Source organism: Chelonia mydas, chromosome 14 (assembly GCF_015237465.2).
Source record: "Chelonia mydas isolate rCheMyd1 chromosome 14, rCheMyd1.pri.v2, whole genome shotgun sequence".
Lineage (NCBI taxonomy): Eukaryota > Metazoa > Chordata > Testudines > Cheloniidae > Chelonia > Chelonia mydas.
In genome coordinates this window covers 25,909,984-26,039,315 of record NC_051254.2, presented here as the reverse complement: position 1 = coordinate 26,039,315, position 129,332 = coordinate 25,909,984, and the positions used below count along the sequence as shown (strand labels likewise).

The following is a 129,332-nucleotide window of genomic DNA, read 5'->3' as shown; positions in this document are numbered from 1 at the left end:
GTCCAGGCTGAGGTTGATGGTGGGAGGGAAATTGTTGAAATCATGGTGGAATTCCTCAAGAGCTTCTTTTCCTTGGGTCCAGATGATGAAGATGTCATCAATGTAGCAGAAGTAGAGTAGGGGCATTAGGGGACGAGAGCTGAGGAAGCGTTGTTCAAAGTCAGCCATAAAAATGTTGGCATATTGTGGGGCCATGCGAGTACCCATAGCAGTGCCGCTGATTTGAAGGTATACATTGTCCCCAAATGTGAAAGAGTTATGGGTGAGGACAAAGTCACAAAGTTCAGCCACCAGGTTTGCCGTGACATTATCGAGGATACTGTTCCTGGCGGCTTGTAGTCCATCTTTGCGTGGAATGTTGGTGTAGAGGGCTTCTACATCCATAGTGGCCAGGATGGTGTTATCAGGAAGATCACTGATGGATTGTAGTTTCCTCAGGAAGTCAGTGGTGTCTCGAAGATAGCTGGGAGTGCTGGTAGCATAGGGCCTGAGGAGCGAGTCTACATAGCCAGACAGTCCACTTGATTCAAGTTCTGAAGGTTTTCTTTGCATAGTCAGTCTCTAATCGCTAGAGACTGAATTTAAAAAAAATGAGAGCTGAGACTCTGGAGGACAATTGAGATGCCTGTCCAGGTTCGCCCCCCCATCCCCCAACAGCCTTTTGTGCCCTTCTTGGGGGGGCACATGCCACACTTTGGGGAACAGTGGCCGAAATACATCAGAGATCCCTCTGTCAGGTACAGAGATGTATACTGTCCATCCCCCTACCAAATCAACCTTACTTAGACACACTCACAAAGACAACCTTAACTTTGCCCTCTGTCTGATGCCAGTGTCCCTGCAAGATTAACTTTTTATTTCCCATAGGTCTTCTCCCAGATAATAACTCTTCTACACAGGGCTGAATAAAGGAGGCCGGAACAGAGATCAGATGCATGCCCTTCCATTTATTTGTATCAGCTAATGTACATCTACCCTGACTGCAGACATCCATATTGCATGGGAAACCTCTGCAGTCGCACTCTGGGACCTCATTCCTCCAATTTCTGTAGATAAATAAATAAAGATACTTTAGAACTTACTGGGATAATGGAATTGCCACGGGGGCTAGAATCTCAACATGGTTTTAAGTGTGCAGTTAGGGGCAACAATCTGCAAAATGGCAGGCAAAGAAACAATGATTTCCAGGCTGCAGCTGGCAGGCCTGCAGCGTGAGAGGAGGGGTCTATAGACAGATCCTTGCTGAAGGCAATGCAGCTTGGGGATTTACAGCAGCTGACCGGCCCCATGTTTTGTGAGTGCTCTCTGTCCCCTTAGGTTGGCGGACATGGCACAGCAGACTGCCACAGTACGGATGAGCCAGTCCACCAGAAGCCCAGTGAGGTGCCAGAGGCAGCATTGTAGAGGCAGCAGGGAATGCAGTTTAGCTTGGTGCTGCCTGGGGACAAGTACATGGTGGCTCCCTCTAGTGGGAATGGCAGGACATGGGCCAGTGAAATGCCACACAGCTACTAGGGTAGGTGCCTGCAGAAGGACTCATTTATGTGGCTTTTGGGGCTCATGTCTTGCCTTCACCAAACGTGCTCCCCATGCTGGGGTGAGAAAGACAGTCCCTGATGGAGAACGGACAGAAGAGCCTCACTGTCCATAGAACCTCCAGCTCTCTCAGTGGCCAGTTTTTAGTCCCTTTAATATGGGCTCCATTGATTTTGTACGTTGCTAGTCTATTTATCTGAATGGCTGGTGGCGTTAAGTCAAATGTCTTACTGAAGTCCAGTATATTCCATGGGCACAGTTACCTCTACCAACCAGCCAACCTTGAGAGCATGACAAAGAGCATTAATTCATTTGACAGGATCTATTTGCCATCAAACCAGGTTGACTGGCATTAATTACTTCACACAGTCTACATACCACACAGACTATGCTGACAGCTTGTGCCACACACTCTCTAAGAACCTGTGGAACCACCTGATCAACATCCTTGACAACAAACAGGGAAAGATTAAGAATGAGCTCTCAAAACTGGATACTCTCATAAAAAACCAACCTTCCACACAAACTTCCTCATGGCTGGACTTTACAAAAACTAGACAAGCCATTTACAACACACACTTTGCTTCTCTACAAAAGAAAAAGGACACTGAACTCTCTAAACTACTACATGCCACAAGGGGCCACAACAGTGGTTCCCTTAACCCACCCAGCAATATTGTTAATCTATCCAACTATACTCTTAGCCCAGCAGAAGAATCTGTCCTATCTCGGGGCCTCTCCTTCTGCCCCTCCACCCCCACGAACATGATACAGTTCTGTGGTGACCTAGAATCCTATTTTCGACGTCTCCGACTCAAGGAATATTTCCAACACACCTCTGAACAACATACTAATCCACAGAGACCTTCCTACCAACACTACAAAAAGAAGGATTCTAGGTGGACTCCTCCTGAAGGTCGAAACAACAGACTGGACTTCTACAGAGAGTGCTTCCGCCGACGTGCACGGGCTGAAATTGTGGAAAAGCAGCATCGCTTGCCCCATAACCTCAGCTGTGCAGAACACAACGCCATCCACAGCCTCAGAAACAACTCTGACATCATAATCAAAAAGGCTGACAAAGGAGGTGCTGTCGTCATCATGAATAGGTCGGAATATGTACAAGAGGCTGCTCGGCAGCTCTCCAACGCCACTTTCTGAAAGCCATTACCCTCTGATCCCACTGAGGGTTACCAAAAGAAACTACGGCATTTGCTCAAGAAACTCCCTGAAAAAGCACAAGAACAAATCCACACAGACACGGCCCTGGAACCCCGACTTGGGATATTCCTTCTACTACTCAAGATCCATATACCTGGAAATCCTGGGCGCCCCATCATCTCAGGCATTGGCACCCTGATAGCAGGATTGTCTGGCTATGTAGACTCCCTCCTCAGGCCCTACGCTACCAGCACTCCCAGCTATCTTCCAGACACCACTGACTTCCTGAGGAAATTACAATCCATCAGTGATCTTCCTGATAACACCATCCTGGCCACTATGGATGTAGAAGCCCTCTACACCAACATTCCACACAAAGATGGACTACAAGCCATCAGGAACAGTATCCCCGATAATGTCACGGCAAACCTGGTGGCTGAACTTTGTGACTTTGTCCTCACCCATAACTCTTTCACATTTGGGGACAATGTATACCTTCAAATCAGCAGCACTGCTATGGGTACCTGCATGGCCCACAGTATGCCAACATTTTTATGGCTGACTTAGAACGACGCTTCCTCAGCTCTCGTCCCCTAATGCCCCTACTCTACTTCCGCTACACTGATGACATCTTCATCATCTGGACCCAAGGAAAAGAAGCTCTTGAGGAATTCCACCATGACTTCAACAACTTCCATCCCACCATCAACCTCAGCCTGAACCAGTCCACAGAAGAGATCCACTTCCTGGACACTATGGTACTAATAAGCAATGGTCACATAAACACCACCCTATACCAGAAACCTACTGACCGCTATGCCTACCTACATACCTCCAGCTTTCACCCAGATCGCACCACACGATCCATTGTCTACAGCCAAGCTCTACGATAAAACTGCATTTGCTCCAACCCCTCAGACAGAGACAAACACCTACAAGATCTCTGTCAAGCGTTCTTACAACTACAATACCCACCTGCCGAAGTGAAGAAACAGATTGACAGAGCCAGAAGAGTACCCAGAAGTCACCTACTACAGGACAGGCCCAACAAAGAAAATAACAGAACGCCACTAGCCATCACCTTCAGCCCCCAACTAAAACCTCTCCAACGCATCATCAAGGATCTACAACCTATCCTGAAGGACGACCCATCACTCTCACAGATCTTGGGAGACAGGTCAGTCCTTGCTTACAGACAGCCGCCCAGACTGAAGCAAATACTCACCAGCAACCACACACCACACAACAGAACCACTAACCCAGGAACCTATCCTTGCAACAAAGCCCGTTGCCAACTGTGTCCACATATCTATTCAGGGGACATCATCACAGGGCCTAATCACATCAGCCACACTATCAGAGGCTCGTTCACCTGCACATCTACCAATGTGATCTATGCCATCGTGTGCCAGCAATGCCCCTCTGCCATGTACATTGGCCAAACTGGACAGTCTCTACGTAAAAGAATAAATGGACAAAATCAGACGTCAAGAATTATAACATTCAAAAACCAGTTGGAGAACACTTCAATCTCTCTGGTCACTCGATCTCAGACCTAAAAGTGGCCATCCTTCAACAAAAAACCTTCAAAAACAGACTCCAACGAGAGACTGCTGATTTGGAATTAATTTGCAAACTGGAAAAAATTAACTTAGGCTTGAATAAAGACTGGGAGTGGATGGGTCATTACACAAAGTAAAACTATTTCCCCATGTTTATTCCCCCCCACTGGTCCTGAGACGTTCTTGTCAACTGCTGGGAATGGCCCACCTTGATTATCACTACAAAAGGTTTTCTCCACACACCCCCCTCGCTCTCCTGCTGGTAATAGTTCATCTTAAGTGATCACTCTCCTTACAGTGTGTATGGTAACACCCATTGTTTCATGTCCTGTGTGTATATAAATCTCCCCACTGTATTTTCCACTGACTGCATCCGATGAAGTGAGCTGTAGCTCACGAAAGCTTATGCTCAAATAAATTGGTTAGTCTCTAAGGTGCCACAAGTACTCCTTTTCTTATCACACAGTCAGATTCCAAGGCCAAAAGGGACCACTGTGACCTCCTGTATAGCGCAGGCCCTAGGACTTCCCCAAATTAATGCCTGCTTGAACTAGAGCAGAGCTATTAGAAAAATAGCCAATCTTGATTTTAAAATTGCCAGTGATGGAGAATCCACCAGAACCCTTCGTAAGTTGTTCCAATGGTTAATTTCCCTCATTGTGAAAAATGTTCACCTTATTTCCAATTGGAATTTGTCTAATTTCAGCTACCAGCTGTTGGATCACGTGAGACCTTTCTCTGCTAGACTGAAGAGGCCGTTAGACTGGGATCAAATCACCCCTAAACCTTCTCTTTGTTTTGCTAAGTCATTCTTCATTGATTGAATCCAGTATCAGCCTTTCCATGATCTTGCCTAAGATTGATGCCAGACTAACTGGCTGATAGTTATCCCAGGGTGCAATATGTCAGTATCAAACGATAAACTCCATTTTGTATTTTATCTTGAATACATGTGTGATGCAGTAGGGAGCGGGGTGGTGTGATGCAGCAGGGAGGGGGGGAGTGTTGACCTGGGAATATGGCAGGGGAGTTTCATTGGGGATGGGATACCTGAGAGCCTGTAACCTGAGCCAGGAGGGGGATGGGGAGGTAACACCTCTGCCTGGGAAACTGGACAAAGGCTGCAGGAGAGAACCTGCTGGAGGGTTTTTGGTATCAGTTTTGTGCTGAGTGGTGGAACGCGGGGAACCCCAAGGCTGGGGTCTAAGCTCCCTGCCCCCCAGAAGGACTTGACTGAGGGGTACCCACAAGCTCTGTTTTAGACTGTATTCCTATTGTCCAATAAACCTTCCATTTTACTGGCTGGCTGAGAGTCACGGTGAATCCCAGGAAGAGGGGTGCAGGGCCCGGACTCCCCCACACTCCATGACAACATGTACAATGATAATAATAAATGTGCCAGGGCAGCTGCTTGAATTGCACTCCAGACAGCAGCCCCGACCCCAGAGAGTGCTTGACACCTCGATGGAGGAGGTGCCACAAGTACTCCTTTTCTTTTTGCGAATACAGACTAACACGGCTGTTACTCTGAAACCTATCACTGGGAATGACTCTTCCCTACTTGCCCATTGCCCTGGAACAATGGTTTTCTCTGCAGGTGATGGAGGGGGCTGCAGTGTGCAGGGAAGCACATGGCAAGGAGCCAGAGACTCTATGGGCGGGGTGCTGGCGGCTCCTAGCAAGGGGTTACCCATCACACCACGTAGCAGGACGTGCAGGAGAGAGAGGGCTGGAGGGGCTCCGAAAAGGTGACAAACCTTGAGCTGGGAGAAGGGGTGAGCTGAGGATGGGGGGAAGGCATGTCTCAGGGCTTTCTTATTTTCAGAGATCTGTAACTCTGAAGTGCTTTAGGAATGAAGTCACTGTGGATAAGAAATTTCGAGCCCTGTGCTCACCTTGCTTCCGATGTCACGGCTCTTGGACCGCAGCTTGTTGTCCTGGGATTCAGCGATGTTCGCTCGTTCCTCAGCCTCCTCCAACTCATGCTGGGCCTTGCGTCGCCGCAACAGGTGGGTGTTGGCCTGCTCCTCCAGTAAAGCCAAAACGTGCCGTCAGCACCATGCCTGCCCAGTGTCCTCAGTACCCGGGCCCCGCCCAGCACCATCAGTGTCTGTGCCCTACCCAGCGCCGTCACCGCCTGCGCCCTGCCCAGCACTGTCAGCACCATGTCTCACGAAGCACCCTCGGCTAATGCCATGTGTACCCGCACTGTCCTGCCCAGCACCATCAGGGATGGTGTCCTTAGCCTCTGTTTGCCAGAAGCTGGGAATGGGCAACAGGGGATGGATCACTCGATGATTACCTGTTCTGTTCATTCCCTCTGGGGCACCTGGCATTGGCCACTCTCAGAAGACCAGATACTGGCCTAGATGGACCTTTGATCTGACCCAGTGTGGCCGTTCTTATGTTCTTAGCAGCGCCCGAACCCTGCCCAGAGCCCTCTGCCTACCCCATCTGCACTCACATTCTGCACCGTACAATCAGCACCCACACCTGGCCCAGCATGCTCAGAATCATGCCCCACCCAGCACCAGCAGCGCCCCGCCATGCCACACCCAGCCCCGTGCCAGCAGCAACCACCCCAGTGCCATGCCTGCTTGAACCTTACAGCCAAAGACAGCGATGGGCCCGTGGCTCTACGGCAGCCGGGGAGGGTTGGGGAGGGGAGGGAGCAGGGGGCGAGGTGCTGGCAGGGAGAGCTAAGGCTGTATTTGCCTCTTGCACTCAGGCTTTGCCACCGCACTGCAGCCGAACAGGATACGTATGTTCCAGTAGATGCCAGAAAAAAGCAAACGCCAAGCCCAGCCACTCCGGATGAGCAGCCCCCACTCAAGGGCCTGGACACATCCCCAGCAGAGACCTCCATGTCCTCATGCCCGCTTGAGATAGGATTCACATGAGCTCCCCCCAAGATCCATCTGCGCGGCTCTCAAGGGCCACCCCACCCCTCTGGGCATGCTGGAGCACCGTGTCCGAGATTAGGAGTCCCTAACACCAAGTGGGCCAGGGTTCACCCCAGAGGCGGAACAATTCAGCCCCTACCCACCCAAGCAGAGGCCTCTGTGAGGCCTGCCACCACCACCTTAGCATAGCCATGGTGGAGTGGCCATAGAAACCTCAAACCCGGTCCACCCCTTCCTCAAACCCTGCCTGGCCCTGATCCCCAAATCCCCAAACCTTGGCTTTGGAGACAGTCTCCACGTTACTAGCCAGGTCGTCAGTCTCCATCTTCAGTTCACTCTTCTCTTTCTCCAGCTTCTGCTTGACTCGTTGCAGGTTGTCGATTTGCTCCCCAAGCTCTGCTGTGCTGTCCGCGTGCTTCTTCCGGAGGGTGGTGGCTGTGGCTTCGTGCAGCAGAGTGGCCTCCTCAAGGTCTCGGCGCATTTTCTGGAATTCTGCCTCACGCTTCTTGTTCATCTCAATCTGAACCGCTGTGGCTCCACCAGCTTCTTCCAGACGCTCACTGATCTCCTCGAGTTCCCTGGAGAGATCAGCCCGCTGCTTCTCTGCTTTCGCTCGAGAGGCACGTTCAGCCTCTGTCTCCTCCTCCAGCTCCTCCATGCGGGCCTGTGAGGGTTAATTGGTGAAATCAAGAGTTCTGAAGTTTGGAATTAGTATTAGGGGACAGCAGCACTTACACTTTCATTGTTGTAGGCACAAAGGATGAAGTTCATCCTTTAGGCCTCACCAGAAATTACACTGGCCTGTGGCCTCGGACAAACAATACGCATTCTGGAGCAGTGGCGGATTGAAGGCCTGATATTTCAAAAAGCTACATATCGGAGCTCTATAGATTTCATAGAATTTAGGGCTTGAAGGGATCATTAGATCATCCAGTCTCATCTCACATGTAACACAGGCCACTAAACTTCACCCAGATACTCCTATATTGAGTACAATGACGTTAGTTAGACTAAAAGATTCCAGCAGTCAGTAGATTAAATTATTGTGTGCCACAGCCAAAGAATAGGAGAAACCAAGAAGCCACCAAGGCCTCAGGCCCCTGCAATGGCAGGAAGTTATATAATTAAAAAGCCAGCATTGCACCTTTGTAATGGGTTAAGAGATTTGACTCTATCTCTTGTAAATCTTGAGACATTTGTTGGATGCCAGACCCACAAGCAAAATGGCTGCCCTTCTATGGTCCAGGGTGTGGACAGGGCATAGGGAGGAGCAGGAGAGACCAGTGACCGGGGGGTGGGGAGAGTGAGGAAGGGTGCAGGGGGATGGAAGGGACAGAGGGAGGCTGAAGAGGTTGCAGGGGGCAGCTGAGGGGGATGCATGGGGTGTGTGTGGGGGGAGGAGCAGGCTGAGGAGGGTGCAGGGGGAGGAGGGAGGCTTAGGGGCTGATAGGGGTTACAGGGGGATGTGGGGGCAGGAAGAGGCAGCAAGGGGTGAAGGGGGATGTGGGGAGTGCAGGGGTGTGTGGGGGGCAGGAGGATGAAGGGAGACATGGGGTGGAGGGGGCAGAGTGTGGCTGATAGGGAATGTGGGGCAGAGAGAGGCTGAGGGGTTTGCAGGGGGCATGGGGGCAGAGATTAGCTGTGAGAGGTGCAGGGGTGTGTGTAGGCTGCGGAGGGGGGGGTCTGCGAGGGGATGTGGGGGGCTGAACTGTGTGCAGGGTATGTTGGACCAGAGGGAGGCTGAGGGGGGCAGGGGTGCTGGAACGATTTGTACAGTGGGGGTGCTGAGAGCCATTGAACCAAACTGTAAACCCTGTATATAATGGAAACCACCCCTCACACCGCCAATTCCAGCATCTATGGAGGGGGTGCAGGCGTGTGTGGGGGCCGAGGGGAGGCTGCGGGGCCAGGAGGGAGGCTGAGGGGGAACAGGTGTGTCTGGGGGCCAGGAGGGAGGCTGCAGGGGTGCTGGGGCCAGTGATTAGGTAAGAGCTGGACGAGTTAGCCTGCCAGTTCCCCCAGGCGGGGGCCGTGGAGGGGAAGGGAAAGTCTGTGTCACGGGGTTGCCACTTCCTACGCGGAGGGATGTAGTTCAGCCACCTCGGCGACAGGGAGCAGCTCAGTTGCTGCAGCTGCTGTGGTACAGACATGCCCGAGCAAGAAGCCATCTCAGGGCAGCCTAGGGCCAGCAGCTGTGATTGTCTCTCAACTGCAGCCCCAGCCCCATGAACAGTGGATTTTCTGCTCAGGGGACCAGCACATGGGAAAAGGAGCGAGGCTGTTTTCGAGGAGTTGCCTCCTTGTGCAGGGGGAGCCAACTGTCGCCTCATCGAGGCAGGACTTGCAGCAGAAAGAGAAGGCAGGAGCGGCGTTTCCCAGCCTGACGTGCCTAGTACCCTTGGATGCAGCAGGGTGAGACCAGACCGTGCGGTGGGACGGGTCAGGAGTGGGGCCGAGTTTCAGGACTTTCAGGACTTTCAAAGCTCACTACCTCTCCCGTGCTTCAAGAGTCAAGTGACTGCCATGTTGTCCCTGAAGGGCTTAAACTAGAAGACCAGAGTGACCATGGCCAAGGTGCGACTCTGAGGGAGTGTGTGTAAGGGTGCGTCTACACTGCGACGCGTAGCGTACATACCCGTGCCGTCCCTTGAGCATGGGTATAACAGCAGTGTAGACGATGAGCCACGGCTTGGGCAAGTACAGACATGCCTGAAGCCACCGGCTCTGTACATGGCCGACAGGCTCTGTACTCACCCACGCCAGGCCTCCCCATCTGCACTGCTATTTGGAGCTGTGTGGTGTCCTGCTGCCTCCCTGCTGCAGGGAGAGACTTTTCCGGGGGAAAGGCTCCGGCAGGGGGAAGGCAGCAGGGAAAGGCTCTGGGAGGGGAGAGGCACAGGAGGGGAAAGGCTCTGGGAGAGGGGAGGAAGCCAGAAAAGGCTCTGGGAGCGGGGAGGCAGAGCAGGGAGAAGGTTCTGGGAGGGGGAAGGCAACAGGAAAAGGCTCTGGGAGGGGGGAGGCAAAAAAGGGGGAAGGCTCCGGGAGGGGGGATGCAGCAGGGAAAGGCTCCGAGATGGGGAAGGCAGCGGGGCCTTTCCCTGGTAGAGCCTTTCCTCGCTGCAGTGAAAGGCGGGGAGCTGCTGAAGCCTTTCCCCACTGTCTCACCCTGCCAGAGCCTTTCACTGACATGTGTAGCTACACACCGCAGCGCGGTCACGGTCTGCTTTTCACTGCAGCAAGTAGCTACATGCACCCTACACGCAGCTCACTGTGGTGTGTAGTGTAGACATAGCACACATGGCTGGGAGGCTCTGGAGGTCTGAGAGGCCGGTTTCAGGACCTGGGGCAGCTTGACTGCGCAGTCCCATGGCCCAAGGAGGTGCTCAGTGAAGATTTCTGAGTCTGGGCATGTGCACAGGAGGCCAGGGCTCACAATGTTAACAAATAATTGCTCTGGAAATAACTACAAAGACTCTGCTTTACTGGCTCTTCACTCTACTAAAGGTACTGATCTGCGAGTGACAGCTGAAAAGCTTTTCCCAATACCTGGTTCTTTTCTCCTTGCTACAGACTTCAGCTTTACTGGCTGCAGGCTTGTCTGGTAAGGCTGTGAACTGAGACCCTCTGAAGTATTTAGTACCTTTCTGCAAGGCTCTGGTGACACCTCATCTGGAATACGATGTGCAATTCTGGTCTTTTATGTGTAAGAAAGATTAATTCAAACTGGAACTGGTGCCGAGAAGGGCTACTAGGATGATCTGAGGCATGGAAAACCTACCTTAGGAGAGGAGACTTAAGGAGCTTTGCTTGTTTAGCCTAACAAGACAAAGCCCGAGGGGAGATATGGTTGCTCTCTATAAATCCACCACAGGGATAAACGCCAGAGAGGGAGAGGAGTTATGTAAGTCAAGGGTCAATGCTGAAATGGATATGAACTGGCCGTCAACAAGTTTAGGCTTGAAATTAGATGAAGGTTTCTGACCATCAGAGGAGGGAAGTTCTAGGACAGCCTGCCAAGGGCAGTAATGGGGGCAAAGAACCTAATTGGTTTCAAGACTGAGCTTGATAAATTTCTGGAGGGGATGATGTGATGAGACTGCCTACAATGGCATATGGCAAATATCTCCCATGGCTGGAGATGGGACACTATCTCTAGGTTACTGAGTTACTACGGTGACTCTGAGTTACTACCGTGAATTCTTTCAAAGATGTCTGGCTGGTGTGTATTGCTGACACACCCTAACTGAACGCCATATTTGTGGTCGGGAAGGAATTTTTCTGCAGGTCAGATTGGCAGAGATCCTGTGGGGTTTTCACTTTCTCTGCAGCATGGGGCATGGGTCACTTGCTGATCTGAACTAGAGCAAATGGTGGATTCTCTATAACTTGAAGTCTTTAAATCATGATTTGAGAACTTCAGTAACTCAGCCAGGGGTTAGGGGTCTATTACAGGAGTGGGTGGGTGAGGTTCGGTGGCCTGCAATGTGCAGTAGGTCAGACTAGATGATCACGATGGTCCCTTCTGGCCTTAAAGTCTGAGTCTAAGAGTCTATAACAGTGACTAGACTCTGCCCAGACCTAACAGGCTTGGAAGCACATGGGACCCAGTGATTGGGTACATTCGCGACAGACGGGTGACTGTACAGAGGGGGACTGGTCCACGTTGTGACTGTTCTCAAGTCCACGTTCACAACCTTCTCCCTGGCTCATGAAGATTCAATCTCTGCTGTAGAGTCCCTCCCTGCCAGCTGATGAGGATCAGTCTCTGCCCCATCCCTTCTCTAACAAGGTATCCCCTCCACACCTGCTGTAGGTTCTGCCCCAGCAGATGTGGGAGCAACTTGTGCTCTATCTCACATTTCACAGACCCCAGTGGGGAGTATGCTGTGTCTATGTGCCATGGCTGCAGGGGGGCTGGAACAATTTGTATAGTGGGGGTGCTGTGAGCCATTGAACCAAACTGTAAACCCTGTATAAGATGGAAGCCACTTCAAGCCCGGGGGTGTGGCAGCACCCTCTGCACCCCTAGTTCCAGCACCTATGCATGGCTGATGCCTCCAGGGGTTATTTGCTGCTGGGTGGGAGCATTTTATGCCCATTTTGTATTCACTTTGCTGAGGTGTAAGTGACAAGAGCAGGGGCAGAGCAGTGGGGAGTCTGGCCGCTAGTCTATGAGTGTTGTGGAGTAGGGAGGGAAGCAGGCAGGAAAGGGGCAGTTCACTGCATTTGAAGGAGTGGAAGTTACTCACAGTCTGCACTTGGAGCTGCAGGTCGTTTTTCTCTTGCAGCAGGGTCACCATTTTCTCCTCCAGTTCTTTCCTCTTTGCCTCAGACTTAGGAAGATCCTCCTTCGTTTTCTCAAACTCTTCCTTCATGTTGGCCATCTCCTTCTCAGCTTCAGCACTCTTCAGCAAGGGCTTGATCTTGAAGTACAGCTTCATCCAGGGCCAGTGCTTGACATTCATGAATGAGCGAATCTTGCATTGCAGAGTGTAGATGGATTCCCTGAAAATCCATTAAACTACAGCTTAAAGAATGCAGAGTATGGAGCCAATGGGACTTGGGTTAGGAATGAATTCCAGGTATTAGAATGACAGTTTCTAAGTACCATCTAAACAGCTTTTGCGGGAGATTTGTGTTGAAACCACTACATTACTGGGTGTAAACAAGATACTTCTAGTCCCCGTGGAGCTGCAATGATGGGCACTCTCTGAACAGAACACAAAGAAATGCTCTGAAACAGAAAAAACACTTCTGGACTGTAACTTGTGGGGCCTTTAGAATGTGGTTTCCCCAAATCTCAATGCTGCTCAGGTTAATGCTACTGAGAAGAACTGGCTGCAGGACTCCGCCTGCCCAGGGAATACAGGTTTAGAGAGGCAGTTGCCTGTTACCTTCTCTCACACATCTTCTTGAATTCTACACACATAAGGTACCCTCTGCACACAGCCTGCGTATGGGTGATGAGGCTCACAAGCTTCTCATCTCGCATCTCCTCCAGCAGTCCCAGGAGACCACCGTTGAAGAATACCTACAGCGTCATGGAGAGATACAGTATTAGTCTGGGGTCAAAGCGGGTATGCAGCCAACGGAGAAGACACAGGACATAGCAGCAAAGAAAGGATTCCCATGGTGTGAAGATTTGAAAAGCTGGAGGAATGCTGGACCCCCTTTACAGCCCTGAGTGCGCACTGACACCGGCACATGTCAATCAGTATGAGCCTGCTCCCCATGTCACTCTAGCTCTGCTGTCATGCTCTCAGAACAGCATGAGTCACTCAGGGCCCTCCGTGATCTCATGACAAACTCAAATTATTAAAGCAAAGCCCTATGATAATGCCACATCTGGCTAGGGAGCTCAAGCTGACAGCCACTAATGAGCCATCAGGGTAGGGCTCTCGCGTCCCCCGACAGCAAGGTGACTAGGAGCCGGCCAAGTAGTTTTCTCCGGCTCTGTTCAAAGCCAGCAATGACCATGGTAAGCAAAGGGGGAGAGGGGTGCTATTACTACAGCAATGCTCATGAATTCATAAGAGCCCTTTCTGTTCTATTGCTCACCCACACGCTACCCTTCTGCAGCCCAGCACGACAGCTGAGCAGTCACACAAAAACCTGGACTGCACATTGCCAGGGAAACATACAGCGCATCTTCCATAAGTGCTGTTAGCTGTAGTTGTGACTGCTCCCTGTGCCCCTCACCTGTCCTCCCCCCAGTGCAGATGCTGTCTGCATCCCACGAAGCTGCTGATGAGAGTGTGTGGGGCTGGAATATTCCATTTTCCAGGGTTTATTTTCAATCTTTGGAGCATATCAAAGCAATTACCATGGACCATGGGAGGCTCTTCCAAAAATCAAAGTGCCCTGTGGCCAAAGGCTCCTGCTCCTGCCGCCTATGAGCTCTTGCAGGGAAAGCAAAGCAGGTTTTCTGCAAATTACCTAGCAGTCCAGTGGCACCTTAAAGACTAACAGATTTATTTCGGCATAAGTTTTGTGGGTAAAAAGCTCATTTCTTCAGATGCAGGGAGTGAAAATGACAGATGCAGCATAAATGTATATTGGCACATGAAGAGAAAGGAGTTACCTTACAAGTGGAGAACCAGTGTTGGAGGCCAATTTAATCAGGGTGGATGTAGTCCACTCCCAATAATTAAGCTACCCCTCTGAAATTGACTAGGGTTTCTCTCGCCCATTAAAAGGCATTGTTCCTCATGAGTCTGCGACATCCAAGCCATGGAGCCTGCGTGTCAGGTGTGTCGCTGCTTTCCTGCGCACCAGCTCAGACACAGTGAAGGAGAGAGGAAGCCGTGAAGGGAGAAACAAGTCTGCCCAGAAAGGCATGTTTGGGCTCAATGCAGGCACCGGGCACCACATCTAACATGGGCACAACCAGCATGGCTCTGTTGTGGCAATATGGCATTGCTGTTAGCAGCAGAGTTCGGAGACCAGCTGCACACGCAGCCCTCCAGGTGGCTGCTTTCTGCTTTTGCTCTCACCCCTACTGGATTTTGTTTCCTCTTTTGATGGTGAACTTGAGTTTCCTTTTCTATGAACGTTTGTAGAACTGGACTTCCTACCTTAACGTTTATAAGAAATGAATACAAGAGGGGTGTGAAAATAGCAAATCAAATCCCAGGCTCCAGTTCGGTGCAGCATTCATGAATTTTCCCCACTGTTTATTGTCATGTGTCACGCTGCCCCTCCCCAGGTGGAGGTACCTGCTCACCTCTACATATGAGCATTACCTTACAGTGGCCAAATCTGTACTGACTGTGATCGACATCAATGGAGGAGAGAAGCTTTTCTGAAGCATTCTTATTGTCAGTGAACCGGTCTTCGGGGATGGCTGAGGCATTCAGGATTTGGTATCTGTGGGGAAAGAAGCAGCAGGTTTTAGACAGGGTCAGGAGGACACAAATAATAAGCAGGACATTGCAGAGCGACAGGAAGGTGCGCTGCTTGGAGGTCATTGAATACGCTGTCTAACATCAAGAGGGCTTTGATTATGCAAACTGTGGGTGAACTGAACATTATGACAGGGACCACATATAACTCACTCATTCTCCACTGGAATTTGCTGGCTGTGTTATTATGTGGGTCATTAGCACCAGCAGTTAGGAGGGACACAGTGAGAACTGTCCAGTCCTTTCTTTTTCACCCTGTTACATACCCTGTCCCCTGTCGGGGACACTCGATGACTTTAAAAGGGAAGTAAATGTAAAAGCACTAAAGGAAAATACTTCTTTCCAGAATGAATAAATAGCTTGCGGAACTCTCGCCCACAAAGTGATCCAGGGAAATACTGTGGCTTGGATAAAAAATGGCCTGTATAATTGTTTGACTGCTGTTAATAGTCTGTGCATTCTGCAAGATAACAGCTGGATTGGGGTAGTCCTGTCTCATGCCTAAGGGCAGGTTGTTCCTCTGCAGGGATTTTGAGGGATTTCCCCCACATACAGCATTACTCCATTATCTATGGAATCTTTGCATACTTGGATTGACTTGCCTATTTTAATTGCTAACAAAACCAAAGAAAGTGCTTGCCCTGAAGTGCAGTTTTGGTGTTCCACTAGATCCCAACTGCATTTAAGTAGCCAATTGGCTACTGGAACAAAGTTTTCTCTGCAGTTGGCATGGAAACTGTGACTTGCTGGATTACACATCAGGGGCAGAGGACAGGGCATTTTCAGAGGCAGAGCCCTTGGCACTAGAATTCACTTGTACCACAGGGCCCAAGTCTGCTGGCTGTCAGCGCATGCAGCAAGAATCATCTCTTTGCAGAAGCTTTGGCTGCAGGGGTGGGCTTGGCTGAGTTTCTTATGCTGGGTTATGGGTTTGATGCTGGCCAGCTGTTATTGTGCTATGTAATGCGTGTGTATTTTTGCATACACACTCAGAGATGTTTGATAAGAGCTATTTATACATCAAATTAATGTATAAATTAAGCCTATTTTTCACCTTCCTTTGAAGCATCAGTAACTGGCCATTTCTGCTTAGATGGACCAATAATCTGATCTAGTCTGACAGGAGATGGGATACCAGACGAGGAAGAGTCTGAAGCGGTGTGACAGATCCTATTTACCTCTCATCCCAAATGGGAGCGGTCTCTAGACACAGCAGTAATAGAAATAATCTAAGGCTAAAACCAAATAAGGATAAAAACTTGTCTGTTTCGTTCACCCGTTACATCCTGTCTGACATGTACATTGTCAACTCCCTGGGGCAGGGACTGTCAGCTGTGTTGGGCCCTACCCCAATGGGCCCTGATCCTCGATTGGGTTATAGGCACTGCCATACTGTCACTCATAGTAATAATTAAAGACACACCTTTGTTTAAAGGCAGCGTATAGGATTCTGCTTGGGAACCCCTTCCTACAAATCCGGATGCCTTCCAGCACACCGTTACACCGCAGCTGGTGCATCACCAGGTGACGGTCCATTATACCTTAAACGAGATAAAACAGCAATGACTGTCAACACTTGCACACAGGCGCTTCTCATTCCAAAGGATCCCAAACTGATCAGCACTCAGAAATCTCTCCTTCTACTGAAATGCAGCCACCTCAAGGGCAAAAGACAGCAGCTGTCTAACAATGAGACTGCGCAATGCCTAGGACAGGAAGCAAAGATGAAGGGAGGATCACACTGAAGCTGCAGAGGAAAGTTTGAGTAGCAACTGCTCAAGATGGGAATTGTACAGGACACTAGGGCTGGCACAACCCTCCCTTGCAAAGAGTGGCTGGGAATCTCCATTGGCTGCAAATTAATGGGGACGGAGCTCATCTCAAAGATAGCAGAACCAGGCCTAGCCTAGAAACTGCCCTAAGAGGCCAGCTGAGATCTCCCTACCTACCATTGGGGTATCCCCATTTGGTGTGCAGAGCTGGCTCAGTGCCTTAACATACAGGGTGTGTCAGGAATAAGGGTTGTGTGGGGAAGGGGGCATGACTGGGGTACACTGTGCCTTGGGAATCCTCCACAGAGTGGAAGGGCCTGTGGGGGCCATGGCAGCCAGTGTGAATGTGTAAGATTTGGGCACTAGTGGAGTGTGGCAATATGTGATCTCTGGTCAGTTTATTAGCATGTGTGTAGGTTCTTTTATTGTTTTTAATATATTTTCTCTGTAATGCTTTTATCTCAAGAATAAATGTGCTTTCTTAGACAGAGCTGGGTGGTAACTTAACTGTGGCAATTACCCTGTTCGTAGCCTTCAAAGAGAAAGCAAAGCGGAGCAGGCTGGCTTAGGCAGTCTGACTTTGTTGGGGAGGTCACAGTATAGAGAGGGAGCTAAGCAGCCTGGAAATACCCGGTCAGTAGGGTCTGCCCAGAAGATGTGAAGGCTGGAGATCTGAAAGCCTAGAGTGGATCCCTTGCTGGACCACAGAGGGGGAATACAGTTGCCATTGCCCTATACGGTGACATACTCAACCCACTTCCCTATCCCACACATACGCATCCTGCTCACTCCTGGCCAGATACCCCTCCCTATATACACACCCCTTCTGGTACACTGCTCCAGCCCTTGGCACCTCATAGAATATAAGGGTTGGAAGGGACCTCAGGAGGTCATCTAGTCCAACCCCCTGCTCAAAGCAGGACCAATCCCCAACTAAATCATCCCAGCCAGGGCTTTGTCAAGCCTGACCTTAAAAATATCTAAGGAAGGAGATTCCACCACCTCCCTAGGTAACGCATTCCAGTGCTTCACCACCCTCCTAGTGAAAAAGTTTTTCCTAATATCCAACCTAAACCTCCCCCACTGCAACTTGAAACCATTACTCCTTGTTCTGTCATCAGCTACCACTGAGAACAGTCTAGAGCCATCCTCTTTGGAACCCCCTTTCAGGTAGTTGAAAGTAGCTATCAAATCCCCCCTCATTCTTCTCTTCCGCAGACTAAACAATCCCAGTTCCCTCAGCCTCTCCTCATAAGTCATGCGCTCCAGTCCCCTAATCATTTTTGTTGCCCTCCGCTGGACTCTTTCCAATTTTTCCACATCCTTCTTGTAGTGTGGGGCCCAAAACTGGACCCAGTACTCCAGATGAGGCCTCACCAATGTCGAATAGAGGGGAACGATCACGTCCCTCGATCTGCTGCCAATGCCCCTACATATACATCCCAAAATGCCATTGGCCTTCTTGGCAACAAGGGCACACTCTTGACTCATATCCAGCTTCTCGTCCACTGTAACCCCTAGGTCCTTTTCTGCAGAACTGCTGCCGAGCCATTCTGTTCCTAGTCTGTAGCGGTGCATGGGATTCTTCTGTCCTAAGTGCAGGATTCTGCACTTGTCCTTGTTGAACCCCATCAGATTTCTTTTGGCCCAATCCTCTAATTTGTCTAGGGCCCTCTGTATCCTATCCCTACCCTCCAGCATATCTATCTCTCCTCCCAGGTTAGTGTCATCTGCAAACTTGCTGAGGGTGCAATCCACACCATCCTCCAGATCATTTATGAAGATATTGAACAAAACCGGCCCGAAGACCGACCCTTGGGGCACTCCACTTGATACCGGCTGCCAACTAGACATGGAGCCATTGATCACTACCTGTTGAGCCCGACAATCTAGCCAGCTTTCTATGCACCTTATAGTCCATTCATCCAGCCCATATTTCTTTAACTTGCTGGCAAGAATACTGTGGGAGACCGTGTCAAAAGCTTTGCTAAAGTCAAGGAACAACACGTCCACCACTTTCCCCTCATCCACAGAGCCAGTTATCTCGTCATAGAAGGCAATTAGATTAGTCAGGCATGACTTGCCCTTGGTGAATCCATGCTGACTGTTCCTGATCACTTTCCTCTCGTCTAAGTGCTTCAGAATTGATTCCTTGAGGACATGCTCCATGATTTTTCCAGGGACTGAGGTGAGGCTGACTGGCCGTAGTTCCCAGGATCCTCCTTTTTCTCTTTTTTAAAGATGGAAGGAAAGGGATAATCCTGTCCCTAAGGCTCAATCGGAGACCAACTGCAGCATTCAGCCACATTTCCCTCCTTTTGATTCCATTCCACAGCCACTCACACAGGTTCTGCAGATGTGACTGTTCCCAGGGAGCTAATTTGTGGCCTAGAGATGAGCTTCATTTAAATCAAGAAACCAAATGTGTTGCATGCCTAAATGGAATTTGTTTCAGGTGAAAGCCAAAGCCCATTAAAAGATGAAACTCACTGACCAGGGAACAGAAACACCATGTGACTTCCATAACCAGAGTTTTCAAGTAATCCCAGATTGGAATGTGTTTGAGCAAGCGACCCGCCAAACAGTTCTAAATGGTAGGAATGGTAAAAATTTGGAGGGAGCTGTAAAAGAATGTTAAGCTGTATTGTAATGTTCAGCCACTGGGTGGAGCCTGTATAACATACTTAATTTCATTGTTTGCTGCATTGTTGTAGCCATGTTGGGCCCAGGACATTAGAGAAACAAAGTGTGTGAGGTCCTATCTTTTGTTGGACCAACCTCTGCTAGTGAAAGAGAATAGCTTTCAAGCTACCACAGAGCTCTGCTTCAGGACCGTGTAAGCTCAAAAGCTTGTTTCTTTCACCAACAGAAGTCGGTCCATGTCATAAATATAAAGGGAAGGGTAAACACCTTTAAATCCCTCCTGGCCAGAGGAAAAACCCTTTCACCTCTAAAGGGTTAAGAAGCTAAGACAACCTTGCTGGCACCTGACCAAAATGACCAATGAGGAGACAAGATACTTTCAAAGCTGGGGGCGGGGGGGGGGAAACAAAGGGCTCTCTCTGTCTGTTTGCTGCTTTTGCCGGGACCAGAGCAGGAATGCAGGTCAGAACTCCTGTAAAAAGTCAGTAAGCAATCTAGTTAGATATATGTTAGATTCTGTTTTGTTTAAATGGCTGATAAAATAAGTTGTGCTGAATGGAATGTATATTCCCGTTTTTGTGTCTTTTTGTAACTTAAGGTTTAGCCTAGAGGGATTCTCTATGTTTTGAATCTGATTACCCTGTAAGGTATTTACCATCCTGATTTTACAGAGGGGATTCTTTTAATTTTTCTTTAATTAAAATTCTTCTTTTCAGAACCTGATTGCTTTTTCCTTGTCCTTAAGATCCAAGGGTTTGGGTCTGTATTCACCTATGCAAATTGGTGAGGATTTTTATCAAGCCTTCCCCAGGAAAGGGGGTGTAAGGCTTGGGGGGATTTGGGGGAGAAAGATGTTTCCAAGTGGGCTCTTTCCCTGTTATATTTGTTAGACGCTCGGTGGTGGCAGCAAAAGGTAAAATAGTTTGTACCTTGGGGAAGTTTTAACCTAAGCTGGTAAAAATAAGCTTAGGGGGTTTTTCATGCAGGTCCCCACATCTGTACCCTAGAGTTCAGAGTGGGGAAGGAACCTTGACAGTCCATTACAATGATAGTACCTCACCCACCTTGTCGTTCTAATATCTCACAGCAGCCATTCAAGGCAGTGCATTAAAATGTCTTATACCGACCATATCTCTGGTATATCTCTCTGGGAAGGAAGCCCTGTAACTAGTCCATATCTTGGACAAGAAACTGACCTCCTAGTAGCAGCCCTGCAACCTACCATGTACAAGGTGTCCATAACAAGTCCTGACCCCATTGACTGCCCTGGGACCTGACCTATTGACAGTCCTAGGACCTGACTTTCACCCTCTGTCCATAGAACAGGAAGCAGGGACAGCAGCAATATGCTTCTCTCCCATGCATCAGCCACATCCTGGAGAGGCCACGGCTAGGTGAGAGGAAAGGCATTCCTCATGGCCCCTGCTGACAGCAGGCGGGGAACGTTGCTGCGAACATTCCCCCAGAGTATGTCAACCCAGGTGCCGCACTGCCTGACAGCTCTACCTTCTGTGCCATCCGGCTCCGCCTGCTCCTCTCGTTGCTTCTGCTTGAACTTTAAGTTCCCATAGTGCATGACTGCCCCTGTCATCTTGTAGATTCCCACCTTCTCCTCAGGGTTGAAGCCCAGGATTTCAATGGCACTCTGTGTAGAGGAACCAGGACAGTCAAACAGCACAAGGGTTCAGATAGACAGTTGCACAGTAAACCACTTGGGGCAGGGCTTTGACAGGAAAATGGGCCTTGCCCTAGGTTGGGTTCCCTGCACACAACCACCCTCAGCATCTTGCTTGGCCAATGCCTGTCCTGGTGCTTGCCAGGAGCTGTGAGGGAGGGAGTGCGGCAAGCCTATAAATATCTTTTGTTTTAATTCCAATTCTCCTTGTGGTCAGGTGAAAGCAGCCCAAGCTCCTTACACTTCTGCCCTGGCAAGAGACAGCAGGGACTACTGTCAATCAGCAGTAAGGGCGAGATATAATTTTCTGGCTGCAATGATCATTAGATGCCACTGGGGGGAGAAAAAGACCACGTCCGGGGCTCTTCGCAGCCAGGTTTTCCCCGGGTAATACAGCAGTACTTCAGAGTTACGATCACCAGTGTTATGAACACCAGAGTTACGAACTGACCAGTCAAGCGCATACCGCATTTGCAATGGGAAGTACACAATCAGGCAGCAGCAGAGACACACACGCACAAAACACAAATACAGAACAGTCCTCTGTTAAACGTAAACTACTAAAAAAAAGGGAAAGTAGCATTTTTCTTCTGCATAGTAAAGTTTCAAAGCCGTATTAAGTCTGTGCTCAGTTGTAAAAGTATGGAAGAGCCACCGTAATGTTTTGTTCAGGGTTACGAACATTTCAGAATTATGAAGAACCTGCATTCCGGAGGTGTTCGTAACTCTGAGATTCCAGTGCAGCTGAAATAGCATCTTAAACAGTAAGGCAGCAATGTATGGGACCCTGGCAGCCCTTCCCCTCCATGAATCAGAGACCCAACATCACAGCCCTCCCCTTCCTGTGTCCCTGCCAGGTGCAGCAGTACTGCAGGCTGCACTGTGGATGAAGCAGATGCAAGCTGCCCATTGGGGCAAGGACCATCTGCTCCGCATTTGTACAGCACCTAGGACAGGGAGATCCTGGTCAGGACAGGGCTCTGAGGTGCTTTGGTAATACAAATCACAATGACTGGCAGCGCAGGAAGGGGATGGATCTGCACCTGCATTCTGCTAGTGCTGTTATTGTCTTGCAGACCATGCAGCTCCATCCCGTTCAGGTTACAGAAAGCCTCTCTTCCACGTGTTGCTGAGGGTCCTGTGTGTGACTGCAAAGCGGGTGTGTGGGAGATAGGGAACCGGAGGGCTGGGTGGCACCATTTCCCAGGACCTAGCAGCCCCTGCAGTTTTGGGCCAGCTCTCACTTCTCCAATCCATCATTCTCATGCACCGTGTAAAATGTCTGTTAGTCAAACTCCTCCCTCGACTCAGGGGCCGTGCGGAGCTGTGATGCAAACCAAGGGCTTGTGCACATGCTATGTCAGGGGTGTCTTTAGCCCATGGCTAAGGCACTTGCTTAGGATGTGGGATACCAGCGTTCAAACCCTAACTCTAAAGCAGCAACTGGAGCTCAGCTTTCCCCCCTGGGAGCACCTACCCAGAAGACCGTAGGCTATGGTCCTCTCCGTCTCACCTGCTGCAGGTGTTCCACTTTGTACAAGTATAGAAATATTCATTGCTCTAGATGTGAGTGAGCATGACTCTATAGCCTGGTGACTGAGGCACTACGATAGCCCAGATCAGGTCTGCCTGGAAGTTAGGAGACGTGGATCCTGCCCTGAGCTTCGCAGCTTGGGCCCATGTGTCATATTAACAAGTGCTGGGCCTTGGACAAAAGTTTGGTGAGCAAGATATGTTTTTGGATAAAACTGGAGGCCAAACAGTGAATGAGTAACAATGTGTCCAGGCTGAAAAGGGTTTTGTCCTCTGAGCTGGTTGGGCAGCAGATCTATGGCACATCAGTGCAGCAGAAAGGGGACAAAACCCTGGTAGTCCAGCACATGAACCAGGATAAGGGTTTAGGAGTTATTAAGAAAAATCTCTTTGAAACCATCTTCCCACAACACAAATGCAGTAATGAAGTCACACAGAGTACGAGATTGGATTGCAAAGGAGCAGAACCAAAGATTACACTGCTATTGGGCCAAATCCATTCCTCGTGTGAGTTTGTGGTGCTCGTTGGATTTCTGCAAGGGATAGCTCTGACCCCATGCAATGCCAAAGGGCTTGCTAGACCCTGTTGCTTCCTATCTGTGCATGAGCTGATTTTCACCTCAGTAGCAAAGGGGAAGCTCTGGGGCGACTTTTTCAATATTATGAAAAGGTCTGATAATGTTGGGTGGGGCAAGGGCCATCTCCCCCTCCCTTCCCCCCCTCCCCCCGCCCACTGCCAAAGAAGTGCTCAGATCTAGGGACAGAGTATCCATATGGGTCACCAGGAGGAGAGGGGGCCTGCATTTGTGTTAGTGCCCTCCCCTGTTATTGGGCTGGAGGCAGGCACCATGGTTAAGTCCTCCAGACCGTGCTTCGCCGGAGGGGGCAGACTGGTGAGCACAAGGGGGCCTTCTGGCCTTAACATCTACGGATCTATGCATTTAGTGAAGTCAGTGGAACTCCTCTTGTGTGTAAGCGTGAACGGGATCATGCCCCAAAGGGCCTAGGTCTGGGAGGTGCTGAGTGCCTTCTACCCCACTTATATGCCAGGGGAGACATGTGCCCTCAGCACCTGTGAAGAGCATGAGTGGTCTGTAGTACAAGGAGCAGGATTGATGGGGGCCGGAAGGTGGGGTCAATGGCCAGCATTTCGGCCAGATGGTCCAAATATGTCTAATTCCCCTGCTATACATATTATTAATGATTTGTATTACCAAGCACCTAGGAGCCTCCGCCAGGTGCTGTACAGCCACAGAGAGAAGTGATGCTCCCTGCCCCGCTAGGATACTCACATCTGTAGCCATCAGCTCCTCACTGTCATCGATGCTGGCGACAGTGAGTTCACCCTGGCTCACATAGGGGAAGTCGTAGAGGTTGGTGGAAATGAGAAGCAGATCTGCAAACAAACAACGTGTCATTAGCTTCAGAGTCACAGGCCCAGCGGAATGGCTACACGGTTCGAATGCCATCGAACTAAACACAGCATGGCCAGCACTTACCAATGAGCTCAGGCTTCTTACTGGACATTATCTGGTAAAAAATATGATAGCGCCTTTCACTAGCCAACTGAAATGTTACCCGGGATTTCTCCAGGAGATCTAACGGGGCAAAGAGTCAGACAGAGTTATTGTCCCAGGCGAATTCATTACCAATACTGTTCAAATCCTGCCCATAAGAGCTTGCTGCCACTCACAAGTTTCAATATCTGCTGAAGCCAGCTTCCCTGTGGTCCCAAAGTGGATCCGGATGAATTTGCCCTATTGAATGATACAAACCCAAATTATACAATTATACCCAATTATACCAACACACATGCTGTGCACTGAGCAGCTACAGCAACCAGTGTATTTCATGTGGGATATGTTCTCTGCCTACACTCCTACAATTGAAATGAACTCACAAAGCGCGAGGAGTTGTCGTTCCTCACTGTCTTGGCATTGCCAAAGGCCTCCAGGAGCGGGTTGGCCTGGATGATTTGATCCTCCAGCGTTCCCTAGGTGCAGTACAAAGACTTCCCGTTAAACCTTGCAGTCACTTCAGGTGGAACTTTGGAAAGGAAACATTACAAACCAAGCACCTGCAGATTCCATGACATCCCTCTTGGCTCTGGCTCAGTGAGGTCTTTAAGTACACACCCAACAGTAAGCCTGCAAGTAGTCCCACTGACTTCAGTGGAGACCTGCTGAGAACCAGCCACTTCCTTAAGCATCTTAGCTGAACCAGGGCCCACTATGGACATTTGCCATTACGTACCCACCTGCTCACTGCCATTAATGAATGGGAAGTTCAGGGTTATGCTGGGATTTTCAAATCTGCCTTGGGGAATCAGGCTACCCACTCCCACTTGCTGATGTCCAGTGGAACGTGGGCATCTTTCACGATCCCAGATGCCACCACCCACAGCAGTCACGCAGGTGTGCCTTATCCCCTCGCTCAGGACACAGCAGTCCCAAAGGTGAACGGTGCCCCCCCATGCACACAGCAGTCATGCAGGTGTGCGTTACCCTCCCCACACGTGCACAGCAGTCCCACAGGCGTGCTATATGCCACACGCACAAAGCAGTCCTGTAGGCATGCTGTACCCCTCCAGACACAGCTGTCCCATAGGCATGCTGTACCCCACATGCACACAGTTGTCCTGTAGGCGTGCTATATCCTACAGGGACTTTAGGCTAAAAAACCCTCAGACACTAAACGGTGAATTTAAATATTAGAAGCAGAAGAAATTTCAAAACCGTTGGGAAGGCATAGGAATAAAGCACTAATGTAGTGAACCTAAAGTGGAGAGGAGGCAGGGTTGTTTAACCAGTGGGGCTGCTGGTCACTAAGGCCTTCACATCAAAAGAATATATATGAAAATCTGTATGTGGCCCAGAGGCTATTCAAGAGAGTCCAAGCAGGCATGTACCTCCTCGCCCCAAGTTGAAAAGGGACTAGGAAGGCAAGGAGTGACCCAGCTGTGGCCAAAGGGAAAGGTTGAAGAGGGCGTTTGACCTGAAGAGAGGTCATTCTGACAATAGAAATGCAGGCCTAAGTGAGGCACTGGCAGGAAGGAAATTAGGAGGCTCAGATGGAATTTGAGGAGCAAATGCCAAAGATATAAAATCGGACTTCAAGCATTGCTGTTCTTCATCAGAAGCAGGAAGCCTCTGTGAGAAGCTTTGGGTCCACTGGTCCACCTGGGAGCAATTAAGGAGGACAAAGATATTGCCGAGAGGCTAAATAATTGCTTTGCATCAGCCTTCACCACAAAGGATACAGGGAGATACCTGCTCCTTTTGGTAATAAGGATGAGGTTCGCTCAGGGATGGAGGTTTCAAAAGAAGATTTGTTGGAACGAACCAATACATTAAAGAGCACCAGGTCACCAGGAGCTTAACAATGAAACACCTGAGCTGCTAACGAATCATTTGGAGTCTCATTAACCTCAGCTCCTTTGCTGGAGTGTTGGAGGGTAGCAAATGTTGTTGCTAGAATTAGAGGCCTCGGGGTGCCCCCGGGAATTACAGAGCAGGAAATGTTACTCTGGTGTCAGCTGAGCAAGGCCTTTGTCAAAGTCCCTCACAAGATGCTCTTAGCCGGTTAAGGAAACTGAGGGCCAGATGGTGGCCATGACTCCCCAAGGGCATAGGGTGTCAGGCTCCCTGGTGCCAGCTACCTGCACTGCAGCTGGAAGCCTGGGGGAGGAGAGTAGCCTCCTCTGGACCCCTGCCCCATGCAGTACATTCTTCACCAGGCATCGTCACTGGCTGCTTCTTGGGCTACTCTTGGGGCAGCACAGCAGTACATGGCAAAGAATGGACTGACCCTGGAGACGGGAGATAAACAAGATATAGAACATGATCAGGGTAAAGAAATAGTGCTCAGTAGAGAGCGGCAGGCAGGCTGAAGAGAAAAGCCCATTTGCAAGCTACATGTCGGATGCTGTTATGCTACCAGGTGCCCTGGTATCGTTGAGACGGAGCCAGTATTCCAGTCCGTCTAATCGGAAGATTTCAGACCGGAATAAACTCAGCAGAGGGCAGAGCAGGTTGTTGTGCATCTGAGAGGCTCCTACTTCTCCTTTACATTCAGTGCATGCTGCACAGCCCCCAGCTCGAGTTGAGATCAGCACCTACCTGGAGAGCAGCTGGCGAAAGCTGAGCTCAGGCAGGCCTGCAGAGATGCTGGTGGGAAGTGGGAAGTGCTTCTGAAGAACTCGCTAACCTCATAACAGCCTGACAATCCAAGGCATCGGCCTCAGATTGCTAAGAGTCTCCTTGGACTCTGCCCTCCCTTTGGACGCTCAAATACTCATGGAGCCAAAAACCCCTTTGGTCTGTGCCCCTTTCTCTCTGACCGTGGCAATCCACGTCCTGGTGCATCTGGGCCTGGTTAATGCTGTTCTCTGTATTTCCTAATATGCTGCTCCCTCACTGGCTCCTCACTGAACAAAATCCAGTTTGTAGTTGATGTCCTGACTCTGAAACCATAGGCGCCGACTCCGTGGGTGCTCCGGGGCTGGGAAAAATTAGTGGGTGCTCTGCACAGGCGCCGATTCCGTGGGGGTGGGGGCGGGGGTTAGCACCCAGTGGAAAGTGAGGAAGTCGGCGCCTATGTCTGAAACCCTGCATGGAATGGTCCCAGCTACCAGTGGTGCCAATCAGGGGCAGCTGGGGGGTAAATGCCCACGCCCTGTTCAGAGTTCTGTAGGCCGCAGAGCTGGGGGGCCATGGCCCGACCACTTTTACACAAGGGTCCCGTACTAAAGCAGTGCAGCTGCTGCTGGTACAGTCCAGAGCATCGCTGTGTGGAAATTTGACCCAGCCACCCCTGCATTGCAGCAGAGCGGGACTGAGCTGGCACATGGGGAGTCTGTTCCCGTAGGGCAGAGCATGGGGGGTCTGCTGAGACCTCGACTCCAGGCAGCCTTGGCTCATGCACTATGTGGGTAAGAGGGGAGACTCCCCATCCAAGGGAGACTTGGGGTCCCTGCAAGGAGGTGGATGAGCGGGGACAGAAACAGGGTCCCTGCCAGGAGCAGGGGACAGGGACCAGAATTTGCCTCCCTCCCACCCCTAAAATATCTGAATTGACACCACTGCCAGCTACCTCACAACCCTCCCTTCACAACCACAAGCTCCCAGAGCAGCTGCGTTTTGCTCAACTATAGATATCGTCGACCACCAGAGGGCACCTGATGCTCTTAGGAAACAGAGCCTCCATGAGTAGAACTCACTGCCAGGTGAAATAAGAGTGGCCACTGACCTCAGCGCATTCAGAGCTTAATGCAGCCACTAGAGAGTCCATACTGGCCCCCAAGCCCCAACTCTTCTGTTTTCCCTGGACAGGCGTGTGCTGAAACAAAGCACGGGAAAGGGATGCTACAGATCTACCTGCATTTTGCTGGGCTGCTGATCTTTCTTCTTCTCCCCAGCAACTACAATTATTGCAAAGTACGGGATGACACGCTTGGTGTTCACAGTCTTCCCAGCACCAGATTCTCCGCTGTTGGAGAAAAAAAGTATGCACTTGTAAAAAAAATTAAATCTATTCTTCCTATCCTTCCATCTTACTCACAGGTACTGGAATATACTCACGTGATCAGGATTGACCGGTTATCACGGTCTGAAAATAAAATGGTACAAAGAGCTATCAAATGGGCCGTAGTCCACATTGCATCCGAAAGCCAAACTCTGTTCTATCTCCAACCCCACAGGCTCCACCAAAACCAAGAGACTCTGGCTGGAGGAGTGATTTTAATGTTTCATTTCCAAAGTTGTGGTCGAAGCTGAGGAAACACCACACTTGGCTGGAGCTTGGATGTGCAGAAGGGGCCAGTTGCAGAGCTGACTGGGCTGGAGTTAGTTGTTCACAAGACTCTGGGTTTTCTATCAATATTTAAAATATTTATTGACTTAGAGTCAAATTCCCTGCCCTGCTCTGTCCCTAGCTCCCATCTGGAATATGACACGTCTCTGTGCTCAGTTGCAGGGCAGGCTCTTCGGGACCGCTGCCAACTGGTGCTGTTAGAGTCGTACCCAAGCTGTTCTAACCTGCACTGGAGCTAGGGCTGGTCAGAGAATTGGGGAGCTGTAACCAGTTCCTTGATGCCCCCCTTCTCTGTGGCACTGAACATTAACCCTTCAGGCCCTGATTCTGCCTCACTTAGATATGCAGAGCAGTGCCAAAGTCTGAACTGTCAGGATATGCCACAGACTTCAGTATTTGCTTAGGAAGTCAGGATTTCTTGCTCTAGGCAGAAAATATCCTTCCTAGCCTGTATTAGTCTTGACAACTCCCAGAAAAGCTAAACTTTCTGGCAGAGGGGATGGCTAACGTCATGATATTAGCGTGGTCTCAAGCCCATTGCCTCTAGGAGTCCCCTCCTTCAGATGCAGGAGTCTCAGCATGGGGTCCCCTCCTTCATCCAAGAGTGGCAGCAGGGCCCACCTCCCCTTAGGATCAGCAAGGGAGGCAACAAGGGGTCCCTTCTGCCCCTGGAGAGGCAGGGAGCTCCAGTATTTACCCCAGCTACCATGATGTATCTGCTTGGGTGAGTGAGTGGGCCAGGCCTGCTGCACCTTCCCCTCCCACCCCACACAAGGTTCTCTGCTGTGGCCCCCCCAGAGCATGAAGGGAGCTGTTTTCTCCTTACAGAGCTATTGTTTCAGGCTCTCTGCAGATGCAGGCAGTTGTCACTGCATCAGTTACACTCAGGTCATAATCTCAAACTTTTGTTTGCAAACACGAGGGCTAGAATTTACTTTTTTTAAAAAGTGAAAGTTGAGATTCAGCTGGAATCCCTAGCCCTGTGACTTAACCCTAACCTGAAAATATATGGAGAAGATATTTTCCTATTCCTACAATGTAGTGTGGGGAGGACCTCCTAGTAATGACATAAGAAAAAGAAAAATGCTCCCTTTATAATGTAAACCAGTAAGTGTGTGTGTGTCTGATAGTTCCATAGAGTTTAAGGCCAGAAGGGACCATTAGATCATTTAGTCTGACCTCCTGTGTATCACAGGCCATTACATTTCACCCAGTTACCCCTGTATTAATCCCAAAGATTTTAGTTAAACCAAAACATTTCAGCCTTTGGGAGACTAAATTGTGTGCCACAGGTATAGACCAAGAGAGGCTGAGGTGCCAGCATCTCCAAAGGCCCCACCAGTGGCCTAAGCCCCTGAAGTGTCAGGGAATTTATATGGTGAGTTATGCCCGTAGGGTCCAGCAGGCGAACCATGCTGCAGAAAAAGGTGAAAAACCCCAAGGTCCCTGCCAATCTGATCTGGGAGAAAATTCCTTCCTGACCTCTAATCTGCCAATCAGTTAGATCCTGAGCACGTGAGCAAGACACCCCACCAGGCATCTAAAAAAAGGGATTGTCTACCACGTCAAAGCATTGGCCCACCCTGTTCAGCATCTCATCTCCAGCTGTGGCCAGTTCTGATACTTCAGGGAAAGGCAAAAGTAACTAGAATACATCAGGTCAGTTATGCCTCTGGCGGCGGGGAAGGACCCCTCCAAGCAACTGACTGAAGCCTGAAGCCTGAGATTTGATTATTGTCATTATCTTAAAGCAGAGGTGCAAATGTTCTGAACATGTTGAGGATAATGCAGGCAATCCCATTCTCCCCACAGCCCATAAAGGAAGGGGATGAATATGGGGACTCATTGAAACACAAGCTCTAAAGCCAGAAGGGACCACCCAGTCCACTTACACACATACACTCATGCCGTAGAATATTTCCCAGAAACTGGATTAAAGTATATCTTTCAGAAAGATATCTTGTCTCATCTTGGACACTGAAAACAATAGTGAGTCAACCATCTCCCCTGCTAAGAAGTTCCAACCTTTAATTACCCTCACTGCTTGGAAATTGCATCTCACTTCATGGTTGAATTTGTCAAACTTCAACTTCCCACCATTAGATCTTGTTTTGCCAATGTCACCAAGGTTGAAAAGCCCCCTGCTCTCAGGTCTCTTTTCCCTGTGTCATTGCCTAGACACAGTGATCATGTCACCTCTCAACCTTCTCTTCAATAAGCTGAATAAGTTGAGCTCCTTAAGCCTCACATCATAAGGCTTGTTTGTTTTCCAACATCTGGATCATTTTAGTGGCCGCTCCTTTGAATTCTCTCCAGAATTTCCACATCCTTCTTGAAGTGTGAACAACAGAGCTGGACACAGTATTCTAGTTGTGGTCCTACCAATGCAGTGTACACAAGCAATATCATTGCCCTTCTGTTACACAGAGGCCCATTGGTGGTTCACTGCTGTGTGTCAGCATCTTGTGTCAGGCCTGACAGACTCACTACACCTCACACACTGGTGTCATGATATAGACCCAAAAAGTGGCCTGTAAGGTACCAGCTACAAACTAGTAACACACTGGTTCTGAAAATCCTTGCATGATTTATGTATGGGCTATGCACAAAGAGTTCTGGACATGTGCTGGAATTATGTCCTTAAAATGTGTTTGGCAAGCAATGCCTAAGTGCAGTCTGCTCTAGACAAAGGACTATGGATGTACTTGTCTGACCAGCCTGGCAAAGACAATGAAAAAAACATTTACATACAAGGTAAACAAAGCTATCAAGCTAACAAGCAGGGGAGAAGAGCGCAAGACATCTCTTCCCAGCCTGAGTACAGGAACTTTATCTGAGAATACATGTAATGGGTTTACTGGTCTATAAAGACAGGGGGTCTGAACCTCAAATGATAAGCAATTGAATCAACTGATTGTAAACAATATTAGTGTGTTTTAAAAGTATATTGAATAAGGTCTTCTATGAAAGCCTGTGACACACAAGTGGTTAATGTCATTGTGAAATGTCTGTATTAACTTTCTATGAGAATTATGGGTACTAATTGATATTATGCTTTAAAGTCTGTGACCGTTTTTCTCTCAGACAGGAGGGAAGGCAGCTATCTATGTGTCTCCAATGTAAATTAAGCAGTGTGGAATCAAAACAGTGGAAGCCCTATTTACATACGAATCAGCAGAGAGGAGGAAAGTAAACAGGAAGAGAAGAGCAGCACGAAGCCATCCTGCTGCTTGGAGCAGGGTCAGTGAACTATGGGAAATGTAAACAGAAACAGAAAGCCTTTTTGGTATCCATCATTGGGGGATTAAAAGGGGCCAGAGCTCTTGAATTCACAGAATGTTGGATCCTTCAACCAAGGTGGTTGCAGTCTCTGGAAACTGACTACAGGTGATAAACCTGCTTTGTCAAAGATTGTAACTTGCTGAAATTAAGTTTTAGACTGAGAAGCATATTTTTACTTTTGTTGCTTGTCTCCCTTTCTATCTTTATTCCTTATACTTGGTGTCACTTAAATCTACGATTTTTTGTGTAATAAACTTGTTTTACTTTATTATAAACCAAATCAGTGCTATGATTGAAATAAGAGTGTTTGTCAAACCCCAGTTAAATTAATGAGCTGCGGTGTAATGTCTCTTCATAGGAGGAATGAATTTAATAACTTCAATAAGTGTTCAGTGAAAGGGCTGGACGATTTGGGGGAAATTCAGGACTAGGAGGGTGCTGGCATCATCTTGCAAAGAGTAACTGGGCAGTAGAAGCCTTGCTGTGACTGAATGCTTGTCTGCTGGCTGTTGCTGTCAGGAATGTGAGCTGCAGCAGCATTGCACTGAAGGTACCCAGAGTTGCAGGGCAGGTGGTGACATGATCCTTTACTGCTCTGTATTGAACCCCAAAGCATCACAACTACTTCTACTCAATATTCTCTTTTTGTACATCCAAGAATCTCATTAGCCCTTTTTGCCACAGCATTGCACTGAGAACTCATGTAGAAGCAATTATCTACAATGATCCCTTCTCTGAGGCACTGTTTTCCAAGACAGAGTCTCCCATCCTGTAGGTATAACCTGTGTTCTTCGTTCCCAGATGTATTATTATTTGGCTGTATTAAAAACCCATTTTGTTGGATTATGACCACTAAACTAGGTGATTCTGATCACTCTATAGCAGTAACCTGTCCTCATTATTTGCTATCCCACCAATCTTCATGTCATCTGCAAACTTTACCAGCAAAGGTTTTATATCATCATCTAGATTGTTGATAAAAATATTAAATAGTGTTCGACCAAGAAACAATCCCCATGAAACCATGCTAGAAACAGCCAGACATATTGATGTCTCCCCATTAACAACTACATTCTGAGATCTGTCAATGAGCCAGATTATTTTTTATCAATTTTATGTGTGCCCTGTTAGTTTCATATAATGCAAGCTTTTTAATCAAAATGTCATGTGGTACTAAGACAAATGCCTTGCAGAAATCCAAATGTACTATACCAAGACAGTTACCTTTATGTACCGGACCTGTAATCCTGTCAAAATAAAGTTAGTTTGACAAGACGTGCCTTCCATGAAACCATGCTGACTGGCATTAATTATATTTGTAGCTGCAGAGAGGCAGAGTGGCCTCCCTCTGGATTTAAGAGTGAGAGACACTACCCTCCCCCTGATGGGTGGAGCCAAACTCTCCCCCCTCACCGGAAGTTCTGGGATGGGACAGGAAGTATAAAGTTCAGTGGACCTTGCTTCTAGGAAACCGAGCCTTCTGCAGGACCTGAGCAGATCAGCGCCCTACTGCCTGAAGAGACGGAGGACCCTGAGGCTCCCACCCTGTGCATCTTGGGGAATACCTGGGGACCTAGACATGGTGGGGAAGTCTCAGACCTTGGGTGAGCCAATGCACTTACCCAACTCCAAAGACAGGCTTAGGCGGCCAGAAATAGTTTTATCTGTTTGGGCACCTTTGACATGACTGTCCCATAATGTACTACAGCTTTGGCCAGGTCTGGACCGGGGAGTCTAGGGCCTGTAAGCAGCCCTTGGGTAAGGTGACGATTCCCCTCGATGTGAAGTGCTGAAGGCTCCCCTTGTCCTGTTGTCAGTGATTAGCACCTCATTCAAGAGGTTCACCACGGACCTCGTGGGGCTCTTCACAAAGAGCATCGTGGAGTTCAAATATATCCTGGTGGCTTTAGATTATGCCACCTGGTTTCCCCCAGTGATCCCCCTCTGAAACATCCTGGCATGAACCATAGATGAAAAAACATGAAATCAGGTTTTGGTCCAACAGGATTCAGTCAAATCACTGCTGATAAAATCTGTTGAAGACACAAAGATCATTGAGGCCCTAAATAATGATGAGAACAAACCTCTGATGCAGAACAATCTGGATCACTTTGAAAGCTGGGCAGTTAAACAACATGAATTTTAAGGCAGCCATACACAAGGTTATAGATCTAGGAACAAATAGAGTAGGTCACACTGAAAGGCTGGGGACCTGCATCCTGGGAAGCAGAGACTTTGAAAAGAATGTACGGGTCATGAACGCCCGGTGCGATACTGTGACAAAAAGACTTAATGTGCTTCTTGGCTGTATAAACGGTAATATCAGCTAAGAGTAGGGAGGTGATATTATCCTGTATGCAATGCAGCGGAGACTATTGCTGGATACTGTGTCTAATTCTGGTATGCACACTTGAACAAGGATGGTAAAAAACTGGAGAGGGTCATAAGAAGAGCTGCAAAAAACCCTCTAGCTTCTGGAGAATAAGCCTTATGACAAGCGATTTAAGGCATTCAATCTATTTATCAGAAAAAAGGTGCTTACTGATTGCTTGCTGTTCATAAATTGCGTAGTCAATTGCTTGGCCAGAAGTTGGTTAGTTATAAAATATATTCATGAGACCAAATAACCAACATCAGTCAGGTTTATTGCTATAAGTCAGTAATAATATAGTACAGGGAAAAGGTTCTATACGACACCAGTCTCCAGGAAGCCATCTTATGCAGCGATGTTTCATTCACCTTACAGAGACGGGGTGCACCCAGAGATACACATTTCAGTCGGTATTATTTATATAATGTTTTTACAAGTTACATGTCTCTTTACACATCACTAAAATCCAACCCATCAGTTTGTCCCAGTTACCTACATTGTTGTTCCTTTCTTTTCTTTGTTTTGAATACTAGCATTCTAGGTACTGGTCAATGTAGCTGTGATTCACTGAGGACCGAGGACTTTTGCTGCTGGATAGGGATAGTTGGCGCAAGGAGGGTTTTGCTTCCTTGAATGACCCCACTTGCTGAGGGACCAGTCAGAAGGAATGTGTCAGGCTAAGCATCTTGGCGTTATCTCCAACCACACCATTTCAATGGACACCGACAAGATACAAAAAAGTGTCAGCTGCAAACTTTGTGCACTTGTTTGTCCTACAAAGCCATTGCCCTTGTGGGCAAAAGAGCGGATCATTCACTTCCCAGTTTACAGGGCTGTCAGCAGGACTCCACAGTTGCTTGAAGATGGTGCAGAGTACAGCAGCACACCTGCTCGTAGCACGGAGCCGCTTTGATCACATTACAGCTAGCCAGTATTCGCTACACTGCACGCGTGTGATGAGCGGGCTGCTGGACTTTAAGTTGACCTTTTTTATTCTTAAAGTGGGCTCTGGCACTGTCCAAGGCTTCCTCTTAGAGCTTCGTCCTGGTGAGTATCTGCATCTCCCCCCCACACACACATACACACACCTTTCAGGTGTGTCACCATTCCGCCATCGCCGGTGCTTGTGCGATTACTGTGATGACGCCTGAGGGTAGCCCTGCCCTCCGTCACACGTCCTCCTCTGCTTGCATCCCCCCTGCCCAGGTTTTAACACAGTTGGAAAATCACATTTTTTCAGAGGTGTTTTCCATGTTCAGTGCTGTGGCCTCTGTGTCGGAATCCCTCCCACCCATTTTTAACGACGCAACATTTTTGGCCTTTTAAATAATTTATCTCTGTTATTTGTATTGTATCTAGCACTGCTTGTGCATGGACCTGAGTGCCTCAGGGCATGCACTTTATAAAAAACACCATTGTTTATGGGGCAGACCAGTGCACTTTGTGTAAAGGAGCCGTGTGCTGGGGCTTCTGTAGGATGGGCTCAGGAGGAAGAACTCCTCCCCACAGAACGCAGGCCAGCAATATGACCTGACTGTAGCTTCAAAGCTGCAGTAGTCCTCACTGTACCACTTGGCAAAGTCCTGCCTATTGAAGCCTTAGAATCCTAGAACTGTCGGGCTGGAAGGGCCCTCGAGAGATAATCCAGCGCCCTTTGCCAAGGAAGGACCAAGTGTGGCTAGGGAGGCCCAGTTTCCAGAAGGGCTGAACACCTGCAGCTCCTGTCTGGGGCTTTGTATAGAGTTGTGGGTGCTCAGCATTAATGAAAATCAGCCCCAAATATCTGTTGTTGAGCACCCAAAATCAGCAGCAACTTTTGAAAATTTGAGACCAGATATTTGAGAGAGACAGGTGAAGAGCAGAGGGAATGGCAGATTAGCCTCTGGCTCTGTGAATGGACAATTTAGGGCCTAATACAAAGCCAACTGTAATCAATGTAAAGACTCCCAGAGGTTTCAATGGGGTTTGGATCAAGCCCTAAGACATTTTAACCTCTGTTCTTAACTGCTATAATGATATATTTATTTATAATGCTACTTGCCTTCTGCAGCCATGGGGTCATGAAATCCTCACCCAGAGTAAGGAAGACAGAGAATAACGTTTATCTCCCCTGAATGCAACTCATCCTGCAGCAGTCTGACAGAGGGAAGATTGGTAAGAGAAGAGGAACCCAGACAGAGATGTAGTTTTTGCTTCTTCTGTTTCAGTTTCTGTGCTGTGGAAAGCAGTCACCCTTTGGAGAAACAGGAGACACTGAAAATGAGACGTGTCCATCAGAACATATGGGCAAAGCCAGAGAGGTAAGGGAATAATCCAGGAACCATTTGTACTGTCAGATGTCAAGAATGACCCATTAACTTTTTAGCTGCTAGTTAAACTAGCTAGTTAAACTGACCTAACTTGAGTGGGGGAAAAGCACCTTTTGTCCCAGTCTAGACAAGACCTAAATGACTATATGTGGTGGGGAGAAGAAGTGATTTAGGGCCTCACTCTTTACCTTGGTCAGCATTTTCAACCCCAATCCAGCACTACAACTGCTGAGGCTCCCATGTTGTTTCCTTCCCTCTGGATAACTGGATTGACGGGCCTCTACATCAACAGACCATTAACTTGAGTCTTTTGTCTAAAGCCATCCCTGACAGATGCTTGTCCAACCTGATCTTCAAAACCTCCAATGATGGGGATACCACAACTTCCTTGGTAACCTGTTCTAGTACTTATCTAGCCTTATGGTGAGAAAGCTTTTCCTAATGTCTAATCTTGGTGTTGATTAAGGCCATTACTTCTTCTCCTACCTTCAGTGGACATGGAGAACAACTGATCACTGTCCTCTTTAGAACAGCCCTTAACATATTTGAAGACTATTATCAGGTTCCCCCCTCAGTCTCCCTTTCTCAAAACTAACCATGCCTAATTTTTGTAACCTTTCCTCACAGGTCAGGTTTCCTAAGCTTTTTATGACTTTTGTTGCTCCCCTGGAGTCTCCCCAGTTTATCCACCTCTTTTGACACCCAGAACTGGGCATGGTATTCCAGCTAAGGCCTCACTAGTGCCAAGTAGAGCAGGACAATTTCCTCCTGTGCCTTACATAAAGCGTTCCTGTTAATATACCCCAGAATAATGTTATCCCTGGCTAGGATGATTTAGTTGGGGTTGCTCCTGCTTTGAGCAGGGGTTTGGACTAGATGACCTCCTGAGGTCCCTTCCAACCCCAATCTTCTATGATTCTATGATCCTATGCACCCAGGACAGACCACTATGGGACTCCACTAGATACATCCTCCTAATTTGACAGTGAATCATCGATAAGTACTTTTTGAGTATGGTCCTTCAAGCAGTTGTGCACCCACCTCATAGTAATTTCATCTAGACCACATTTCCTTAGTTTTCTTATCAGAATGTCGTGTGGGATTGTGTCAAAAGCCTCACTAAAATCAAAATATATTATGTCTACAGCTTTGTCCCTATCCACTAGGTCAATGATCCCATCAATGAAAGAAATTAAGTTGTTTTGGCATGATTTGTTCTTTACAAATCCATCTTGACTATTCTTTACTACCCTTTTATCCTCCAGATGTTTACAAATTGCTTGCTGTTCATAAATTGCATAGTCAATTCATAGAATCATAGAATATCCGGGTTGGAAGGGACCACAGGAGGTCATCTAGTCCAACCCCCTGCTCAAAACAGGACCAATCCCCAACTAAATTGCTTGACCACAGTTTGGTTTGTTATAAAATATATTCAAGAGACCAAATAACCAATATCAGTCAGGTTTATTGCTATAACCCAGTAATAATATAGTACAGGAAAAAAGTTCTATATGATACTCGTCTCCAGGAAACCATCTTATGCAGCGAAGTTTCATTCACCTTACACAGAAGGGGTGTGCCCAGAGTTACACATTTCAGTCGGTATTATTTATATGATGATTTTACAAATTATGCATCTCTTTACACGTCACGAAAATCCAACCCATCAGTTTGTCCCAGTTACCTACGTTATTGTAACTACATTTGAGTGCACAATGTCCGGGTTTGGGCCTGCAAATGTTCATTTTCTGAACATAGTAGGCACGGTTATATTTTTCAGAGACAGTTGTATTCAGCTTTGAAAATGTGGTGCTCAAAATTTTATCTGACATGAGAAAAGAATCTGTGTGTTTGACTTAAAATTATGATATTTTTTCTTTCTGAAATAGTATTTTAAATTGCTCAAAGTTGGAGAGAAAATTAACCAAAACATGAACAACATAAATTTCAAGAGAGAGACCTCTGATCATTCTTGCTGGTTCTCTGCACTGGTTCTCTGTTTTTGACACTCCTATGAAGGGCAGATTGACTTCATAATACAGTTTGATAGATTCCTTTCTAAAAATATATTTGCATACTTATTTCACAGCTGCCATCACTATCCTGAACCCAAGAATAGTATCCACTGTAGGAGCAGTATGGGCAGGAAAAGAGTCTTACAGCTAAACACTGCAAAAGGTAGTCATTCTGTACATCACAAGTTATCGGGAAATGATGCTCACTACAATAAACCTGTCACTTTGTCATCTCCCAGCACAAACCTGAAAAATAACTGTGATCATCTGTCTTTAGAGCTGTGCGAATAACTGCTTTTTGATTTGGTGGCCAAACAAAAATAAAAATAAAAAAGCATTAGGTTCAGGTCAGCCAAATATTTCTTTTTTACTTTCAAGGTTTTCTCATCTTTTTACATAATCAAATTGAACTAAAATTCAAAACAAAAGGTTATTTTGACTTAAAAGATTGAAATGTTTTAATTGAAAAAATTATTTTTGACTGAAACAACTCAGTGAATTCAATAAAAATTCCAGGCAGCTGCCCAACAGGAGGCGGTACGGCTGCAGCAGGAGACCAATTGCCTGCTGATGAGCCAGGCTGCCCAGGACCATGCCATGCTGCAGGAAATGGTGAACCAGATGAAGGCCCTTACTGAGCTGAGCCGTGGCTGCGACGGGACACGGACCGGACCGGCCAGCAACTGCCTGCAGAAAATGATGCAGGAGGATGATGTGGAGGCATACCTCTTGGCCTTTGAGAGGGGAGCCCTACGGGAGGCCTGGCCCTGAGATCAGTGGTCTGGCATCCTCACCCTGTTCCTGTGTAGGGAGGCCTACAATATAGCCATGGAGGCTGTGGCAGACTACCCCCAGCTGAAAGCAGAGATCCTGGCCAGATCCGGAGCAACGACGGCATTGCGAGCCCAGAGGTTCCATGAGTGGCTGTATAGTGAGGACAAGGCACCGTGGTCACAACAGTTTGATCCAATCAAACGCCCTCAGCTCTGAGAAAATGATGGAGCTCCTGGTGCTGGACCGGATATGAGGGGGCTACCCTCGGGCCTCTGAGCCCGGGTTGGCCAGAATAACGCTTCCACCTATGACAAGTTGGTTCCAGACCCCAGGAGATGAGGCATGACAGACCAGGAAGCCAGTCCCAGCCCTGAGGCCCCAGACTATCGAGAACTCCAGGAGAGCCATAACTGGAAGGAGGGGCACTGAGGAACAGCCCAAGGCCCTGAAGGGACCAGGGGGCTTGGTAGAAGGCGGCTGAGGTTGTGGGCCGAATAGCCCAATGCAGAGAGCAACAACCAGGGTAAGGTATCAGTGTTACGAGTGTGGGGAATTGGGGCACATAGCAGCCCAGTGCCCCAACAGGAAGGAGCCCATGCAGTGCAATCTGGGGTATCACAGGGAGGAATGTAGTCTAATCGGCCTGCTGGAAATCACAATGACCCCACGTGGGTACATGAGATCGGTAAAAATGAATGGCATTGAGACCATAGCTTTGGTGGATTCTGGGAGTGCTGTCACACTGGTCTTGGGGAAATTAGTGGGGCAAGAACAACTGACATAGGCCAAAACCACAGGAGTAATGTGTGTCCATGGCACCATAAATTTCTACCCCACGATCCCAGTGAGGGTTGAGATCCAGGGGAATATTACCAAGGTGACCACAGGGGTGGTCTCCGGACTCCCCTACCCGGTCTTAAGGGGTAGGGACTTTGCAGGGTTTGAGAACCTACTCCCCCCAGTAGAGCTAGGGGACGGCAGCAACCCCCAGACTGAGATTGAGGCACCCACGCATAGCCCCGCTCCAACTTTCACCAGACTTGCCCAAGAATTATTTTCACCCTCCAGGAAACCCCAGAAATCTAGGTGGGAAAGGAAGTTAAATAAAAGGTTAAGAACCAGGATTTCGGTGGGGAAGCAGAAAGCCACCCTGGTGGCAAACCTATTCAGGAGGCCAGTGAGGACCAGTGAGGACCTGGAGGCAGTCCCCAGCACCAGTAGGAGCAACTCAGGGGGCAGAGTTGAAACTGATCCCGTAAAATTAGGCCAGATCAGTTCTGCACATGAGAATTTTGGGCAGGACCAAACCTATGACCTGCTATATGCAAACATGAGGGAGGAGGTAGTGGAGGTAAACGGCATGCCCGCAGAGAGCAAAACCAAAGGCCCAGGGCCGAACTACGTGGTCAAACACAATCTGTTGTACCACATAGCCCAAATATGGTGGAGGGGGGAGAAGTTGAGCAGCTCTTAGTACCACGGAAGCACACAAGGGCGGTGTTAGAGCTAGCTCACAGCCATTTATTTGGAGGACACCTAGGAGTAGATAAGACCCTGGATAGAGTCCTAAGGAGGTTTTACTGGCTGGGAGTATGGGTGGAAGTCTAGCACTATTGCACCTCCTGCCCAGAATGCCAGATGCACAGCCCCTGATCTCATTTATGGGCTCCATTGGTGCCCTTGCCTGTTATTGAAGTCCCTTTCAAAAGGATAGCCCTGGACCTAGTTTGCCCTCTCGAAAGATCGTCCTAGAGCCACCGAAGCATACTCGTCACCCACACCACATGGTACCCAGAAGCCAGTCCCCTAAGAAGCCCCATGTCCAAAGCAATAGCAAAAGAACTGCTCCAGGTTTTCACGAGAGTGGGCATCCCTAAGGAGATCCTGAACAACCAAGGGATTCCCTTCATGCTGAAATTAATGAGGGACTTATGTACCCTACTCCGCATCCAGGCCTTGCAAACTTCAGTCTACCATCCTCAAACAGATGGCCTGGTTTAGCGATTTAATTGTACCCTCAAAAGCATGATCCAGAAAGTAGTGTCCTGGGACAGAAAAGACTGGGATACCTTTCTACCAGTACCTGATGTTTGCGATACAGGAGGTTTCCCAGGCATCTATTGGATTCTCCCACTTCGAGCTACTATACGGACACCACCCACATGGCATATTAGATATCACCAAGGTGGATTGGGAAGAATAGCCCGACCCAGGGAAGAATGTCACTGAGCACATGGCACAGATGAGAGAGCGAATAGCACGAGTGACCCCCATAATACGAGAGCATTTGGAGAAAGCACAAGAGGCCCAGTGGACCTATTACAACCACCGGGAGAAAGCAGGAGAATGGGTGCTGGTACTGGTACTGACAGCAGAAAGCAAGCTCCTGGCCAGCTGGCATGGGCCATATAGATAGTGGAAGCCATTGGGGAGGTGGACTATAAGGTAAAGCAACCAGACCGCCGAAGGCCAGAGCAGATCTACCATGTTAACTTACTGAAACCCTGGTGCGACTGGGAGACAGATAGATGGCTCAGAAGGGCAGGTGAGGATATCCCCTGAACTAACCCCAGAACAACGAACAGATGTCACTGATATGATCCAGCGGAACCAAGACGTGTTCTCCATGCAGCCGCACGACGATGGTCTAACACCATATCATCACCTACCCCGGGGCAACGATAACGATAAAATCATACCAAGTACCAGAAGCCAAAAGGGAAGAAATTAGGGTGGAGGTGAGGAGGATGCTGTAACTTGGGGTTATTGAAGAATACTACAGCCAGTGGTCCAGCCCTATTGTCCTATTCCCCAAGCCTGATGGCACCTTGAGGTTTTTTAACGACTTCCGGAAGTTGAACAAAATATCCCAATTTGATGCCTACCCAATACCACACATCGACTAGCTAGTTGATCAGTTAGGCAAGGCCCGATACTTGACAACTCTGGACTTGACCAAAGGCTATTGACAAATCCCGCTGGCTGAGGATGCCAAGGAGAAGACCGCCTTCTCTACACCTGACAGACTCTTCCAGTACACCATCCTCCCTTTTGGACTCCATGGGGCCATGGCTGGCTTTAGGTTTTTTTCCCCCCAAAGCAAAAAAAAAAAAAAAAAAAAAGGAAGGCCGGACGTCCGCCCCTGGAACTGTGCCGCCCCAAGCATGTGCTTGCTTTGCTGGTGCCTGGAGCTGGCACTGCATGGGGCCCATGCAACATTCCAACGACTAATGGACAAATTACTATGACCCCACGCCAACTATGCTGCCGCCTATTTAGATGACGTAGTTATCCATAGCCCTGACTGGGAGATGCACCTTGAAAAGAAGAAGAGATGCTAGACGCCCTTAGTCAGGCCAGCCTCACCGCCAACCCTCCCAAGTGTGTGGTCGGACTCGCTGAGACGAGATACCTCAGGTATGTAGTAGGAAGGGGCTTGGTGAAACCTCAATGGAAAAAGGTAGAGGCAATACAGGGTTGGCCCCGACCAGTCCACAGAAATCAAGTCAGAGCATTCCTAGGGATAGTGGGGTACTATCATAGATTCATCCCTCACTTTGCCACGAGGGCATGACTGTGATGGACCTGATAAAAGCTCGGGGCCCAAATATAGTAAAGTGGACCAATGTGGCAGAAGACCGAGATGCATTTACAGATTTATCAACGGCCCTTTGCAGTCATCCAGTGCTCATAGCCCCAGCCTTCGAGAAGGAATCCATCCTACAGACAGATGCCATCCTTTCGCAGATGGTGGGGGAGGAGGAGCGCCCAATCCTGTACTTCAGCCGGAAACTCCTCCCCAGGGGACAATGGGACACCGTTGTTGAAAAGGAATGTCTGGCAGTTAAATGGGCCACAGAAACTCTCCCATCCTACTTACTGGGGCGGCAGTTCACCCTCATCACAGACCATGCTCCACTCCAGTGGATGCACAGAAACAAGGAGAAGAATGTGAGAGTGACTAGATGGTTCCTATCCCTGCAACCCTTCCATTTCCAGGTCCAGGTACAGCATAGGAAACCAACACGGCAATGCTGATGGCCTGTTGCGACAGCACTGCCTCTGATCCCAAGTAGCCCAACCCTGTGGTGGTGAGCGGGTGTGGGTGCGGGAGGGGAGATATGTGATACAGCAGGGCCAGAGGGAAGCAGGAGAGTGATAGATGGGAGATACATAAGCCTCAGGATGATCAGAGCCTTAATCCCTGTGGACTGAGGAGAGGCTACTAAAGGTTAATTAGAGCACCTGGAGACAATTAAGGCCCTGCCAGAGACCTAATAAAAACCCCTGCTTCAGTCAGACAGGGAGCGGGAAGGAGAGCTGACTGTAGTTTGGAGGAGTAGTGTTGTTAACCAGAGGATCAGAGAACCAGGGGAAGGGAAACCCTGCTCAAGCAAAGCACAGGGACTCCCCAGCACACAGGACTGAGAGAAAACCTGCCCAATGGGGAAGAGGGCAGGAAGCCCATGAAGCTGAAGGAGCTGGGACCCGGAGCAGAGGACGGGCCCGGGTCCCTTCCCCGCTCCCCTTCTCTCTCCTACCAGGGCACTAGCGGAGCCCTCAACGCCCAAGAATAAGGGCAACAGGCAGCGCCCTGACTCATCATACGAAGGGAAAGCAGGGGACCTACCATAATAGCACGGCCAGATCTGATTTGTGGGATCAATTTAATGTAACACAACTTCCAGGAAGTTGAATTTAGAAAAATTCAAATTGGAAATAAGATACACCTTGTTAACGGTGTGAGTAATTAACCAGTGGAACAGATTACCAAGGGATGTGGTAACTTCCTCATTGCTTGGTGGCTTTGAATCAAGGCTGGATGGGTTGACAGCATTCACTTACATCATACAGAAGAATAATTTCCTCTACTCCAAGAATTCCTGGGTGAATTCTGTGGCCTTGTATTTGCATGAGGTCAGATTGGATTATGTTAATGGTGGCCCAAATTCTTTAAAAATGTAGGGATGACAGCTTACAAATATTTAGTGTATGTTTGGTTAGAAAAATATAAGTGCACAAACCTTAATAAGATTCTAGAGCTAATGAATACAACACAAAAGCCACTTCTGGTTCTTTGTATGCAAAGCTCTCTATAATCTTTATTTACTAGACACTGAGGACAGAATAAACAATAATTACAAAGCAATGTGACAGAGAGATTCACATTTTGTGCATTTCTTCAGTCACTTTGCAGCATGGAGACATCCTCACTCTTCTCCTTCAATCTTCTTGTGAACCTCTCGGCTCTTCACCCGGAGCTTATTGACCTGGGACTCCGCAATGTCAGCCCGCTCCTCAGCCTCTTCCAGCTCGTGCTGGATCTTGCGGAACTTGGTGAGGTTGACATTGGATAGTTCCTCCTGAGGATGGTGAGAGAGTGTTGTGAAAACCAAAAGGCTAACAGTTTCCCTTCTCCCACATTTGGGACTTGATTGGATGCAATTGTTTGCTGAGGGGAAGGCCCAGACTCTGTCACCCACTGACCACGTCTTACCTCATCATTTTCTAATTTAGAAAATTTATTTAAAACTATTTGAAATACCTTTGCAAACATTTAAGAGTTATGTATCTTTAGCTGTGTATGTTCACTGATAATGCTGGAGTCTTTTGCATTTGCAAAATGACAGTAAACATGATTGTTACTAAAAGTTTATCCTACGGTGGATGTAGGTTCCTTGTACCTAGACTCATAGACTCATAGGTGGATGGGACAGTGAAGAAATCCGAATGCCAGATGCCATACCATTCCAGTTCATAAGCATTTTAAGGGGAACGCTTCAGCTGAGCAGTCTAAAATATCTCCTATTTGCTGATTTTTTATTAGATTCCCCAAAAATTACCTTTCATACAATTAGAATGAGTGCTCATGGTTTTGCAAGAAAAGGACAATTGGTACTTTCTAGCGAGATGCATCTTACAAGGAAGAGGAAGACAGAACTGAATGAAAGGAACAGATCAGTTGTGTTATATCAAAAGCACTATAAACCTGTCACAAAAAACTCAAAAAAGTTTTAGTTCCCTAGTGCAAATCTATCTATCTGTGTGAAACACACACACACACACACACACACACGCACACACACACACACACAGAGTGGCTCCTTATTTATGTGTATTGTTGCAGGGAAATCAAAAGTATTCTGATAGATAGTGGGGATTTAAATAATGAGAAGAGCTACTGGACAGGTGATTTACATTCTGGGACAAGATAAGAGGGAGTTTTATATTAAAAAGACTTTAATGGTATTTACTGTATGTACTTAATATTTGAGTAGATAGTGTATACTGTAGGTCAGGTAGCTTCCATTCTAACCCCCTCCTCAATTGCTCATAAGCTTCTGTTACAAATTCTTTTCAAGAAATGTGCAAGCACCCCTGAAAAACAGGTGGAGTGTAAATATTCCACCAGACTGGTAACACCATGCTAAAGAATGTACAAGAGTGGTAAACCGAGCAGGTACAGGCCAAAGGATGTGCAAGTTCTGCTACGATGTACACAAATCCTGATTTGTTCCAAGACCGAAGTCCCTCAGCCATTGCCCCAGGGGAAGAAACATTCTTTGATAATGTGACAGCATTTTCTGGCTCTGGCAAAATTGCAACTTAAAGGAATTATTTGTATCTGAATGAAATTGTGGTTACTGCAGCCTCCCAGATCCATTGTTCTGGGTTGGCACTGTGATGTGGGAAGCCCTCTCCCAACGATGTTGCTCTGAAGCCGTCCAGGTGTCCACAAGGGATGTTACCATGGCCAACACAAACTAATTCTCTGTGTACCTGAGCTGTTGTGCAAAAAACAACCACAAGGCATCAAACAAATTCCAGGGGCTTAGATAGGCAGACATACAGACAGACAATTAGTGGAAAACAACTTAATATAATTCTCCTCGAAGTAGCAGAATTTCTATCCCATCAGAGGATGAATATTCGCCCACCTCAGAATGATACTTACAGCCTCCTCAGCTTGTCTCTTGTAAGCTTTCACTTTCAGTTGTAGTTTGTCTACCAGATCCTGCAGCCTGAAAACATTCTTGCGGTCTTCCTCGGTCTAGGAACAGTTTGTAATGGAAAAAAGTCATTTCATTTCCAAATTATTTGTCTATTTCCTTCATATTACACAGCGAAAGCAATGTTGCGTATAAAACATTTTGGTAAGTAGGATAATAAAGATTATAACATGGATATTTTAATAGTCTTTCAAATGATTTCCTGGTGAACTCTTTGTTTTTCCATAGTATTACTGTTAACAGTCTTGCTGTTTGAGAATGGCAATAAAAATTGCCCCCTGCAGGTTCACATGCAAACAATTCGTGCTCCCCGGAGAAGGATGTGACAGCACAAAGGGCCTCTCTCCTTACCTGATAGGTCAGTTCCTTTACTCTTCTCTCATACTTGCGCATACCCTTGATAGCATCAGCGCTGCGTTTCTGCTCATTGTCAACCTCACCTTCCAGCTCACGCACCTGGAACGAGAAATGGATCGTTGAGTTTCACTGTGACTGGACATAGGAAATGCTCCTAAATGCACAAATATGGGGAATACGCACTCTGGCCTCCAGTTTCTGGATATGCTTCTTGCCACCCTTCAGTGCCAGCTGCTCTGCCTCATCCAGACGGAGCTGCAGGTCCTTCACCGTCTGGTCCAGGTTCTTCTTCATCCTCTCCAGGTGGGCGCTGGTGTCCTGCTCCTTCTTCAGCTCCTCCGCCATCATGGCCGCCTAGTGAGGAAAGAAAGGAAACCGGTCCAGAAAACCAGCCATTTCAGGTGCAAACACGGCCATGTTCTCCAAAGAAAGGTGCCTTCAACTCACATCAGTGATTGCCTTCTTGGCCTTCTCTTCTGCATTACGCGCTTCCTGAATTGTCTCCTCCATTTCACTCTGGATTTGGGAAATGTCTGTTTCCAGCTTCTTCTTCGTGTTGATCAGGCTGGTGTTCTGTTTAACAACAATAGGTAAGACATTTTTACAGTTAGTCCCAAAATATTGACTCTGGAGCATGAACTGAGTATTTGTATTTAATGCACAGGTTACTATTAACATTTTGTAAAACAGAACTCTCCTCTAAATGAATTATCACTGCAGAACATTGGCAGATAGTGACGTGCTGTGAATATTTTGAGATAGAGCTCTCAAAAACATTACCCCTCCCCACCAAGTCTGTGACAAACTCTGTATACCAAGGCAGTGTGCTTGCAGGAAGGACAGAAGTAGTGAGTGAATAAGGAATATATTAATACAAAGAAAAATCTTTTTCATTGCCTTAATAAAGGTAGCAGTAAGGAGTACTTGGCAAACATACACAGAAAGCACCTCACACACATTTGATTATATTGCCATGTATTGACAATTTAGTATAGCACACACTTCAACGTGTGTCCTTACAGAAGGGTACAAAGGGAAGATCATCTTTTAAGGTCTACTGGTGATATCATCCCTTGTGAAAATAGGTTGGAAATACCTGCCAGGTGGTGCAATCTGGTCAGCTCCAAAAGCAAAATAATTGCCCTTTAGAAACACTTTCTGAGCCCCAAATATCATCTCTGGCAAAGATGATTTAACAGTATCCATCAACAGCAACTACGTCTGAGGCAGGAAACCCACCAGCTCTCCCTTCGGACTGGTTCAGAATGATTCCAAAAGGCTACCTGAGGCCCCTGATATCCCCCTCCATCACTCAACTTCAAGTATTGCTGTAATTGCCTCTGACCTTCACAACCCCCATGTAGCCTTCAACATGGACTTGCAGGTTTCTGCTTCCATTTCAGCAATGGTCCATCCTACTGAATATTGCCACAATGCTCATTTCAGACAAGGTCTTTACTGCTTCTTAACACTGCCTATCTCTGCTCTTTGGAGAATGTGCTGTGAATATTTTAAGAGCTCTCACAAACGTTACCTCCATAGCTTGTGGCAAACCCTATGTGCCAATTGTTGTAAATCTGGTCCATTCCAAAACAAAATAATCACTCTGTAGAAATACCTCCTGAGCCCCAGCGGGATGGCAGAGATGACTTAAAAGTATCCAATGATGGAAACTGTATAAGAGACAGGAAAGCCACTCCCAGAGCCTCTGAGACACTTGCCCCCTCCATCACATCACTGCAATTATAACCTTCGTCATCCCTGTGTCGCCTTCAACACAGCAACATGAGGGAAACCAAGGAGGGCCTTGCAGCTTCTTGCTTTCTGTTTAACAAAGGTCCATCCTACGGACATTAGCGTAAAGGCCATTTCAGGAACAAAAATCTTCTAAACACCCTCTAGCGCTGCTCTTTGGAGCAGGGTACCTACAGAGCAGTCTCCTGCTTAGGGGTTTGTGGGATTTCTTTTCACACTAGACCCTGACCTGGGTGTGCAGGAGCTGAACTCGTTCACTTGCATCCAGAAGCTCCTGTTCAGCCACTTTCCTGGCCCTCTCTGTCTGTTCCAGAGCTGCCCTCAGCTCCTCAATCTCGGCCAGCATCAGGTTAGCTCTGCGCTCAACCATGGCCACCTGCTCCTTCAGGTCTTCTTGGCTTCGGAGAGCATCATCCAAGTGAATCTGGGTATCCTGTAAAACGAGTGAGAGAAATTACCTGGAGGCGCAGACTCCTTGGCATGCTGAAAAGACCAGCTGAGCTATCGCACTAGGCATGTGTGGCTTAGTGTACCTTGAGCACTCCTTGTGTGTTTCGCAGATTCTTCTGTGCCTCTGCAGCCAGGCGGCTGGCATGGCTCAGCTGGATCTCCATTTCATTCAGATCCCCCTCCATCTTCTTCTTTAGCCTCAGGGCTTCGTTTCTGCTCCTGATCTCAGCATCCAGGGTGCTCTGCATGGACTCCACAACTCTGACATGGTTTCTCTTCAGCTGTTCAATTTCCTCATCTTTCTCAGCAATCTTCCTGTCAATTTCAGACTTTACCTGGTTCAGCTCAAGTTGGATGCGGAGGATTTTGCCCTCTTCATGTTCTAGTGAAGCCTTAACAAGAGCAAGTGAAGGGTCAATAAAGGGACAAAAATAGTTGTTTCCTTCCAAATAAAGTGTTAGATGCTCCCACAAACTGGAATGTAGTGCTGTGGGTAGCATGGGCACTGAGTACATAGCTTCCAGCACAGCATGTGCTGTCCTCCTGTCCCTGTGAATTATCCCACCGTGTTTACAACAGGATACAGCTCCAAGGTTTTTGATTCTCTCTTTGTAAAGCAGTGACTAATGGCATGTGTACCTCAGCTTCCTCCAGAGCAGACTGGATTTCTGATTTCTCTTGCTCAATCTGTTTCTTCACTTTCTCCAGCTCATGGATGGTCTTTCCCCCTTCTGCAATCTGCTCTGTGAGGTCAGAAATCTCCTCTGTTGGGTTACAGACAAATAACGCAATCAGACAAAGGGCCCAAAGAGAGAGAGGCTCCTTAGAAATGCCACAGGCACAGACAGATTCACTTTAGAGTTCAGAGTAGCAGCCGTGTTAGTCTGTATTCACAAAAAGAAAAGGAGTACTTGTGGCACCTTAGAGACTAACCAATTTATTTGAGCATAAGCTTTCGTGAGCGACAGCTCACTTCATCGGATGCTCAGATAAATTGGTTAGTCTCTAAGGTGCCACAAGTACTCCTTTTCTTTTCACTTTAGAGTGTTGACAAGCTTTCCAGAAGCCCCATGTTAGGAGAAGAAATCCGGGGACTTACGCTGCAAGTTCTTGTTCTCACGCTTCAGAGTTTCAAGTTGATCCAAGGTTTCCTCATAAGCATTCTTCATCTTAAACAGCTCCGTGCTGAGCGAGCGAGACTCCTTCTGGGAAGCTTCCAGTTCAGCCTGCGTTTCCTCGTATTTCTGCTTCCATTCTGCCAGAACCTAAAGAACAACAAGACCTTAGTCTGAGCAACGGAGATCACTAGCGGATGCTCCATCCAACACCCAAAAGGCTGGAATACCTTATCGAAATTCCTCTGCTTCTTATCCAAAGCTGCGCAGGCAGCATTAGATCTTTCCACATCAATCATCAGGTCCTCCACTTCATTCTGCAGCCTCTGCTTCGTCTTTTCAAGGGAAGCACATTTGGAATTTACAGCTTCGACATGTTCTTCAGCGTCCTGCAGACGCTGGGCAAGCTTCTTCCTGGAAGATTGTAAATACAGCTCCCACTTAGTGAGTAAATACGGCTCCCATTCAGTGAGCAATATGGGAAGAAATCTGTGTGCAGCTGCTCTGGGATTTGTGAGAGCAGAAGTCACCTCTTCTGGGCTGTGACCCGAGGGCATACATAATATGTGCCCTCTCCTAATCTTGGAGACACTACTGCACTTGGACTGTCCCCCTATTGTTTCCCAGGAGATATATACACTTTAGTTTTTCTTTTTCTCTACCATCACACCTGGGCCCCATATACTCCGTGTTCTGGGCATATCGTTGGCCTCTTCCCATTTCCACATTACATTCTTGGTTTCTTCCAGCCCTCCCCCCATCCCAGCACGTACTTGGCCTCTTCCAGTTCCTCTGTGCGCTGAATGGCATCCGTCTCGTATTTGGTTCTCCACTGGGCAACTTCACTGTTGGCCTTGGACAGGGCACGTTGCAGCTCACCTTTCGCTTCCTGCTCCTCCTCATATTGTTCCCGGAGCAAGTCGCAGTCATGGCGAGCAGACTGCAAGGCATGGGCCAGTGCGTTCTTAGCCTGGAGACACAACAGGAGTAGCACAGTGATGTGGTTAAATATCCTGGGGATCCTCCTGACAGTGAGCTCTGTCAGCCGATGGAGTGGTAGAAACCCCATTGTAGGGGGCATTTAAAATTGATCTGGATAAATATAAATACACTGTCTAGTTTCCAGACTGGTATGATTTTATATGAGGTTAAAGCATCCTTTGTAGATGATGAAGCAGGCATCAAATGAAACCGCCAACCTTCAGATGAAGACAATACTGTTGGAAAAATCCTCACCTTTATCTCCTCCTCTAGGTGCCTCTTCAGTTCCTCAATCTGTTGGGTAAAAGCCTGCTTGCCTCTTGAGAGCTGAGAAACTAATGTATCTTTTTCCTCTACCTGGCGTGAAAATTCACCTGAAAAGGACAAAGTGAAATAGGAGGGATTTAATGAGACTCAAATGAAAATGATGGAAACAATGTTTTTTCACAAATGAGACAAAATCATATGTTAGCTGTGAGAAACTCCTGTTACATCATCTAGTCTATCTCTCTGCCAATCTCTTGTTCCCTAGAGTACATTTTCTAGTCCACTTTTCTAGTCCCATATAATTTTATAGACTCATCACCTGTGGAAGTCTAATACATCTCACTGTCAGGAAGGTTTCCCTAATATTGAGTCTAAATTTTCTTTTCTTAGTTTCATTCCAGTAGTCCTACTTATACCCTTGGTGCATAACACTAAACATAGTCTTCCACCCTTCGTATTTCCATTAAAATAAACTAAGTTATCACTTAGCCACACTGTACATTATTATCTTATTAAATCATTTCTCATTACTAGTTCCTTCATCCCCTTGGTCAGGGTTGGATTAAAGAATTTTGGAGCCTTGTGCACTGTGGAAATTGGGGGCCCCTTATCTTCCTTAAACCCTAGACACAGCATGTGATATACAGTCTGTAAATATGGCAGCGTGTCTCAGTTAGCTTGGCATTGTGCCAAGACTCGAATGATCCAAATGTGTCTATAGAGGGAGAGATATAGACAGCCTTCTGAGAATCAGGGAGAGAGCACCTGTATCCCAATCATTTTCCTCTTGCACCTATTGATTTCAGAGTAGGACCATGGATTTGGTTTCAGGGCTCAGAGTGGAAGTTTTCCATTCACTGTACAGCCACACAAGTTTGAGCTCAGTCTCCCAGAACTAAACTGAATGTCTGTGCCAGCCAAGCCCAATAACATGGTAGCTTTGCAATGAGATTCGGTTGCTTCCTTTTACTCTTGACAATAAAGATGCCTTCATAACCTCACTTAGGACTTAGCATTGTTTTTTTCACGTACTGGACATCAGGAATAATAACTTATCCACCTTTGGGGTCTGTCTACATTGCAATGTAAGCCCAAGGTTAATAGAACTCGAGTTAGAAGACCTTGGGCTTGTTAACCTAAGGTTTGAGCATCTACACTCATTTGTAACCTCAGGTTAGGAACTGCTGAATCCTGGGTCCCAACCTGGGGCTCCAACGTCTATGCTACATTGTGCGGGACCGAGTTCAGCCACCCATGTCCCAGACTTCTTAGCACCATCCCAAAATGTGGCCACTCTAGCCCTTTGTTCATGGTGCAGTGAACAAAGGAAGTCAGCCTGTGGAGTTGTGCAGTACTTTTGGCAAACTCCCAGAGCATGAGTCCTGTGGGGCAATGTCTACACTGCAAAGCAATAGGGCTTGGACCCTGGGTCCTGGCTTGACTCAGGCTTGGCCCCTCCATCCCCGTGGGGTCCTGCGACCCTGTGTCTGAACCCATGGTTAGTGTGATTTGTGTGTAGACAAAAAGGGGGTTAGGCTTGAGCTTGCACCCTGGGCTTCCTTTCAGTGTAGACATACCCTGAGAGATCGGATCTTGCCACCAGGACTTTCCCAAAATAACCAGATGAGATAACTATTCTAAACTGGTAGAGAAAGTTCAGAGAAGACTTTTAAAAAATTGAATATGAAATATATTAGTATTAATAGATCTAGAATATTTAATTTAAATATACATGGCCATTTATTAAAAATTTAATACCAACTCTCTGTCTCTTCTTTTGCTCTGGAAAACATTTGCTAAGTAAGCTAATTGCTGGGGTATATTTATGAAATGGGACTTAGAAATTAACGTGAGAGTGCCCAGTTGGCTCTCCAGATACAGGGGGAAAGTTCTCGATGAAAGCAAAACTTGCCAGAGACCATACAAATCAGAAAAGAGCAAGTACATTAGTGCATTGGAAACTGAGTGAGCTTCCTGAGCCACAGATGCTTCGCTGCCTTTGAAAAACAGGCAGGGCTCAAGAGGAACTCTGCCAGCTCCTCAGGGAAAGGGGCTCTGAGCCTCGGCTGGCTCTGGACACATGTTGGATCCAAATCTATATAAATAAGGAACTGACTCTGAGACACCAATTGTGGGATTGGGCTTCACCAGCCGAGCAAGCAAGCAAGCTGGTTCTTTTCCCCTGAGAAGAAGGGTGGACGTGAGTAACAAGATGCCCAGCTCCCAGAACCCAAAGACAACAAAGAGGCAGAAGAAGACATGGACAAGCTGAAGTCCAAAAAGCAACCCAAGAAACCAGACTCCTCCCAGAAGCCCCCTCCTCTTAGGTGTCTCTGATCGCCATGGCCATTCGGAGAGCACTAAGAAGAGACCCAGTGCCTAGGGCGCCAGACCTGCCAGTTTATCTGCCTACGGTGCCAAACCTGGGTAGCCTGCAACCCCATACACCTACACCACTCACTGAAGTCTGGCCCAGCCGCCTCCCCCACCCCCGTCATGACAGCAGGGACAGCTGGGCCAGATTTAATGGGACCCAAAGGGGATTGCCATCTCTGAGAGTCAGAAACACCGGCCACTGACCTCCGATCCCTGGACACACACGCTAGCCTGTCCCTCCTCTTCTTCACATAGACACCCCCCACCAGCCTGACCCCCCCTTCTTCTCCTCCCAGGTATCCCCCAGCACCCTGACCCCCCCTCGTCCCCTCCCAGACTTCCCCCAGTCAGCCTGATCCTCCACTTCCCCTCCCAGACACCCCCTCCAGCCGGACCCTCCTCTTCCCCTTCAAGGTGCCCCCACCATACCACCCTGACCTCCCTAGCCCATGAGCCCCTAGACCCATCCCCTTCTAGAAGCCTCAAACAGGTAGCTTACTCTACTCTCCCAAGAGCCCCTGCCACCCCACCTTGGTCTCTGCTCCTTACCTCTCCCTGCTTGCAGACTAAAGACTGCAGTGCTTTAAGGCCTATGGACTCTGGACAATTTGCATGGAATTGTGGGAAGTCTTTATTTCCTTGACAACAGTCATGCCAAAAGAATCTGATATACTCAAAGGCCTTGCATGTAGTTAATAAAGGTCTACATCATGTATTGACATTAAAAAGTTGAAGCCTAAAATTATTTTAAAAAAACCCAAAGTATAGTCCTAGCTCTGACGTGCAAAGGAACATCCAAATTAACCCTTTGCTGTAAAAATGATCCCCACAATATTCAATAGAGAGGGTTTAGAACCGCCCTGTTTTGTGACGTGATGCATTTGCCCATGCAGCACACAAAACTGCACTGAGCTTCTTTGTTGTCATATTAGTTGGCAAATGTAAATCTAGCCTGGGGTCCAGTGTGTCTCCCAGACCTTTCTCAACATTCCTGTTTCTCAGAGTTCCCCCACCCATCAAGTACATGTACTTTGGTTCATTTCCCCATAGATCTATTAGTTGTATCTTTCCAAAAAGCATCTTGTGTTATTATTTTCTTGCTCATCTTCCTAATCTCTCTGGGTTCCTTTCTATTATTTTTATCCTTGCTGGGTTTTGCAACTCTCCCCATTAAGTATCCTCTGCAAATTTCATTAGTGTGTCATTTTCCCTCTCTGCCTTATTATTCTTAGCAGTAGCAGCGGTAGCAATGCATTCGGTGACGTGTTCAAAATAAAACAAAAATCTTTCAGTCTTTATTCTATTAGCATGAAGTATTCAAGAAGGGATTTCTACTTGGTAATGATCTGACATATGGTAATCTAGAGTGTTTATAGGCATCACATAGAATGGCAGGTAGAGTCTAAGCCATAGAGAGATAAGTTCACCATTGTCAGAAGTATCCCAATTCTCAGGCATAGACTGGTCAAATTTCTACCGTGAAGCAAACACTTATAAGTGTCTTACCTGCTTCTGTCTGTAGACGAGCTCGTTGAGTGCTCAGGTCATTGATCAAGCGCTGGTGCTCCTCTTCCTTTGTCTTAACCTCACTAAGCTGATCTTCCAGAGAGCGGCAAATCTTCTCAAGGTTTGCCTGCAATATGTGAAATGGGCAAAAGGAAAGAGGCTACACAACTGGCTCTGTTGTACTCTGAGATCACACGATCTGCAGCTCTCATGGACCACAAAATGCTAGCCAGCATTTAAGAGCGAAAACAGTTCTATAGTAAGGATTTATATCGCTAAGACTGCAGGATTATAGAAGATATACACAACAATAGGTAGTAGTGTGTGATAATGTATTGTCATAAATCATTCAACTATTATCTCACTTGTTTAAATTAAGGAACAGATTGTCAGTTGAGATGCAGAGTCCTTGATTTTTATTTTAAATCATGATTTATTGTGTATTTACTATTCACAAAACTCATCACTTTACAGTGATTAGAGGGAGGGAAGGAAGGGCAAAAGAGAAAAAGGCAGGAAAGCAAAAAAGAGTGATGTTGAGATAATTGATCTGTCAGAAGTTTTTAATGTTTTTCTTTTATTATTTAAATTTTAATCATATAATTAGAGTTTCAGTGTTATAATAATTGTGAGGGTCTTTCCTGCTAACGTGGTACTAACCTGGACTAATAAAGGTAGAGGCCTTTGCATTCCAAGTTTCTTTCCTATCAAAACATTGACCATCAGCCTTTGACTTTATTCAACCCTGCCTTTGGTTCTTATCTTATAAACCAAAAGTACCCATTAGTTATCATTATATTAGTGCCAAAATTACTAAACACCAACTCATAGTAATACATGTACAGCTCTTACCCTTCTTTTACACCCTGCTTACATGTAAAATTTGATATAATTAAATATAAATCCTCTGTTCTTTTCAGCTGCAATAACACTTAGGATAAAGACAGCACTTTCAATACATAGCTCTGTACCTTGGCTTTGGAGACAGTCTCCAGGTTACTAGCCAGGTCGTCAATCTCCATCTTCAGTTCACTCTTCTCCTTCTCCAGCTTCTGCTTGACTCGTTGCAGGTTGTCGATTTGCTCCCCAAGCTCTGCCGTGCTGTCCGCGTGCTTCTTCCGGAGGGCGGCGGCTGTGGCTTCGTGCTGCAGAGTGGCCTCCTCAAGGTCTCGGCGCATTTTCTGGAATTCTGCCTCACGCTTCTTGTTCATCTCAATCTGAACCGCTGTGGCTCCACCAGCTTCTTCCAGACGCTCACTGATCTCCTCGAGTTCCCTGGAGAGATCAGCCCGCTGCTTCTCTGCTTTCGCCCGAGAGGCACGTTCAGCCTCTATCTCCTCTTCCAGTTCCTCAATACGAGCCTAGAGAACAAAAGGAAACACTACAACTGTGGCTTCTTTCTGGGGTCTATACCAGTATGGCTGTCAGCAGAGTACTGCTGGCATAACTCCGTAGAATAGATGCAGCTTACACTGACAACAGGGGATTCTGGTGGCAAGGAAACACCACCTCCCTGAACTAGGGTAGCTACGTCCAAACCCACTGAGAGAAATTTGGGTCCCTGGTACATCATGTTCACTGGGTCCACCTCTTTCCATTTCACTTTATTTACACAGATGTTAAAGATGTTTTGGGGGTCCCCTGAGCTCAGAGCCCTGGTACAACTGTCCCTCTTTTCTCCCTACTCTCATCCACCTACATTGACAGAAGCTTTCTTCAACCAACACAGCTGGTGTGCATCTACACTGGGGCAAATCTATGTCAGTCAGGGATGTGGTTTTATCAAACCCCTGGCCAACATGACTATGTCAACCTAACTTAGACCAAGCCTAAGAAAGGTGGCTTCCTTTTAACTGAACTCGTTCTGAAGACCAGAATAGAAAGAATTAATGACTAGCCTGTAACTCTTTGATCTTCTTCTGCAGCTGGATCCCCAGGACTTGCTCATCCTCAATTTTGCTTTGGAGCTGACTGATTTCAAAATCTTTCCTTTTCACACGGAAAAAAAAAAGTTAGTGCTGGAACAAAATGGATCTGCAGTATACCCCCTGCAAACCAGACCTACTTCTTCAGCTTTTCCTCCAGCTGCTGTTTATCGTTTTCTAAATCCATTGTGGATTCCTGGGCCAGCTTCAAATCTCCTTCAAGTTTCCTCTTCGCTCTTTCAAGGTCCATGCGAATCTTCTTCTCTTGCTCCAGCGACCCTTCAAGCTAAACAGAAAAAGGCCATAAATTCTCTGCGAACAAGAGCCTAATGTCACACTGGTTTTGTTCTCTCCATATGTTATTGTGCCTACATCGTCCACTTGCTGCTCCAGCTTGGTTTTAGCTTTGCTCAGTGTGTTCACTTTGTCCTCTTCTGCCTGCAGGTCATCCAGGGTCTGCTGATGGGCCTCCTGGAGGGCTTTCTTTTCCTTTGTCAGTTTAGCGATGGTCTCATCCAGAACTGCCATCTCCTCGGTGAGGTTTTTCACCTGCAGAGTTGAACAAAGGTAGTTAAAGAAAATGGATACAAAACATTATTGTTTGTGAACCAGCAGTGTCATATTTTAGAAAGTTCGTTAGAGATTCTGCCTTATACCTTGTTTTCTGTGGCATGTTTTTCCTTTTCAACTTTGGCCAATGTTAACTCAAGGTCATCAATGTCTTTCTTCAGCTCTGAACACTCGTCCTCCAGTTTCCTCTTTTTGGCTGTTAGCTCAGCGTTCATCTCCTCCTCATCCTCTGCTCTTTCAGTCACCTCCTTAATTTTAGCTTCAAGTTGGATTTTGGTTTTGATCAGCTGATCACATCTTTCCTCAGCATCAGCCAAGCCATCAGATTCCTACAGTGAATCCATTATTAGGATATTTTCTAAAAGGTTTTTTTTTTAACTGGTATTTATCTCATAATGACTTTTACTGCATCTTTTATAGCATGGAATAGGTATTTTATAGTTATGGTTTTGATGACACTTCCACTTGTAGCTCATATTATCAGTCACTTAAAATTTTCTGGAAAAAAAAACAACCATTTGGCCTGAAATTTCTCTAATTTCAATAAAAAGAAAAGGAGTACTTGTGGCACCTTAGAGACTACCCAATTTATTTGAGCATAAGCTTTCGTGAGCTACAGCTCACTTCATCGGATGCATACTGTGGAAAGTGTAGAAGATCTTTTATACACACAAAGCATGAAAAAATACCTCCCCCCACCCCACTATCCTGCTGGCAATAGCTTATCTAAAGTGATCACTCTCCTTACAATGTGTATGATAATCAAGTTGGGCCATTTCCAGCACAAATCCAGGGTTTAACAAGAACGTCGGGTCGGGGGGGGGGGGGGGGGGGGTTAGGAGAAAACAAGGGGAAATAGGTTACCTTGCATAATGACTTAGCCACTCCCAGTCTCTATTCAAGCCTAAGTTAATTGTATCCAATTTGCAAACGAATTCCAATTCAACAGTTTCTTGCTGGAGTCTGGATTTGAAGGGTTTTTTTTGAAGAATTGCAACTTTCATGTCTGTAATTGCGTGACCAGAGAGATTGAAGTGTTCTCCGACTGGTTTATGAATGTTATAATTCTTGACATCTGATTTGTGTACAACTCAGAAATGAAAAACAAATATTTTTCAATTTCTGGTCATAAATGAAGCATCTCTCACCAGTTCATATTTTTGGCAAACATTTTTAGTGCTCAGGTACCTCAAGTATGGCTTAACTGAGAATATAAAATTTGGGGCTAGATGCTGCAAATGGAGCCCATGTCTGCCATATGACTCCACACAGCTGGACTCTGCATCCACACAGAGCCCCGCTGACGTCAGTGAGGCTCCCTGGAGGCAGATCTGTATGCAAGGTCTAGCCTTTGCGTCAACATAGTGTTCAAACTCAGGCCGAATCCTTCACAGGCCTGGCTGAGAAATAGTGGAGTTAAGCCAGTGCAAAATCATCTACTGAGTGATTTTTTTAAAGAAAAAACTGAAATGTCCTTAATTTTTTATATACATCTTGTAGCTCATGCTCCAAAATTTTCTCTAAAAGTCATTATTTTCACAGGGACAGATTAAGGCATAGGCACTAAAAGCCTGTATGTAGGGCTTCAACTCTGGAGTCATGTGGCTGCAATAAAACCTCAGCAAACAGTCTGGAAAAAAAGGACGTTTCTAGCCCATGGGGTTACGAAGAACAGTTTGAAAATGTGAGCCAAGTCTAAGTGATGCAGTGACAACTGCCTGAGTTTGCAGACAGCCTAAAACAATAGTTCCGAGAGCAAGGCCATCCTTAGGATTTATGGGGCCACACGCAGTATTATTAAGCTGGTGCTCCTATGCCCGACTTGGGGCCCAGCCACCACCCCCGCCCACGGACCCCCAGAAGATTCCCCCCTCTCCCCCCATTCGTATGCAGGAGATGCTGCGGCAGTCTGGGCTCACAGCCCGGTAGGGGAGGGACAAGGCAGCAAAGGATACCGAGCCGCCCGGCCTGCCTCACAGTGGCAGAGAGTCACAGTTCCCCTCAGAGACCCCTGTACCCTCTCCCTCACACAGAACGCGCCGCCCCGGTGCATTCGGCTCTGTGAATATGGCCCCTGCCTAAGGAGACTGCAGCGCGCGCTGGGTGTGCAGGAGCCAATCCACTCTTACCTGCCGTCCTGGTGGTGCCCCAAATTTTCGGGTGCCCTATGCAGTGTCGTATGCTGCGTATGCCTGAGGACAGCCCTGCCCAAGAGGGCAGAATGGCCCCAGTCATCTCTTTGGAGTTTGAGCTCCAAGCCCTGCTGCTTTGATGGGCTACAGAGACACCGCCCAAGCAGAGGACTGTGTGGGGCCAGAGTGGAAGGGTGCCTGGATAGACACCCTGGATAGGGGCGTGTGCAGGTGTAAAAATTTGACCCTTTTGGGGAGGCACATTCTGTGCTCCTCCCCACTGCCCCTGGGCCCGAGGAGCTCGCTCTCCCCTTGGGGCACCACTGAGGACCCTGTGCTCCCCCCTCCTACCCAGCCCTGCCACGGGGTACCCCGTGCTCCCACCACCACCATCCAGGAACACTGTGCTCACCCCTCGACTGATCCCTTCCTTGCCTGCCCCACCCCCAGAGGCACTGCTCACTATTGGTTAAGAGGATTGTCACTGCGTGCCATCTCAGCGCTAATTGGTGGAGGCAGAGAAGGGAGTGGGGTGAGTGAGCTCCAGAGAACCCCGGCTCCTGGAAGAGGGGATCTGGCTGCCCAGTGCTGCAGCAAAGAGCTCTGCATTGCAAGCAGCCCTCCAGCGTGAAACTCAGAGGGCAGGTCCCCACTCCACCCTGGGGGCGGAGGAGCTCACTCTCCCTCCACTGCCCTGGGGCCGCCAGAGGAGTTCTGTGCCCTCACCAATTCCTGGGGGGCCGTGCCCCTGCTTTTCCCGCCGTGCGCTTCTGTGGAGAGAGAGAGGGAGCCCTACGTCCGCCCCTGCTGCTCCGGAGGAGAGGAGACCCTTTCTGCCTCTTCTTCTGGGAAAAGAGGACCTCATGCTGCGGCCACTGCTTCTCTGGGAAGGGAGGAGCCCTGCTGCCACTGCCATTTCAACTGTGTGTGTTGGAGGAGTGGGGGGACCACATCACAGGGCTGCGGCTGTGTGGGTGGAGCCACAGACAGCCCCTTGTCGTGGTGTGTGTCAGGCTCCAGATTGCCTTAATCCAGCCTGGGATGGCAACATCAGTGGCATAATACATTTAAAGGGTACAGCAGATGTGTAAATTCATCAGGGCTTGTGAATACACTGGCATTGTCACACTAAGTTGCCCTGGATGAGGCAGGTGTACTTAAAGAGCATAATTTTGCTTCTCCGAATTTGCTTGCTCTCACCTTGTTTTAGGGCATGATCTGTCATACGTGCCTGGGAGTATTGTTATTTAGTTATTTATTTATTTATGCACCTGTACTTTCTTTTCGATACTTTATATTTTAAACACGGGGAATATTTTATCTTGGCCAAACACTGACCCCAGTGCTATTAATGGGATGCTTCATGGGAAAGTTGCATTTGGAACCTTCAGCTTGGACCTTTCTACTGTGCAATAAGGGTCGAATGCACTGGTGATACTCACAGACTGCACTTGGAGCTGCAGGTCGTTTTTCTCTTGCAGCAGGGTCACCATTTTCTCCTCCAGTTCTTTCCTTTTTGCCTCAGACTTAGCAAGCTCCTCCTTCGTTTTCTCAAACTCTTCCTTCATGTTGGCCATCTCCTTCTCAGATTCAGCACTCTTCAGCAAGGGCTTGATCTTGAAGTACAGCTTCATCCAGGGCCAGTGCTTGACATTCATGAACGACCGAACATTGTATTGGATACAGAAGATGGACTCTCTATAATGTAATCAGAATATATGGTCAATGTTAAAGGCCAGATTCTGCAATGCATTGTGAATATTGTGAATAGCATTTATTCAGCCAAGTAGCCTCATTTGAGTTCAAATGGGGCCACTCACATGAAAACATACTACTCTAAGGGTTACAGACTCTGGACCCGCTTGAGCCTCAGAAAGTCTAGGGGGAGTAAAACTCCACTGTCGGTCTCCTCAATGTGCATGTTGAACTAAAGTCTTGACTCACGCTCACAAACCAGAATGAACTTTTGCTCCCTCTTTACACATCACATCTGTAACTGACCCACTCCCTCTGATGAGTGTTTTGGAGTCTAAGGGACTCTGAACTGGTGTAACTCACATGCTGAGGAGCCAAAGAGAATTTAGCATAAAAGTACCCAACTGGAAGGTGTAAGTTAAAGTTGGCCACCCCTAGTCTAACACACACTTTATTACACCTTCTTCTTGCTCCTTGGTATACAAGTTAGACTGATTTACACTCCCAGATAGAGCTGGGCAAATAATTGATTCATTGGTTCACTGGCAGTTCCGAAAAATAAAATTAAAAAAATCAGTTTGGGTTGAACCAAAACTAACATTGAACCAAAACTAACTGACAGGTATTCTGGGGCTCCTCCTCTGGTTGTTTTGTGAATGGCACCTAAGTCCCCTTGTGAATCTTGATCCGGCATTTTCTTGGGCCTAAACTACCAGCAAATTCATTCATTGTTTTGGTTGACCTAAAACTGCATTTTTCAGCAAATCAATTATTTGTCTGAAAATTTTCATCCAGCTCTACTCCCAAGCACTCACACATTGATACAGTGGATTAATGAGATCTAAATCAGATGGAGTCTGTCCTATAACTTTGTTCATTTCACCCCTATGGGGTGACACAGACCCAGCAGGCATACAGTACATTGCTACCTTCTTTCCATCATTTTCTTGAATTCCACTCTCATCAGGAAGCCACGACACATGGCTTGTGTACGGGTGATAAGCTGTGCCAGTTTATCATCTCTCATCTCCTCTAGAAGACCCAGAAGTCCTGCTTTGAAGAACACCTTGAGGAAGAGAATGTTAAAGACAATCACTTTCATTCTGTACAAAATACAAATAGACGGTGTTTGAATCAGAGTGTTTGTACCTTGGTGTGACCAAATTTATATTGGGTCTGATCAATATCAATGGACCCAAGTAGTTTCTCAGAAGCCTTCTTGCTGTCCATGAACTGTCCTTCTGGAACGGCACTTGCATTTAAAATCCTATATCTGTGGGAGAAAACAAAATATGAAGAAGCTCACATTGCTCACAATTCTGGCCACACTGGCCATGTCTCTGTCACTGCCTTTGTCCTCCCATGAAGCCCCTATCCTGAGGTCCCACAGACAGACCCATCATGAAATTCAGCTTTATGGTATTTAAAGGCTACATAGTCACCTGACATGGCCACTCCACGGCTCACCCAGCCCCTTCCCCTCCCCCCACACAGGAAAAGTGTGGTATTTTTGCTGCTTTTTGGAGTATACCAGTTTGGTTCTAAATTTCTTCTATACACACAGCATGTGTGGGCACTGCAGTGACTACAATAGTTAAAGTAGTTAGAAAAGGCAAGCTATTCCACACAGAGAGAGAATGGAACAGGGATTGGAGGAGTCTGACCTTTGTTTAAAGTCTGCGTAAATGACTCTGCTGGGGAATCCTTTCCTGCAAATTCTGATCCCTTCCAGCACGCCGTTACACCTTAGCTGGTGTAGTACGAGTTCATGTTCCATGGCACCTTAACAAATCACAGCATGAATTAGTACCTTATTGTGCAGCCCAGAGGGAATGGCTGCATCTCACTAAGATCTCTGTACACTGGCGCTTCTTACCGGGTGTCTTCGTTTCATTGGGAATGATGCATCGCACAAAGTGAGGATGAGTGCTTCTCAGATTGCTCATCAGCTTGTTTAAATTCTCCTGTGAGACCGTAAGCAAAGATTTAAGTTAACCAATGTTACACCTATGCAGATATATGCAGACCTGTGCACTGATAAATACAGTAAAATGTTTATAATGGGATCATGATTTGTAGCAAACTGTTGACCAGTGTTTGAAATTCAGACAAATGAGCTGTCAAGTCTTACCAGCTGGAGACATTCTAACCAATATCTCCCTCCTTCTTGTAATTTTGAAACTTGTTAATAAATTGAAATTAAATAATTAAAAATAGTACAATTGAGCCTATGGGAAATGGCCATTATGACTGGTAGAAGGGACACTGGAATTGCTGAAACATAAGGCAACTTTCAAAAATCTGAACTTAAAATTTAATGGACTGCATGTGAGGATAAAACACAGCCCTAAATGCAGACTCTCCACTGCCCACCACCTCGTCTAGTCATTGACACCTGAACAAAGTGAGCGCAAGGTGGGTGTCAGAAACTGCCACTCACGGGAGGGAGCGAGGGAGGGAGGGAGGAATTCTGATTTGGGAGTGTTGTACACCCTTTTTGTACTCCTTTGCACCAGTGAAAGTGACACCCAAGGTGTCAGGCAGGGGAGAATCAGGACGCTTAAGAGGATGAGAAAGGAAGGGAGTGAGAGGCAGAAGGAAAGTGAGACACAAGTGACACACTCGTAAGTTTGTCAGCTCTTCAGTTATAATCAGAGACATGAAGGGCGCCTACAGACCCGACCCCATTGCAACATCCACATTTTGGGGGAAGGGCTGCACAGTGTGTGGTCCTGAATCAATTTCCTCTGAAAGGGTAAGTAGAGGGAAGGAACATGTTAAGCCCCATATCAGAGAATGATTTTGTTTTATATCATTTTTGACATCATCCAGAGGAGACAGTGACTCTGACATCATCCAGAGGCGACAGTGACTCTGGCCCTTATTCTCGTATTGTTAATTAGGCAAAACTCCTAGTGACCTGCCTGGAAGTTTTGTTTGATTGAGGACTGCAGCCCTTTGCTCTTTATGAGCAAGGAAGCTTGTGCATGTCAGAACTAACTGGAAACCAGGCTTTGCAGAATTAAAGGGGGTCTTCTTTCCTCCTTCACATAGAAAAGAGATTTATAATGACCACTGTACTGTACCCTGAAAAGAGCAGAGACGGTCTGGAAAGAAGAACCCTTCTTCTTGCCTCCCTTCTTGCCACCACCACCACTCTCTGAATAATACAAGAAAAGGATGCAATTAAAATGTAAGATGAACATTTTGCATATTTTTTATTTCTATAGGAGCTACCTGCTGTGTGTCAAACAAAATACGGATTTCACAGAAATTACCTGCATCTCCACCATATACGGCAAAGAGCAAAGCCAGTGTTTTCAGTGACGATTTCTGGTACAGCCCAATGACAGTTTCATTCAGGGGATCCTTGTTCTTCTCGAGCCAGCCAGTGATGTTGTAGTCCACAGTGCCAGCATAGTGCACCAGGGCAAAGTGGGCCTCAGCCTTTCCTTTGGCAGGCTTGGGCTTCTGGAAGTTGTTGGACTTGCCAAGGTGCTGGTCATAGAGCTTGTTCTTAAAAGACACATCAGTTGCCTTGGGGAACATGCACTCCTCTTCCAGGATGGAGAAAATACCCATTGGCTGAAAGACACAGCAACAGATGAGAAGAGAGAGGAAAAAGAGATATTACAAATCAGCCTCCTAGACAATGTGAGCATCTCTTGGTTGCATTCAGAAGGGATATTGTGTCAGTGAATGTGCCTTCAACAAGATAAAATTAGGGTAACCTACCTATGGTATCTATTTGTAGGTTTGAAAATAATAAAGATATAGCACATGGAAAATCATCTTGCGTGTCCTAGACAGATTTTCTGTATGCTAGAGAGTTAAAGTGAATGAAACAGGAACCATTCTAAACCTCTATGTCTAGGGGTGAGGCCGTGCAGTTCTTTAGATGTCCTTCAAATAGTTACTGTGTCCAAGTAACTGAAAAGAGTTCTAAAACTTACTCTGTCCTTTTCTTTGTGGAAGTGAACAGTGACAGGGATTGTTGCCATACAGTTATGTGTGGCTGCCTTGTGACCCTATCCCAAAGTTATGGATTGAGACCTTTTCACAACCAATGTCCAATATATTTATTTAATTATTCAGAGTATATTAAATAATTTACATGCACTTGAGCATGCATTTATTAATTATCTTAAGTATAGCAAAATCCTTTAGAAGCTAAAGAACCCTTCAGCACATAAAGCATAAGAACCTTCTCAATGAGCTCAATACAGGCAGCCAAGTCCATCCCAAAGTCAATGAACTCCCATTCGATCCCTTCCTTCTTGTACTCCTCCTGCTCCAGCACAAACATGTGGTGGTTGAAAAACTGTTGCAGTTTCTCATTGGTGAAGTTGATGCACAGCTGCTCCAGGCTGTTGTACTACACAAAGGCAAAAAGAAGATACGCCTATTTGTAAAATTCTGTGCACACCTGATATACCTAACAATGACTCTTCTTTCAACTCATCATGTCTGTGTAACTAACCTGGGCTTCAGTGGGATTCTGAGTTCTCTTCCCTAAAACTAGCCAGATGTTTTGGGATTCGATCCTCAGCTCTTCATAGACATTTCTGCAATGTAAGGCCCAGGCTTGTCCAGTTATTTCTGTGCTCTGGGGCCCAGGCCTACTTAGCCATTTTTATGCTCTTGGTCATGATCATATATTAGGGTCTGGGCCTGCCCAGCTCCTTCTGAGCTCTCAGCCCTCCAGCCTACTAAAACATTTCCAGATACTCGGCTGCAAGCCTGCCTGGGAGTTAGTGAGCACCTACAATAATTTGCATTAGGTGGAGGATAATTTCTTTGCTATTAGGCACCACCTGTTAACAATTTGAAGGCACCTTCAGTGTAGTTGCCATTTCTGCAGGTACCAAACAAAATCTACCCAAAAATGAAATCATTGGAGGGTCATACTACTGTGGGAGAAGATCAAGAGACACCTGTTTCTGCAGAAAAGTCAGGCTTTTCCAGGAAATTATTTAAATTTTTTTTAAATAATCCTCAAAGTTCTCAGAACCCCTGAGCGTCCCTTCCAAGAACCTGCTGTCAAACCTCTGCTCCTTACATCAAAGATCTCAAAGCCAGCAATGTCCAGGACACCAATGAAGTACTGTCTGGGCTGCTTGGTATCCAGCTGCTGATTGATACGAATGACCATCCACAGGAACATTTTCTCAAAGACCGCCTTTGCCAGAGCACCCACTGAATTGTGCACCTAAACCAGTAGGAGAAGGACTGGAGTTACCATACAAAGCAGAAGAAGAAACCCGGGTATGTTAATTCAAACCAGGAGTTCTAGATCACCGATAGTTACCTGCTGCACGGTTTGACCTTTGGTCACATATTCATTCCCAACCTTGACTCGGGGGTAACACAGGGCTTTGAGCAGGTCAGCTGAGTTCAGACCCATCAGGTAGGCAGCTTTGTCAGCCACTAAACAAAGAGTTAGAGGAATGAATTAGTAGCTCAAAAATAGACTTTGGTGTCTTTTATAATTACTAGAAAAGAGCAATGAGATCTGTTCGTGTTTCACCAGCTACCACATACTATTAATAACTCCAGCAATTATGGAGTTTAGAGTTTCCTTTATTTCTTGATTTCTCGATTAATTGTTTTGCAATTGATTGAGAGGGTCTGTACATCAAGTGATTGAAAGAATTTGTCAAAAAAATATCCATATGGTCTGAATAAAAAATATTAAAGGAGAAAGAAGCAGATGAACAGCCAGAATGAAAAGATGGTTTTGAAGCTCTTTCTTTGCCACTTTACTGTGCAGCCTGTCTAGAGATTCTGATTTCTGAATGATCAGAATAAAGGACTTAGGTTAGTGGCCATATTCCATGCTGTGCAACCCCACTGACTTCAACAGGATTACAAAGGGATGTATTTCAGTGCAGCATTTGGCCTAGAAACAAATGAGAATGTCTCTCTTCAGTTTCAAACCATGGCCCAAATTGTGTCCACAGAATGAACATGCAGCTCCCATTGGCCTAGGCAGGAACTGTGCATGCTTTCTCGGACAGAATGGAACGTCATGATGTTAAACTAGCATGACTACCCAATGTTGGCCCTCTCCTGCCATCACTTCCCCGCTGCCTGTCTCATCTCATAGCACAATCCAGGGGCTGGTTAGGCAATAAAACACCTACATTGCCCCTTTCATATGCGAAGCCAAGCTGTTTTACAAAGATGGCCATTTTAGAGATGGGGAGGTTGAGATGCTTACACCTTATGTGTCATTTACACCCATGTGTAGCAGGTATGTTATAGTAGATATGCTATAACTTAGATCAGCCCTTATAGCCACCTCCCCCATGAGTTAAATTGTGCCAACACCCAGCTCAGCACAAGTGATGACTAAGGCTTCATTTTTTTGCTTGTATTATTGAGAGTTTAGCTCAGATTCTGCTAATACCTTCTGTGCCATCCGGCTCCGCCTGCTCCTCACGCTGCTTCTGCTTGAACTTCATGTTCCCATAGTGCATGACTGCCCCTGTCAGCTTGTATATGGCCATTTTTTCATCAGAACTGAAGCCCAGAATGTCAATGGCGCTCTGTCAACACAATCATAAAAGATCTAGCACCTAGGTGATTTAGGAGCCAAAGCCCCATTGACTTACGATGGGATTTCAGCTCCTAAAGCACTCAGACATTTTACCCCTTCTCTGGTATAGTTAATAGTCCCTGTGCTAATTTCTTTGTGCTACTCACATCTGTGGCTATGAGTTCCTCCTGATCATCGATGCTGGCTACAGTGATCTCACCTTGACTCACAAAGGGGAAGTCATATGGGTTGGTGGAAATCAGAAGCATCTCTGAAAACAAAAATAGATCCCAATTTTTACCTGCTGCAGTTTGGTCTTTGGTCACATATTTATTCCAGACCTTGCCTCAGGGTAACACAGGGCTTTAATGGTATGTCTACACACCATTGTAAATCCTGGTCTGTGGGCCCCATGCCTACAGACGCAGTGTTTCCAAGCTTATGCATATGCGTCATGCTGCATAGTAAACCCAGGTTTACAATTGAATGACCTAGTTCTCAGAACCATGCTGATGCATCCATATTGCTCAAAGACCCGAGTCAGACTTTCTGCTTCTGGGGACCCAGGCTTGTGCAGGATCCACACTGCAAAATGACCGAGCTTGGTCCCAAGTCAGAGCAGGATTTGGGGTTGGACCTCCCACCCCACATGGGTCCTAGGAATCTGGCCCTGACGACTTACTGACCCGAGTCAGATAGATTTGAGCGTGAACTGTAGAGGAGGGGTTGGGCTCAAATCTGAATCTGAGCCTGGGTTTACAATGCAGTGTAGACATGCCCATAATCGCCCATGTAACAAAGCTCAACAGTTGGTGTTACTCAGTGACCAGTTCCACCAAAAGAGTTAAAACGTTTCTTACCAATTAGTTCTGGCTTCTTGTTGGACATGATCTGATAAAATATGTGGTAGCTTCTTTCCGCCTTGAGCTGGAAAGTGACTCTAGATTTCTCCAGCAGATCTGGCAAGGCAGGTAAAGTACAATTAGCCACAAGAAAACACCATGAGAAAGAAAGAGAGACAGAGAATTGTGACCCTTAAAGGGAGGTCCCTTACATGTTTCAATGTCAGCAGAAGCCAGTTTCCCTGTGGTGCCAAAGTGGATTCTGATGAATTTACCCTTTAAAGGAAAAAAAAGTTATTTCGTTTAAACCCTCAGAGACAGACTCCAGAAGTGAGATTTGCAAAGCTGCCCTGGGGTCTCTTCCGCAGGTGTGAAAACTCAGCCAAGATTTATATTGTCAGTCTAATGGTAGGAACATATACGGCCCATCATTGCACTTGTGGCTAGGAACAATTTTGTCAAAAAGACTTACAAAACGAGAGGAGTTGTCATTCCTCACGGTCTTGGCATTACCGAAGGCCTCCAGCAGGGGGTTGGCGCTGATGATTTGATCTTCAAGGGTCCCCTACAAAGTAACAATTATTGTCAAATTAAGGTCGTTTTAAACCAAATGGCAGCTTCAGAATAGAACATTTAATCACTTCTCTAGTGACCAACTCACTTGCATTTTGCCTGGCTCTTCCTTCTTTTTCTCCCCAGAAACTGCAATTGTTGCAAAGTACTGGATGACACGCTTTGTGTTCACAGTCTTTCCAGCACCGGATTCTCCGCTGTCAAATCAAACAGAGAAGCAGAGAACACATAACCAAAGAGTTTCTTCCTGTAGTGCACAGCAAAGCCAGCAAAAACTGGAGCAGGGAAATATACATACGTGATGAGGATCGACTGATTCTCCCGATCTGTGAAAGAGACAGAACCAAAGAGACTTAAAAGAGTTACTGTGTAACATTGAACTCACTGAAAACTGAATGAAACAAATAAGTACTGGGATTTGCAAAGGGGCCTCAGGGCATCCGGCAACTAACTAAAAGTCCATAGGAATTCAGCATCTACCTCCCTTAGGCCTCTTTGAAAATCCTAGCCATAATAAATAATAAATATAAACTCATGCAGATCAATAGAGCCATCACAGGATACTTATACCCACTTCCCTTTCACAGAATATCCTCTTACAGAAATCTGATGAAGCTACTTATATCTCTGGACAGCAAAGAGTTATACAGAATAATGACCTGATCCTTAATTTATAACCATCTGCATAGCACCAGTGCAAAAAGAGTGCAAAGTGCATGTGAATTATCTCACAAGGTGTAAGGGAGTGGAGAATTCTGATGCACCACTTTGCACAAGTGTAAATGACACACACGATGCAAACTCAGGAAGAATCAGGCTTCCTGAGAACAGAGTGTCATGATTTTTTACAGTTCTTCTTTGGGCCCAGCTAGAGCCAGAATGTGCAGAAGCAGATATGGACATTCTGTACTTTTTCCATTAACCTCACGCTTGTGAACTTCCAAAAAGGTTTGCTTTGGGTTCTCTGAGAGCTGGGCTAATGTTTGGGTCAGGTTCAGTTTGTCTTTGGATGAATTCGTGTTTGCACATTGCTAGTTCTGAAGGTTTTTGGTGTCTTTAGCTGCATGTCATATTTCCCAGAAAGAAGATTGTGATTCCTCATATGAAATTTTCACTCTATAATCACTTTTCAGGAGTTGAGCCACTCACCAGTTAACATGAACTGATAGGCGTTGTCAGAAATGGAGAAGATGTGGGGAGGGGCCTCTTGACGTTTTTTGCCCCTGTAGGCAGACACAACTTCTGGGTTGTACACCGGCAGCCACTTGTAGGGGTTGACAGTGACACAGAAGAGACCCGAGTAGGTCTGAAAGAAAGGGAGATAACGTGATGGGCTTCCACATGATTTAGTGTAGCTGTTAGTTTGGAAGTCCAGGAAAGACATCGGCCTGTACTTACATAGATCATCCAGGCTGCGTAACGCTCTTTGAGGTTATACAGGACAGCAGGTTCATGGAGATGGGTCATCATTGCCATGTCCTCGATTTTATCATATTTGGGAGGGTTCATGGAGAAGACTTGATCTTCCTTAACAGTCAAAGTCTGGAAGGAAAGAAGAGACCCATTTCTATCAGCTAAGAACAGAGGAGGAACAAAATGCTGTTCCTTACTCCTTGTTTTTACTCACTTCTCCTTTTTCAGGCTTGACTGTGACCTTCCCTCCTTCCCGGCTCTGGATTACGCCTTTCACATAGGATTCCTTGGGATGCACCACAAAGACCGAATTCTTAGCATCGAAAGGCTTGTTCTGGTCCTCAATTCTCTCCTTCTCTGTCTTTCGGAGGAAAGGAGCTGCCACCCCAAAGACGGCCATCTCAGCATCCGACGACATGGCTGCGGTTTATCTAGGGCAGCTCAGCAGTGAGTTCTGTTGGGGAGAAAATGTGTGACATGATTCACGTGCTGTTCATTTTGAATACTCTGCCATGTCAGTTTCTTACACTTGTTTAACTGGCCACGTTACTCCCAACTGCCCCTCCTGAGATCTGAGTGAGAGGCTTTCCCAGCCATTTAGATCCAGACTCTAATTTTGGGCCTCTATTATCACACTGTTAATTTATTTATACCTTTTCTAATCTATAGAACCAGAGGTCCTGCAGTTCCAGTGGGATGCACACCATTGTCCACCCACCCATTGTCCACATGCACACCATTGTTTATAGCAACAACGTAAGTAGATTCCTATATGAGGGACCAGGAAGAGCCAAAAACATACCAGGAATTTTGAAAGCCCCCTTAGGTCCTCTTTCCTGGGTACATTTTAGACTGTATGTTGTGGTTACAATGAAAGGGTTGTTGGGAGCACTGGAAAGTGGGCGTGGGGAGAGGAACAAGATAGAGGCTGCTATTGTCAGTGCTTTCTTGCATTGAATAATAAAGATACTGGTTTTGATGTAATTTAAGCTTTTCATTCAGGATTCCAATCTCCATCTTATAAGTATGACTTCCCTTCTTTGTATTTGATTTTGTATTTGGCTATATTAAAACACAAGTTGTTCAAATGAGCTAAGCTTTACAAGTGATCCAGTGTAGTCTATATAACTGACCTGTCATCATCATTTGCCACTTCACCAATTTTAGTGTCATCTGAAAACTTGAGCATTGATAAAGAGATTGGATAGCATAGGGCCATAAGCAGCTCCCCCTGAGCCTCCATTAGAAATCTGCCAATGGATGATCATCCTACATTTACAATCACTTCTTGAGATCTATTAATTAACTAGTTTTTATTTCATAGTGCTTTTTTTGTTTTATCAGAATGTCATGTGGGGCTAATTCAAGTGCCTTACTGAAGTCTAAGGATATTATGTGAACAGAATAACTTTTATCAACCAAATTCATGATCTCTTAAAAAAATCACACATTTGTTTAGCAAGATCTATTTTCCATGAGACCTCATTGATTGGAATTAATGAATCTTAATTAATTAATTATATTGCTTTACTGACTGCATTCCATACCAGCTTTTCCATGATTTTGCCTGGGATCCATGTTAGGCTAACTCATATGTGCCGGAACTAGGGGTGCAGGGGATGTTGCAGCAACCCCTGGCTTGAAGTGGTTTCCATCATATACAGGGTTTACAGTTTAGTTCAATGGCTCTCAGCACCTCCACTATACAAATTGTTCCAGCCTCCCAGGGCTAACCAGGTCATCTTGTTTATCCTTTTTAAATATTGGCACAACATTGGCTTTTTTTCATTTCTCTGGAATTACTCCAATGTTCCAAGATTTGTTAAAAATCATCATTAGTGGTTCAGCCAGTTCTTTTAATACATTTGGGTACAAGTCATCCAGTGCTGCCAATTTCAGAATGGTTACTTTAATAGTTACTCTGTCTGCCTGCCTCTTCCATGCCAGTTAATCAAATATTATCAATATGCCTTTATTTGCCATTACTCCTTTTAAAGTTTCCTTATTTAACTGTACGGTACATTAGTGGCACTGTCAGACTGGTCGAGGAGTCGGTGTGAAAGGGCCACCAGCTGCCTTAAACGCTGCCTGAAATCCTCTTCTGAAGGCATTTTTACACATATAGTATCTAAGTGCCACTCACTAAGCTACTCTGCACAGTAAGAGTTGAAAACTTGATTAGCATTTACCAGAGAAATGTGTCTCTCTTTCAGCTGGGGCACGATTATTGTCAGTGATGTTTGGGGTGTGGGGAAAAAGCAAATTCTGGAAACATGTTCATTAAAAGAATAAATTTATTCTGTGGACAAATAATTAAATTCTATCCCCTGGTGGGTCTCCTCTTTTGGGCCACTCTGTCCTGGTTTATTAGGGACCTACGAGCTGAGGTGTCGGAGCTCACTGTGTACAATTACATTGTGATGTGTGTATTCAGGAGAGGTATCTCAGAGAGGGCACTGGCCGGCCCAGCATTAGTGGTCAGTGGCTTCAAGTCCAGCCACTTTGGAGATCTGCCTGTCATGGGCAAGAGAGCCCAAGCGCAATATACAGTGCATTTACACAATGGGCATAGATATTAGGGGATACAATGACTGCCTATTGAGCTGTATAGAAATCCCACCCTAAAGGGTCATTCACCCTCCCCTGGGAATTAGCAAATCAGGATCTTACCTCTTTCGTGACACCAGATGGCTAGTATGCAGACTGGAAGCTGGTCAATATTCTAAAATAGAAATAGAAATTCCCTTCTTATTGCTGCATGAAACTCCAGTGATAAATTGGAGATTGAAAAGGTATGGGTGCCTCGAAAAGTAGATTTAAAAGTCCTGCTGTCATAGGCAATCCCTCCTGGAAATGAGTGCTCGCGGCAGCAGGAATGCAGTGGGATGTGCGGAATGCAGAGTGGGCTCCCCCTCCCTTCAAACCCAAGTCCCTTACACTCTTACCGTAGAGCTTTCTGTGAAAGGACAAGACAGACTGGTCCCAGGGGCTTTTATAGGGTGTGAGCTGCAAACACAGCAGTCGCCTCCTCTTTCTTGGTCAAAATATTTTCGGCAATCCTGTCTCCTAACCTAATTCCCATTCATATTAGATGTGAATGGATATAATTAGCCATAGGTCTGTGAATCAATCTCCTATAAATATTTTGACAAGGGAGCTGGCAGGGGCAGTTGGGGAGGTGAAAGGGGCTGCCTGGAGTTTGTGCTTTTGGGGATCCTGAAATCAAGCAGAAGAAAAGAGACTGGGAAGAATCCAGTTCCTGTAATGGGAAACAGCTCCTAGCAGAGGGAGCGAGGAGCGAGACAGAGAGGGAGAGAGTTCCAGAGCGCGTAGCTGAAGAGGAAATTGGGGTTTCAGGGACAGGGATTTAGCAGTGGAAGAGGGTCCCTGGGTCTATCAGGAGGGAGTCTGGGAATGGGGGCAAAGCTGAGAGGAGCAGGGGACCAGAGAGGATACGGATGTCTGGGGAGCAAGGGGCCTGGAGGCTCAGGGATGGGGAAACAAGGGAGAACGGGGATCCTTGGGGCAGTGGGATAGGGAGAAGAAGTAAATCCAGGGCCAGAAGGGAGGGCAGTAAATGCAAGGGAATAGTGAGGAAATGGGGGCCAGTGGAAGGGAAAGAGCAGAGAAATGGAAGTCCAGAGTCAAGAGACTGGAGCAGGAGTCTTGAAGAAGGAGGTCCCCACGTGAGTGGGTGCAAGGGAAAGGACCCTGGAGATGGTGCAGATGGGGAATGTTAAATGGATGCAAAAATTGTTCATTCTACTGAAAAGGGGCAAGGAACAGCTACCCCCAGATTGTGATAGGTAGCCAGATTCCACCATCCATGATATAGGGAGGGTACATGTATCCCACATTGTTATGGAGGGAGCAGGTACATCCCAGACTGATATGGGAGAGCAGGAGCACCCCACATTGATGTGGAAGGGGAGGTGCCTCCTGATATTTTATGGGGAGATCATGTGCATCCTCCCATTGTTGGTGGGGAGTCATGTGCACCTCACATTGTTATGGAGGGGCAGATGCTTTCCACACCATTCCTGGATGCACTGGGGTTCTGGGGCCACTTTTGCATACACCACAGAGTGACGGAGAGTCCCTCTCTTTCCCATCTGTCACTCCTCACTTTCTAGGTGTCAATTTCTATAATAAGCCAGGCAAACTGCTGTGTAACTGTGGTTAGTGCTGGGAACCGTATCATAGTACCCAATACAGGGATCACTGCATACACCCCCATTAGCCCTTCCAGCTTGGGCTGTACACCCCATTAGAGCTGCCTGCCTAGATGTCCAGCTATGAGGTTGAGGAAATGCTTTCCTCCTTTGCTCCCAGTGAGCTGTCTGCCTGGTACAGCACAATCGTGCTGGGGGTGGGGGATGGGTCCTAGGATCCCTGCAGAGGTCAAGTTTCACATTTGGCATAAATCTATCTTGAAACTGTGCAGAAGATATTGAGTTCCAAGAACTTAAAGCCTAAGAGCCAAATTCTCAGCGCGTGTAAATCAGCATTGCTTCATTGACTTCAGTGGATTTATACCCACTGAGACTCTGGGCCTAAAAATGCTGTAGGATTTCAGCCAGCATATCAATCAACGTGAGCTGTCCTCACTCCTGTGCTGGAATGAAAATGATTAAAACCAAATGAAGCACATGTGTATCACAGCACAAGCCTACTGCTGACGACACCGTAACGCTCACACACCTGCAGAAACCCTACAACCGGGTGAAATTCTCTGGTCAAAACTTTCTTTTAAAACAAAAAATTACTGTTTTCAAAGCCAAAACTTTCAAAAAAGCCTTCTATTTTTCAAAGTTCGCTGGTTTTTCTTCAAAACTGGACATTTTGTAAAATTTCAAAGTTTGTTTTTTGGGGTGGTTTTCCTCCATCCCTTATCACTTTCCTCCTCCCTTTTTTCCTGTGTCCCTTTTGCCACTGAATTCATTAGAATAAATTATATCTAGGGACTTGGGGTGGGTGTGTGTGTGTTTATTTATTTATTTATTTATCTGTTCGTTTGTTTTTCTTTTTGCCACTCTGGAAAATTTCCACAAGAGCAAAAGGAAAAATTAACTGTAATTTTTTCCAAGTTGGAGAAGTTCTGAAAAGTTACAGAGTAGAAAAAGGAAAAACTGCAGGATGTGGGGGAATTAAAACATTAAATGGTAGCACAGGGAGAAGCTGGATACCATATTTTTTTGTTGCATTAATGGCAAAAAATGAAAGGTCATAAATTGGAAATTTTAGCTTTGCAAATTAAAAATTTCAACATTTTTCAATAAAATATTTCACAAAAAATCAAACAATTAAACATTGTTACATTTTGAACCCTGCAAAATGGAAACATCTTCAAAATTTCAAAATCTTTCACAAAACAGTATTTCAATTTTTCAGCTCGCTCTCGTCATCTCCCTGCTCTCTTCTGTATGCCCTCCAAACCTCCCTGCCCACATCACCTACACACAGCCACATACACTGCTGCAGAGACCCACAGGGCCAAAGCCTCAAAAGGCTAGATTCACCCAAGGAAATAGGTAAGTCTGGGTTTAAACTCCGACATCACAGCTTTGGGTCCCATGCAATCCACCAAACTCCTGCTGAACCCACCGAAACTCACTAAGTTTTTGCTGTGAAAGTTCCCTAGGCACGTATCTTTCTGGCACTGGGCACATGCATTGCTGCCTCCTTCTAGGTGTCTGTCTCCCACCTAAGCCCCAGAATGATGCACAGACCACGGAAGACAGATGGCTGGCCGCCTCAGGGCTTGTCTTCACTACGGCACTTCTTCTTTCCCACAGCTGGTGTAGAGGAGCAACTACAATTTCCCCTGAAGCTGATCGAGCCAAATGGCTACATCAGGAGTCGCAGAATTTATTGCAGTGATGCCCCCTTCCTATTTATAAATTGGGTGGTAGGTAGTGGTATGTTTGATTAGTTTTGTGCTCTCTTTGGTGTTCTCTCTCGGACAGAGAGAGAGACCAGGGGAGGAAAAAACATCTCCTAACAAGATCCTGAAATGATACATATAAAGTTACAGAAATTGTAAGTAATAGCAAGGAAATGCATTAGATTATCTTTTGTTTTAGCTTGTGAATTTTCCCTATGCTAGAGGGAGTTTTATTCCTGTTTTTTGTAACTTTGAAGCTAAGCCTAGAGGGGAATCCTCTGCGCTTTAAATCTTTTTATTTGCCCTGTAAAGTTACTTTCCATCCTGATTTTACAGGTGTGATTCTTTTACTTTTTTAAAAAAATAAAATTCTTCTTTTAAAAACCTGATTGATTTTCAGTGTCCTAAAGACCCAGGGGTTTGATCTGTGCTCACTTTGTAACCAATTGGTTAGTATATTATTCTCAAGCCTCCCCAGGAAAGGGGGTGAAGGGGCTTGGGGGGATATTTTGAGGGAGATAGGGCTCCAAGTGGCCCCTCCCTCAATGTTTGTTTAAATCCCTTGGTGGTGGCAACAATACCATCCAAGAACAAGGAAAGGAATTTGTGCCTTGGGGACATTTTTAACCTAAGATGGTGGAATATAAGCTGAGGGGGTCTTTCATGCAGGTCCCCACATCTGTACCCCAGAGTTCAGAGTGGGGAGGGAACCCTAACACCATGGAAGATCAAACCCAGGAACCTTCTGCATGGGATCTGACACAAGGTGCTTCTTTTTTAAGTCTTGTTTAGCCCAATCTGCTTTCCAAGCCTTCTTCTGATCATAGCCTGATTGCATGAGGCTAAATGAATGTTCCCAGAAAGGCTTGCAGGACTTAAGATGTTGCAGGGGGAGGCGGAAGAGGGCGGTGTTAAGGTCTTGGTGGCTAGGAGGATATCTGTTTTCCTGGATTTGCTGAGCTTCGCGGAATGGTGCGGCAATTCGGCATATTGGTGGGGAAGCGATGTGAGACAGGACAGGTAGCCATGGTGTTGGAGTCGACTTAAGGGTTCCCGTGATGCACCACATCACTGTATTTAGCTGGGTAACCACAAGTCATGTGTGGCTGCTACTGCTCCATACCAGTGCACAATATTCAGCTACTGAATATACAAATGGTATTGCAGCTGTTCACAACACTGTTGCTGATGCACCCAAGGTTGTACCTGCGAGTTTCTGGATTATGTTGGCTCTTGTTTTTATCTTTGCAGGTACCTTCTCAAGATGATCATGGAAGGAGAGGGTGCGGTCGAGTTTCATTCCGAGGTATGTTGGAGTGTAATCATGTTGCACATTTTTACCACAGAAAGCTACTTTTGGTGTGTTTTTGGCACTCTTATTATCAAGATGAAATGTGCTTACTATTGTTTTTCCAGGATTTGGTTTGAGCCTCCATTTCCGGAAATATTGTTCCATATTTTGGAGGTCCTCAGTTAATACTTTCTCAGTGTCATGGAGATTTGATGCTTGGATTGTCATGGCAAGATCATCTGCATATTCACATTTTCATGATTTAGTTGGAGGCATGTCACTTATGTATACTGTATATTAAAAAGGGTTGGCGCAAGTCCAGAGCCTCATGGTAGCCCATTGGTTATGATACGGGGTGAGCTGGTCCTATTACCCAGGTACACCTCCAAGCGTCTCTTACTCAGCATGGTCCACAGCAGGCGAAGTGTTTGGTAGCAAGGTATAATTTTAGCAAGTTACTACGGCACTAAGTTAACGTAAATTATGCTGCTTAAGTTACATGAACTAAGTAACTTAAGTCAAGTAACCTACATTGACTTACTGCAATGTCTACACTGTGCCGTGTCAATAGGAGATGCTCTCCTGTCAATGTAGCTTCTGCCTCTCGTGGAGGTGGATTACTGAAGTCGACGGGAGAGTGCTCTCCCATTGACTTAGCATGTCTTAACCAGACCTGCTAAATTGATGCTGCTGCATTGATGACAGCTTCTTGTTAACAGTGTAGGCACCTACTGCCAAGAGAAAGTTTGCAGCTGAGACTCGCAGGCAGAGCTAGGACCTCCCTGCAGCCTGGATTTAGGTACCTATCTCTGAGAAAGGGACGGGCTTAGCACACACCCCTCTTATTGGCATCTCCCATTGGCTAGCTTAGGTGACTCCCTGCCTAGCTTGCTGCCTTTTGTGATTCGCAGTCTAAGATGCCTGCTTCTCCCCGTTCATTGTATAGGAGCTTAGGTGCTTAACTCAGCTTTCGGAATCACAGTGATTTTCAAGGCACCTTTTGTGCACTCAGGTCTCTATCCCTAGATGTATACATTTACTTTTGGCCATATTAAAATATCTATTGTTTACTCGCTCTGTCAGTGACCTGTCCTCTTCATTATTTGTCATTCCACCTATCATGGTGTCATCTGTAAACTTTATCAGTGATGATTTTATGCTTTCTTCTAGGTCATTGATAAAAATGCTAAATAGTGGAGGGCCAAGAACCAATCTCTGTGGGACCCACTGGAAACATAGCTGCTAGATAATGATACCCTGTTTACAATTGCTTTTTGAGACCTGTCATTTAGCCAATTGTGTCTGATGTTAATTTTATATCATTTTAGTTTTTTAAATCTAAATGTTATTCTGTACCAAGTCAAAATGCTTCACAGAAGTCACATCAACACTTACATCAATACTGTTACCTTTATCAACCAAACTCATAATCTCTTAAAAAAAAATCAAGTTAGTTTGACAAGAACATTTTCCATAAATCCATCTTGATTGGCATGACGTATATTACTCTCCTTTAATTCTTTATTAATAGAGTCCTGTATCAGACACTCCCTTTATCTTGCCCAGGATTGATGTTAGGCTAACAGGCCTAACATTACCTGGGTCATCCCATTACCCTTTTTAAATATTGGTACAACATTAGCTTTCTTCCAATCTGCTGAAATTTCCTCAGTGTTCCAAAACTTATTGAAAAATCAATACTAATGATCTAGTGAGAGCCTAAGTCAGCTCCCTTAAAACTCTTGGATGCAGGTTCTCCATACCTTCTGATTTAAATATCTAGCTTTAGAAACAGCTGTTTAACATTCTTCTGAGTTACTACTGGAATGGAAATAGTGTTTCAGCATCATCATATGATGTGACTACATATACAGAACAGAAATATTTATTGAACACTTCTGCCTTTTCTATATTGTTATTGACAATTCTACCATTTCCATCTAGTAATGGACCAATAACATTATTAGGATTCTTTTTGTTCCTAATATACTTTTAAAAACTCCTAATTGTCCTGAACGTGCCTGATCATAGATTTCTCTTCATGTCCTTTTGCTTCCTTATCAATTTTCTAAATTCCTAGCTTTTAAGTTATATTCTTTACTATCAATTCTCCTTTCTTCCATTTGCTATATAATGAGGTTTTTTTATTATTATTACTATTATTTTATAGATGCTTTCATTTCCTGTCTAAGCCAGATTTATTTTTTAACCAAAGTGTCTTTCTCTGTCAATTGTGGGACTGCAACTTTTTGGGTATATAGTAAAGTCTTCTTAAACAATTCCCAGTTATCTTTCTAATTTTTCTGTTTAAATACCCTTTCTCACATATTTTGGCTCATAATTGTTTTCGGTTTTGTGCAACTGGCCCCTTTAAAGCATCAAGTATATATATTTCTAGTTTTAACTTTATTCTGCTTGCACATAACAAGTGTAATCAACTCATGATCACTTATACTGAAGCAATTGCTAAGTTTTAGAGCTGTAATCAATTCTCTTTATCTGTTAAGATGAGGTCTGTGTTAGATGTAACAATTCCAATGCCTCTTGTACCTGGCTTCTAGCATTGGTTACCCTGCCTTGTGTACAGACAATTCAAGAATTTCTTCTCTTAATATCATTTGATTTCTTGATTAATTTTGCAATAACATCTTGATTTTGTGTTAAATGAGTGCTCATTTCTTCCTTCTTTTTACCCTCCCCTTTTGTTTTTCGTTTAACATTCCCCTGACTACTCTAGTCAGTCTGTTCCTGAGAAGCTTGTTTCCCCTTCTACTGAGGTAGAGGCCATCCAAACTATATAGCCCCCTCTCCCATAGAAGGTGGGCCAGTGTGCCATAAAATCAAAGCCATCTATTACTTACCTACGCAATGGTTCACTTCCAGAATCTTCTGCCTTCTGTCCTCCTTTACTTGTAGGACAGGAAGGATCTTTGAGAAGATTGCTTGGATGTTTTTCTCCTTCAATACCCTTCCAAAGTCATCTATAATCTGTGAGATACCCCATGATGCAGACATATAGAAAGACATCAAAGGTCATGATGATCACATTAGGGGACATCAACCCCTCATTGTCGCATAGAGATTGGTTCCAGGCTCTCAATTTGAAGGATGCATACTTCCATGTAGCCGTCAGAAAGAGCTATGTCAAGTACCTCATATTTTTCATGAGACTCAAATGCTATCAATGCAGGGTCCTCCCTATTGGAGTGTCCACAGCCATTGTATTATTACCAATAGCCTGGTGATGGTAGCTATCCATGCAAGACATAGAAGACTCCATGTATCCTTACTTGGATGACTGGTTAATAAGGCCAGATGAAAACAATACCTAGCCACAGCCATCATAGAATCATAGAATCATAGAATCATAGAATATCAGGGTAGGAAGGGACCCCAGAAGGTCATCTAGTCCAACCCCCTGCTCGAAGCAGGACCAAGTCCCAGTTAAATCATCCCAGCCAGGGCTTTGTCAAGCCTGACCTTAAAAACCTCTAAGGAAGGAGATTCTACCACCTCCCTAGGTAACGCATTCCAGTGTTTCACCACCCTCTTAGTGAAAAAGTTTTTCCTAATATCCAATCTAAACCTCCCCCATTGCAACTTGAGACCATTACTCCTCGTTCTGTCATCTACTACCATTGAGAACAGTCTAGAGCCATCCTCTTTGGAACCCCCTTTCAGGTAGTTGAAAGCAGCTATCAAATCCCCCCTCATTCTTCTCTTCTGCAGACTAAACAATCCCAGCTCCCTCAGCCTCTCCTCATAAGTCATGTGCTCTAGACCCCTAATCATTTTTGTTGCCCTTCGCTGGACTCTCTCCAATTTATCCACATCCTTCTTGTAGTGTGGGGCCCAAAACTGGACCCAGTACTCCAGATGAGGCCTCACCAGTGTCGAATAGAGGGGAACGATCACATCCCTCGATCTGCTCGCTATGCCCCTACTTATACATCCCAAAATGCCATTGGCCTTCTTGGCAACAAGGGCACACTGCTGACTCATATCCAGCTTCTTGTCCACTGTCACCCCTAGGTCCTTTTCCGCAGAACTGCTGCCTAGCCATTCGGTCCCTAGTCTGTAGCGGTGCATTGGATTCTTCCATCCTAAGTGCAGGACCCTGCACTTATCCTTATTGAACCTCATCAGATTTCTTCTGGCCCAATCCTCCAATTTGTCTAGGTCCTTCTGTATCCTATCCCTCCCCTCCAGCGTATCTACCACTCCTCCCAGTTTAGTATCATCCGCAAATTTGCTGAGAGTGCAATCCACACCATCCTCCAGATCATTTATGAAGATATTGAACAAAACCGGCCCCAGGACCGACCCCTGGGGTACTCCACTTGACACCGGCTGCCAACTAGACATGGAGCCATTGATCACTACCCGTTGAGCCCGACAATCTAGCCAGCTTTCTACCCACCTTATAGTGCATTCATCCAGCCCATACTTCCTTAACTTACTGACAAGAATACTGTGGGAGACCGTGTCAAAAGCTTTGCTAAAGTCAAGAAACAATACATCCACTGCTTTCCCTTCATCCACAGCACCAGTAATCTCATCATAAAAGGCGATTAGATTAGTCAGGCATGACCTTCCCTTGGTGAATCCATGCTGACTGTTCCTGATCACTTTCCTCTCATGTAAGTGCTTCATGATTGATTCTTTGAGGACCTGCTCCATGATTTTTCCAGGGACTGAGGTGAGGCTGACTGGCCTGTAGTTCCCAGGATCCTCCTTCTTCCCTTTTTTAAAGATTGCACTACATTAGCCTTTTTCCAGTCATCTGGGACTTCCCCCGTTCGCCACGAGTTTTCAAAGATAATGGCCAAGGGCTCTGCAATCACAGCCGCCAATTCCTTCAGCACTCTCGGATGCAACTCGTCCGGCCCCATGGACTGTGCACGTCCAGCTTTTCTAAATAGTCCCTAACCACCTCTATCTCCACAGAGGGCTGGCCATCTCTTCCCCATTTTGTGATGCCCAGCGCAGCAGTCTGGGAGCTGACCTTGTTAGTGAAAACAGAGGCAAAAAAAGCATTGAGTACATTAGCTTTTTCACATCCTCTGTCACTAGGTTGCCTCCCTCATTCAGTAAGGGCCCACACTTTCCTTGGCTTTCTTCTTGTTGCCAACATACCTGAAGAAACCCTTCTTGTTACTCTTGACATCTCTTGCTAGCTGCAGCTCCAGGTGCGATTTGGCCCTCCTGATATCTTTCCTACATGCCCGAGCAATATTTTTATACTCTTCCCTGGTCATATGTCCAACCTTCCACTTCTTGTAAGCTTCTTTTTTATGTTTAAGATCCGCTAGGATTTCACCATTAAGCCAAGCTGGTCGCCTGCCATATTTACTATTCTTTCGACTCATCGGGATGGTTTGTCCCTGTAACCTCAACGGGATTCCTTGAAATACAGCCAGCTCTCCTGGACTCCCTTCCCCTTCATGTTAGTCCCCCAGGGGATCCTGGCCATCTGTTCCCTGAGGGAGTCGAAGTTCTGCTTTCCTGAAGTCCAGGGTCCGTATCCTGCTGCTTACCTTTCTTCCCTGCGTCAGGATCCTGAACTCAACCAACTCATGGTCACTGCCTCCCAGATTCCCATCCACTTTTGCTCCCCCACTAATTCTACCCGGTTTGTGAGCAGCAGGTCAAGAAAAGCGCCCCCCCTAGTTGGCTCCCCTAGCACTTGCACCAGGAAATTGTCCCCTACGCTTTCCAAAACTTCCTGGATTGTCTATGCACCGCTGTATTGCTCTCCCAGCAGATATCAGGAAAATTAAAGTCACCCATGAGAATCAGGGCATGCGATCTAGTAGCTTCTGTGAGTTGCCGGAAGAAAGCCTCATCCACCTCATCCCCCTGGTCCGGTGGTCTATAGCAGACTCCCACCACTACATCACTCTTGTTGCACACACTTCTAACTTAATCCAGAGACACTCAGGTTTTTCCACAGTTTCGTACCGGAGCTCTGACAGTCATACTGCTCCCTTACATACAGTGCTACTCCCCCACCTTTTCTGCCCTGCCTGTCCTTCCTGAACAGTTTATAACCATCCATGACTGTACTCCAGTCATGTGAGTTATCCCACCAAGTCTCTGTTATTCCAATCACGTCATAGTTCCTTGACATCACCAGGATCTCCAGTTCTCCCTGCTTGTTTCCAAGGCTTTGTGCATTTGTATATAAGCACTTGAGATAACCTGTTGATCGCCCCTCATTCCCAGTATGAGGCAGGAGCCCTCCCCTCACAGACATTCCTGCCTGTGCTTCCTCCCGGTATCCCGCTTTCCCACTTACCTCAGGGCTTTGGTCTCCTTCCCCCGGTGAACCTAGTTTAAAGCCCTCCTCACTAGGTTAGCCAGCCTGCTGGCAAAGATGCTCTTCCCTCTCTTCGTAAGATGGAGCCCGTCTCTGCCCAGCACTCCTCCTTCATGGAACACCATCCCATGGTCAAAGAATCCAAAGCCTTCTCTCCGACACCACCTGCGTAGCCATTCGTTGACTTCCACGATTCGACAGTCCCTACCCAGGCCTTTTCCTTCCACGGGGAGGATGGACGAGAACACCACTTGCGCCTCCAACTCCTTTATCCTTCTTCCCAGAGCCACGTAGTCCGCAGTGATCCGCTCAAGGTCATTCTTGACAGTATCACAGCTCTGTGCAATGTATTCATACATTCATAGATCCCAAGGCCAGAAGGGACTATTGTGGTCATCTAGTCTGACCTCCTGTGCAACACAGGCCAGCGAACTTCCACAAAATAATTTCTAGAGAAGAACTTTTAGAAAAACATCCAATCTTGATTTAAAAATTGTCAGGGATGGAGAATCCACCTCCTGGCTAGCAGGGGGGCACCACACTCGAGCATAATAAACTTAGTGTTTTTTGGGAACTCTGCAGTTGTGGACTTTGTTTATGTACTTCAGCCTAGATGCAAACTGTGCGTGACCTATCAGGTATAATTCGCAGCATTTGTGTGCGTGTCCTACCAGGTATAATTCGCAGCAGTTATGTGCGTGTCCTCTCAGGTATAATTCGTAACACTTTGTAGATACTACTGATTGTAAACAAGCCACCCCTTAATCTTCTCTTTTTCAAGATAAATATATTGAGCTCTTTGAGTCTACCACTATAAGGCAGGTTTTCTAATCCTTTCGTCATTCTCGTGGCTTTTCTCTGAACTCTCTCCAATTAATCGTATCCTTCATAAATTGTGGGCACCAGAACTGGACACAGGATTCCAGCAGTGGTGTCACCAGTGCCACATACAGAGGTAAAATAACCTCTCTATTCCTATTTGAGATTCCCCTGTTTGTGCATCCCAGGATCACGTTAGCTCTTTTGGCCATCACATCACACTGGGAGCTCATGTTCAGCTGATTATCCACCATTGTTACCCAGGGTTTTCAGAACCCAAAGCAATGGTAACTTACTTGTTTCACTCCAGGTGATGTCAGGAATAAATCAATGGGAACACAGTAATTCTGTCTGATGAAAGATTAAGACAAGTAAGCATATTATTAGGAAGAGACAGGAAATAGTAATGGGGGATTCAGTCATTAGAAACATAGATAGCGAGGTTTGCAATGATGGGGAGAACCACATGATGACTTCCCTGCTGGGTGCGAAGGGTGCGGATCTCTCAAGACATCTAGATAGACTTCTGTGTAGTGCTGGGGAGGAGCTGGTAGTTGTGGTACATGTACGTACCAGTGATATAGGGAAGGATAGGAGAGAGGAGGCCAAATCTAGGCGGCTAGGTAAGAAATTGAAATCCAGGACCTCCATGGTAGCATTCTCTGAAATGCTTCCAGTTCCACGTGCAGGGCCAATTAGGCAGAAAGAACTGCAGGGTCCCAATGCTTGGATGATACAATGGTGTAGAGAGGAGGGATTTAGATTTATTAGGAACTGGGGAACCTTTTGGGAAAGGGGGAGCCTATACAGGAAGGATGGGCTCCACCTAAACCAAAATGGAAGCAGATTTCTGGCACTTAAAATAATAAAGGTTGGAGAATAGTTTTTAAAATATGGGCTGGGGTAAAGCTGACAGGTACGGAGAAGCATGTGGTTCAGACAGAGACATCCCTTAGGGGAGGATCTATTAATGGAGGTTCTCTATGTCCTAATAAGGAGGAGAGTATGGAAGATAAAATACGGGTAGAATCTCATGAGAAATGGTCAAATGAAAACAAGTCCCTTTCAATTACATTAAATAATGGCAGACAGCTAAAAAGTGACAATTTTAAGTGCTTATATACCAATGCTAGAAGTCTAAATAGTAAGATGGGTGAACTACTGGATGCAAGTTATCTGGACCTGCTGATTTAAAAATATTGAACTTTGGTAGCTTCTCTTTAACATCCTCCAGAGATACTAGTGAAATGGAAAAAAGAGTTATCATCATTATATGATGAAAGTGTATCATCTGTTTTTTCCCTCTAAATACAGAACAGAAATATTTATTGAACACTTCTGCCTTCTCTACATTATTAACAGTTCTAACATTTCCCTCTAGTAATGGACCAATACCATTGTCATGATTCTTTTTATGCCTAATATATTTTTAAAACTCCTTCTTATTGTCCTTATCACTGATAACCATAGATGTCTCCTTTTGTCCCTTTGCGTCCCTTATCAATTCTCTGCAATTCCCAATTCCTGATTTATTTTCCTTACTATAATCTTCCATTTGTGTGTGTGTGTGTATATTTATATATATATATATATATATATATATATATATATATATATATATATATATATATAGCTGCCTTCACTTTCCCTCTAAACCAGGTCAGTTTTTTTTAACCAGCACAACCTTATTCCTCACTTGTAGGATTGTGGCTTTTTGGGTATATAGTAAGGTGTTCTTAAACGATTTCCAATTATCATTCACATTTTTCTCATTAAATTCTTCCTCACAACTGACTTGGCTCATAATTGTTTTCAGCTGGTCTGGACTTTATTCTGTTTGTACATTATAAATGGGATCAAGCCATGATCACTTATACCTAACCCACAATTAATTTTTAGTTCTATGATCAGTTCCTCTTTATGAATTAGGACAAGGTATAATAAAGAAATTCCCCATGTTGGCTGCAACACTTTTTGAATTAGGAAACTGTCATCTGTATTGTTTAGAAATTCCAAGGATGTTTTAGTACTGGCAGCATGAAACCCCCAGTATATGTCACTCAAATTGAAGTCCCCCATAATCACTCAGCCTTTTCTCCCTACCTATTATAGATAGGTGCATAAGGAGGTAGTCATCTTGTTCCCTAATGTGATTTGATGGTCCATTGCAGATATCAACTAGTACCCCATCTTGTGCTTTGCTGTTAAACCATTGATCCTTAATAATTCAAGATAATTTTCTTCCAAGTTATCAGTGACTCCAAAACAGGAAATGCCATTTCTGACATAGAGTGCCAGTCCCCATCTCCTTTTGCCCACTTGATCTTTCCTAAATAGGTTATAACCACTGATTTTAACATTCCAATTGTGCAAAGCATTCCACCAGGTTTCAGTAATACCAACTAGATCAAACTGATGCTCATAAATGAGAAATTCCAGTTCCTCTTGTTTGTTACCCAGGCCCCTAGCACTGGTGTACAGAAAATTTAAGAATTTCTTCTCTTCATGTCCTTTAGTTTCCTGATTAATTTTTTCTCAACATCTCAGTTTTGAGCTAAGTGCTCATATCTTCCCTCATAAGATCATAAGAACATAAGAACAGCCATGCTGGGTCAGACCAATGGTGTATCTAGTCCAGTATCCTGTCTTCTGACAGTGGCCAATGCCAGGTGCTTCAGAAGGAATGAATAGAACAGGTAATCATCAAAAAGAAAAGGAGTACTTGTGGCACTTAGAGACTAACCAATTAATCTGAGCATAAGCTTTCGTGAGCTACAGCTCACTTCATCGGACGCATACTGTGGAAAGTGTAGAAGATCTTTTTATACAAACAAAGCATGAAAAAATACCTCCCCCCACCCCACTCTCCTGCTGGTAATAGCTTATCTAAAGTGATCACTCTCCTTACAATGTGTATGATAATCAAGTTGGGCCATTTCCAGCACAAATCCAGGTTTTCTCCCCCCCCACACACACACAAACCCACTCTTCTGCTGGTAATAGCTTATCTAAAGTGAGCACTCTCCTTACAATGTGTATGATAATCAAGTTGGGCCATTTCCAGCACAAATCCAGGTTTTCTCCTCCCCCCCCCACCCCACAAACCCACTCTCCAGCTGGTAATAGCTTATCTAAAGTGACCACTCTCCTTACAATGTGTATGATAATCAAGGTGGGCCATTTCCAGCACAAATCCAGGGTTTAACAAGAACATCTGAAGAAGGGGGGGGGGTTGGAAAACAAGGGGAAATAGGTTACCTTGCATAATGACTTAGCCACTCCCAGTCTCTATTCAAGCCTAAGTTAATTGTATCCAATTTGCAAATGAATTCCAATTCAGCAGTCTCTCGCTGGAGTCTGGATTTGAAGTTTTTCTGTTGTAATATCGCAACTTTCATGTCTGTAATCGCGTGACCAGAGAGATTGAAGTGTTCTCTGACTGGTTTATGAATGTTATAATTCTTGACATCTGATTTGTGTCCATTTATTCTTTTACGTAGAGACTGTCCAGTTTGACCAATGTACATGGCAGAGGGGCATTGCTGGCACATGATGGCATATATCACATTGGTGGATGTGCAGGTGAACGAGTCTTTGATAGTGTGGCTGATGTTATTAGGGACACCTGTGATCGTGTCCCCTGAATAGATATGTGGTCACAGTTGGCAACGGGCTTTGTTGCAAGGATAGGTTCCTGGGTTAGTGGTTCTGTTGTGTGGTATGTGGTTGTTGGTGTTCTGTAAAGTAATTTAAATGAAAATCCAGGATTATAACTGGAATGCAGGGCATTAGTTACCAAGTGTTTGTAACTTCACTTTCATGTGTTTAGGAAATGCTGAATAGTTATTGAGACTTTTTTCTGTATTGTAGTTTAAATAAATTATAAAACAATTGAAACTGATGTGATTATATTGCATTACTTTGACAAACAAAATATGCAGAATTTTGAATTTTCTGGCGCAGAATTTTGATTAATTGTTTTTGGCGCAGAATCCCCCCAGGAGTAATCAGTGGCTATTAACTAAGGTGGTCAGGGATGCAACCCCATCCTCGGAATGTCCCTAAACCTCTGACTGCCAGAAGCTGGCCCTGGATGACAGGGGATGAATCACTGAATAATTGCTCGGTTCTGTTCATTCCCTCTGAAGCACCTGGCACTGGCCACTGTCAGAAGATAAAAAGACAAGAAACTAGGCTAGATGGACAGTTCTTATGACAGTACACAAATTAAAAGGACAAAAACCGACTGGTCAGTAAATGAAGAGCAATAATGTTTCACAAACACAAAATAAAGAAAGATGATGATGACCAAAATTACTCAAGATGACTGATTGATGACTGAACAGAAAAGGAAGTACAGGGCCAATCGCATACAAGAAAAAGAAGGACAATGACGACCAACTGAACAAAAACAGAATAACCCCAATGACTGGTTGCAGAAAAAGGAGGAGGATGACAATAACCACCAAAAGAAGAAAGGCTATGACAATGAAGATGACCAAGCATGAAAGGCTAGAGAAAGACAATCAATAAAAGGACAAGGATGACAACGATGACTGAATACAAAATAGAAAATGATATTGGTGACAGGCCACAAAGAGAAGAATAAAAAAGCATAATTTTGACCACTAAGCAGAAAAAGAAGAGAGAAAGGTGACTAGAAACTTTAGTGGATCATCATGGAGGTTTCTGAATGTGACATGGAGTGGGAAGGCAAAATGCATTCTGCTATAATTGTATAAAGCTCGGACTTTTCAAGAGTGCAATGATAGTGGTATGATCTTGTATTTCCTAGTTTGTGTGATTTTGACTTGGCTGCCATTTGTCCTTTGGAACTTTAATTGTTTTCTAAGGAATTTTTTGTGTAATTTTTGTAATATTGGATATTTGAACTACATTGTGTTGCTATTAGTGAGGACCACTGAAGTGTTGCTGAATGGTTTATAAAGCACTTGTTATTGTTTATTAGGCAAGGGAGAGCTACCATAACTTTGCATTATTGCATTAGGGTTGTCTGGACATCATGTTGGTAACCCTGGTTGGTTACTGTTGATTTTTTTGTAGTAAGGATGATACAGAGTTGTGAGTGGGTTTGGGTGTGTATGTGTGAGAAGATGATGTATGTAGCTATATGGCCTTATGCTTTATTTTGTTGTTTTTGTGGTTTTGAGCTGGACATAAATTACCCGTAACAACCTGAAACGGTTTGTAGCAATTTTTTCTGTATGTTTGAATTTTGCTGGATTCGTTATGTTTTAAACCTGAAGACACTGTAAAGAGGACACAGAGACCAACTGTAAAGTTTCAAGTTGCCCACATGTGGTCCATCAGGCTGCTCCTCATGTCACCATCCCCATCACAAGTTTGGCCCAATAAATATGGATTGGTCAGACTGAGACTCTCAGGTAATTTGCTGTCTGGGTCTGCTGCACTTTTTCACATGACATTGCATTGTGATATCATTCAGTTTCTCTCCACTGTCCCCTTAGGTGTCTTTTGACATTATTTCCTACAAAAAAATATCTGTTCTCTACTTTTATCCAGAGGTGTTAGATTTCAGACCATTGAATCTCATTTTGTTATTCCCTGCCCATATTTCTAACCGTCCCGATCCTTCTGTATCCTGTGTAAAATTCCATTTGCCCCATCTCTCAGTCATGAATAATCATGTTTAATAAAATCAGGTCTTACACTAATCTCTATGACTCCTCACCAGATACCTCCCCTTCCCAAAGTTACCAGTGTATAGGTTTAGCATCATGCTGCACTGTGTCAAATGCCACACTAAAATGCAGAATTACTGCATTTTTGCCTCTAATGCCTCTAACCTTATTAAAAAATTCAATCATATTTGTTTGGCATTCACTTGTACTTTATCATCTGTGCTGCTTATTATTATTGCACAGCAAATTCATATCCTTTAGATGTTTGCAAATTTTTAAAAAATATATTTATTCCATTGTTTTGGAGGAAATTATATTTTGCTTACCAGATGGTAATTGTCAGGAAATTTTCCATTCTATTTTAAAGCAAAACTGTCTGTATAATTCTATCTGGAGTGCTGCTTGAAATGGCTTGAAAGAATAAAGCCATGAATTATCTCAGAGGGCTTTGGCATCTTTCTCCATACAAGAGGTCTGATTCATTCAATTGACAGGAATTCTGAAGCTAAAATCTGTGGAATTATTTGAAAATTTAGGGATAAGTGTTCAACTTATGTTTGATTGTGCAAATGTATCTTGTAAATTTACAAACCTTAATAAAACTCCAAAGCTAATGAGTACAACACGAAAGCCACTTCTGGTTCTTTGTATGCAAAGCTCTCTATAATCTTTATTTACTAGACACTGAGGACAGAATAAACAATAATTACAAAGCAAAGTGACAGAGAGTTTCACATTTTGTGCATTTCTTCAGTCACTTTGCAGCATGGAGACACCCTCACTCTTCTCCTTCAATCTTCTTGTGAACCTCTCGGCTTTTCACCCGGAGCTTATTGACCTGGGACTCCGCAATGTCAGCCCGCTCCTCAGCCTCTTCCAGCTCGTGCTGGATCTTGCGGAACTTGGTGAGGTTGACATTGGATAGTTCCTCCTGAGGATGGAGAGAGAGTTGTAAACCAAAGGTCTGAGGGTTCCCCTTTCCCTACATTTGGGACTTAATAGGATGTGCTTGTTTGCTGAGGGGACGGGGAAAGCCCAGACTGTTACCCACTTATCATTTCATATCTAAAATCTAAGCACAGACCTTCATACTCTTGCCCTTTTCTAATTCTTTTTTTAAAAAATCACTAAAAACTAATTGAAAATAGATTTCTAAACATTTTGGATTGATTTTTCTTTAGGTTTATACATTCATTTATAACTCCTTTTTCCTAATCAGGCCACATTAATGCAGTAGTATATATTATTTTAAATACAGATAAATGACAGTAAACACATATTTGTTACCAATAATATGCTTGGTGATAAATACAGAAATGAAAGCATCCAATTTAGGAAAGCGACAGCATTCTAGTTTGTGAGTCTTTCAGGTCAGCAATTCCACAGGCTTAGAGTTCAGGGTTAGACAATCAGAAATTATTCTTCCTCATAACAAAAAACTTAGGACACACCCAGCTTCTACCAACTGTAATGAGGTGCCCCATTCAAAGGGAGAGGGGAAGAAGGTGGCATTGAATTAATGGAGCTTGTACAGTATTAGAGGCTCTCTAACCCTATCACATAGGATGGAATCGAGCAAGAGATGTACATTTTCACTATGTGTGTGCATGTATTATATAGAAAGACAATGCTAGTAGTTTAATTGTAATGTGAATTTATTATAAGGGGGTTTCTCCATCCCATGCGTACAGAAACCCTGACCATGGGCAATGAGTTACCACAAACTGGCAGGGCTAGTATCAGCTGAGCTCAGTCTGCTGGTGGGGCTTGGCCCTGCTAGTTGGTATGAGCATATCCCTTCCCCAGAAGGCTTTCTCTTGGGGTTGGGATTCAGTGGCCCCTTTTTGACGGTTCCCCAAAAACTGGGAGATGGGGAATGTAGCCAGACACCCACTGAAGCCAGTGGGCTGGGAGCAGAGAGGTCATCGGGTCCCCCAGAAGTGCCCTGTGGTCAGGGGGAACTGGGACCTGGGAGTAGGTGTGAGACATGGGACAGAAAGCAGCACATCAACATGGGTCATGGGACATCATACCAAGAAGGGTAGAGGCAAGACATGGGGTAAATAGGGGTAGGGCCATTTGGGGGCAGCATATGGGGTTAACGGGGAGCAGCAGTACATTGGGAGAGAGGCAGCAAATGGGGGAACAAACTCTGTATACATCAGCAATCTGTATCAGTTAGTCACCAAAACCATGGCCACAGTCATAGCAAAAGCTATTAAGAAGTCAAATCAGCATGATCAAAATGGCCAGCTAAGTTTAATCACTCTCTTCCTCTTCTCCTCCCACCCCAGCTCAATTTAAAAGAATCAGTGGAGTTCTATTAATTATATAATTATATACATTAATATAATGAGCAGAGGGATGCTGCTCTTCTCTTTGGTGAAGAGATCCCTGTGAAGGACTTGGAAAACACCAATATTATTTTATGACCATTATATGTTCATCTGTTTGTTTGGTTGTGTTTGTGTTGGTTGCTATATGATTACTAAAGGGTTAAACCAGGCCTGGCTCACATGTAAGCAGGATGAGTTTCAGCACCATTCACCAGTACTTAAAGTGGGTGTCAGTTCCTCTGAAGTTTCCCTCTAATCATGCTGAGTTCAACATCCTGGCTTGGTACAGAGGAGTTGGTAATCCAGACAGGAAACTGAGGCAACAGGGCTTAGGAGTCGGGCGGGGGGGAGGAACTGAGCAACGGCAGCACAGGGAAAGAGGGTGACACAGGGATTGTGGGAAATCAGGCTGTGCCCACTCCTATGCCTAGAAAAGGGGGTGTCTGGATAAGCTGAGCCTATGTACGTTTTGGGTAACATAGCTCTGCATGTAGACTGTTGTGTTAATAACCATTTGCTCTTGTTACTTTGTGTTCCTTCTGCTGAGATTAAACAATATATTGTTTTGAAAAGGCTGTTTTCTGTCCTTTGTGTGTGCACCGATCACAGCTCCTGAACAGAAGACTTGCAAGGCAGCTGACTGGGTCAGGCCTGATGAAGAATCTGTTGGTTGCATTACTGTACCCTGGGACCCAGTCTGGGAGCAGGAGAATCTTGCAATTCTGCTGCAGAAAGGTGAAGTTTCAAGGCCTGTCAAGGGGGTTGCACTCAGACAGAGCACAAGGGGTCAAAGGTGCAGTTAGCCCTGAACTGTGACAGTCCAACAGCTGTGACATCCGAGAAGATTCCCAACCAGCCTATCAGAACGTAAGTTTGAACTAAAAAAAAAAAAAATCCATATCCCCACCTCATGTATTTCAAGTAAAAGAGGTAAAATAGCTGCTTCCTCATCTCTCGATCCTACGTGATCTGTAGTAGCAAACAGAGCCTGCATCTCCAACCACGTCTAAGTGATATATGCAGATCAGGTAGTGTGTCACTATGGAATTATGAAAGCTGTTAAACTTAGTCAGATCTTTTATTAACCTACAAAAAAGTGATAGAGAAACAGTCAGAGTTCCTCACTAAGCTCTGCACACGTAAGTATTTGTTAATGAAAGCCAAGCATTTTTACCAAAGGAGACTTAGAAAAGGTATATTCTGACATCCCCAAAACATTCTGCAATATCAAAGGATGCATATCCTCCCTCCTCAGAATGATACTTACAGATTCCTCAGCTTGTCTCTTGTAAGCTTTCACTTTCAGTTGTAGTTTGTCTACCAGGTCCTGGAGCCTGAAAACATTCTTGCGGTCTTCCTCAGTCTAGGAACAGTTTGTAATGGAAAAAAGTCATTTCATTTCCAAATTATTTGTCTATTTCCTTCATATTATACAGTGAAAGCAATGTTCCATATAAAACATTTTGATAAGTATATAAGATGGATAATAAAGATTATAATGGATATTTTAACTTTCTCTTTCAAATGATTTCCTGGTGAACTCTGTTTTTCCATAGTATTACTGTTAACTGTCTTACTGTTTGAGAAGGACAATAAAAATTGCCCCCTGCAGGTTCAGGTACAAACAATTCGTGCTCCCCGGAGAAGGATGTGACAGCACAAAGGGCCTCCCTCCTTACCTGATAGGTCAGTTCCTTTACTCTTCTCTCATACTTGCGCATACCCTTGATAGCATCAGCACTGCGTTTCTGCTCATTGTCAACCTCACCTTCCAGCTCACGCACCTGAAATGAGAAACGGATCATTGAGTTTCATTGTGACTACACATAGGAAATGCTCCTAATTGCACAAATTTGGGGAATACGCACTCTGGCTTCCAGTTTCTGGATTTGCTTCTTGCCACCCTTCAGTGCCAGCTGCTCTGCCTCATCCAGACGGAGCTGCAGGTCCTTCACCGTCTGGTCCAGGTTCTTCTTCATTCTTTCCAGGTGAGCGCTGGTGTCCTGCTCCTTCTTCAGCTCCTCTGCCATCATGGCCGCCTAGTGAGTAAAGAAAGGAAACCGGTCCAGAAAACCAGCCATTTCAGGTGCAAACACAGCCATGTTCTCCAAAGAAAGGTGCCTTCAACTCACATCAGTGATTGCCTTCTTGGCCTTCTCTTCTGCATTACGCGCTTCCTGAATTGTCTCCTCCATTTCACTCTGGATTTGGGAAATGTCTGTTTCCAGCTTCTTCTTCGTGGTGATCAGACTGGTGTTCTGTTTAATAACAATAGATAAGACGTGGTTACAGTTAGTCCCAAAATATTGACTCTGGAGCAGGAACTGAATATTTGTGTTTAATGTACAGGTTACTATTAACATTTTACTGCTGCAGAACTCTCCTCCAAATGTATCATCCCTGCAGGACATTGACAGCTAGTCAGTGATGTGCTGTGAATATTTTAAGAGCTCTCACTAACATTACCTCCTGCCCTCCCAGCTTGTGACAAACCCTATGTGCCAATTGTTGTAAATCTGGTCCATTCCAAAACAAAATAATCACTCTATAGAAATACTTCCTGAGCCCCAGGGGATGGCAGAGATGACTTTAAAGTATCCAATGATGGAAACTGTATAAGAGACAGGAAAGCCACTCCCGGAGCCTCTGAGACACTTGCCCCCTCCATCACATCACTGCAATTATAACCTTCGTCATCCCTGTGTCGCCTTCAACACAGCAACATGAGGAAAACCAAAGAGGGCCTTGCAGCTTCTTGCTTTCTGTTTAACAAAGGTCCATCCTATGGACATTGGCGTAAAGGCCATTTCAAGAACAAAAATCTTCTAAACACCCCCTAGTGCTGCTCTTTGGAGCAGGGTACCTACAGAGCAGTCTCCTGCTTAGGGGTTTGTGGGATTTCTTTTCACACTAGACCCTGACCTGGGTGTGCAGGAGCTGAACTCGTTCACTTGCATCCAGAAGCTCCTGTTCAGCCACTTTCCTGGCCCTCTCTGTCTGTTCCAGAGCTGCCCTCAGCTCCTCAATCTCGGCCAGCATCAGGTTAGCTCTGCGCTCAACCATGGCCACCTGCTCCTTCAGGTCTTCTTGGCTTCGGAGAGCATCATCCAAGTGAATCTGGGTATCCTGTAAAACGAGTGAGAGAAATTACCTGGAGGCGCAGACTCCTTGGCATGCTGAAAAGACCAGCTGAGCTATCGCACTAGGCATGTGTGGCTTAGTGTACCTTGAGCACTCCTTGTGTGTTTCGCAGATTCTTCTGTGCCTCTGCAGCCAGGCGGCTGGCATGGCTCAGCTGGATCTCCATTTCATTCAGATCCCCCTCCATCTTCTTCTTTAGCCTCAGGGCTTCGTTTCTGCTCCTGATCTCAGCATCCAGGGTGCTCTGCATGGACTCCACAACTCTGACATGGTTTCTCTTCAGCTGTTCAATTTCCTCATCTTTCTCAGCAATCTTCCTGTCAATTTCAGACTTTACCTGGTTCAGCTCAAGTTGGATGCGGAGGATTTTGCCCTCTTCATGTTCTAGTGAAGCCTTAACAAGAGCAAGTGAAGGGTCAATAAAGGGACAAAAATAGTTGTTTCCTTCCACATAAAGTGTTAGATGCTCCCACAAACTGGAATGTAGTGCTGTGGGTAGCATGGGCACTGAGTACATAGCTTCCAGCACAGCATGTGCTGTCCTCCTGTCCCTGTGAATTACTCCACCGTGTTTACAACAGGATACAGCTCCAAGGTTTTCTGACTCTCTCTTTGTAAAGCAGTGACTAATGGCATGTGTACCTCAGCTTCCTCCAGAGCGGACTGGATTTCTGATTTCTCTTGCTCAATCTGCTTCTTCACTTTCTCCAGCTCATGGATGGTCTTTCCCCCCTCTGCAATCTGCTCCGTGAGGTCAGAAATCTCCTCTGTTGGGTTACAAACAAATAACGCAATCAGACAAAGGGCCCAAAGAGAGAGAGGCTCCTTAGCAATGCCACAGGCACAGACAGATTCACTTTAGAGTGTTGACAAGCTTTCCAGAAGCCCCATGTTAGGAGAAGAAATCCGGGGACTTACGCTGCAAGTTCTTGTTCTCACGCTTCAGAGTTTCAAGTTGATCCAAGGTTTCCTCATAAGCATTCTTCATCTTAAACAGCTCCGTGCTGAGCGAGCGAGACTCCTTCTGGGAAGCTTCCAGTTCAGCCTGCGTTTCCTCGTATTTCTGCTTCCATTCTGCCAGAACCTAAAGAACAACAAGACCTTAGTCTAAGCAACGGAGATCACTAGCGGATGCTCCATCCAACACCCACAAGGCTGAAATACCTTATCGAAATTCTTCTGCTTCTTATCCAGAGCTGCGCAGGCAGCATTAGATCTTTCCACATCAATCATCAGGTCCTCCACTTCATTCTGCAGCCTCTGCTTCGTCTTTTCAAGGGAAGCACATTTGGAATTCACCGCTTCGACATGTTCTTCAGCGTCCTGCAGACGCTGGGCAAGCTTCTTCCTGGAAGATTGTAAATACAGCTCCCACTTAGTGAGTAAATACGGCTCCCATTTAGTGAGCAATATGGGAAGAAATCTGTGTGCAGCTGCTCTGGGATTCACGAGAGCAGAAGTCACCTCTTCTGGGCTGTGACCCCAGTGCACACACAGATCAGGTCCTTTCTCAGTTGCTCTTATCCAATTCATATACAGTACATTGTCTCCGATAATCCATCTGCCATCAGCTCACACACATTATCGACCGAGTACAGGGCCTCTCTCAGTCTTTCTAAACCTAATGAGCATGTTTGCCATTTTCCAACCCATACCACTAAATGGATATTCTGCATGTCCTCTAATCACCCTCTCCAAAGCACATCCTTGGCCTCTTCCAGTCCCATCCTGAGCATATCACTAGCCTCTTCACATTTCCCCATTTAGTTCTTGGCCTCTTCCAGTCCTCCATCCCAGCACATACTTGGCCTCTTCCAGTTCCTCTGTGCGCTGAATGGCATCCGTCTCGTATTTGGTTCTCCACTGGGCAACTTCACTGTTGGCCTTGGACAGGGCGCGTTGCAGCTCACCCTTGGCTTCCTGCTCCTCCTCATATTGCTCCCGGAGCAAGTCGCAGTCATGGCGAGCAGACTGCAAGGCGTGGGCCAGTGCGTTCTTAGCCTGGAGACACAACAGGAGTAGCACAGTGATGTAGCTAAATATCCTGAGGATCCTCCTGACAGTGAGCTCTGTCAGACTGTGGAACGCTATCCTGGGGAAGTGGTGCGAGATTCGATGGATGCAAATTTAAAGCTGGGACAGAATAAAATATTCTTAAATATACTGTAGGGAACAATCCTGCATTGGCAGGGGCTGGGGAGGACCTTTCCCCCTCTGTTCTCTAGCGTGCTATGGTTTCATTTGAGGTTAAAGCATTTTGCTCACAACAAGAATCCAGCTTCACAGAAAAGGCTTTGGAAAAATCCTCACCTTTATCTCCTCCTCTAGATGCCTCTTAAGTTCCTCAATCTGTTGGGTAAATGCCTGTTTGCCTCTTGAGAGCTGAGAAATCAAAGTATCTTTTTCCTCTACCTGGCGTGCAAATTCACCTAAAAAAAGTGAAAATGAAATAGGAGGGATTTAATTTCACTGACTGGAAAATGATATAGTCATTTATTAACTACAAATGGAAATACTTTAAAGAAAAGCAAATAACCTGAGTTCTCAATTCATCCAAGTCATAGTTCGAGATCTTCTAATAGCAGGTGGATATTGGCAGGGGCTGGGGAGGACCTTTCCCCCTCTGTTCTCTAGGGTGCTATGGTTTCATTCTAATAGCAGGTGGATATGCAGTTTTTCCATAGGATGGCAATTTCGTCCCTTTTGCACCTCATATCTCCTCCTCTCAAAATATCTACATCAAAAAACATGTATGCATCTTACCTGATTCTGTCTGTAGACGAGCTCTTTGACCACTGAGGTCATTGATCGTACGCTGATGCTCTTCTTCCTTTGTCTTAACCTCGCTAAGCTGATCTTCCAGAGTGCGGCACATCTTCTCAAGGTTTGCCTTTGTGTGAAATGGACAACAAGAAAGAGGATAAACACATGGGCTCTTCAGCATTCTGAGATCATTGAGATCTTTGTCATGACAAACACATGTGGGCTCAATTAGTGAGGAAACCTCACCCGTCATGAATCTGTGTGCAAAAATGTGTCCAAAAGGTAAAATGAGACACACTTTGTAGGGGAAGGGAGCAAAGAGGGGGCCTGGGGAGAGAGGGACAGGCTGAGACCTTAGTGGAATAGGACAGAAAGTATGGTAATGGGAAGCAGACACAGGATGGTAGAGGTTGCGTCAGCCCTATTACCACCCCAGGAAGGTCCCTGGTATCTCTCCTCTGCAGACTGCCCAAGAAGCCTCTCCAGCCATCCCCTCTGATGTGACAAGTAGGCTCCTGCCTCCCTCCACCCCATCCCCAGTGCTCTGGGGTGCCCTGGGGCGAAGTGATTAAATAAGTGGCTATTTTCCACTGGCAGGAAATGTCACATGGAGCCACACAGAGCTTGACAATTGCGGTCAGGGCTATGGGGTAGGGTGCTGATCTGGGAGGCAGGAGCAGGCCATGAGTTCTAGTTCCAGGTCTTTTACTGACTGATGTTAATGTTCTATGCACTCCAAAGCCCTTATTATTGAACAAGGATTCATGCCCTGACTTTGGGAGTCAGGCAAATATAATTTCCCCCCATTCTACAGATGGGAACTATGAGGTTGTACAAGTCACTTCCAGCAGACTGTGGCATGGAATCCAGTGTGCTAACATGGAAAATACAAACTCCAGGCACTCTGCTTTGCAGAATGGATGTGGCAAGCCTATATGGTTGGCTGTGCTGTCTGTAACTGCTAGCCCACACTCCCCTCCAAAATCAGGAATACAACCAAGAAATCCTTACACCTAAACTTGGAAGGATTCGATTTTTATCAGTAAATGTCAATAATCATTGATGTCACCATGCACACAAATCAACATAAAAATTTCCATTGACAATAAACAAAATTTACAGATAGGAAAAGTCAGGAAAATGCTGCTTGAAAACTTCTTAGAGTTTGATTTAAGGCTTTTTATTTTGTATATTTTGACATGTGATGCTGTCAGTTTGTGTTTTAACATTGAAAAAGCTTTAACTTTTTGAATCTCAACCTCTACTGTCATTGAATAATTGTCTGATCCCCTACATAGTATGACCCCTCATAATTTTGTGAAAATGTGAAAATCTAAATACATAAAAATGCTTAAAACCCATAATTCTGTACAACTGTTAAAAATTAAATATATATAATTTTTTAAAAATGCTTCAAAATAAACATCAATATTATCCATCAAAATTATAAAAAAAATTATCAAATTCTGCCAACCCTACTTATACTTAGTATTCCTCAGTTGTATCACAAAGTTGTATGACCCACTGATAAAACGTGTGTGTCATCCCTCTCTAGAGGCTGGTCCACATAGAGGATAAGAGCTTACTATTGCTACCAGTTATTCATTTAGCTCAGGTTGCTGTGGATCTAAAGGTTTCAACCCTACTGATGACCATTTTAGGGGGATCAACATGATCACACTTGATGAAATTTCTGGTTTTTCAGTCTGCTTTATTAAAAAAAAACCCTAAAATTTTGCATAACACCATCTCCCTACTTTAAAAGAGCTTTACGATTGCAAACTGAAGCACTCAAAAGCTAAGTGATACCAGAATTAAGTTTGCCTCTCCATGGGCAGCGATAATTCTGGCATATTCATTGCTGTTAGAACATACTGAGTCAGACCAAAGTTCCATCTAGCCTAGTATCCTGTCTTCTGACAGTGGCCAATGCCAGGTGCTTCAGAGGGAATGAACAAAACAGGTAATCATCAAGTGACCCATCCCCTGTTCCTCATTCCCAGCCTCTAACAAACAGAGACTAGGGTAACCATCGCTGCCTATCCTGGCTAATAGCCATTGATGGACATATCCTCCGTGACTTTATCTAGTTAATTTTTGAAGCCTGGTATAATCTTGGCCTTCACAACATCCTCTGACAAAGAGTTCCACAGGTTGACTGTGATTTGTGTGAAGAAATACTTCCTTTGGTTTGTTTTAAACCTCCTGCCTCTTAGTTTCATTTGGTGACCCCTAGTTCTTGTGTTATGAGGAGTAAATAACACTTCCTTATTTACTTTCTCCTCACCAGTCATGATTTTATAGACCTCTATCATATCCTCTCTTAGTCATCTCTTTTCCAAGCTGAAAAGTCCCAGACATATTAATTTCTCCTCATACAGGAGCTGTTCCATACCCCTAGTCATTTTTGTGCCATTTTCTGAACGTTTTCCAATTACTATATATCTTTTTTGAGAAGGGGTGACCATATCTGCACGCAGTATTCAAGATGTGGGTGTTCCATGGATTTATATAGAGGCAATATGATATTTTGTGTCTTTTTATCTATCTCTTTCTTAATTATTCCCAACATTCTGTTTGTTTTTTTGACTGCCACTGCACATTGAATGGATGTTTTCAGAGAACTATCCACAATGACTCCAAGATCTCTTTCTTGAGTGGTAATAGCTAATTTAGACACCATCATTTTGTAGGTATAGTTGGGATTATGTTTTCTAATGTGCATTACTTTGCATTTATCAACAGTGAATTTAATCTGCCATTTTGTTGCCCAGTCACCCAGTTTTGTGAGATCCCTTTGTAGCTCTTCACAGTCTGCTTTGGAATTAGTTATGTTCACTAGTTTTCTATCATCTGCAAATTTTGCTACCCCATTGTTTACTCCTTTTTCCAGATCATTTATGAATATGTTGATTAGGACTGGTCCCAGTACAGACCACTGGGGGACACCACTATTTACCTCTCTCCATTCTGAAAACTGACCATTTATTCCTACCCTTTGTTTCCTATCTTTTAACCAGTTATTGATCCATGAGTGGACCTTCCCTCTTATCCCATGACAGCTTACTTTGTTTAAGAGCCTTTGGTGAGGGACCTTGTCAAAGGCTTTCTGAAAATCTAAGAACACTTGTTGACCCCCTCAAAGAATTCTAGTAGATTGGTGAGGCATGATTTCCCTTTACAAAAACCATGTTGACTCTTCCCCAACAAATTATGTTCACTTATGTGTCTGACAGTTCTGTTCTTAGTTTCAACTAGTTTGCTTGGTGCTGGGAGGAGGGAGGCCAGCCCTCTGTGAAGGAAGAAGTGGTTAGGGACTATTTAGAAAAACTGGACCTGCACAAGTCCATGGGGCCAGATGCATTGCATCCGAGAGTGCTAAAGTAATTGGCGGATGTGATTGCAGAGCCATTGGCCATTATCTCTGAAAACTCATGGTGATCGGGGGAAGCCCCGGAAGACTGGAAAAAGGCTAATGTAGAGCCAATCTTTAAAAAAGGGAAAAAGGAGGATCCTGGGACCTACAGGCCAGTCAGCCTCACCTCAGTCCCCGGAAAAATCATGGAGCATGTCCTCAAGGAATCAATTCTGAAGCACTTAGACAAGAGAAAAGTGATCAGGAACAGTCAGCATGGATTCACCAAGGGCAAGTCATGCCTGATTAATCTAATTGCCTTCTATGAAGAGATAACTGGCTCTGTGGATGAGGGGAAAGTGGTGGACATGTTGTTCCTTGACTTTAGCAAAGCTTTTGGCACGGTCTCCCACAGTATTCTTGTCAGTAAGTTAAAGAAGTATGGGCTGGATGGAGGCACTACAAGGTGGGTAGAAAGTTGGCTAGATTGTTGGGATCAACGGGTAGTGATCAATGGCTCCATGTCTAGTTGGCAGCCGGTATCTAGCGGAGTGCCCCAAGGGTCAGTCCTGGGGCCGGTTTTGTTCAATATCTTCATTAATGATCTGGAGGATGGTGTAGATTGCACCCTCAGCAAGTTTGCGGATGACACTAAACTGGGAGGAGTGGTAGATACACTGCAGGGTAGGGATAGGATACAGAGGGACCTAGACAAATTGGAGGATTGGGCCAAAAGAAATCTGATGACGTTCAACAAGGACAAGTGCAGAGTCCTGCACTTAGGACGGAAGAATCCAATGCACCGCTACAGACTAGGGACCGAATGGCTAGGCAGCAGTTCTGCAGAGAAGGACCTAGGGGTGACAGTGGACGAGAAGCTGGATATGAGTCAAGAGTGTGCCCTTGTTGCCAAGAAGGCCAATGGCATTTTGGGGTGTATAAGTAGGGGCATTGCCAGCAGATCGAGGGACGTGATCATTCCCCTCTATTCGACACTGGTGAGGCCTCATCTGGAGTACTGGGTCCAGTTTTGGGCCCCACACTACAAGAAGGATGTGGAAAAATTGGAGAGAGTCCAGCGGAGGGCAACAAAAATTATTAGGGGACTGGAACACATGACTTATGAGGAGAGTCTGAGGGAACTGGGATTGTTTAGTCTACGGAAGAGAAGAATGAGGGGGGATTTGATAGCTGCTTTTAACTACCTGAAAGGGGGATCCAAAGAGGATGGATCTAGACTATTCTCAGTGATAGCAGATGACAGGACAAGGAGTAATGGTCTCAAGTTGCAGTGGGGGAGATTTAGGTTGGATATTAGGAAAAACTGTTTCACTAGGAGGGTGGTGAAACACTGGAATGCGTTATCTAGGGAGGTGGTGGAATCCCCTTCCTTAGAAGTTTTTAAGGTCAGGCTTGACAAAGCCCTGGCTGGGATGATTTAGTTGGGATTGGTCCTGCTCTGGGCAGGGGGTTGGACTAGATAGCCTCCAGAGGTCCCTTCCAACTCTGTTATTCTATGATTCTATGAAGTCAGGTTTACTGGCCTGTAATTGCTGGGATCACCTCTGGAGCCCTTTTTAAAAATTGGTGTCACATTAGCTATCCTCCAGTCATCTGGTACAGAAGCTGATTTAAATGATAGGTTACATACCACAGTTAGTAGTTCTGCAATTTCACTTTTGAGTTCCTTCAGAACTCTTGGGTGAATGTCAGGCAACTTATTACTGTTTAATTTATCAATTTGTTCCAAAACCTCATCAAATAACACCTCAGTCTGGGACAGTTCCTCAGATTTGTCACCTAAAAAGAATGGCTCAGGTTTGGGAATCTCCCTCACAGTCTCAGCTGTGAAAACCAATGCAAAGAATTCATTTAGTTTCTCCGCAATGGCCTTATCGTCCTTGAGTGCTCCTTTAGCATCTCGATTTTCCAGTGGCCTCACTGATTCTTTAGCAGGCTTCCTGTTTCTGATGTACTTAAAATTTTTTTGCTATTACTTTTTGAGTCTTTGGATAGCTGTTCTTCAAATTCTTATTTGGCCTTCCTGATTATATTTTTACACTTCATTTGCTAGAGTTTATGCTAATTTCTATTGTCCTCACTAGGATTTAACTTCCCCTTTTTAGAGGATGCCTTTTTGCCTCTCACTGCTTCTCTTACTTTGTCGTTTATCCACGATGACTCTTTTTTGGTTCTCTTACTATGCTTTTTAATTTGGTGGGTACATTTAAGTTGAGCCTCTATTATGGTGTCTTTAAAATGTTTCCATGCAGCTTGCAGAGATTTTATTTTTGGAACTGTACCTTTTCATTTCTGTTTAACTAACCTCCTCATTTTTGTGTAGTTCCCCTTTCTAAATTAAATGTGACCATGTTGGGCCACTGTGGTGTTTTCCTCGCCACAGGGATGTTAAATTTAATTATATTATGGTCACTATTACCAAGCGGTTCAGCTATATTCACTTCTTAGAACAGATCCTGTGCTTCACTTAGGACTGCATCAAGAATTGCCTCTCCTCTTGTGGGTTCCAGGACTACCTGCTCCAAGAAGTAGTAATTTTAAGGTGTAAAGAAACTTTATCTCTGCATCCCATTCTGAGGTGATATGTACCCAGTCAATATGGGGAATGTTGAAATCCCCCATTATTATTGAGTTTTCTATTTTTATTACCTCTCTAATCTCCCTGAGCATTTTACAGTCACTATCACCATCCTGGTCAGGTGGTCGGTAGTGTATCCCTACCGCTATATTCTTATTATTCAAGCATGGAATTATTATCCCATAGAGATTCTATGGTACAGTTTGGTTCATTTGACGTTTTTATTTCATTTGATTCTACGCTTTCTTTCACATCTAGTGCCACTCCCCACCAGCACGACCTGTTCTCTCCTGCCGATATATTTCATACCCTGGTATTACTGTGTCCCATTGATTATCCTCATTCCACCAAGTTTCTGTGATGCCTATTATAGCAATATCCTCATTTAATATGAGGCACTCTAGTTCACCCATCTTATTATTTAGACTTCTAGCATTTGTGTATAAGCACTTAAAATAATTGTCAGTTTTTAGCTGTCTGCCATCATGTGATGTAATTGAATGGGACTCTTTTTCATTTGACTGTATCTCATCAGATACTACCTGTATTTTATCATCTTCCATCCTCTCTTCCTTACTAGGACATAGAGACTCTCCATTAATAGATCCTCCCCTAAGCGATGTCTCTGTCTGAACCACGAGCTTCTCTGCACCTGTTGGCTTCCCCCAGCCCTTAGTTTAAAAACTACTCTATGACTGTTTTACTTTTGTGTGCTTGTGCTTGACTCTGCAACTTTAATATTCTTTTAATCTAGTTTATAAGATGTAGACTTGCATATTCAGTATTGTATGGTAGAGTAATATGTTTCATATACATTTTAATAATTCAATTTAAAAAACAATATAATGCTAATTATTATAATCCTCTAAGTGTGATGGCTATTAATTCAGTAATAACTGTATTTGGAGCTTATAAACTTCTTGGTCCTGTTTGAGATTTTATGTATGTTTTATACAAATTAAACTGTAAATAATTCTGTTAGAATCCAACTTACAGTCAGCTCATATCCTGCTCTTACAATCTTTTGTATAATTAAACATGATAAAATGATGATTAAAAATCTTTCATTCTTTTACACTGCAATAACACTTAGGATAAAGACAGCACTTTCAATACACAGCTCTTTACCTTGCCTTTGGAGACAGTCTCCATGTTACTAGCCAGGTCGTCAATCTCCATCTTCAGTTCACTCTTCTCCTTCTCCAGCTTCTGCTTGACTCGTTGCAGGTTGTCGATTTGCTCCCCAAGCTCTGCCGTGCTGTCCGCGTGCTTCTTCCGGAGGACAGCGGCTGTGGCTTCGTGCTGCAGAGTGGCCTCCTCAAGGTCTCGGCGCATTTTCTGGAATTCTGCCTCACGCTTCTTGTTCATCTCAATCTGAACCGCTGTGGCTCCACCAGCTTCTTCCAGACGCTCACTGATCTCCTCGAGTTCCCTGGAGAGATCACCCCGCTGCTTCTCCGCTTTCGCCCGAGAGGCACGTTCAGCCTCTATCTCCTCCTCCAGTTCCTCAATACGAGCCTGGAGAACAACAGGAAACACTAAGACTGTGGCTTCAGTCTGGGGTCAACACCAGTATGGCTGTCAGCAGAGTACTGCTGGCATAACTCCGTAGAATAGATGCAGCTTACACTGACAACAGGGGATTCTGGTGGCAAGGAAACATCACCTCCCTGAACTAGGGTAGCTACGTCCAAACCCACTGAGAGAAATTTGGGTCCCTGGTACATCATGTTCACTGGGTCCACCTCTTTCCATTTCACTTTATTTACACAGATGTTAAACATGTTTTTGGGGTCCCCTGAGCTCAGGGCCCTGGTACAACTGTCCCTCCTTTCTCCCTACTCTCGTCAGCACTGCCTATATCAACAAAAGCTTTCTTCCACCAACACAGCTGCATCTACACTGGGGGGTAGGTCGCCAAATCTATATCAGTCAGGGATGTGCTTTTATCAAACCCCTGGCTGACATAACTCTGTCAACCTAATATAGACCATGCCTAAGAAAGATAGCTTTCAGAGTAGCAGCCGAGTTAGTCTGTATTCGCAAAAAGAACAAGAGGACTTGTGGCACTTTAGAGACTAACACATTTATTTGAGCATAAGCTTTAGTGCCACAAGTACTCCTTTTTCTTCTTCCTAAGAAAGATGGCTTCCTTTTAACTAAATTTGTTCTGAAGGACAGAAAAGAAAAAATGTATGACTAGCCTGTAACTCTTTAATCTTCTTCTGCAGCTGGATGCCCAGGACTTGCTCATCCTCAATTTTGCTTTGGAGCTGACTGATTTCAAAGTCTTTCCTTTTCACACGGAAAAAAAAAAGTTAGTGCTGGAACAAAATGGATCTGCAGTATACCCCCTGCAAACCAGACCTACTTCTTCAGTTTTTCCTCCAGCTGCTGTTTATCGTTTTCTAAATCCATTGTGGATTCCTGGGCCAGCTTCAAATCTCCTTCAAGTTTCCTCTTCGCTCTTTCAAGGTCCATGCGAATCTTCTTCTCTTGCTCCAGCGACCCTTCAAGCTAAACAGAAAAAGGCCATAAATTCTCTGCGAACAAGAGCCTAATGTCACACTGGTTTTGTTCTCTCCATATGTTATTGTGCCTACATCGTCCACTTGCTGCTCCAGCTTGGTTTTAGCTTTGCTCAGTGTGTTCACTTTGTCCTCTTCTGCCTGCAGGTCATCCAGGGTCTGCTGATGGGCCTCCTGGAGGGCTTTCTTTTCCTTTGTCAGTTTAGCGATGGTCTCATCCAGAACTGCCATCTCCTCGGTGAGGTTTTTCACCTGCAGAGTTGAACAAAGGTAGTTAAAGAAAATGGATACAAAACATTATTGTTTGTGAACCAGCAGTGTCATATTTTAGAAAGTTCGTTAGAGATTCTGCCTTATACCTTGTTTTCTGTGGCATGTTTTTCCTTTTCAACCTTGGCCAATGTTAACTCAAGGTCATCAATGTCTTTCTTCAGCTCTGAACACTCGTCCTCCAGTTTCCTCTTTTTGGCTGTCAGCTCAGCGTTCATCTCCTCCTCATCCTCTGCTCTTTCAGTCACCTCCTTAATTTTAGCTTCAAGTTGGATTTTGGTTTTGATCAGCTGGTCACATCTTTCCTCAGCATCAGCCAAGCTATCAGATTCCTACAGTGAATCCATTATTAGGATCTTTTCTAAAACGTTTTTTTGTTTTTCTTTTTTTTAACTGGTGTTTGTATCATAATAATTTTTACCACATCTGTTGGGATGACACTTCTATTTTTAACTCGTACTATCAGTGACTCATAATATTCTTTTAAAAAAACAGCCATTTGGCCTAAAAGTTCTATGTCTTCAACAAAATTTAGAAATGAAAAACGAATATTTTTTAAATATCTCACCGTAAATGAAGCATCTCTTACCAGTTGACATATTTGGCAAATATTTTTAGTGCCTCAAGTATGGCTTTACTTTTAAGATCAAATTTGAGGCTAGATCCTGCAAATGGATCTACTCTCATGAAACCCAGGACTTTATAGGAGTCCACACGGGTGGACTCTGCACCCACACAGAGCCCCACTGAAGTCAATGAGGCTGCTTGGGGGCTGATCCATTTGCAGGGTCTAGCTTTTGCATCTACATAGTGTTAAAACTAAAGACTAATCCTTCAAAGAACTTGCCTGAGAAATAATAGGGTTACAGCCAATGCAAAAATCTACTGAGTATGCACTCATCTACTTTCCTTAACGTTTTATGCACATCCTGTGGCTCATGTTTTAAAACTCTCTCTACAGTTCATTGTTTTCACAGGGTGGTAACTGAGACAGATTAAGGCATAAACACTATAAACTCATGTATAGAGCCTCTACTCTGTCATGTAATTACAGGAAAATCTCAGCACACAGTTAAGAAAATAAAGTAAGTTTCTAGCCTTCACGGTTATGAAGAACAAGTTGAAAATGTGACCCAAGTTTATTTGATGCAGTGTCAACTGCATGAGTTTGCAGACAACCTAAAACAAAAGTCTGAGAGGGCAGAATTGCCCCATTCCTCTCTAGGGGTGTGAGCACAAAGACCTGCTGCTCTGGTGGGCAACAGAGACCCTGCCCCCAAGGAGTAGCCTCCCTGCTGCTGCCACTCTAAGTGTGTTTGTGTGGGGAGACCACATTATGGGGTGGGGATGTAGGGGTGGAGCCACAGAAAGCTCCGCGTCATGGTCTGTGTCGGGTCCCCAACTGCCTTAATCCAGCCCTGAATGGTAACATCAGTGGCACAATAAATATAAATAGTACAGCAGATGTGTGAATTCATCATGGCATGTGAATACATTGGGATTGTCACAGTAAGGGTATGTCTCCACTGCATGCTTCTTTCGGTAGCCCCTAGCATGGGTAACAAATAGGAGTGTAGACAGTGAGGCCAGGCTGAGGCAAGTAGAGTACAGACATGCCTGAAGGGTGTGGGTATGTCCTCACGCACATACACGGTTCTCTACTTGCCCAAGCCGGGCCTCCCTGCTTACATTGCTGTTCTCTGCTTTCCCCACACGGAAGGACTCCACCAGCAGGGAAAGGCTCTGGCAGGGGAGCGGCAGCTGAAACCTTTTCCTGCTGTCTACTCTCTGCCAGAGCCTCACACGACACATGTAGCTGCAAACTGCAATGTGGCTGTAGCCGGCTTTTCACTGCCATGGGTAGCCACGTGTACCCTTACAGGCCACCAACCATAGTTTGTACTGTAGGTGTAGCCTAAGTTGCCATGGATGAGGCAGACGTATTTAAAGAGCATAACTTTGCTTCTCCGAATTTGCTTGCTCTCACCTTGTTTTAGGGCATGACCTGTCATACGTGGCTGGGAGTATTGCTATTTATTTATTTATACACCTATACTTTCTTTTTGATACTTTATATTTTAAACACGGGGAATATTTTATCTTGGCCAAACACTGATCCCAGTGCTATTAATGGGATGCTTCATGGGAAAGTTGCATTTGGAAGTTTCAGCTTGGACCTTTCTACTGTGCAATAAGGGTCGAATGCACTGGTGATACTCACAGACTGCACTTGGAGCTGCAGGTCGTTTTTCTCTTGCAGCAGGGTCACCATTTTCTCCTCCAGTTCTTTCCTTTTTGCCTCAGACTTAGCAAGCTCCTCCTTCGTTTTCTCAAACTCTTCCTTCATGTTGGCCATCTCCTTCTCAGCTTCAGCACTCTTCAGCAAGGGCTTAATCTTGAAGTACAGCTTCATCCAGGGCCAGTGCTTGACATTCATGAATGAGCGAACATTGTATTGGATACAGAAGATGGACTCTCTATAATGTCATCAGAATATATGGTCAGTGTTATGGGCCAAATTCAGAGGTGAGTCCAAAGGCCAGATACTGCAATTCTACTAATTGTGAGTAGAATTTATTCAGCCAAGTAGCCTCATTTGAGTTCAAATGGGGCCACTCACATGAAAACATACTACTCTAAGGGTTACAGACTCTGGACCTGCTTGAGCCTCAGAAAGTCTAGGGGGAGTAAAACTCCACTGTCGGTCTCCTCAATGTGCATGTTGAACTAAAGTCTTGACTCACACTCACAAACCGGAATGAACTTTTGCTCCCTCTTTACACATCACATCTGTAACTGACCTACTCCCTCTGATGAGTGTTTTGGAGTCTAAGGGACTCTGAACTGGTGTAACTCACATTCTGAGGAGCCAAAGAGAATTTAGCATAAAAGTACCCAACTGGAAGGTGTAAGTTAAAGTTGGCCACCCCTAGTCTAACACACACTTTATTACACCTTCTTCTTGCTCCTTGGTATACCAGTTATACCGATTTACACTCCCAGATAGAGCTGGGCAAATAATTGATTCGTTGGTTCACTGGCAGTTCCGAAAAATAAAATAAAAAAAAATTCAGTTTGGGTTAAACCAAAACTAATGTTTTTCTGAATTTTCAGTGAATTGAAAACGGTGGAAAATTTCATTTAAGATTGAATAAAACTTTTTGGTTTGAGTTCAGGCTTTTTAAACTTTCATTTAATAAAAGCAAAGGAAAAGAAGGGCTAGATTCCCAGACCACAGGGGAAGGTGGATGTGGCGCTATGTCTCTACCTTCTCCTTTGGTTGTCTATATGTAGAATTTCAGTTTCCTGGTGACTCTAGCCCCAGTTTTTGGTACTAAACTATCAGCAATTTTGTGACTAGTTTAGGTCAACCTGAAACTGCATTTTTCAGCAAACGAACTATTTGTCTGAAAATTTTCACCCAGCTCTACTCCCAAGTGCTCACACATACAGTGGATTAATGAGATCTAAGTTAGACAGAATCCACCCCTCCAATTCTGTTCATTTCACCTCTGTGGGGTGACACAAACCCAACAGATCAAATGCAGTACATTTCTACCTTCTTTCCATCATTTTCTTGAATTCCACTCTCATCAGGAAGCCACGACACATGGCTTGTGTGCGGGTGATAAGCTGTGCCAGTTTATCATCTCTCATCTCCTCTAGAACACCCAGAAGTCCTGCTTTGAAGAACACCTTGAGGAAGAGAATGTTAAAGACAATCACTTTCATTCTGTACAAAATACAAATAGACGGTGTTTGAATCAGAGTGTTTGTACCTTGGTGTGACCAAATTTATACTGGGTGTGATCAACATCAATGGACCCAAGTAGTTTCTCAGAAGCCTTCTTGCTGTCCATGAACTGTCCTTCTGGAATGGCACTTGCATTTAAAACCCTATATCTGTGGGAGAAAACAAAATATGAAGAAGCTCACATTGCTCACAATTCTGGCCACACTGGCCATGTCTCTGTCACTGCCTTTGTCCTCCCATGAAGCCCCTATTCTGAGGTCCCACAGACAGACCCATCATGAAATTCAGCTTTATGGTATTTAAAGGGCTACACAGTCACCTAGCATGGCCACTCCACTGATCACCCAGCCCCTTCCCCTCCCCACACACAGGAAAAGTGTGGCATTTTTGCTGCTTTTTGGACTATACCATTTTGGTCCTAAATTTCTTCTATACACACAGCATGTGTGGGCACTGCAGTGACTACAATAGTTAAAGTAGTTAGAAAAGGCAAGCTATTCCACACAGAGAGAAAATGGAACAGGGACTGGAGGAGTCTGACCTCTGTTTAAAGTCTGCGTAAATGACTCTGCTGGGGAATCCTTTCCTGCAGATTCTGATCCCTTCCAGCACGCCATTACACCTTAGCTGGTGTAGTACGAGTTCATGTTCCATGGCACCTTAACAAATCACAGCATGAATTAGTACCTTATTGTGCAGCCCAGAGGGAATGGCTGCATCTCACTAAGATCTCTGTACACTGGCGCGTCTTACCGGGTGTCTTCGTTTCATTGGGAATGATGCACCGCACAAAGTGAGGATGAGTGCTTCTCAGATTGCTCATCAGCTTGTTTAAATTCTCCTGTGAGACCATAAGCAAAGGTTTAAGTTAATCAAAGTTGCATCTGTATCTGCACTGATAGACGCAGTAAACCCATAACCAATGTAATCAGACTAGCTTGCAAAACTTCCCAGCTGGGCTCATTCTAACCTAAGGTGCCCGCTTTCTTTGGATCTTGAACACGGTCATTAAACTGGCATATAAAACTCTGAAAGTAGCACTACTTGAGCAAGCTGGAAAAGGCTACTAAGACAGGACCAGAAACTAATGGGAAATGGCCACAAGGGCTGTTATGGAAGCCAAAAGAGGAAATTTTCAGAGAAAGATGATTATCTGCAAACATCAGGCCGTCATTCTGAACAAGGTATTTCTTTCTGTTGATTATATTGGAAAATGCAGCGGGAATGGGAGAGAAAGGGGGCAAATACAGTGGCAGAAGAGGCTAACAAATGACACACTTCTGTGTTTTCAGGTGTTTGAAATGTAGGCAGTATGGGCCATTAACATCCCTGAAATCCAGAGCTGAGTGGAAGGCTGCACATGACCCTGTAACAATTTCCACTGAAAGCGAAAGAAGCAGGAAGGGGAATATTAAATTCTATAACAGCATCTCTGGGGCGGTTCTCTTAAGACTAATTTGATTTGACATATTTGTTTCTGACATCTTCATCCTGGGAGAGGAGACAAAAGGACAGACTCTGCTTTCCGTTACACCTAGGTATATTCAGAGTAACTCTGCCACGGAATAGAAATGGAGTTACTATGAGCCACCTCCTCAGATCTGACGCTGCTGCACGTGGCACAAATCAGGAGGGAGGCTGCATTGTTAGCTACAAAGGCTGCCCCGAGACACAGTTCAAAGCAATCCCTGGGCAGTTCTAAGATGTGCCTACTGCCCATAGCACCAACAGCCTGTTCTCGCTTCCAGACATTAGCTGAACCATGCCGCTTTCCCTCCACCATATCCCTTGTGCCAGTTGCTGGAAAGCAGGTGGTCTTGGACCCACTGTGCTGGCCCTACTCCTTCTGCACATTCCCCCATGCTCGGCAGGCAGGCAGCCTAAGGCGGGCAGCCAGGCCTACTAATACCAGTACATAGTGGCCACAGTAGGGGGTAAATTTAGCCCTATTGGTTTAATCCTGTGTAAATGAGAACAGAATCTGTCCGAAGTACTTTAGACATCATCCAAAGCTGGGTGTCTTTCCACTGATTTTGATGGGCTTTGGATCAGGCCCTTTAAAAGCAACTGAAAGAGGCTTTTTGACTTAAAAAGTTCATAACTGAGACCATTGGGAAAATAGACTTTTTAGATGTAAAGGGAATTTCCTAACCACTGTCACAGAGAACGCAATAATGAACAATGTACTGTACCCTGAAAAGAGCAGAGACGGTCTGGAAAGAAGAACCCTTCTTCTTGCCTCCCTTCTTGCCACCACCCTCTGAATCACACACAAAAAGGACAAAATTAAAAGGACGCACTTTGGGGTTTGAACAGTTACTCTCACAGGCTGGTGGTGTTTGCCTGTAACAGCCAACCCTGTTAATAAACATTGGTCAGGCTGAGAAAGGGCTAATGGTTTCTGCTACAGCAGACAGCTCATTATTAGGACTGTCGATTAATCACGGTTAACTCACGCAATTAACTCAAAAAAATTAATCTCAATTAAAAAAATTAATCACGCTTAATCGCAGCTTTAATCGCAGTGTTAAACAATAGAATACCAATTGACATTTATTAAATATTTTGGATGTTTTTCTACATTTTCGTATATACTGTATTCTGTGTTGTAGTTGAAATCAGTGTATATTATTTTTATTACAAATATTTGTGCTGTAAAAATGCTAAACAAAAGAAATAGTGTTTTTCAATTCACCTCATAGAAGTACTGTACTGAAATCTCTTTGTCATGAAAGTGCAACTTACGAATGTAGATTTTTTTTGTTAGATAACTGAACTCAGAAACAAAACAATGTAAAACTTCAGAGCCTACAAGTCCACTCAGTCCTACTTCTTGTTCAGCCAATCGCTAAGACAAACAAGTTTGTTTACATTTACAGGATATAATGCTGTCCACTTCTTATTAACAATGTCACCAGAAAGTGAGAACAGGCATTTGCATGGCACTTTTGTAGCTCGCATTGCAAGGTATTTATGTGCCAGATATGCTAAACGATCATATGCCCCTGCATGCTTGGGCCACCATTCCAGATGACATGTTTCCATGCTGATGATGCTCATTAAAAAAATAATGCGTTAATTAAATTTGTGACTGAACTCCTTGGGGGAGAATTGTATGTCCGCTGCTCTGTTTTACCCACATTCTGCCATATATTTCATTTTATAGCAGTCTCGGATGATGACCCAGCACATGTTGTTCATTTTAAGAACACTTTCACTGCAGATTTGACAAAACACAAAGCAGGTACTAATGTGAGATTTCTGAAGATAGCTACAGCACTCAAAAATAAATATAAAGTGAGCACTGTACACTTTGTATTCTGTGTTGTAATTGAAACCAATGTATTTGAAAAGGTAGAAAACATCCAAAAATATTTAAATAAATGGTATTCCATTATTGTTTAGCAGTGTGATTAATCGCACGATTAATCACAATTAATTTTTATAATCGTGCGATTAATCATGATTAATTTTTTTTATTGCTTGACAGCCCTACTATCACACCCATATGTAAGGGAGGTCGGAGTGACTGTCTGGAGAAAGAGGATCTAGGGTGTGCAACGCACAGTCTTGACAATACTAAGGAGGAGGCTTGAGCTACACTTGATCAGATTTTTTATTTCCTTGTTAATAAGACCAAGCCACAGAAAGAAGATGACTTCTCACTCTCTACAGTGTGCCACTAGATTAGAACTGGTAGGGATTCTAGAGGAATCAGTAGTGGTTTGAGCATTGGCCTGCTAAATCCAGGGTTGTGAGTTCAATCCTTGAGGGGGCCATTTAGGGATCTGGGGCAAAAATTGGGGATTGGTCCTGCTTTGAGCAGGGGATTGGACTAGATGACCTCCTGAGGTCCCTTCCAACCCTGATATTCTATTAATCCTATCTATGAAACAATTAAAATACGGATTTCACAGAAATTACCTGCATCTTTACCATACGTGGCAAAGAGCAAAGCCAGTGTTTTCATTGACGATTTCTGGTACAGCCCAATGACGGTTTCATTCAGGGGATCTTTGTTCTTCTCGAGCCAGCCAGTGATGTTGTAGTCCACAGTGCCAGCATAGTGCACCAGGGAGAAGTGGGCCTCAGCCTTTCCTTTGGCAGGCTTGGGCTTCTGGAAGTTGTTGGACTTGCCAAGATGCTGGTCATAGAGCTTGTTCTTGAAAGATGTATCAGTCGCCTTGGGGAACATGCACTCCTCTTCCAGGATGGAGAAAATACCCATTGGCTGAAAGACACAGCAACAGATAAGAAGGGGGATGGGAGAAGAGAGAGAGAGATTACATGAGGATTTTCTGGATGCAACAATGTGACCATCTCTTGGTCTAGTTAAAAAGAGGATATTACTAGTGCGGTGGAGGACAGGTAATAGTGTTGATGTAATATACTTACATTTCTGTAAGTCATTTGGTTTTGTACTCATGACATTTTGATTACAAAACTAGAAAGATTTAAATTAACATGGCACACATTGAGTGGATTAAAAGCTGGCCAACCTGATTTCCACTCTTGGAAAAAAGAGGGTGTCATAAAGCTGTGTGTGGTCTTCTTAATGTTTCAGAGTAAAAAATTAGAACATTATGGGTCAAGATATTTATGGCCCTCAGCATGGAAAATCCATCTAAAATTCAATGCAAAACACAGTAATTAAAGAATTCTTGAATATATAAGGCATTTGAATTGAAAAGATACCTTCTCAATGAGCTCAATGCAGGCAGCCAGGTCCATCCCAAAGTCAATGAACTCCCATTCGATCCCTTCCTTCTTGTACTCCTCCTGCTCCAGCACAAACATGTGGTGGTTGAAAAACTGTTGCAGTTTCTCATTGGTGAAGTTGATGCACAGCTGCTCCAGGCTGTTGAACTACAAAAATGCAAAGAATTACTTTCAATGTGTATGTGAAAAAGCTAAATTATGAAGAACAATGCTACTATTGTGCAGCAAATCCTGGGAGACTTTCTGAATTCCTCTTCCTAAAGCCAGCCAGATGTTTTGGGAGTTCTATTCTCAGCTCTGCCAAGACATTTCTGCAGTGTCAGGCCTAGGCTTCTCCAGGTATTTCTGTGCTCTGGGACCCAAGCCTACTTGGGCATTTCTCAACTCTTGGCCCTGATCCATGACCAGGCATTTGGGTCTGAACCTGGCCAACCCCTTCTGAGCTCTCAGCCCTCTGGCCTATTGGCACATTTCCAAACCCTCAGCCCCAAGCCTGCCTGGGAATTAGCGAGCTGCCCACTAGGTGCCATAAACACCTACAATAATTTGTGTTAGGTACACAATCATTTCTTTTCTATTAGGTACCACCTGTTAACAATTTGAATGCACTTTCAGTGCAGTTGTCATTTCTACATGTACCACACAAGTCTATCAAAAAATGGACTCATTAGAGGGTCATGCTGCCTTAATGTAAGATCAAGAGACACTGTTTCTGCAGAAAAGTCAGGCTTTTCCAGGAAATTATTTAAATAAAAAATATACAATGTTAAAAAAACTCTCAAAGTTCTCAGAACCCCTGAGTGTCCCTTCCAGGAACCTGCTGTCAAATCCCTGCTCCTTACATCAAAGATCTCAAAGCCAGCAATGTCCAGGACACCAATGAAGTACTGTCTGGGCTGCTTGGTATCCAGCTGCTGGTTGATACGAACAACCATCCACAGGAACATCTTCTCATAGACCGCCTTTGCCAGAGCACCCACCGAATTGTGCACCTAAACCAGTAGGAGAGGGACTGGAGTTACCATACAAAGCAGAAGAAGAAACCCGGGTGTGTTAATTCAAACCAGGAGTTCTAGATCACCAATTGTTACCTGCTGCACGGTTTGACCTTTGGTCACATATTCATTCCCAACCTTGACTCGGGGGTAACACATGGCTTTGAGCAGGTCAGCTGAGTTCAGATTCATCAGATAGGCTGCTTTGTCAGCCACTAAATAAGGAGAGGAATGAATTAGTAGCTCAAAGATAGGCTTTGGTGTCTTTTATAATGACTAGAAAAGAGTAATGAGATCTGTTTGTGTTTTACCAGCTACCACATCTATTAATAACTCCAGTAATTATGGAGTTTAGATCTTCCTTTATTTTTTGATTTCTCGGTTAATTGTTTTGCATTTGATTGAGAGGGTCTGTACATCAAGTGATTGTAAGAATTTGTTCACAAATACCTCATAAGGGCCAAATAAAAACAATTTTTAAGGAGAAAGAAGCCGATGAACAGACAGAATGAAAAGATGGCTTTGAAGTTCTTTCTTTTCCACTTTACTGTGCAGCTTGTCTAGGGATTCTAATTTCTGAATGATCAGAAGGAAACAGGCTAATGGCCAAACACTGTCCTGACCTAAACCTGTGCAATTCCATTGACTTCAGCTCCCACAGCTCCTGCGGCCTCCAGCATTGGCTAAATTACTTAAATGATTTTGTTATTAATAACAGCATGTAATGCCATTATTGAATATATCATGACCAGGTCTATAATGGTCGTGTTTCCTTACAACTGTTTTCTTTCGTTCTGTTTGCATTTGCCCTTAGATCCTAATCCTCTAAAGAAAGCGAAGCGTTTTCACTCTGTAAAGAGCAGTTAGCTTTTGACAAAGTGAACAACTGACCTTGAAATAATGTCTATTTATAGAACCACTCCTATATTCCCTTCCAGAGACATACATCCTAGAGAGAGGAAGATCAGAATCCTGGGCAGAGCACAGACTCTCACTCTTCAGAGACAACAAGTGGCTTCTATCTTTTTATCTAACGGAAGGATCTCAAACCCTAGGGCCCCAATTCTGGACTCAGCTGCTTTGCCTTTACACCACCTCTACTGGAATAAAATGCCATAAACCAGACAGTTTCAAGCACTGGGAAATATCCTCAGCATAAGGGACTTCCTTGGAAGGTATAAAGCAGCTGGAACAGCTCTTCAGTGCTCCCCTTGCAGCCCATCAGCTATGGGGCGTCCCAGCAGTGCTCCCGACAAAGGGATTATGGCAGGACTGCTGCAGTATCATAGATATTCTCCACTGAAAAAACAGCTCCTGGGGGCTGGTATAGTTGAGCATACATTACAGCAGCTCTCTGGCCATACCAGCTTATGTTAGTCAGCAGGGTTGGCCCCAGCAAGCTGGAGAATCCCAGGGACTTCAGAGGTGGTTCACTGCCAACCTTGCCCTTCCTGAGATCTGCCAGGCTCAGCCCAAATGAAGCTCAGTGTCAGTGCCTAAGAGCCTCATTCTCCACTGCCTGCCACCTCATACAAAGTGAGTGCAAATTGGATGTAACACCCTGCTAGTTCAGAACTCTCTGCTCACATATCCTGGAAGCAACATTTTATACACACTTTGCAAGGCATAATCACAGAAGACTAGGGTTGGAAGAGACCTCAGGAGGTTATCTAGTCCAACCCCCTGCTCAAAGCAGGGCCAACCCCAACCAAATCATCCCAGCCAGGGCTTTGTCAAGCCGGGCCTTAAAAACCTCTAAGGATGGAGATTCCACCACCTCCCTAGTGAAATAGTTTTTTTCTAATATCCAACTTAGACCTCCCACACTGCAACTTGAGACCATTGTTCCTTGTTCTGTCATCTTCCACCACTGAGAACAGCCTAGCTCCATCCTCTTTGGAACCCCTCTTCAGGTAGTTGAATGCTGCTATCAAATCCCCCCTCACTAAGTGAGGGACTAGGTGCCAGGCCATGTAAACTTAGGCCCTTTGCTTCTCTGTTTCTTCATCACCATTAGCAGAGACATTGGAAGGATTCTTCACTGCATTACTTTAGCTTTACACCAGTGCAACACCATTGACATTAGTGGATTTACATCAATATAAAACTGATGGCAGAGTGGCAAATCAGTGTCTAATATAGCAGCAGCCATAGGGACAGATTCACTAGCAAACTCTGGCTGTTATGTGCTGTTCCAGTGATGCAAAGCAGGTTGGAACTCAACTGAATTATCTGCTTAAAACAAATTAAAGTTGGATTTGCAATGCCAGAGTTAAACGAAACATCTAGAACATATCTGTAAATCTGGCCCTGGGTTATTGGTTGAGAGTTTAGATACAGATTTTGCCAATACCTTCGGTGCCATCTGGCTCTGCCTGTTCTTCACGCTGCTTCTGCTTGAATTTCAGGTTCCCATAATGCATGACTGCCCCTGTCAGCTTGTAAATGGCTGTTTTTTCCTCAGCAGTGAAACCCAATATGTCAATGGCGCTCTGCCAGAAGAATCAGTAATGTAAATATCTTCTCCAGTAAAGTTAACACTCCACATGATAATTCTCATGTGTTACTTACATCTGTGGCCATGAGTTCTTCCTGGTCATCGATGCTGGCTACAGTGATCTCACCTTGACTCACAAAGGGGAAGTCATATGGGTTGGTGGTAATCAGAAGCATCTCTGAAAACAAGAATAGGATATACATGGATATAATTTAATTGACCATGTTACCGAGTTCATCAGTGACCGTTCCACCAAAAGAGTTAAAACGTTTCTTACCAATTAGTTCTGGCTTCTTGTTGGACATGATCTGATAAAATATGTGGTAGCTTCTTTCCGCCTTGAGCTGGAAAGTGACTCTAGATTTCTCCAGCAGATCTGGCAAGGCAGGTAAAGTACAATTAGCCACAAGAAAACACCATGAGAAAGAAAGAGAGACAGAGAATTGTGACCCTTAAAGGGAGGTCCCTTACATGTTTCAATGTCAGCAGAAGCCAGTTTCCCTGTGGTGCCAAAGTGGATTCTGATGAATTTACCCTTTAAAGGAAAAAAAAGTTATTTCGTTTAAACCCTCAGAGACAGACTCCAGAAGTGGGATTTGCAAAGCTGCCCTGGGGTCTCTTCCGCAGGTGTGAAAACTCAGCCAAGATTTATATTGTCAGTCTAATGGTAGGAACATATACGGCCCATCATTGCACTTGTGGCTAGGAACAATTTTGTCAAAAAGACTTACAAAACGAGAGGAGTTGTCATTCCTCACGGTCTTGGCATTACCAAAGGCCTCCAGCAGGGGGTTGGCGCTGATGATTTGATCTTCAAGGGTCCCCTACAAAGTAACAATTATTGTCAAATTAAGGTCGTTTTAAACCAAATGGCAGCTTCAGAATAGAACATTTAATCCCTTCTCTAATGACCAACTCACTTGCATTTTGCCCGGCTCTTCCTTCTTCTTCTCCCCAGAAACTGCAATTGTTGCAAAATACTGGATGACACGCTTTGTGTTCACAGTCTTTCCAGCACCGGATTCTCCGCTGTCAAATCAAACAGAGAAGCAGAGAACACATCACCAAAGAGTTTCTTCCTGCAGTGCACAGCAAAGCCAGCAAAAACCGGAGCAGGGAAATATACATACGTGATGAGGATTGACTGATTCTCCCGATCTGTGAAAGAGACAGAACCAAAAAGACTTAAAAGAGTTACTGTGTAACATTGAACTCACTGAAAACTGAATGAAACAAATAAGTGCTGGGATTTGCAAAGGGGCCTCAGGGCATCCGGCAACTAACTAAAAGTCCATAGGAATTCAGCATCTACCTCCCTTAGGCCTCTTTGAAAATCCTAGCCATAATAAATATAAGCTCATGCAGATCAATAGAGCCATCACAGGATACTTACACCCATGTCCCTTTCACAGAATTCCCTCTTACAGAAATCTGATGAAGCTGTTTATATCTCAGGACAGCAAAGGGGTATATAGAATAACGACCTGATCCTCAATTTATAACCATCTGCATAGCATCAGTGCAAAAAGAGTGCAAAGTGCGTGTGAATTATCTCACAAGGTGTAAGGGAGTGGAGAATTCTGATGCACCACTTTGCACAAGTGTAAATGACACACACGATGCAAAGTCAGGAAGAATCAGGCTTCCTGAGAACAGAGTGTCATGATTTTTTACAGGTCTTCTTTGGGCCCAGCTAGAGCCAGAAAGTGCAGACGCAGATATGGACCTTCTGTACTTTTTCCATTAACCACACTCTTGTGAACTTCCAAAAAGGTTTGCTTTGGGTTCTCTGAGAGCTGGGCTAATGTTTGGGTCAGGTTCAGTTTGTCTTTGGATGAATTCGTGTTTGCACATTGCTAGTTCTGAAGGTTTTTGGTGTCTTTAGCTGAATGTCATATTTCCCGGAAAGAAGATTGTGATTCCTCATATGAAATTTTCACTCTATAATCACTTTTCAGGAGTTGAGCCACTCACCAGTTAACATGAACTGATAGGCATTGTCAGAAATGGAGAAGATGTGGGGAGGGGCCTCTTGACGTTTTTTGCCCCTGTAGGCAGTCACAACTTCTGGGTTGTACACCGGCAGCCACTTGTAGGGGTTGACAGTGACACAGAAGAGACCCGAGTAGGTCTGAAAAAAAGGGAGATAACGTGATGGGCTTCCACATGATTTAGTGTAGCTGTTAGTTTGGAAGTCCAGGAAAGACATCGGCCTGTACTTACATAGATCATCCAGGCTGCGTAACGCTCTTTGAGGTTATACAGGACAGCAGGTTCATGGAGATGGGTCATCATTGCCATGTCCTCGATTTTATCATATTTGGGAGGGTTCATGGAGAAGACTTGATCTTCCTTAACAGTCAAAGTCTGGAAGGAAAGAAGAGACCCATTTCTATCAGCTAAGAACAGAGGAGGAACAAAATGCTGTTCCTTACTCCTTGTTTTTACTCACTTCTCCTTTTTCAGACTTGACTGTGACCTTCCCTCCTTCCCGGCTCTGGATTGTGCCTTTCACAAAGGATTCCTTGGGATGCGCCACAAAGACCGAAGTCTTAGCATCGAAAGGCTTGTTCTGGTCCTCAATTCTCTCCTTCTCTGACTTTCGGAGGAAAGAAGCTGCCACCCCAAAGGCGGCCATCTCAGCATCCGACGACATGGCTGCGGTTTATCTAGGGCAGCTCAGCAGTGAGCTCTGATGGGGAGAAAATGTTACCTTTTTGACTCAGGAACTGGAATGAAAGAAACGCCAGAGCTGGGTGATAGGCTCTCTCACTCACTTTAGACCCAGACACTCATTTGGGGCTTCACTTTATCACACTTTTCATTCCCACCCCTTTTTCACCTTGCCTGTTCAGATCTCTATAATTAGGGGCCATGCAGTTCCATTGGGATGAACTCCACTGTCCACCGCATTTGTTGATAGGAATAGCATATGCAGATCCCTACATGAGGGACCAGGAAGAGCCAAAAACATACTAGGAAATATGAAAGCCCTCTTACATCCTCTCTTCTAGCTATGTTTTAGACTGTATGGTGTGCTTACAGTGAGGGAAAGGGAGCAGGAGGGTGGATATTGGGAGAGGTGCAAAGGGGAGGTTACTATTGTCATTGCTTTTGATAAAGAATTTTCCAGCATTAGAGAATAAAGCACTGGTTCTCATGTAATTTAAACTCTGTCTGTCTGTCTCTCCCACTCCAGTTAACCAAATATTATCAATATGCCTTTATTTGCCATTACTCCTTTTATAGTTTCCTTACCTAACTACATAAGAACTATACGGTACATTCGTGGCACTGTCAGACTGGTCGAGTCAGTGTGAAAGGGCCACCAGCTGCCTTAAACATTGCCTGAAACCCTCTTCTGAAGGCATTTTCACACATGGCATCTAAGTCCCACTCACTAAGCTACTCTGTGCAGTAAGAGATGAAAACTTGATTAGCATTTACCAGAGAGAGGTGCGTCTCTTTCAGCTGGCGCAAAATTATTGTCAGTGATGTTTGGGGTGTGGGGGAAAAGCAAATTCTGGATACATGTTCATTAAAAGAATAGATTTATTCTGTGGACAAGTAATTAGATTCTGTCCCCGGTGGGTCTCCTCTGTTGGGCCACTCTGTCCTGGTTTATTAGGGACCTACGAGCTGAGGTGTCGGAGCTCACTGTGTACAATTACGTTGTGATGTGTGTATTCAGGAGAGGTATCTCAGAGAGGGCACTGGCCGGCCCAGCACTAGTGGTCAGTGGCTTCAAGTCCAGCCACTTTGGAGATCTGCCTGTCATGGGCAAGAGAGCCCAAGTGCAATATACAGTGCATTTACACAATGGGCATAGATATTAGGGGATACAATGACTGCCTATTGAGCTGTATAGAAATCCCACCCTAGAGGGTCACTCACCCTCCCCTGGGAATTAGTAAATCAGGATCTTACCTCTTTCGTGACACCAGATGGCTAGTATGCAGACTGGAAGCTGGTCAGTATTCTAAAATAGAAATAGAAATTCCTTTCTTATTGCTGCATGAAACTCTAGTGGTAAACTGGAGACTGAAAATGTATAGATGCCTTGAAAAATGGATTTAAAAGCCCTGATGACAGAGCCAATCCCTCCTGGAAATGAGTGCTAGCAGCAGCAGGAATGCAGTGGGATGTGTGGTATGCAGGGGTACTTTCTCCTCTCTGCAAGCCCAGATCCCCCCATACACCTACCTTGAAGCTTTCTGTGCAAGAACAAGGCAGATTCATCCTAGGGGCACTTTTATAGGGTCTTATCTGCACATGCAGCAGCCTCCTCCTCTTTCTTAGGTCAAGGCATTTTTGGCAAAGTATTGTTTGGCAAACTTGACTCAGAGCATGATTGTCATTCATATAAGACATGGATATATATAGAAAGATTTGTTGTCTTACCAGCTATGTGAATAAATCTCCTATAAATATTATGACTGGGAATTTGAAGAGGAAGTGCTCTGTAGTAGTTATAGCAGGGCACTGTTGGGACTGCTGGCTTCTAGTTCTGGCTGAGCCACTGATTTACTATGCGACACTTTAGATTTCTGTGTCATAGAGCTCGGTAGAGATTAAATGGTTTATCATTATTATTAATTGTTATTATTATTATTATAAAGACTTTTGGCAACTGTGGTCTCGGAAATCCTGCAATAAAGCAAGCAGAGAGAGGTTTGGAATAGTCCTGATCTCAGAAATGACAAACAGTATATCTACACTTGGAGCTACAAATTCCAACTCGAGGCAATATACCCACACTAGCTTGGCTAGCGCACTAATCAGAGCAGTGTTTAGCTGTAGCTATGGCGGCCAAGTGGCGAGAAGGGCTAGTCACCCAAATACATGCCTAGTGTCGCAAACAGATACTTACAGAAGAAGAAGAAGAAGAAGAAGAAGAAGAAGAAGACTGTTTTGTGTAGATTTTGAGCTTTATAAACATTTTTTAATTTTTCAAAATACAATTTAAGAAAATTTTGAAACAAAAAAATGAAACCTTTTGTTTAGAAAAAATCAAATCAAAACATTTCCGATTTTTAAGGGTTTCTTTTGACCAAAACAATTCAGCAAAATCTACATGAATTCACAAAATGTTTGGTATCAAAAAAGCTGTATTTTTGTGCCAAAAAATCCCCGTTTTGTTAGCAACATTTTGCCTAGCTGTATTTGGGAGCTACTTGCAAACACATTGAAGGGTGACAGTAACTTTATTTTTAATTCCACATATTGTTCCTAACTTTTTAGGTGTCAGTCTCTGTAGTGAGTTGCATTGCAGAGACCAGCCATGGAACAGTATCACATCCCAGGTGCTCATATTACCCAGTAGAGGGGATGACATACAATTAACTCATCAGTCCTGGCTAATCTCTTCTCCTGTCTTCATTCTGTCTTTCTGAAACTAAACTCAGAACGAAAGCAGTGCTCTTGTTCTCCCAAGACTTTCACCTCACTGCACATGGCATGGCTCCGTTGTATCCAACTATGCCATCATGGCATCTCATGTGTTCTCTTGTGACTGTATAGTCTGATCTGTAGGGAGCAAGATCATGAACAGATATCACATAGGAACATGAAGGCTCCCACTGAAGACTTTGTATGATGCTTGGCCTTTTTTTCAATCAGTTTTTCATGTCTTTCTTTCTTAATCTGTTTACAACCTTTATTGATGGTTGTTTTCCATTCAGGCCTGGCCTTAGCTGTGTCTCTACAATTATCATGGACTCTACATGCACAATCCCCACATCACTCCATACCCTCTCTCCCAGGCCTGTCAGAATAGGCAGGGCTTTGGATGTGCCATCTTTCCTGCCAGCCACCGCTGAGGAGGTATTGCTGTGAGCCACCCTGTAGCACTGGCCTGAAACCTCATCTCAGCCATGCTGAAGCCTACAACCTGTACCACCTGTGCCCTCTTTCATCAACAGTCATACCTGTTATTGCTGAAGGTCCAGAAATCTGGAGACTTCATGCAAATGACTAGTATATTAGTTCACATATTTGGAGAATATGCTTGCGCTCTTTTACATAAACATCAGAAAGAATGCAGGTTATAACCCACCAGGGTTCAGAATACACTGCTATCTATCTATCCTCAGATGTTTCTATCTCTCCATCTCATTCATAAGCTTTTTCCTTACAATGGGAGTCATTCAAAAGTTCTGAGGAGGAAGCTACCGCTCAGTGAGGAGCTCATGTCCTCTCCTGCACCTGGCCAGTTTTGGGGTGGGAATTGTGGCTTGTTCAAAACACAACAAAACTGGATCACAATTATACACCTCAAAAATATGTCTATGTTGCCAGATGAGACATAAAATCAAGATGCTATGCAGCTATGCGGGATGTTCAAAGATCTTGTGTGGCTTTTAACTCCTTCTGTACAAAAATCAGGGCATGAACATAAGTGTCCCGGCCAAATCCCAGTCTCAGCGAGTCTTCCACATTCCCACATTTCCCTCAGATTTCCTCTGTGGTTAGAATAGTAGTTACCTTCCCCTTGCCCTCCTGCTGTGCCACGTCTGCTCTGAGTGACCATTATTTCCCCTCAAGCCACCCCTGTTGCACACCAGCTGACCTGCTTGGAATTGCTGATTTGCAGAAACCCTCTCCCACCAGTAGGGGCTGCTCTCCCTGTTTCCTCCCCCAGTATGTGTCTTTCCTGCTGCAGGGACTTTGCTGGGGTTGCTCTCTCCAAAATCAGTTGCTCTGTGGTTCCCTAAAGCCGCTCCCCATCATGGGAGTGAGGCCCCGGTGTGGGGCTGGCAGTCACTGAATGGTGTCCCGCAGGCAGTGCAATTACCTGTTACACTAATGGACAAGGAAGGGCAGCCCAATATGGGACCTAGTGAACCTCGGCCTGATAAGATCCTGGAGGGACAGCCGTCACTCGGTCCATGCCATTGGCAGCCACCCAGTGGAGGCAGACTGGGATGTCACCATTTAGTGCTGCTTTGCAAGTTGCCACGTGACAGAAGAAGTCACTGCCTGCCAGTAGCAACGAGAGAGGCAGGCGTCTGATTGGGAGGCCTAGAGAGGGAGCCCAACCCCAGGAGTCTCCCAGGAAACCCAGACTCTTTGACTCCTCCCCTCCCCACATGCCCTAGCCCACTTCCCACTTTGCTGTCAGATAGCGAGGTTCAAATAAGTCGATCTGAGTATAGCCCCTGCCAGGCCACACTGCCTGGTGGTTGGAACCAGCATCACCGCCTGAGCCCCTGCCCCCTGGCCAGACCCAGCGTCACCACCCGCCTGAGCCCCTGCCCTATGGCCAGACCCAGCGTCACCACCCGCCTGAGCCCCGCCCTATGATCAGAACCAGCATCACCTGGTGCTGGTCACCTGGTGCGGGGGTCTCTATCTTATTCTTGACTGCTACATTGCATTAAAAGAAGCTAAAAATACATGACATTTTTTCTACTATTTCTCTTCCCTGTCAACTATTGCTGTAGTTGCCACAAGACTGTTATGCAATTGCAAAGAGGAGACAGTACTTGTGGTTGTGAATGAAGAGGGAGGATTCCCTATAAGATCCTATTAATATATGGCTATGAAAAAGTTTAGCAACTCTTAGTCTAGGAGGAAGCTTTGGAGTGAATCAGAGAGAGAGGGAGGATATCAGTTTTTTTTCCTTATTCTAATTAAAATGTATTGTTCCGTGTTAAAAGAACATGACTCTGTGTGATTCTTTGTCATTGTCACATGACAGTAACATTAAGTGGGCTTTGTAATTTCTTGTATAAACCCACATCTAGACTTTTGATCTAATTCCTGTTCAGGTCACATTAGAATTGAAATTCTCCAGCACTGCATGAAGACTGTAAGGAATAACTTCCACTCTTATTTTAATTTTGGTGAGGCGCACTGCAGTGCTCGTCTCTCCCCAAAAGCATCAGTATGATTTTGTTACAACGAGAGCACTAGTCTCCTCTTACACTCCTTCTTGGGTGAAACGGTTGTTAATCTGTGGAGCTCCAAAGCTACACACTTTGGACTGCTAATCTGTACTCTACCTTTATGTTTAGTTTTAGCTAGAAACTGTCTCTCATTTTTAAGCTTCACTTCTGGACTCCCTATGATAGACATAGTGTGTGTTAACTGAGGAGGATTATTCAGATTCCACTACACTGATTCAGAGATCCCACTTATATATCTTCTGGGTCAATTTTAAATCTGATATGTAGCTTTACCTCCCAGGGCTAACTAAAATAATCGGGGAAGGCAACAGTTCCAAGAAGGAATGATGGATGCCTTGTCATTTTCTTGTGCTCCTACTCTCCTTCTGTGACACATGATAACAACATGGGCATATTCTTGCTTGGAAGCCAGCACCTTGTGCATGTTCCTTGTACAGTGAGTGCACTAAAGAATTTGTTGTTAATTGTAGCTGGCTTACTACGCTGTGATCTGCAGGATGGATTTTTCCATGCTATCACATCTAGTCCTTTCCTGGCTCTGTGGTTAGGGTATTTGGCTATTCATAAGCTTTGATTTACATGCAGTGATGTATGTATGATTTAGGTATGACCCTGAGCAGATCAGCAATGACTACAGGGCTCTGGGATCAAGGGTGAAGGAATTGGGGGCACAGGTTGTGTTCTCGTCCATCCTCCCAGTTCAAGAAAAGGGCCCAGGAAGGGATATGTGCATCCTGGAAATTAATGTATGGCTGCGCAGATGGTGTTGACAGGAGGGCTTTGGCTTCCTCAACCATGGGATGCTGTGCCAGGAAGGATGACTGCTGGAAAGGATTGGGGTCCCCCTGACCAAGCAGTCGAAGATTTTTCATGCGCCAACTCACCAACCTACTGAGGAGGGCTTTTACTTAGGTTCAAGGGGGCAGGTGATAAAAGCCCACTGGTAAGTGTAAAAAAGGCAACTTTAACAGACAGCTAGATGTTGGGGGAGAAATAGAAAATTACAGTAGGGTCATAGGAGCAACAAGAGTGAAATCAATGGGAAAATCTGCTCAACATCTTAGATGTCTACACAAATGCAAGGCATATGGGGAATAAACAGGAAGAACTGGAAGTATTAGTATATAAGCTAAATTATGACTTAATTGGTGTCACTGAGACTTGGTGGGATCAATGTCATGACTGGAATATTGGTACAGAGGGGTATAACTTGTTCAGGAAGGACAGCCATCTGTTGGGAACGTAATACGGCAAACCACAAAATGTCCAGTAAGTTCTTGGAAAGGATTGTGGACAATTTCTTCTTTCAGAAAGTGGAGGAAGTAACCAGAGGAACAGCCATTTTAAACTTGATCCTGACCAACAGGGTGGAATCGGTAGTGAATCTGAAGATGGAAGGCAATTTGGGTGAAAGTGTACAAATTGCAAAGGAGGAGTACCAAAGAATAGCACAAGCTTGTAGGAACAAAATCAAAAGGCTATGCCACAAAATGAGTTATACTTAGCAATGGACATAAAAGGCAATAAGATGTTCTTTAAATACATTAGGAGCAAGAGAATGACAAAGGAAGTGTAGGTTCTCTACTTAGCAGGTAGCAACGCTAACAACTGATGACATCAAGAAGGCTGATGTGTTTAATGCCTATTTTGCTTTAGTCTTCACTAAAAATGTTAATGGTAACCAGATACTCAGCACAGTTTAATGTTAACAACAAGGAGGAAGGAAAGCAAGCCAA

General features: G+C 45.2%; 5 protein-coding genes across 9 annotated transcripts; all 5 read right to left on the bottom strand.

Moving 5' to 3' along the window:
• Positions 1-7,376: 7,376 nt before the first annotated feature.
• Positions 7,377-7,933, bottom strand: LOC119567643 (myosin-6-like). The gene is made up of 2 exons (XM_037914395.1): positions 7,898-7,933; positions 7,377-7,826 (listed from the first exon to the last, which is right to left on the bottom strand). The coding sequence occupies exons 1-2, from the start codon at positions 7,931-7,933 to the stop codon at positions 7,377-7,379; spliced, it is 486 nt and encodes a 161-aa protein (XP_037770323.1).
• Positions 7,934-8,122: 189 nt separating this feature from the next.
• Positions 8,123-16,599, bottom strand: LOC119567642 (myosin-4-like). Its single transcript, XM_037914394.1, has 5 exons — positions 16,487-16,599; positions 14,905-15,028; positions 13,057-13,193; positions 12,412-12,667; positions 8,123-8,143 (listed from the first exon to the last, which is right to left on the bottom strand). The coding sequence occupies exons 1-5, from the start codon at positions 16,597-16,599 to the stop codon at positions 8,123-8,125; spliced, it is 651 nt and encodes a 216-aa protein (XP_037770322.1).
• A 4,269-nt stretch (positions 16,600-20,868) lies between these two features.
• Positions 20,869-28,342, bottom strand: LOC119567641 (myosin-13-like). Its single transcript, XM_037914393.1, has 7 exons — positions 28,266-28,342; positions 28,062-28,173; positions 24,587-24,679; positions 24,380-24,443; positions 24,186-24,284; positions 23,979-24,082; positions 20,869-21,123 (listed from the first exon to the last, which is right to left on the bottom strand). The coding sequence occupies exons 1-7, from the start codon at positions 28,340-28,342 to the stop codon at positions 20,869-20,871; spliced, it is 804 nt and encodes a 267-aa protein (XP_037770321.1).
• Positions 28,343-44,281: 15,939 nt separating this feature from the next.
• On the bottom strand, positions 44,282-71,206 carry LOC102946969 (myosin heavy chain, skeletal muscle, adult). The gene is made up of 38 exons (XM_043528403.1): positions 70,971-71,206; positions 70,742-70,885; positions 70,493-70,649; positions 69,642-69,669; positions 69,432-69,540; positions 69,243-69,335; positions 68,983-69,046; positions 68,789-68,887; positions 68,096-68,199; positions 67,800-67,938; positions 66,699-66,817; positions 66,450-66,599; positions 65,595-65,765; positions 64,669-64,975; positions 64,477-64,550; positions 63,267-63,354; positions 63,055-63,172; positions 62,540-62,663; positions 62,320-62,456; positions 61,138-61,393; positions 57,650-57,892; positions 57,366-57,542; positions 57,134-57,279; positions 56,967-57,057; positions 56,040-56,429; positions 55,069-55,195; positions 51,175-51,293; positions 50,712-50,908; positions 50,169-50,352; positions 49,923-50,088; positions 49,463-49,587; positions 48,907-49,215; positions 48,603-48,806; positions 47,066-47,191; positions 46,802-46,972; positions 46,613-46,717; positions 46,207-46,302; positions 44,282-44,614 (listed from the first exon to the last, which is right to left on the bottom strand). Exons 1-38 carry the CDS (start codon positions 71,172-71,174, stop codon positions 44,462-44,464), a joined length of 5,814 nt encoding a protein of 1,937 aa, XP_043384338.1. The 5' UTR covers positions 71,175-71,206; the 3' UTR covers positions 44,282-44,461.
• Positions 71,207-91,405: 20,199 nt separating this feature from the next.
• On the bottom strand, positions 91,406-122,345 carry LOC102947197 (myosin heavy chain, skeletal muscle, adult). 5 transcript variants are annotated; one of them, XM_037913488.1, is made up of 39 exons: positions 122,142-122,345; positions 121,913-122,056; positions 121,664-121,820; positions 120,820-120,847; positions 120,610-120,718; positions 120,421-120,513; positions 120,161-120,224; positions 119,967-120,065; positions 119,764-119,867; positions 119,546-119,684; positions 117,289-117,407; positions 117,040-117,189; positions 116,174-116,344; positions 115,403-115,709; positions 115,059-115,075; positions 113,671-113,736; positions 112,232-112,319; positions 112,020-112,137; positions 111,504-111,627; positions 111,284-111,420; positions 109,946-110,201; positions 107,814-108,056; positions 107,530-107,706; positions 107,298-107,443; positions 107,131-107,221; positions 106,055-106,444; positions 98,973-99,099; positions 98,520-98,638; positions 98,014-98,210; positions 97,374-97,557; positions 97,128-97,293; positions 96,852-96,976; positions 96,295-96,603; positions 95,991-96,194; positions 95,201-95,326; positions 94,937-95,107; positions 94,748-94,852; positions 94,336-94,431; positions 91,406-91,663 (listed from the first exon to the last, which is right to left on the bottom strand). In XM_037913488.1, the coding sequence occupies exons 1-39, from the start codon at positions 122,343-122,345 to the stop codon at positions 91,511-91,513; spliced, it is 5,823 nt and encodes a 1,940-aa protein (XP_037769416.1). In that variant the 3' UTR covers positions 91,406-91,510. The 5 variants fall into 5 exon arrangements, with proteins under 5 accessions (XP_037769416.1, XP_037769418.1, XP_037769415.1 ...); XM_037913490.1 differs by lacking the exon at positions 115,059-115,075 and adding an exon at positions 115,323-115,351 and having other exon boundaries at positions 113,671-113,738; positions 115,420-115,709; XM_037913487.1 differs by lacking the exon at positions 115,059-115,075 and having other exon boundaries at positions 113,671-113,738.
• Between the last annotated feature and the right edge of the window lie 6,987 nt (positions 122,346-129,332).

Bases quoted from the DNA above. Each gene is read 5' to 3' on its own strand.
- LOC119567643 (XM_037914395.1), bottom strand. From the start codon at position 7,933: ATGAACTTCATCCTTTGTGCCTACAACAATGAAAGT. The intron at 7,827-7,897 runs GTAAGTGCTGCT...TAACCCTCACAG, and splicing joins GTGCCTACAACAATGAAAGT to GCCCGCATGGAGGAGCTGGA.
- LOC119567642 (XM_037914394.1), bottom strand. From the start codon at position 16,599: ATGGACCGTCACCTGGTGATGCACCAGCTGCGGTGTAACGGTGTGCTG. The intron at 13,194-14,904 runs GTAATGCTCATA...ATGACGCTGTAG, and splicing joins ACAGATTTGGCCACTGTAAG to GTATTCTTCAACGGTGGTCT. The intron at 12,668-13,056 runs GTAACAGGCAAC...ATGGATTTTCAG, and splicing joins AAGAAGATGTGTGAGAGAAG to GGAATCCATCTACACTCTGC.
- LOC102946969 (XM_043528403.1), bottom strand. From the start codon at position 71,174: ATGTCGTCGGATGCTGAGATGGCCGTCTTTGGGGTGGCAGCTCCTTTC. The intron at 50,909-51,174 runs GTGAGGATTTTT...TTGTGTCTCCAG, and splicing joins ACCTAGAGGAGGAGATAAAG to GCTAAGAACGCACTGGCCCA. The intron at 49,216-49,462 runs GTACACATGCCA...GCTCTTGTTAAG, and splicing joins CTGCTCTGGAGGAAGCTGAG to GCTTCACTAGAACATGAAGA.
- LOC102947197 (XM_037913488.1), bottom strand. From the start codon at position 122,345: ATGTCGTCGGATGCTGAGATGGCCGCCTTTGGGGTGGCAGCTTCTTTC. The intron at 121,821-121,912 runs GTAAGTACAGGC...CCTTTTTTTCAG, and splicing joins ACGCAGCCTGGATGATCTAT to ACCTACTCGGGTCTCTTCTG. The intron at 120,066-120,160 runs GTAAGGGACCTC...CTGCCTTGCCAG, and splicing joins TTCTGCTGACATTGAAACAT to ATCTGCTGGAGAAATCTAGA.
- LOC119567641 (XM_037914393.1), bottom strand. From the start codon at position 28,342: ATGTGGACTACGGCCCATTTGATAGCTCTTTGTACCATTTTATTTTCA. The intron at 24,444-24,586 runs GTGAGTTCATTT...ATCATTCAATAG, and splicing joins ACGACAACTCCTCGCGCTTT to GGCAAATTCATCCGGATCCA. The intron at 24,083-24,185 runs GTAAGTGCTGGC...GTTTGTTTGCAG, and splicing joins TAAGAAGCCTGAGCTCATTG to ATCTGCTTCTCATTTCCACC.